Source organism: Heptranchias perlo, chromosome 7, assembly GCF_035084215.1.
Source record: "Heptranchias perlo isolate sHepPer1 chromosome 7, sHepPer1.hap1, whole genome shotgun sequence".
NCBI lineage: Eukaryota > Metazoa > Chordata > Chondrichthyes > Hexanchiformes > Hexanchidae > Heptranchias > Heptranchias perlo.
This window is the reverse complement of record NC_090331.1, coordinates 61,109,387-61,253,565: the sequence shown is the minus strand read 5'-3', so window position 1 is coordinate 61,253,565 and position 144,179 is coordinate 61,109,387. Positions and strand designations below refer to the sequence as shown.

The window sequence follows — 144,179 nt, the reverse complement described above, 5'->3', positions numbered from 1 at the left end:
TGATATTAATATCTGGTTCCTCGTGTCACCTTTCTGTACATATGGGCCTGGTAGACCCCTAGGAAGCACAGTCTAAACAGAGCATAAAAGAACAAACACTTTGTAACATTCTGAATTGAAAAATTATACACAGGTATCACGTCCCTGTGTATAATTTTTCACAGCAACTCAATCGTATACATTACTTCAAACTAAAGCATCACATCAAACTAATAAAACAAATCGATATAATCGAGAATCTCAAACTATTATAGCGCATCAAACTAATAGAGCACGTCAAACTACCACAGCAACTCAAACTAATACAGCACATCAAGCTAAAACAGCACCTCTAGCTAAAACAGCACTTCAAACTAATACAGACCCAAGCTAATACACCATCTCCAAATAATCCAACATCTCATACTAATGCAGTATCTCTAATTAATCCAGCACGTCAAACTAAAACAGCACGTTAAACTAATGCAGCGTCTCAGACTGGTACAGCTCCTCAAACTAATACAGCGCCTCGAAATAATACAGCACAACAAACTAATACAGCACCTCAAACTAACATTGCACCTTAAACTAATACAGCACCTCAAACTAATACAGCACCTCAGACTAATACAGTATCTCAAACTAATGCAGCACATCAAACTGATACAGCACATGAGATTGATGCAGCTCCTCAAACTAATGCAGAACGTCAAAATAATAGTTTCTTAAAGTACTATAAATCCACAAACTCAAACAGCACTTTAGACAACTCATCTAAATAATGCAGAACCTCACACAAATAAAATAAAATGGCACCTCTAACTAAATCACAAGCTAAAGCAGTATACTCAAACGAGAACAGTAAACCAAAGTAATCCAGTACTTGAAACTAATAGAGCACCTCAAACTAATGCAGTGCCTCAAACAAGTACAGCACCTCAAACTAATACAGTCCCTCACATTAATACAGAAGCTCAAATTAATGCATCACCTCAAACTACTTCATCACCTCAAACTAATACACAGCCTCACATTAATACGGAAGCTCAAACTAAGCATCTCCTCAAACTAATACAGCATCTTAAACTAATACAGCATCTTAAACTAATACAGCACATGAATTTATTACAGGAAAAACTTCTTTACGCAGCGAGTGGTTAGGATCTGGAATGCATTGTGGGGGGGGGGGTTGGTGGTGGTGGAGGCAGATTCAATCGTAGCTTTCAAAAGGGAACTGGATAAGTACTTGAAAGGAAAAAAATTGCAGGGCTATAGGGATAGGGCGGGGGAGTGGGACTAGCTGGATTACTCTTGCATAGAGCCGACATGGTCTCGATGGGCCAAATGGCCTCCTTCCATTTTTCTATGTTTCTATGATTGGATGTCCTTGTACACCAGTCACTGAAAGCGAGCATTCAGGTGCAGCAAGCAATTAGGAAGGCGAATGGTATGTTGGCCTTCATTGCAAGAGGATTTGAGTACAGGAGCAGGGATGTCTTACTGCAGTTATACAGGGCCTTGGTGAGACCACATCTGGAGAATTGTGTGCATTTGGTCTCCTTATCTGAGGAAGGATGTCCTTGCCATGGAGGGAGTGCAATGAAAGTTTACCAGACTGATTCCTGGGGTGGCAGGACTGACGTATGAGGAGAGATTGGGTCAACTAGGCCTCTATTCACTAGAGTTTAGAAGAATGAGAGGTGATCTCATCGAAACATATAAAATTCTAACAGGACTAGACAGACTAGATGTTCCCAATGGCTGGGGAGTCCAGAACTAGGGGTCACAGTCTCAGGATATGGGTAATGCCATTTAGAACTGAGATGAGGAGAAATTCCTTCACTCAGAGGATGGTGAACCTGTGGAATTCTCTACCACAGAAGGCAGTGGAAGCCAAGTCATTAGATGTATTCAAGAAGGAGATAGATATATTTCTTAATGCTAAAGGGATCCAGGGATATGGGGGAAAAAGCGGGAACAGGGTACTGAGTTTGACGATCAGCGATGATCATTTTGAATGGCAGAGCAGGCCCAAAAGGCCTAATCTTGGTCCTATTTTCTATGTTTCTATGATTCTATGCTTCTATGTCACATACTACAAAGTGGAAAACACAGTAACTTGCACACTAATTATTATGTAATATAACAATCAGAAAGAAATATGTTCATTAGAAGAGTTTAGCTAATATCCTAAACAGTGACTTATACCTTGTTCTGCCAGTTGAACTATTTTCAGCCTTTGTTTATGGAAACCAACAAGCGTTACCTCTTGCAAATGCCTTTGAGATTAAACTGGTAATTATACAACCTCCACAGCAATTGGACAAATCCACTTATCAGTTCAGAAAACCTTCAAAACTTATTTTGCAAGGGATAATTAATTGATTAATAAAGAGCATTAAGTTATGCTTTTGTGCTCATTGCCATGTTTGACTGCCTCAGATTGCAAGATAAATAACTAGTTCACTTTAATTATGGGAGGTGGATGAAAGTAATTTTGTTTTTGCTCCCTACAGCACAGCTGCGAACTAATCTGTATCCACACGTGTCAACATCTCTCAAGGATAATACAATATTTATATGAAACTTGAATACAATGCGAATACTGAGTGAAGTAAGTACAGAAATAGGACAGCTTTCTTCCATCCTTGTGATTGCAAAGCTAGTCACAGCAGTACACTTCAGAAAATGCTGTTTGTTAGAACAGTCTTTCCCCTGTCTCTCAAGCCATTCAGAACTGTAGTTTCATTTTTCTGCATAATTCATGGTCTTCGCAAAAAGTTATTTTACTATAATTAGCTCCAGAAAGATTTAAGAGCACCTACAACATTGAAAGAGTGTTCCATTTTTTATTTTTGCATTGATTCATTACAGTGTTTGAAATGATCTGAAGGTAGCTGAAATGTTCCTGTCAATTCCTTTGAAGTTAACCATTCCACAACATGTCAAATATTCAATATTTTAGGTGACATTTAAATCCAATTTGTGCTGCAATTCACAGATTCACATTCATCTAACCACAACTAATTACCTTCGATTCCTGGAACTATAATCACAAAGTGAACTTAAATAAAGCCCTTCAGTACATTTGATCTCATCCTTCCAGAATACAAATCTTACTTTGCATTCCCACCATCCAGGGCTCCAAACACCCCTTCCAGGTGAAACAGCGATTTACTTGTATTTCTTCCAACCTATTATACTGTACTCGCTGTTCATGATGCAGTCTCCTCTACAATAGGGAGACCAAATGCAGATTGGGTAATCGCTTTGCTCAACATCTCCATGCAGTCTGCAAGCGTGACCATGAACTTCCAGTCGCTTGCCACTTTAATTCTTCGTCCCACTCCCACTCTGACCTCTCTGTGCTTGGCCTCCTGTACTGTTCCAATGAAGTTCATTGCAAGCTCTTTTGATTAGACACTTTACAACCTTCCGGCTTCAACATTGAGCTCAACAACTTTAAATCATAACCACTGCCCCCATTTTCTATGATGTGGAGATGCCGGTGATGGACTGGGGTTGACAATTGTAAACAATTTTACAACACCAAGTTATAGTCCAACAATTTAATTTGAAAATCACAAGCTTTCGGAGGCTTCCTCCTTTCATTTTCTAGGACAGTAGCTGCTGTTAATGGTTCTGCTGTTGCCATTTACACCTCCTCTGGACCCATCTTTTGTTTCTTTAATTGTCCCATTACCACACCCATTTGCCTTGCATTATCATCCCTTTTTAAATGCAAGTCTTTTTTTTTGTCATTTAATCACTCCTGTCCTCCACCCTATCACAGACCTTCCTCTCCTGTCCCCTTTTCCCTGGCTCTTCCAATTCTGATGAAAGGTCATTGACCTGAAACGTTAACTGAGAGTCTCACCTCAGATGATGCCTGACCAGCTGAGTGTTTCCAGCATTTTCTGTTTTAGAACAAATCTTACTGTTGTGACATTATAGCATTTAATTGTTTCTTAATTTTCCCACCAACCCTTTACAACTCTATCACCCTCTGCACACACCATAGTTTCTGATACAATACCTCTCCTAATTTTGCCCTTCAGAACCCTGAACCTCCATCCTCTTGTATTGCCCCATTGTAACTTGGAAGATACTTTGACTTTCCCCCAAATATCTAGCCTGTTCCAAATGCAGTCTGCATTGCATTCAATTTATTTCTTTATCTTCTCAGTGCACACTGGCATCTCTCTCTCTCTCTCTATTAGGTATAGGTATCAACCCTGGCTGGTTAAAACAATTTGTATTCACCATGACCAAAGTTTTATCCAAGGAAGATAATATTACAATTATCAAATAAACATCTCATTAGAAAATAGGCATTTTCTCAGCAAACCAAAAGTGACAGATAGTAAATAATGTGCCTTATAATTCCTTCCATACCGAGGCACAAAATGTGTTTGAACAAAATTAATACAAATTGTAATACATTTCAGAGAGATAAATTGAGCCCACTGCCTCACTGACAATCACCAAATAAACACTAAATCAAAAGCAAAATACTTCAGATGCTGAAAATCTGAAATAAAAACAGGAAGTGCTGGAAATACTCAGCAAGTCAGGCAGCATCTGTGAAGGAAGAAACAAAGTTAACATTTCAGGTCGATGACCCTTCGTCAGAACTGGAAGAAGTTGAAGGTCAAACAGTTTTTAAGCAAGTACAGAGCCATGGAAAGGGGGAGAGGAAGGAGAATCATAAAAACTTACGGCACAGAAGGAGGCCATTCGGCCCATCGTGTCTGTGCCGATTGAAAAAGAGCTATCCAGCTTAATCCCGCTTTCCAGCACTTAGTCCGCAGCCCTGTAGATTACAGCACTTCAAGTGCACATCCAAGTAGTTTTTAAATGAGTTGAGAGTTTCTGCCTCTACCACCCTTTCAGGCAGTGAGTTCCAGACCCCCACCATCCTCCGGGTGAAAAAACATTCTCCTCAGTTCCCCTCTAATCCTTCTATCAATTACTTTAAATCTATGCCCCCTGGTCACTGACCCCTCTACTAAGGGAAATAGGTCCTCTGTATCCACTCTGTCTAGTCCCGTCATCATTTTATATACTTCAATTAAATCTCCCCTCAGCCTCCTTTGTTTCAAAGAAAACAACCCCAGCCTATCCAATCTTTTCTCATAGCTAAAATTCTCCAGCCCTGGAAATGTCCTCGTAAATCTCTTCTGTGCCCTCTCTAATGCAATCACATCTTTCCTGAATTATAGTGACCAGAACTGAATGCAGTACTCAAGCTGTGGCCTAACCAATGTTTTATACAGTTCTAGCATAACCTCCCTGCTTTTATATTCAATGCCTCGGCTAATAAAGGAAAGTATCCCGTATGCCTTTTTAAACACCTTATCTACCTGTCCTGCTACCTTCAGGGATCTGTGCACATGCACTCCAAGGTCCCTCACTTCCTCTACACGTCTCAGTATCCTCCCATTTATTGTGTACTGCCTTGTCTTGTTTGCCCTCCCCAAATACATTACCTCACACTTCTCTGGATTGAATTCCATTTGCCACTTTTGTGCCCACCTGACCAGTCCATTGATATCTTCCTGCAGTCTACAGTTTTCCTCCTCACTATCAACCACACGGACAATTTTTGTATCATCTGCAAACTTCTTGATCAAGCCCACCCACATTCAAGTCCAAATCATTAATATATATCAAAAAACCAAGGGACCCAGTACTGAGCCTTGCGGAACCCCACTGGAATCAGCCAAAACACCTGCCATTGAGCCAATTTTGGATCCAATTAGCCACTTTCCCTTGGATCTCATGGGCTTTTATTTTTTTGACCAGTCTGCTGTGAGGCACCTTGTCAAAAGCCTTGCTAAAATCCATGTACGCTACATCAAACACGTTACCCTCATCGACCCTTCTTGTTACCACCTCAAAAAATTCAATCAAGTTAGTCAGACACGATCCTCCCTTAACAAATCCATGCTGACTGTCCTTGATTAACCCGTGCCTTTCTAAAAGACAATTTATGCTGTCCCTCAGAATTGATTCCAATAATTTGCCCACCACCAAAGTTCGACTAATTGGCCCAGAATTACTCGGTCTATCTCTTTCTCCCCTTTTAAACAACAGTACAACGTTAGCAATCCTCCAATCCTCCGGCACCACGCCTATAGCCAGGGAGGGTTGGAAAATGATGTTTAGAGCCTCCGCTATTTCCTCCCTTGCTTCTCTTATCAACCTGGGATACATTTCATCCGGGCCTGGCGATTTAACTACTTTCAAACATACTAAATCCTTTAATACTTCCCCTCTAACTATATTTATCCCATCCAGTATGTCACAATCTTTGTGTGAGGGGAGGAAAGAACCAAAGGGAAGGTCTCTTTTAGGTTGGAGGGCATATAAACAGACTCTTCCATTTGGTAAAAGGGTGGATATTTACAGTGAGGACCTAAAACCTAAAACTTAAAAAAAATTAAATTTACTTGCATTTTTCCTTCTTCACCAAATATCTGTGCAATAGTTCATGTTATCAAAGTATTCCTCCTAATTTCCCATTTCTAAATTCAGGACTTTAAAATTGAGATCTCCCCACCTTACTTGAATGATGTTGCAATCCTTCCAGCATTTCCCTGCTTTAAGCCAACTCTTTCTGTAATGTTCTTTTTGTGTTCTCTCGAAGGTACATATAGAGACACAAATAAAATACATTCAACTGCTCCCAAACACTCAAGAATATATTAGAAAATAAACAAGTAATGCAAAATTTCAAATGGAAAGTTTCACTGTGATTTGTTTTTATTCGTTCATGGGATGTGGGCGTCGCTGGCGAGGCCGGCGTTTATTGCCCATCCCTAATTGCCCTTGAGAAGGTGGTGGTGAGCCGCCTTCTTGAAAAGCTGCAGTCCGTGTGGTGACGGTTCTCCCACAGTGTTGTTAGGAAGGGAATTCCAGGATTTTGACCCAGCGACGATGAAGGAACGGCGATATATTTTGAAGGCTGGGACAGTGTGTGACTTGGAGGGGAACGTGCAGGTGGTGTTGTTCCCATGTGCCTGCTGCTCTTGTCCTTCAAGGTGGTAGAGGTTGCGGGTTTGGGAGGTGCTGCCGAAGAAGCCTTGGCGAGTTGCTGCAGTGCATCCTGTGGATGGTACACACTGCAGCCACAGTGCGCCGGTGGTGAAGGGAGTGAATGTTTAGGGTGGTGGATGGGGTGCCAATCAAGCGGGCTGCTTTGTCCTGGATGGTGTTGAGCTTCTTGAGTGTTGTTGGAGCTGCACTCATCCAAGCAAGTGGAGAGTATTCCATCATACTCCTGACTTGTGCCTTGTAGATGGTGGAAAGGCTTTGGGGAGTCAGGAGGTGAGTCACTCGCCACAGAATACCCAGCCTCTGACCTGCTCTTGTAGCCACAGTATTTATATGGCTGGTCCAGTTAAGTTTCTGGTCAATGGTGACCCCCAAGTTGTTGATGGTGGGGGATTCGGTGATGGTAATGCCGTTGAATGTCAAGGGGACGTAGTTAGACACTCTCTTGTTGGAGATGGTTATTGCCTGGCACTTGTCTGGTGCAAATGTTACTTGCCACTTATCTGCCCAAGCCTGGATGTTATCCAGGTCTTGCTGCATGCGGGCTCGGACTGCTTCATTAATTGAGGGGTTGCGAATGGAACTGAACACTGTGCAATCATCAGCGAACATCCCCATTTCTGACCTTATGATGGAGGGAAGGTCATTGATGAAGCAGCTGAAGATGGTTGGGCCTAGGACACTGCCCTGAGGAACTCCTGCAGCAATGCCCTGGGGCTGAGATGATTGGCCTCCAACAACCACTACCACCTTCCTTTGTGCTGGAGACTTTTCCCCCTGATTCCCATTGACTTCAATTTTACTTGGTGCCACACTCGGTCAAATGCTGCCTTGATGTCAAGGGCAGTCACTCTCATCTCACCTCTGGAATTCAGCTCTTTGTCCATGTTTGGACCAAGGCTGTAATGAGGTCTGGAGCCGAGTGGTCCTGGAGGAACCCAAACTGAGCATCAGTGATCAGGTTATTGGTGAGTAAGTGCCGCTTGATAGCACTGTCGACGACAACTTCCATCACTTTGCTGATGATTGAGAGTAGACTGATGGGGTGGTAATTGGCCGGATTGGATTTGTCCTGCTTTTTGTGGACAGGACATACCTGGGCAATTTTCCACATTGTCGGGTAGATGCCAGTGTTGTAGCTGTACTGGAACAGTTTGGCTGGAGGCGCAGCTAATGATAGCTAATTGACAAATATTAATACAATATCACTTAGACTATCATAAATCAGGTATGCTTGTATGGTCACTTTGAGTGTGGCACTGGTAATTTGGGTACACCTTAAGGCAGAATCTTGAAGTGGATCGCAGTGTTGTCAAACCTGGATAAAATAAGAGTAGATTTTTACCATTGAACTGGAGTTTGTGGAAACTATCAAAATTCTTTTCCCCACCATTGTTTTCTGAAATCTTACTGATCTCTCCTGTAACTGTGTTCAGAATTTACAGTAGATCTAAATCTAGGCCAAATGTAAATTGAGGATAGTAGTGTCATCATGTTTTTATTCACAAATCTTTTCTGTCCTCCAATTACCTTCTCATAATTGTTTTGCTTAAGAACTGTTAACCCCTTAGAGTTCATCAAGTCCACAAATAACACAAGACTACAATAATCACTGTTCAGACTGGTCTTTAAATTAAACAGTTTTCCACATTGTATTCATTCTTGGTTAGTATTTTTTTCAATTTAATATTAAATTATGTGGAGCTGGGGTCCACAGCGAATCCTCTCTCTGATGAGGAGGCAAGAATAGAGCAGCCAGTCTCAGAGCTAAGGTCCACAGTGAATCCTGAAGATTTCTCAGAGTGAGGAAGGCTACCCTGTCCAGTTTTGGAATGGCCAGTTCCGGTTTTGAGTGGACCGTCCAGAGGTTTCTAACCGCACATCAAGAGACAAGAATTCTTTTGACTGCCATATGCAGTAACACTGTCAAGATGTTTGGGAAAATTTCCTCTTTTAGTGAAATTGCAAATATGTTCTTTTAGAAACATTGAACAAGTAATCTTCACAAACGCACTTCTTCTACTCAGGCACTTACACTGTGCAGCTTGTGACTTACAAGTCTCTTTCACACTCATGGCAGTGGTGCTCAACTCTGGCTGTGTCATCCTGTATTGACCACGTGTAGCCATTTAGGATGACAGCATCTGGGCTCTTTAGTGTGAGAACAGGCCACTAAGGTGACCCTTTGGAGATGTAGAAAAGGTAAATATGGAACACTATTTCAAGGTGAGGCAGGACATTAGGACAAAGGGGCACAGGGTCAAACTGAACAAAGAAAATGTTGCACTGATATCAGGAGAAATTTCTTCACACAAAAACAAAGGAAACTACGAAGGTATGAGGAGTGAGTTGGCTATGGTAGATTGGGAAGCTTCATTAAAAAGGCATGACGGTGGATAGGCAATGGCTAATGTTTAAGGAACGAATGCATGAATTGCAACAATTATACATTCCTTTCTGGTGCAAAAACACAAAAGGAAAAGCTACCCAACCATGGCTAACAAAAGAAATTAAGGATAGTATTAGATCCAAAGAGGAGTCATATAAAGTTGCCAGAAAAAGTAGCAAGCCTGAGGATTGGGAGCAGTTTAGAATTCAGCAAAAAAGGACCAAGAGATTGATTAAGAGGGGAAAAATAGAGTATGAGAGTAAACGTGCCAAGGAACATAAAAGTGAACTGTAAAAGTTTCTACAAGTATGTAAAAAGAAAAAGATTAATGAAGACAAATATAGGTCCTTTACAGTCAGAAACGGGCGAATTTATAATGGGGAACAAGGAAATGGCAGAGCAATTAAACAAATACTTTGGTTCTGTCTTTACGAAAGAGGACACAAATAACTTCCCAGAAATGCTAGGGAACCAAGGGACTAGTGAGAAGGAGGAATTAAAGGAAATTAATATTAGTAAAAAAATAGTGCTGGAGAAATTAATGGGACTGAAAGCCAATAAATCCCCAGGACCTGATAATCTACATCACAGAGTACTAAAAGAGGTAGCTATGGAAATAGTGGATGCATTAGTTGTCATCTTCCAAAATTCTATAGATTATGGAACAGTTCCTGCAGATTGGAGGGTGGCAAATGTAACCCCACTATTTAAAAAAGGAGGGAGAGAGAAAACTGGGAATTACAGCCCAGTTAGCCTAACATCGGTAGTAGGGAAAATACTCGAGTCTATTTTAAAAGATGTGATAACAGGACACTTAGAAAATATCAGCAGGATTAGACAAAGTCAACATGGATTTATGAAAGGCAAATCATGTTTGACAAACCTAATGGAGTTTTGAGAATGTAACTGGTAGAATAGATAAGGGAGAACCAGTGGATGTGGTTTATTTGGATTTTCAGAAGGCCTTTGATAAAGTCCCACATAAGAGGTTAGTGTGAAAAATTAAAGCACATGGGATTGGTGGTAATATACTGGCATGGACTGAAAAATGGTTAACAGACAGGAAACAGAGTGTGAATAAATGGGTCTTTTTCGGGGTGGCAGGTGGTGACTAGTGGGGTGCTGCAGGGATCAGTGCTTGGGCCCCAGCTATTCACAATATATATCAATGATTTGGATGAGGGAACCAAGTGTAATATTTCCAAGTTTGCTGATGACACAAAACTAGGTGGGATTGTGAGATGTGAGGAGGATGCAAAGAGGCTTCAAGGCGATTTAGACAAGTTGAGTGAGTGGACAAATACATGGCAGATGCAGTATAATGTGGATAAATGTGAAGTTATCCACTTCGGAAGGAAAAGCAGAAAGGCAGAGTATTATTTAAATGGTGATAGATTGAGAAATTTTGATGTACAAAGGGACCTGGGTGTCCTTGTACACCAGTCACTGAAAGCAAACATGCAGGTGCAGCAAGCAGTTAGAAAGGCAAATGGCATGCTGGCCTTCATTGCAAGAGGATTTGAGAACAGGAGCAAGGATGTCTTACTGCAGCTATACAGGGCTTTGGTGAGACCACACCTGGAGTATTGTGTGCAGTTTTGGTCTCCTTACCTAAGAAAGGATATACTTGCCATAGAGGGAGTGCAGCGAAGGTTCACCAGACTGATTCCTAGGATGGCAGGACTGTCGTATGAGGACAGATTGGGTCGACTTGGCCTGTATTCACTGGAGTTTAGAAGAATGAGAGGGGATCTCATTGAAACATATAAAATTATGACAGGACTAGACAGACTGGATGCAAGGAGGATGTTGTCCCTGGCTGGGGGGTCCAGAACGAGGGGTCACATTCTCAGGATACGGGGTAGGACATTTAGGACTGAGATGAGGAGAAATTTCTTCACTCAGAGGGGTGGTGTACCTGTGGAATTCTCTACCACAGAAGGCTGTGGAGGCCAAGTCACTGAATATATTTAAGAAGGAGCTAGATAGATTTCTAGACACAAAAGGCATCAAAGGGTATGGGGAGAGAGAGGGAATATGGTATTGAGATAGAGGATCAGCCATGATCATTTGAATGGTGGAACAGGCTCATCGGGCCGAATGGCCTACTCCTGCTTCTATTTTCTTTGTTTCATTAAATTAATTCTAGAGGGATAGAATTGAAAAGCAGAGAAGTTTTGTTAAATTAGTATAGAATCTTGGTTAGACCACACTTGGGAGTATTGTGCACAGTTCTGGTTTCCATATTATAAAAAGGACACAGAAGCACTGGAGAAGGTGCAGAAAAGATTTACTAGAATGATACCAGAACTGAGAGGTTTTACCTATCAGGAAAGACTGAACAGGCTGGGGCTTTTTTTGCTGGAAAAGAGAAGGTTAAGTGGTGACCTGATAGAGGTCTTTAAGATTATGAAAGGATTTGATAGGGTAGACGTAGAGAAGATTTTTCCACTTGTGGGGAAGACTAGAACTAGGGGCCATCAATATAAGATAGTCACTATTAAATCCAATCAGGAATTCAGGAGCAACCTCTTTACTCAGAGACTGGTTAGAATGTGGAACTTGCTGCGACAAGGTGTAGTTGTGGCGAATAGCATAGATGCATTTAAGGGGAAGTTGGATAAGTACGTGAGGGAGAAAGGAAAAGAAAAATATGCTGGTAGAGTTAGATGAAGTAGGGTGGGAGGAGGCACGTGTGGAGCATAAACGCTGGCATAGACAAGTTGGGCCGAATGGCCTGTTTCTGTGCTGTAAATTCTAATTAATTCCACATAATACTTTTTAAAATTCATTCTTGGAATGTGGATTTTGCTGGCAAGGCTGGCATTTACTACCAATCACTAGTTACCCTGAGAAGGTCGTGGTGGGTCTTCTTCCTGAACTGTTGCAGTCCATGTGGTGAAGGTGCTCTCACAATGCTATTAGGTACGGGGTTCCAGGATTTTGACCCAGTGACAATGAAGGAACAGCGATATATGTCCAAGTCAGGTGGTGTTTGACTTGGAGGGGAACTTGGAGGTGATGGCATTCCCATGCACCTACTGCCTTAGTCCTCCTAGACGGTAGAGGTCACAGGTTTTGAGAGGTGCTGCTGAAGAAGTCTTAATAAGTTGCTGTAGATAGTGCATCCTGCAGCCTTGGTGTGCCGCTAGTGGAGTGGGTGGATGTTTTCTTTGTATTCTGTAGTATTTTAGAATATTAGATTATCTAGATTTAAACATCAAACCCAATTCACAACCCAACATGGCTTACCTTGGCATATTTTTGATTGATATGCCCATGCTTGAATGTTGCCCAATTCAGAGAAGTGCCTTTGGCCCAACTATCTTCAGCTGCTTCATTAATGACCTTCATTCCATCATAAAGTGTGAAATGGGGCTTTTTGCTGATGATTGCACAGTGTTCAGCTCCATTCACAACTCCTCTAAAAATGAAGCAGCCCATGTCAGCCTAAAGCAGGACCAGAATGACATCGAAGCCTGAACTGACAAGAGGCAGGTAACATTCACGCACATAGAACCAGGTAATAATCACCTTGAAGAAGAGAAAGCCCAACCATGTCCCTGATCTTCAACAGTGCCACCAAGTTCCCAGCCATCCATACTTTGGGGGTCATACCTAGATAGGAGCAGCGGCAACAACACTCAAGAAGCTCAACACCATACAGGACAGAGCAGTTCACTTGATTAATACCCTGCCACTGGACTCAACCCACCTTTCCACCACCAGCATCCTATGGCTGCAGTATGTACAATCTACAGGATGCACTGCAGCAACTCACCAAGGTTTAGTATGACAGCACCTCCCAGCACCTCAACCCGTATCACCAAGAAGGACAAGAGCAGCAATGTGAACACCATTGCCTCCTAGTTCCTCTCCAAGTCACACACCATCCTGACTTGGACATATATTGCCTTTCCTTCATTGTCACGGGAATGTTTTACCTAGCACCATTGTGGGAGCATCATCAGCACATCAACGGATCTAGGAGTAGGCCCACCATCACCTCCTGAGTGTGACTCAGAATGGGCAATAAAGGCAGCCTTGCCAGTGTCAGACACATTCCGAGAACAAATTTTCAAAAAAGAACATTTTCATCACGTCTATTAAATAAATTATGCTGCATATATGCAAAGGAACTATAACAGCTCTGCTCATGTGTCATCTTTATACAGACAACCTCATTACTTTCCTATCATCATGACAGAGGACACTAGATTCAGCTGGAGCCAGAGCAACAGAAGCTTTTAAAAAATATATATATTTCATTTTTATTTAATGTTGTAGGCCAATGACAGTGCAATGGTAATTTAATCTAATTGGTTGGTCCCCAGCAATTTAATGTCAGAATATGTATTCATGTTCCCTAGTGATATAGTGAGGAACACATTAATTTCCCACTGTGACGAGCCATAAACCAGCTTTTGAATTCATCATGTGGATTTTTAACTGCTGGTTGGAAAGCCCTGGAGTCCCCGTGGGAGGCTCAGCCAATTTTAATGGCTGGGCCTCATTAAACATCCTGCCAGCCAACTGTCCGCCCGAAATGGATGTAAAGAGGCAGTCAGCCAGCTACCAGCCGGTGAAAATCAGGTGGCCTGACCCACCAGCGCTCAGGCAAGTCATGGGGTGGTGGGGGGGGGGTGGAGGAGGGAGAGGGAGGGGAGTTCAGCAGGGTTCCACCAGCAATCAGGGAGTGGGGTCAAGCCCCATTCTTGCTCCTCCTGCCTACTGGGGCTTTCACTGAGTGTCTGACAGATTTCACTGGTTGGAGCAACTACGGCGGTCACTCTAGCCAGTAGGCCGTTATAGGTGCCTCAGGGTCTCATCAGAACAATAGGACCCTGATTAGCTAGGCAATAAAACTGAAGAGGGAAAACAGGCATTCATTTTTAACTCCCCTTCCTGCCAGTTTCCACCAGACAGAGGGAGTTAAAATCCAATTCATTTTGTGCTCACCAAGGTGAGGTATAATAGTGCCAGAAAATGGAACATGGAACATTTCAGGCACTCCCAGATCATGTATATTCAGATGTAAAGGAAAGCTGTGTCTTTTTTTTAAGCAATGTACCTTAGAGCCAACTTCAGTAAACTATCCCCTACTGCAGCCGGGTGACATTTTCCATTCCCTCATTGGGGATCTCGATGAGATTGTCAGTATAGTGCTGGTTTAAGTATGGTGGTCTCAATATAAACTGTATTAAGACGACCCAAACTCATTTCAGATATATCGATATAGACAACAGAAAAAAGGTTAGTTTTATGTTGGTCACTGTGCTAATCCAGTCTTCTCAGCAAGTATAATTTAAGGACTGGTCATTAAAATAGGCATTGAACCATATGTTATAATTAGATTTTGTGCCTTTTAATCTGAATCCCCACATGCACAGACACAAAAACACAACAGATAGGGTAAATGTTTAAGAAGAAAAGCCACAGTACAGCATTCAGAAAATTGACGTTACGATAGAAACATAACTCTCATGTGCACAGTAATGTTATTTAGATTGGCTATTCAATACTTCCTAGTCTTGATGTTGGAACGATATGGAGAGAAACAGCCAACTGATACAATAGGGATAGATGTCTTCACAGGAAGCTAAACTTTTCGAGCACATTTCCGGAAATAAATGCAGGTGGCTTTGCTCATGGGAACACTCATGATTTGTGTGTCAATTTTCCCACCTGCAAGTATGCATAGTGCTTAGAATTAGCAAAAGTATTTTTGTGTCCAAAAAAAGCAGATGTAATGGAAACTGCTCTTTATTTAGCAGAAGGAAGCAGTGAAAAGTGCCACAGCAATACACGTGCTTGAATAAGTTAAGATTCACACCTGGCAATATATAGTACAACAACAACAGCTACCTCATTTATATAGCACATTTAACATAGAAAAACATAAGGAAAAAATGGACCCTGGACCAAAAAAAGGAAAGATTAGGAAGGGTGACCAAAAGCTTGGTCAACAAATAGAGTTTTAAGGAGGATCTTAAAGAAGGAGAGGGAGGTGATGAAGTGCAGTGGTTTAAATGGACAGATGCATCTGTGACGTGTAGATTGGTGAGGACGAGGTCAAGTATTATTCCCTCATGTTGGTTCCCTCGCCACCTGCCACAAGCCCAGTCTGGCAGCTATGTCCTTCAGGTTTCAGCCAGCTTGGTCAGTGGTGGTACTACCGAGCCACTCTTGATGATGGACGTTGAAGTCCTCCACCCAGAGTATATTCAGTGCCTTTGCCACCCCTAGTGCTTCCTCCAAGCTCTGGGCATCACACTTTAGGAAGGACGCCAAGGCCTTAGAGAGGGTGCAGAAGGGATTTACTGGAATGGTACCAGGGATGAGGGACTTCAGTTATGCAGAGAGATTGGAGAAGGTTGTTCTCCTTAGAACAAGGAATGTTAAGTAAGGGGAGATTTGATAGAGTTATTCAAAATCATGAATGGTTATGATAGAGTATATAAGGAGAAACTGTTTCCAGTGGTAACCAGAGGTCACAGGTTTAAGGTGATCTGCAAAAGAGCCAGAGGCGACATGAGGAAACATTTTTTTACGCAGCGAACATACGAACATACGAATTAAGAGCAGGAGTAAGCCATTCAGCCCCTCGAGCCTGCTCTGCCATTTGATAAAATCATGGCTGATCTGATTGTGACCTCAACCCTACTTTCCTGGCTACCTACTATAACCTTTGACTCCCTTGTTCATCAGGAATCTATCTAACTCAGCCTTAAAAATATTTAATGACCCTGCCTTCACCACTCTCTGGGGAAGGGAATTCCACAGACTCACAACCCTCAGAGAAAAAAATTCTCCTCATCTCCATCTTAATGGGAGACCCCTTATTTTTAAACTGTGGCCCCTAGTTCAAGTCTCTCCACAAGGGGAAACATCCCCTCAGCATCTACCCTTCTAGTCCCCTCAGTATCTTTTATGTTTCAATAAGATCACCTCTCATTCTTCTAAACTCCAGTGAACACAGGCCCAACTTGTGCAACCTTTCCTCATAAGATAACCCCCTCATCCCAGGAATCAGTCCAGTGAACCGTCTCTGAACCACCTCCAAAGCAATTATGTCCTTTCTTAAATAAGGAGACCAAAACTGCACACAGTATTCTAGATGTGGTCTCACCAATGCCCTGTACAACTGTAGCAAAACATCTCTACTTTTATATTCCATTCCCATTGCAATAAATGACAATATTCCATTTGCCTTCCTAAACACTTGCTGTATCTGCATATTAACTTCTTGTGATTCATGTACTAGGACACACAGACCCCTCTGTACCTCAGAGTTCTGCAATCTCTCTCCATTTAAATAATATGCTGCTTTTCTATTCCTCCTGCCAAAGTGGACAAGTTCACTTTTTTTTTAAATTGTTCATGGGATGTGGGAGTCACTGGTAAGGCCAGCATTTATTGCCCATCCCTAATTGCCCTTGAGAAGGTGGTGGTGAGCCGCCTTCTTGAACCGCTGCAGTCCGTGTGGTGACGGGTCTCCCAAATTTTCCCACATTATACTCCATCTGCCAAATTTCTGCCCACTCACTTAACCTATCGATATCCCTTTGCAGACTCCTTATGTCCTCTTCACAATTTACTTTCCTACCTACCTTTGTGTCATCAGCAAATTTAGCAACCATACATTCGGTCCCTTCATCCAAGTCTTTGCTATAGATTGTAAATAGTTGAGGCCCAAGCACTGATACCTGTGGCACTCCACACGTTACATTTTGCCAACCTGAAAATGACCCATTTATGCCTACTCTCTGTTTCCTGTTAGCTAACCAATCCTTTATCTATGCTAATATGTTACCCCCTACACCATGAGCTCTTATTTTGTGTAGAAGCCTTTGATGTGGCACCTTGTCAATAGCCTTCTGGAAATCCAAGTACACCACATCCACAGGATCCCCTTTATCCATGTTGCTTGTTACTTCCTCAAAGAACTCTAATAAATTAGTCAAACACGATTTCCCTTTCACAAAGCCGCATTGACTCTGCCTGATTGCATTGAGATTTTCTAAGTGCCCTGCTATAACCTCCTTAATAATAGATTCTAGCATTTTCCCTATGACAGATGTTAAGCTAACTGGCCTGTAGTTTCCTGCTTTCTGTCTCCCTCCTTTCTTGAATAGAGGAATTACATTTGCTATTTTCCAATCTGATGGGACCCTTCCAGAATCTAGGGAATTTTCGAAAATTAATACCAATGCATCTACTATCTCTACAGCCACTTCTTTTAAGACCCTGGAATGAAGTCTGTCAGGACCTGGGGATTTGTCAGCTTTTAGTTCGAAGATTTTTTTTCAGAACCCTTTCTCTGTTGATTGTAAATGTTTTAAGTTCCTCCCTCCCCTTCACCTCTTGATTCACAATTATTTCTGGCATGTTATTTATATCCTCTACAGTGAAGATGGACACAAGATATCTGTTCAATTCATCCGTCATTTCCTTATTCTCCATTATTAATTAGCGAGTTGTAATGATCTGGAATGCACTGCCTGAAAGGGTGGTGGAAGCAGATTCAATAGTAACTTTCAAAAGGGAATTGGATAAATACTTGAAGGGAAAAAATTTAGAGGGCTATGGGGAAACAGCAGGGCACTGGGGCTAATTTAATAGCTCTTTCAAAGAGCCGGCACAGGCACAATAAGCCAAATGGCCTCCTCCTGTGCTGTACCTACTGTGATAAGTGGTGTTCATCATGGAGGAGTGCTGATTTGTCAGCTGAGGGAGGGCTGTTGGTGGTAATCAGTGGCAGGTTTCCTTGTCCATGTTTGCCTTCATGAAGTCTCATGACTTCAGGTCAATGTATTGTAAATACATTCAGTGGCTTGAATACCACACGTCTATAATGGGAACAAATGGAAAACATATCATAGAGAAAAAATAGAGCCTATCATTGTTATTGGCTGGGAATTTTCCGCTCTCCTGTAAAGTTGCTGGAAACAATTTCTGGCGAAATTAGGGCAGTGAAGCGGGAGCAGCTCTGAGGAAATTGCTGACTATTAATACATTAAGCAAATTGCAATGTGCAGTGATTTTTTTTCTATTTTTGGGTGAAATTAAATTTATGCTTCAAGAAAAGGATGTCACTTCTGGGGAGGAGAATACTTTTTCCACTTTTGTCACTGAGTCCCAGCATCAAACATTCCTAGATCAGGTATACCACAGGCAGCTGCAGAATAAACTTTGCTTTATTCTGTTCCAACAACGTGCCTTAGAACCTGCCTCAAAACACCACCCCTACTGCACCAGTCTGACTTTTTTCTACTTTCTACATTAACTTCCCTGCTCAAGATTATTAATTTTTTGCCAATTAATGCTAAATTATGAAGATTCTAGTTTTTTGTTTATGGGGTCATGTCCAGTTGGAACTAGGTTGAGACTGCCCAAACTAATTTCCCATAGCGTCCTTACTATCAGGGAGAAGAGTTTTGTATCGTCATTCTGGGCTGGATTCAAACTTAGGCCTCATAGGTGAAAAGACAGAGTACCAACCCACTGCATCATCCAATCCCCATAGAATGATACCCGGACTTCAAGGGTTAAGTTACGAGGAGAGATTACACAAATTGGGGTTGTATTCTCTAGAGTTTCGAAGGTTAAGGGGTGATCTGATCGAAGTTTATAAGATATTAAGGGGAACAGATAGGGTGGATAGAGAGAAACTATATCCGCTGGTTGGGAATTTTAGGTGTAGGGGGCACAGTCTAAAAATTAGAGCCACACCTTTCAGGAGCGAGATTAGAAAATATTTCTACACACAAAGGGTTGTAGAAGTTTGGAACTCTCTTCTGCAAACGGCAATTGATACTAACTCAATTGCTAAATTTAAATCTGAGATAGATAGCTTTTTGGCAACCAAAGGTATTAAGGGATATGGGCCAAAGTCAGGTATATGGAGTTAGATCACAGATCAGCCATGAACTTATCAAATGGCGGAGCAGGCACGAGGGGCTGAATGGCCGACTCCTGTTCCTATGTTCCTATAACTATGTTATTAAGGGGAGTCTAATACTGGATGCTGCAACAATGTCAATTCCTTGAATCACAATAGCAAATGAGTTTCTTACCTCTGACATGCCATATTATCCCTAGAAATACAAGACAGAAAGATTTATATAGTTGGGATTTATTTTGGCCATCTCCTTCACAAATCAACATGGCCTGTTGGTGCCTTTCCATTTCACCACAGGTGATCCACTTGGCAAATCCTGAAACATTCTTCCCTGCTGAACCATTCCATATGGCCCCAGGAGCTGACATAAAGCCAACAATAATTATACATCCTGTTGTCGTCTTCTAGATGGGTGGCCAAATGTAGAAAAGTGTGATTGAATATCTGCCTCTGTATTTTAATACCAACCAATATAAAACAGGGTTACAGCCTAGAAATTAGTTTGTGCCCAACACAACGGTGGCCACGAATTGCCACAATGAAACTCAGCGCAAGAATCACACAAAATTGGTCCTCTTGCACCATCAGGACGTAATCGGCGTGCTGGTAACGTCAGTCACGCCCCAAAATGAAGTGTGCTGGTCCTGAAGAGGATGAAAGTCAGCCAACGGGGTGCCAACACTGGGCCCACGTCGAGCCCGGAAAGTTGGTTGGGGGTGGGGGGGTGGGGGGTGGTGGGGGAAGAGATCAGGAGGGAGGTGAGCAGCGGCCTGCAGTTTTAATGTGGAGCCAGGTGAAGCATTCCTGCTCCTCCTGGTTCCACATTCAGGTAAGTAACATTTTGTGCTGCTTTTCACCTAAGAAAACTGACAGCAGCATCGACAGCGCATTCTGCGGTCAGCCAGGAACCAATTTCATAAAGGGTCCTGAAATAGGTATTAGGCCCCCAATTTGCAAACACAATGGCCCTTACATCAGATTCAAATTCAAATTTAGATTCAGGTGGGAGCCCTGAACATGCCGCAACCACAATGGCAGGAATTAGCTTGTGCACGCTACAGGCCATGTTGCGCTATCCGATTTTTAGGCCTACAAGTTTTAACATTTATTCAGTCTGAAATAAATATATTTCTCTAATTCTCTCTTATAATGTTGAATGTTGTTAAAAGGAAAATGAAAATCATTTGCAGATGTTTTGACAGATGTAAAGAACATTCAAAGACTTAAGTTTCACTCGCTCCACTCTGTTTTCCAGCCTTCTTCCTTTCCCAAGAGCTGTTAGACAACATGTAGCATTAATAAATCTCTGCTTTTTATCATCTCTGATCATTATTAAAAGTTGTGGAATGTCTATTACTCCCAATGGCAATTGGACACCCTGATTTGAAAGGTTATACTTCACAGCAAACTGGGTATTTTTAATCTTTATTTAAGTATTTAAATTACAATACTATTATTTCCTGTTTTTTTTAATTTCCTCCTAAATTGTTGTTAAGGCTAATGGAATGCTGGCCTTTATATCTAGAGGACTAGAGTACAAGGGGGCAGAAGTTATCTGCAGCTATACAAAACCCTGGTTAAACCGCACCTGGAGTACTGTGAGCAGTTCTGGGCACCGCACCTTCGGAAGGACATATTGGCCTTGGAGGGAGTGCAGTGTAGGTTTACTAGAATAATACCTGGACTTCAAGGGTTAAGTTATGAGGAGAGATTACACAAATTGGGGTTGTATTCTCTAGAGTTTAGAAGGCTAAGGGGTGATCTGATCAAAGTTTATAAGATATTAAGGGGAACAGATAGGGTGGATAGAGAGAAACTATTTCCGCTGGTTGGGGATTCTAGGAGTAGGGGGCACAGTCTAAAAATTAGAGCCAGACCTTTGAGGAGTGAGATTAGAAAACACTTCTACACATAAAGGGTGGTAGAAGTTTGGAACTCTCTTCCGCAAATGGCAATTGATACTAGCTCAATTGCTAATTTTAAATCTGAGATAGATAGTTTTTTGCCAACCAAAGGTATTAAGGGATATGGGTCAAAGGCAGGTATATGGAGTTAGATCACAGATCAGCCATGATCTTATCAAATGGTGGAGCAGGCACGAGGGGCTGAATGGCCTACTCCTGTTCCTATGTTCCTATGTTAAAAGTTATTTTGTTTTAATATCAAATATCAGCACCTGATCCAAATAAACAAACTCACATTTGTCACATATTAAGTCTTTAACTTTATGTTTTTATTATCAGTGTATTTTGGTCACCCTGGGGGCAAAATTCCTCTTTTAATGAATATGGCATTATTTCAGCCATTATTTCACGTGCTAATTTTGTCTTCTTCCATCTTTTCCTGCTTCAGCCTGTGGGGTAGATTGGCAAAATGGACCTTTGTCCATGGAGTAAAATTAAATTATAAGCAAGAATCAACATGCAGAAGTTAATGTCAAGGGAGCATGTACATTGGCAGATGCCATGCCAACATCTGAGCAATTAGCTACAGGAATGAATATATCCCATTCATCAGCCCTTGCCTAGACCTTGGGAGCCTCAAACAACAGTTGTCCTAATAATGACTGAGAAATTTGACTCAGGTCCACTTTAATAAGATAAATGGAGACCAGAATGACGGGAGAGAAGGCCACTGCAAAGCCATCTCACTCCATGGGGTGACCGCAGAGCCATTATCACTGCTTTCTAAGGTTGCCATGCGGAAGGTGATAGTAGGCCCCAGGAAGTGACCATTGCAAGGGCAAACAATAGGGAATCCATCAGGCGCTTAGACCCTGCTGCTATTTGCATGTGCAGGGAAGGAGAGACCAGCAGCGGTCCCAGCAGGGGATAGGAGAAGGGAAATGCAGGTTGGGCATTTTCCTTCATTCTCCTCCATAATCCTGCCTGATTTCCAGCTTGATCATGATGAAGAATCGTGGGCAAAATTTGCTCTCCAAGACACTTTTGTGTCAATACATGTCTTTAAGCAGGACCTTAACTTTGCATGAGGAAGATGTGAAGTTCCTCTATAATGGCACAATCTCCCTTTGTCTGTTAGTCACTTGATGAATCTATGCAAGGCAAAGTGTAAGCAGCAGCAAATAGATTGTAATGACTCGGAAAAAGCAGAAGAAGGATGATTGTAAATAACTAACATTACTGGAGCCTCAAAGTAGCAAAGTAAGCTGCAAGTCAGGAAATGTAAACATTTGAAATGGGAATAGGGATGTATGTTATAACTTGCAGACATAAACATACTGAGCAGTGTTGAGTGCTTTCAATTACCATTGAAATGGATAGAAATTATACTATTGCCTGCATTACAAAGTTGCGAATTCCAAATCAGTGATTTTCCACCCATTATGGAATGGCTGGGAGTGTGTAATTTTGAGATGTGCACTCAGGTGTTTGTGTTGGAGAGGATGTTCAGAGGTCAGTTTGCAACAGGGGACGCATAGTTCTTTTGTGCCTCCTGACTGAACCATTGCCTCATTAAGAAGATTTGTTCTGATACATCCTTTAAGGAGCAGTGTGATCTGCGGACTCTGGTAGAGGGAATATTTTAGTTGGTCTTGTTCTCCTTTGATAAAGCCTTATCCTCCTTATCTCTATCACTTCCTCCTGCTCCTGTTCTACATCCATTATAAAGGACATATATGGGATTGCCCATGGTAAGGGTTCTATGACATAAGGCTGGAAAGCAAAAGATTTCCCAGCCTGAAACTGCTGAAAGGGAGCTTGCTGAATCCTTTCTTAGCAGCACAGCTGAGAAAAAATGTTTCTAATCGCTCCAGTCAAAGCTGACATTTCACACAAAGTTTGTGGACATTCAAAGCCTGTGCATTCAGCCACTTCCTGATTTCACAAATAGTACAGGTAACCTACTCTTCTTTTCTACATGTTTATGTTAAATCAGGTGCAATGATGGAATTTCTGGGACAACATCGTTTGCCCCATTATCTTGCAATTTGAATACATGCATTACTTTGGAAAGGGAGCATCTTCTGTCAGCAATTAGTTCCACCAGAATTTAGCACGCATTTTAGTGTAACTCTGGCACATCCGCCAAAAACTCTGACCCCCCTTTGCCAGAAAGACTCCATTTTTGCACCCAAAAAACCCCACAAAATTTTGGACCCAATATTTATAACCTAAAAAAATATTAAATGCACAATTCAGAAGAATCACACGAAACATATGCATATTGCATTTCTTTTATTGTAGCAAATTCTGCGGCACACATTATGCCAACAAAATGGCAGGTTCAGCAGGATACAGAACTGTGCATGTCCTTTACTTTGATATCATTTATTCATTTATTTATCATTTATTTATAAAGAATCATTTATTTATAAAGAATCACTGGATTGGGGGTAATATTCTGGCATGGGTGGAGGATTGGTTATCTAACAGGAAGCAGAGAGTTGGGATAAACGGTTCATTCTCGGACTGGCAATCAGTAGCCAGTGGTGTTCCGCAGGGGTCGGTGCTGGGTCCCCAACTCTTTACAATCTATATTAACGATTTGGAGGAGGGGACCAAGTGTAACATATCAAAGTTTGCAGATGATACAAAGATGGGAGGGAAAGTGGAGAGTGAGGAGGACATAAAAAACCTACAAGGGGATATAGACAGGCTGGGTGAGTGGGCGGAGATTTGGCAGATGCAATACAATATTGGAAAATGTGAGGTTATGCACTTTGGCAGGAAAAATCAGAGAGCAAGTTATTATCTTAAAGGCGAGAAACTGGAAAGTACTGCAGTACAAAGGGATATGGGGGTCCTAGTGCAAGAAGATCAAAAAGTTAGTATGCAGGTGCAGCAGGTGATCAAGAAGGCCAACGGAATGTTGGCGTTTATTGCTCGGGGGATAGAATATAAAAACAGGGAGGTATTGCTGCAGTTATATAAGGTATTGGTGAGACTGCACCTGGAATACTGCATACAGTTTTGGTCTCCATACTTAAGAAAAGACATACTTGCTCTCGAGGCAATACAAAGAAGGTTCACTCGGTTAATCCCGGGGATGAGGGGGCGGACATATGAGGAGAGGTTGAGTAGATTGGGACTCTATTCATTGGAGTTCAGAAGAATGAGAGGCGATCTTATTGAAACATATAAGATTGTGAAGGGGCTTGATCGGGTGGATGCGGTAAGGATGTTCCCAAGGATGGGTGAAACTAGAACTGGGGGGCATAATCTTAGAATAAGGGGCTGCTCTTTCAAAACTGAGATGAGGAGAAACTTCTTCACTCAGAGGGCAGTAGGTCTGTGGAATTTGCTGCCCCAGGAAGCTGTGGAAGCTACATCATTAAATAAATTTAAAACGGAAATCGACAGTTTCCTAGAAGTGAAGGGAATTAGGGGTTACGGGGAGCGGGCAGGAAATTGGACATGAATTTAGATTTGAAGTTAGGATCAGATCAGCTATGATCTTATTGAATGGCGGAGCAGGCTCGAGGGGTCGATTGGCCTACTCCTGCTCCTATTTCTTATGTTCTTATGTTCTTATGTTCAGTGCCTCCCCGGTCTCCCCCTCCCCAAAAGAAAAAAATGTGCTCACACTGACACAGATAAAAACATAGCTCCTGCATTCCTTCAGTAGTGTGTTACAAAATGATGGGATTTCTCAGTAACAGTTTCTTTTCAGTTATCAGTAAAATGTCAGTGCTTCAACATTTCCTGTTTTAAAAAAAGCCATAGCTGAAACCATGTGGTAAAACAATAACTTGTCCATGGGTTTGTGCCTTACCCATTTTGTGGGACTGGCAAACATTCGCAAAATGGTCTAAATATAGCTTAGCGCTGATGTTTTGAGTCACATTCAGAATGATCAAACATTCCTTGTATTCAGAGCCCCAGGCAAGTCCCACCCAACTTCCTTGTGTTCCCCAACCTCCCCGGTGCAGCAGGGAAAAAAGAGCAAATAAAACTGTTGCAGAGGAAATCAAGAAGGGGAGAACAAAAAAAGAAAATGAAAAGAAGGTAAATGAAAGGAAGGGAGGAGAAAAAATATGAAAGTGAGGAAGAGAATGAGAAATAGTAGCAGAAGGCAGAGAAAAACATAGATGTGAAGAAGGAGAGGTGGAAATAGAAGAGAGACAGGAACAGAAGTAAAGCAACAGAGAGAGATTTTTTTGCAGACCCACCATTGTTCGAATCCTTAGAGGCGTGTGAGAGCTGAGATTTTTGATGGCATTCAGTCCACTAAAGTTTGGGAACCATTTTGAGTTAGTTAATATTATTCAAATTTAATTTCAAGAATGACAAATGACTTGAACAAGGCCTTAAAATCTATACTAAAATATAAATCTTGCACTAACAAAATGAATGTACAAACCTCGTATGCTCTCTTGTACGAGTTCAAGAAGGAGGCAGGCCATGAGTGTGAGTGAACACCAATGGAGAGCAGCACATATTATTGTTTGATTCTGGTAGATATGATTAGACAGGGCAGTTCTCAATGGCAGATTATTTTTTCAAAGCTGCAAACTCAGGAAAAAAAAAACTGAAAGTTGTCAGGGAGCTAGGCCCAGTGAATATTGTCAACTGTAGCTCAGAGGTATAATTCTTGCCTCTGAGTAACTGGGTTGTGGTTTCAAGCCCAACTCCAGAGACTTGAGCACATAACATAGGCTGACATTTCAGCGCAGTACTGAGGGAGTGCGACACTGTTGTCTTTAGGATGAGATGTTAAACTGAGGCCTTATCTGCCCTTTTCAAGCTGATGTAAAAGATCCCATGGCACTATTTGAAAGAGAGCAGGGGAGTTGTCTTAGCTAATATTTATCCCCTTATAACATCAAAGACAGATTATCTGGTCATTTATCTAATTGCTGTTTGTGGGATCTTGCTGTGTGCAAATTGGCTGCCATATTTGCCTACACTGCAACAGAGACTACACTTCAAAAGTACTTTCATTGGCTGTCAAAGCACTTTGGGATCTCTTGAGAATGTGAAAGGTGCTATATAAATGCAAGTTCTTTATTCTCTTTGGAAGGAGGTGCAGTAAAATGCTTCATTTCTGTTCTTATTCTGGTTTAGTAGTGGTTCCTTTAATTGTTCAATTCAGTCACAATACAAATGAATTTTAAACACTAGCTGCATTCAAAATCATGTCCCCAACTTAACTCAATACTTTAAATGTGTCTAGCTGTTTGAATCTAACGGCTGGAGAGAGGGGCCAAGTCACATTCAAACAAAAACAAACTTGTGTAATTTGCTTAGTTGTGTGTATGGTCATTAATTTTGAATTTAGCTGACAGTTATTCAAATCCATAACTGTTGGGGGAGTATTTATGAGTGTGCAGTGTTCCAATTATTGAGTCTGTTTAAAATTTTCAAAAAGACAGGTCATGTCAGTTAGCTTCCATTGTGAGTAAGGCAGTACAAAGAAAATAAGTGCATATAAAAGTTAACTATAAAACAATAGTTTAGCAAACATTTATTACTTTCCTTTCAAAGAGCTGGTAAAGAATATCTGAAGTAAATATATTACTGCGACTTCTTCACATGTTCATCTATTCAGTAAGTTTGCTTGATTTGTTAAAATTTCTGAAGACATGAGAAAGATCCAGTAGAAGCACAGGATAGATACAGTAGCCAAAGACAATTTTGAATAAAGGCTTTCTGTTCATCACCCTGGGCACATTAGCAAAATTTACCAGGGCCAGTGAAGATAGTCTCGAGGCCATGAGGAGCTGAAAACTCACCTATGAGTGTAATCTAAAATATAGAAGCTGAAGTATCTAGGATAAGAGAAAAAACACAGAAATGTAACCGGTTGTCACTGAATTTTACACTACCAGAATTAGAGTAGGTGCCCAGTGGCACTAATAAGGCTACCCGACTAAAGATAATTGGTTATGCTCCAGGCAGCAAGTGACTGCTCGTAACTTGCTAACAGTTTACTACATCATAGGGAATGAATCAGTTGCATTTCTGTCCCACCTAGGTATGGTTAGAGCTGGTATAAATATTCTTCGGGAGCATGGGTTACTGGTCCAATTGCACCCCAAAAAACCATCAGAAGGAGTTTGTAAACTTGTATTTTAAGAAATTAAAAATTGTTTTAAAAACACATTGGTCCTGAAATTATGCAGTGGGAGGAGCATGTTAGTCAGACATTCCTCCTTCTACTATTTTAAGCAGATGCATTAACCATTTGTTTTAAACCTCACAGGCCATTTTTTGCCAGATTTCCACAGGTACAGCTATTATTCTATTGAAACTAACATTATAGTCATTATAATATTATAATGTGCTGAAAAGGGGTATATGGGCAGAGCATGCAAGTGAGTGGGTCTCTGGTGAATCCATCATAATTTTGTTTGTGGTTGTACCTATTAGAATCACACTGATAGCAATCGTTTGGAACACAAGTTGCACATGGAGAGTCAAGACCAAATGCAGTATTCAGGTCAAACAGAATTAGCGGTTCGGAGGATAACTGGACCCAGACAGGGTGGGGGAATGGGGGGAGGGGAGAGAGGAGGGGAAGGGGGAGTGTGGTGGAGGGGAAGGGGAAGTGTGGTAGAGGGGAGCGGGGAAAAGGGGAGCTGAAAGGACAGAGAGAGAGAGAGGAGGGGAAGAGGGAAAGTGTACAGGGAGAAGGCAATATTGAAGAGGGAGGGTAGAGTGAGGAGAATGAGGAAAGGAGGAAGATGGGGCGAGGAGGAAGATGAAGGAGAATAGGGGAAGGGGACAGAGAGAGAAGGTGGGGAAAAGAAGAGGAGGATGGGGGGGAATCTGAGAGGATGTAGGGGTTGAGGATGATTAAATGATATGGGGAGGGGGAGAACAGTTTCCAGGGGCCCATGCTCTGTGGATGGGGATGAGTGAGCCGGCAACAATTTCCCTGCTCAGTGGTGGGGGAGGGTAAGAGGGGTGGATACGGCAGCCAAAATGCTGCATATAGGGGGAAGGTAGTCACTGGGGGGAAAAGGGCATTGCCAGTGATTTGATGCTGCTTGCTGGGGAATGAAGATTGCAAGAGATGAGGTGCTGCTCAGTGGGGGAGGGTGATTAACAAAATACAAGTGGGAAAGGGATCAAGGGCTGAGTTAATGCTTGGGGGAGGGGGCAACGGCCAAGTTGCTGCTTAATGAGTTAGAATGGGGGAACGGTCGAGAGACTCAAGGGCCAATTTTTTAATGCAACTGCCATCTACAGAAGCTGTGATGCAGGCAGGTAGTCTGGTGAGTGATTGAGCAGACTGTGAAAACAAATGCTTCAGTTGCTGGTGGGTAAAATTAAGGACATGCGGCCTCAGAGTGGCCTGGAGAGGTGCGGGAAATTAACTGGTTGCATTTCTCAGGGTCGGCCGCAAGGAAATATAGTGGGGCTGGGTAATTGGGTCACCACTAGTGAGAGTTTCCATGGGAAAAGGACATCATCGGAGAGTGATGGGAGGAAGTTCAGTAGAGCTGTGAAGGGGCCAATATTTTTACAAAAAATATTAGATTTCCTTATAAACTTATAAACGTACCTCCTATACGTATCTATGTCAACATGGCTGGTCGCTAAAAAAAATAGGCTGCTCCACAGCAACACTCAGTGGCCAGAACCTGCAACTGCATGCAAACTCAACCTGTTTTGGTACTAACTTTCAACATGCTGGGGGTTAAATTGGTTAACTCCCGAAAACGGGCGCTGGGATCGTGGTGCGCGATTACCCTGCGCTCATTGTTTGAGATGCAGGCAGCATGTGAGATTCATCGGCCTGGTGATCTCCATAATTTCTGCATGCAGCCAGCGCTACCTGCGCTGCTCAGAGGCTGCACGCACCAGTAGGGGGCCCGATATGGGGCGTGGATAGCACTACTTAAAGGCAGCCTGCACCTCTTAAAGGGGAGGTGCACTGTGACTGCAGGAAGTGCATTGGCAATTAAATCTGTGCTGGAAGATACGTCGTAATGGCTGGGTGAGAGAACGTGCACCAAGGTTCTCAGACCACGCACTAGAGGCCTTGGTGCATGAGGTGAATGCACAGAGGGCCATCCTGCATCCACGGGGTGGGGGGGGGGGGGTGGGGGCAGGAGGCCCTCCAGGCACATGATGTGGAGGCACTGACGCTGGAAGTAAACGCCAGCAGCATTGCACCACGCATGTGGATGCAGTTCAGGAAGAAGTTCAATGATTTGACACGAGTGGTTAAGGTGAGTGAGTTCAAATGTCAAGTGGCATATCCTACCAATTCCACCACTAGACTCGTCCACTGCTCCACGCACGACACCCACCCACCAACAAACGCTTTCCATCCATACGCAATACTGCACATAGGATGCTGCATCTCACCCTCACATAGTACCACTCTTAAAAGCCACACACCCACAACTCACAGGTCATGCACACTGGCAACTATTCAACCATGACAGCCACATCACGCAAACACCTCTGTCTTTCAGGAGAAGTTGGCGCGTAACAGCCGGCAGCAGGAAAGACCTGGGGGACAACAGGTGCACCTACAAGTCCTCACCCCCATGGAGGAGACAGTGCTGGCGATAATTGGGCGGGCCTGGTGGTATTGATAATGAGGGTCTCTTTTTTTAAAAATTCATTCATGAGATGTGGGCGTCGCTGGCAAGGCCAACATTTATTGCCCATCCCTAATTGCCCTTGAGAGGATGGTGGTGAGCCGCCTTCTTGAATTGCTGCAGTCCGTGTGGTGAAGGTTCTCCCACAGTGCTGTTAGGTAGGGAATTCCAGGATTTTGACCCAGCGACAATGATGGAACGGCGATATATTTCCAAGTCGGGATGGTGTGTGACTTGGAGGGGAACGTGCAGGTGATGTTGTTCCCATGTGCCTGTTGCCCTTGTCCTTCTAGGTGGTAGAGATTGCGGGTTTGGGAGGTGCTGTTGAAGAAGCCTCGGTGAGTTGCTGCAGTGCATCCTGTGGATGGTACACACTGCAGCCACGGTGCGCCGGTGGTAAAGGGAGTGAATGTTTAGGGTGGTGGATGGGGTGCATACTGAATCCTCCTTCTTTTCCCACATCTCCCTCATCCCACAATTTTTTCTGTCTCACGTGCTGCAGATGGTGTCAGCACACACGTCTCATTTTCTCCTCTCCCCACTCCAGAACTCAACCCGTGTCCCTTTGTTATTTCAGATACTCAAGAACTGGAGCCGGAACCGTCCGAGAAGGAGGAGGAAGACAGTAATGATGAAGCCACACCTTCACTTGATCTTACAATCGCAGCCATCAACTCAGATACTGACACTGCATAGTGTGGAGGTTAGGTTAGAGGGGGGATCTGCACTTGGGAAGAAACTGGGCACAAGTGCGCAGGAGCCGGGGCGGGGGGGAACAGATACCACAGGTGCTAGCTCGCTGGAGGGCGAGGTCGTGCACTAGTTCTGCTGCCGAGGAGTCAAATGATGACTTCGATGGGCCAGGCTATAAAAGAAGGCTCAAGGGCGTACACAACCAAATGCTTGGTGCACTGGAAAGCCTGCCAGAAAGCCTGCCAAAAAGCCTGCGTGCAACGTCAAGAAGCATGGAGGAGTCCAGCTCCAACTTGGCACAGAGCTTTGCGCAGAGCTTGGAGCCCATCCTTGCACACATGGAACGGGCGGTCACCTTTATCAACACACCTGTGGAACCCACCATGATGAAGCGTCTGATGACCAATGTCTCAGCTTCCAATGCAGCATAAACATCCTCCCTAGTAGCTTAGACTGCTGGTATTGTGGCTCTGGGTTCCATTGTGATACGGGGTTTCCACAGCATCACAGCACCCCAGGGATCAGATTCCAGCAGATCACCAGGATTGCTGAGGCGTTGTCCCATACGAGCGGCAATGGCGCCATGGTAGACGAAACTGCTCCCACCCTTGCCACTCCGCTAGTGCCCTTGCTGTTGCCTGTCAGCCAGCCAGCCCAGACTGCTGCAGCCCATGCCGAGATGGTGCAGTTTGAAGCCGGGCCCTCCCAGCCTAGAGCTGCTCAAGGTTGTCCTCCACAGCCATCTGCACTCTCCTCAATTGAAGGTCAGCAGCCTTTTACCTCCCATGCTGCAGCCACTGGGGATTCACCTCGTAGGAAAGGAAAAGACGCACGAGCGGCAGGCACTAAGGGAATGCGCAAGGGTGAATAGTGTAATGTTATTTACATCATTTCATGTGTTAGTTTATAAATTTGTATTTGAACTCGCAGTGGTGGTGGTTTTTATTTCTGCAATGAGCTGCGGGAGGAAGCAATGTGTAATCATAAGGAGGACGATTTGATGGTCTTGTGGGAGAGGAAAGATGAGGAGTGTGGGATTGTTGCTGAATGGGGAGGTGTCGTTGAGGTTACTGATATCACTCATTAATAAGGTGAGCATGCAGACCCCTGGCAGACACAGCCTGTACACCTTGTTACCCCCTTGCGTCTTCCTCCACTTCCTCCTCCATCTCCTCCTCCTCCTCTTCCTCTGGCTCAGGGTCTCGCTAGATAGATGGTGGCAAGGGCTGTCCTCTCACAAGGGCGAGGTTGTGCAGCATACCATGTCGAATCTTGACTCCCACTCAGCTGAGTACTGCAGAGCTCCTACAGAATGGTCCAGGCAGCGGAAGCGTTGCTTTAGGAGGCCTACAGTATGCTCAATGATGTTCTGTGTGGCCGCATGGCTCTCGTTGTAGGCCTGCTCTGCTCGTGTGCGTGTGTTCCTCACCAGAGTCATTAGCCACTTCATGAGGGGATAACCCTTGTCACCCAGTAGCCAGCCTTTGACTTGCCGTGCCGGTTGAACGATAGCGGGCACATTGGACTGCCGCATAATGAAGGCATCATGACTGCTGCCAGGGTAGCGGGCTTTGACCTGCAAGATGCGCTGCGTTTGGCCACACACTAGCTGCACATTGAGGGAGTGGAACCCATTTCTGTTAATGAATATGGCCAAGTTGAGATGTGGAGCACGCATGGCAATATGTGTGCAGTCAATGGCACCCTGCACCATGGGGAAGCCTGCAATGTGAGCAAACCCTCATGCTGGCTCATGCTGCATCTCTCCGTCAAGAGAGAATGTGATGAATCTGTTGCACAGCTCGTTACGGTGCCTCAATGACCTCCCTTATGCAGCAGTGCACTGCACACTGTGAGATGTTGCATTTATCGCCAGCAGAAGCCTGAAAGGATCCAGAGCCGTAGAAGTTCAGCACCACGGTGACCTTCACAACCACAGGCAATGCTGTCCTTGTCCTGCTCTGAGGCTGCAGTTGTGGCTGCAGCAGTTGACAAATCTCCAATCACGGCCTCTTTCATGAACCGCAGTCGTTGGATGCACTGATCTTCGCTCAGGTTGAGGTGGAGAATTGGTCCCTGAAGGCCCTCATTGGATATGGCCTCCTGCTCAGTACCCTGCACCTCCTCCTCCTCCTCCTTCTTCTAGCAGCTTGATCTGCTCTGCATGGCCTCTCTGCATGCATCCAGTTGTGTTCAATGCCCATCAGGAGTCCTAGCAGGCCATTCATGGTTGGCAGCAACCTTGTTCAGCACACTGTTTTAAATGTCACCAACAGTAATGCAGGACCTGCCAAACCACTCTCTATGTAATATTGCAACTTTCTCCAAGTGTAGGAAGCTTCAACAAACACATACAATTGTACCAGCAGACAGAATAACTAATCCAACAACACCTGCATGCTCTCTTTAATAGCGCTGATGAGGGAGTGGGGGGGTCCTCCTGTCCGTCTAGGACCTGTTCAGATGTGCAACCTGTGCATTGGTTGGAGCGTTGAGTTCCAAAGTCGCATCTGTCCCTTTAAATCAGCATTGCACACTGATCTACTGCATATTCTCCCTACTTTACATGGTGATGGCATTCGTTAGCTGCGTGTGCGCAAGCGCCTTTAACAAAATGGCGTCCGGCACACGTCACACTAAAAGTGTGCGTGTGCATTCTGGACACTATTTTCAAAGTTTAAGAGGCCATGTGGCACCAACAAAACGGGCGCTGTGTGGCCCAATTTATCCCCCACTATGAAGTAGCTTTATTAGCAGATAACATTACATTAATGTACGGTACGGTAGTGTAATGGGTACGTTACTGGACTAGTAATCCAGAGGCTAGACTAATAATCCAGAGAATGTGAGTTCAAATCCCTCCACAGCAGCTGGGGAATTTAAATTCAGTTAATTAAAAAATAAAAAAAATCTGGAAGACAAAGCTAGTATCAGTAATGATGACCATGAAACTACTGGATTGACATAAAAACCCATCTGGTTCACTAATGTCCTTTAGGGAAGGAAACCTGCTGGTCTGGCCTATATGTGACTCCAGACCCCCAGAAATATGGTTGATTCTGAACAGCCCTCTGAAATGGCCTAGCAAGCCACTCAGTTGTACAATCCCGCTGCAAAAAGAGAGAATAAGAATAAAACTGGATGGACCACTAGGCAACGGACACGACACAGGCAAACCAAGCCCAGTCGACCCTGCAAAGTGTTCCTCACTAATAACTGGGGACTTGTGCCAAAATTGGGAGAGCTGTCCCACAGACTAGTCAAGCAACAGCCTGACATATCCATACTCTCAGAATCATATCTTTCAGCCAATGTCCCAGACTCTTCCATCACCATCCCTGGGTATGTCCTGTCCTACCAGCAGGACAGACCCACCAGAGGTGGCAGTACAGTGATATACAGTCAGGAGGGAGTGGCCCTGGGAGTCCTCAACATTAACTCCGGACCCCATGAAATCTCATGGCATCAGGTCAAACATGGGCAAGGAAACCTCCTGCTGATGTATCCATCCTCCTCCATGTTGAGCACCACTTGGAGGAAGCACTGAGGGTAGCAAGGGCACAGAATTTACTCTGGGTCAGGGACTCCAATGTCCATCACCAAGAGTGGCTCGGTCGCACCACTACTGACCTAGCTGGCCGAGTCCTGAAGGACAAAGCTGCCAGACTGGGCCTGCAGCACGTGGTGAGAGAACCAACACGAGGGAAAAACCTACTTGACTTCGTCCTCCCCAATCTACCTGTCGCAGATGCATCTATCCATGACAGTATTGGTAGGAGTGACCACCACACAGTTCTTGTGGAGACTTCACACTGAGGATATCATCATGCTAAATGGGATAGATTCAGAACAGATCCAGCAGCTCAAAACTGGGCATCCATGAGGCGCTGTGGGCCATCAGCAGCAGCAGAATTGTATTCCACCACAATCTGTAACCTCATGGCCCAGCATATCCCTCACTCCACCATTACCATCAAGCCAGGGGATCAACCCTGGTTCAATGAGGAGTGTAGAACAGCATGCCTGGAGCAGCATTAGGCATGCCTAAAAATGAGGTGCCAACCTGATGAAGCTACAACACAGGACTACATGCATGCTAAACAGCGGAAGCAGCATGCTAGAGACAGAGCTAAGCAACCCCACAACCAATAGATCAAATCAAAGTCCTGCCACATCCAGTCGCGAATGGTGGTGGACAATCAAACAACTAACGGGAGGAGGAGGCTCCGTAAACATCCCCATCCTCAATGATAGCAGAGCCCAGTACGTGAGTGCAAAAGACAAGGCTGAAGCGTTTGCAACCATCTTCAGCCAGAAATGCCGAGTGGATAATCCATCTCGGCCTCCTCCCACAATCTCCACCATTACAGAAGCCAGTCTTCAGTCAATTCGATTCACTCCACGTGATATAAAGAAATGGCTGAGTGCACTGGATGCAGCAAAGGTTATGGACCCCGACAGCATCCCAGCTGTAGTGCTGAAGGCTTGTGCTCCAGAACTAGCTGTGCCTCTAGCCAAGCTGTTCCAGTACAGCTACAACACTGGCATCTACCCAACAAAGGGAAAAATTGCCCAGGTATGGCCTGTCCACAAAAAGCAGGACAAATCCAATCCGACCAATTACCGCCCCATCGGTCTAGTCTCAATCATCAGCAAAGTAATGGAAGGTGTCGTCGACAGTGCTATCAAGCTGCACTTACTCACCAATAACCTGCTCGGCAATGCTCATTTTGGGTTCCACCAGGACCACTCAGCTCCAGAACTCATTACAGCCTTGGTCCAAACATGGACAAAAGAGCTGAATTCCAGAGGTGAGGTGAGAGTGACTGCCCTTGACATCAAGGCAGCATTTGACTGAGTGTGGCATCAAGGAGCCCTAGTAAAATTGAAGTCAATGGGAATCGGGGGAAAACTCTCCAGTGGCTGGAGTCATACCTAGCACAAAGGAAGATGGTAGTGGTTGTTGGAGGCCAATCATCTCAGCCCCAGGACATCGCTGCAGGCGTTCCTCAGGGCAGTGTCCTAGGCCCAACCATCTTTAGCCGCTTCATCAATGACCTTCCCTCGATCATAAGGTCAGAAATGGGGTTGGTCGTTGATGATTGCACAGTGTTCAGTTCCATTCGCAACTCCTCAGAAAATGAGGCAGTCCGAGCCTGCATGCAGCAAGACCTGGACAACATCCAGGCTTGGGCTGATAAGTGGCAAGTACCATTCGCACCACACAAGTGCCAGGCAATGACCATCTCCAACAAGAGAGAGTCTAATCACCTCCCCTTGACATTCAATGGCATTACCATCGCCGAATCCCCCATCATCAACATCCTGGGGGTCACCATTGACCAGAAACTTAACTGGACCAGCCACATAAATATTGTGGCTACAAGAGCAGGTCAGAGGCTGGGTATTCTGCGGTGAGTGACTCACCTCCTGACTCCCCAAATCCTTCCCACCATCTACAAGGCACAAGTTAGGAGTGTGATGGAATACTCTCCACTTGCCTGGATGAGTGCAGCTCTAACAACAATCAAGAAGCTCAACACCATCCAGGACAAAGCAACCCGCTTGATTGACACCCCATCCACCACCCTAAATATTCACCCCCTCCACCACCGGCGCACCATGGCTGCAGTGTGTACCATCCACAGGATGCACTGCAGCAACTCGCCAAGGCTTCTTTGACAGCACTTCCCACATCCGCGAACCCTACCACCTTGAAGGACAACGGCAGCAGGCGCATGGGAACAACACCACCTGCACATTCCCCTCCAAGTCAGACACCATCCTGACTGGGAAATATATCGCCGTTCCTTCATCATCGCTGGGTCAAAATCTTGGAACTCCCTTCCTAACAGCACTGTGGGAGAACCTTCACCACACGGACTGCAGCGATTCAAGAAGACAGCTCACCACCACCTTCAATTTGGGAAAGACAATAAATGCTGGCATTGCCAGAGATGCCCACATCCCATGAATGAATTAAAAAAAATTGAAAACCCTATCACAGCACCTCCTAGAAGCATAACAGGTACTGCAGTTAAATGCTGATGCTTTTATAATGTATTTTGCCATAGATCGGGCCTGATATAAGAGATTTCAATGCATTTTGTGACTGACTCAGCAGTTTTAATACATAATAGATAATATCCCATTGTTGTAAAGTAATGAATACTGAATAATCTGCAGACACACCTTTAAGGAATATTTCAAAATAAGGAGTATGTCAAAGCTTTGCTCCTGATATGAGTAGCTCTGACATTGTGTATCTATCGTAATCATCATGGTTAGCAATAATAATTTACTTTTTCTCTTTTAAATTGACATGGATTGCTGAAAATATATTTTGTAATTAAAACATTACTTGTGCAAGTCCATATTTTTCCCCAAGGGCTATCTGGGCTATATCACATTATGGCTGGAAATTTGCTCGGAGCTACTCCTGCTGCTCTGCCTTAACTCCCTAAAGTGCGGTCTAAGCAAGGTTTCTGCTTCACTTCCGATGAAGTTGCAGCCATGGAGCAATTATAGCTCCGAGGAAATTCCCAGCCTGACTAAGAATTCAACGTACAACATTTTGGAGCTGGCCAAATTCAGACTAATGTAATTTTTATTCATGGGAACAAACACTGGAGAAATGTAAATTCCAGATTGTGTTGTCACACTAAGTGCATATTAATTAATCACAAACATGAACAACGCAGGTGGGTTTGTGTTCATTAATCGATTTCCTGAATTGCTATTTGGTAAGAAATCAGAATCTGAGCACTGTGAAAGTGTACTAATTAAAAAAAACTATGAACAGCGAGGCGAATAAGTATTAATTAATATTGAAGAGCAATTCCTCTGACAATGCCTTTTTTATCACGCAGATACCCATTGCTGAGATGGTAACAATAACGACAACAGCAACAACTTGTATTTGTATAGCGCCTTTAACATAGTAAAACGACCCAAGGCGCTTCACTGGAGCATTATCAAACAAAATTTGATGCCGAGCCACATAAGGAGATATTAAGACAAGTGACCAAATGCTTGGTCAAAGAGGTAGGTTTTAAGGAGCATCTTAAAGTAGGAGAGAGAGGTAGAGAGGCAAAGAGGTTTCGGGAGGGAATTCCAGAGCTTAGAGCCTAGACAACTGATGACACGGCCGCCAATGGTGGAGCGATTAAAATCGGGGATGCACAAAAGGCTAGAATTGGAGGAGTGCAGAGATCTCGGAGGGTTGTAGGGCTGGAGGAGATTACAGAGATAGGGAGGGGTGCAGAGTGAAGGGATTTGAAAACAAGGATGAGAATAGTGCCACAGGACTGGCAAAAAGGGAATAGTACCAGAGCACTGGCGGACAGCTAGTGTTATTCCTATATTTAAAAAGGGAGATAGAGTATGTCTGGAGAACTATAGACCAGTTAGCTTAATGTCAGTGGTCGGAAAGATAATGGAATCTTTACTCAAAGATGTAATAGAAAAACACCTAGAAACTGAAAAGATAATAAAGAATAGTCAGCACAAATTTCAAAACGGAATTCACGCTTGACCAACCTTATTCAATTCTATGAAGAAGTAACAGAAAGAGTAGTCAAGGGTAATGTAGTAGATGTAACATATATTTGGATTTTTAAAAGGCCTTTAATAAGATACCACATAGTAAAAATATAGCTCATTCTGCTACCTGTCCCCTGACTTCATACGCTCTGATTTTGACTAAGATCACAGCATGTGAAGTCAGGGGACAGGTAGCAGAATGAGCTATATTTCTTTCAGCTTTGGCACTGATTCAATAACTTTGGTGGGATCCACCTCATCAGGTTTAGCAGCCAGTGAAAGGACATCAGCGCTAATGTTTGGAAAATAAGAGTGACCAACATAAACCTTCCCTTTGGCTGCCAAACATTACCAGCACAAAACTAACTCAGAATAGTTCAGCCAGGAACCATGGGTATAGTGCAACTCTACCTTACAGATCGTTCCTACGTGCTGAGCATGCATTACCAGAGCAAGGCACTGTTCCTCAGATTTCCCACTGCATCAAGATTTTTCAGCAAGTATGTTTGTGTCTTAAGGCGTTACATGCGAACCCTTAGCTCAATGATTGGCTCATCCAACTGCCTGGAAAAACCTCAAGATGCAGTCTTGAAGACTCTGTATTTATACAGTTGGTGAAATGAAGCTGGAGACATGAGTTGCAGCCTTTTAAGGATATCATAACCATGGCAGGTGATACTGAGCAGAATTTTTCTGCCACAGCAGATTGCTAGATCCAACGATATCTATTCAACAGGCCTTATAATGCCTTGTCAGTGTTCTAGCTAGACTTAAGAAAAGGCCCACAATAAATCCTATGGCATCCATCTTGTTGAACTCTAATGGGACACTGCACTGTGCAGCTGTGGGGATTTACCAATCAAACTTAGAGCTCGTATGAGCCTGTGGATTCAGCAAATAGGTTGGAAAAATAGCTAACGAAATGGATCACATTCGGGGTACTGTGCACAGTTCTGGTTATATTATAAAAATGATATAGAGGCACTGGAGAAGAAGGAGCAAAAAAGATTTTCTAGGATGACACCAGAACTGAGAGGTTATACCTATCAGGAATGACTGAACAGACTGGGGGTCTTTTTCTAGGAAAGAGAAGGCTGAGCGGTGACCTAATATAGGTCTTTAAAATTATGAAAGGGTTTGGTATGTTAGACATAGAGAAGATGTTTCCACTTGTGAGGGAGACCAAAACCAGGGGCCATAAATATAAGTTACTAATAAACCCAATAGGGAATTTAAGAGAAACTTCTTTACCCAGAGAGTGGTTAGAATGTGGAACTCGCTACCATAAGGAGTAGTTGAGGTGACTAGCATAGATGCATTTAAGGGGAAGCTAGATAAACTAGAGGGTGTAAGATTCTCAAAATTCACAGATCCCCCAAAAACTCAGAGAAAAACCCTAAAGAAATTCACCTTTACCCTGAGTATGGGAAAACTTTGGCCATTGACTATAATCCTAAAATGGAAGGATAGTTGAGAGGTCACCAGACGAAATCTACAACCCACACGTGGAAGGTGGGAGAATTACTGCTTCAGACATGTCTCTGTTTTAATGCAAAACGGACAGCAGGGGGTCGATAAGTACTCCCATTGAAAGAGATAACTGTTTCCAGACTGGTGGGGCCATGCTTTTGTTTTAATGCAAAACCTATCAACACCTAGGACGTTGGATACAAAAGGAAGCCTTATGTGACAAGCTCTAAATCAGAATTAAAAACAATGACACATTGGGAGAAGCAATTTGCAATATGATTGGGACCATCAAAAGGCCATCAAAGAACTTTGTAAGAACTGTTTAAACAGACCATTGTAGAAGAGACAGCCACAAGGCGAAAGCGCTTTCTCTCTCTCTCTGGCTTGCTGGCTCTGGTGGGCTGCTTGTGTTGGTTCTGCCTGTGTCTGGAAAGAAGAGCAGTTTCCAGCAGACAACAAGGAAAGCAGTTCGACAGGGAAGGACAGCAGCTCTAGAAGCACGCCGACACACAAGAAGAAACCAGAGCAACAGTCCCAGTGACCGTCAGACACCTCGCGGCAACAAGGGCCTTACGAAACAACCAACCGAATATTACCACCAACCAACCGGGTAATATTGAGCCACCGCGACCAAAGAGAACCAACTCGGGAGAAAACCGAAGACCCGCAAAGTTACTACTCTACAATCTATTTCTGACTTACCTCTGGGTGAATTACTGTCAAGGTTTCGTTTGGTGAGCATTATCCCTGGTCCTTTAGAGTCCAACCTAGCTAGTACAGTGGGATTGAGAGGGGTGAGGTATCTTTCTACTGTAATTTCCCTCGCGTGTACCGAAGTGTTCCCCATTTTATTAGAGTGTTAAGACTGTTGTGTTGTATTTCCTCTCTTGAATAAAGATCAAAGTTTCTTGCACCAAAACCAGTTGTCTGCTGCACTTTGTCACAACCCCCAAATAAGTCCAAGGTCTAGAACCCAGGGAGTGGGAGCGATTCGGACCGCTCAGTAGTCAGAGGTGAAGCTGACACACACCACCACCCCCTACAAGGGTTATGCTATTATGGTGAGATGAAGAGGAGGGAAGAGGCTTGTGTTGAGCATATACACTGGCATGGACCAGTTGGGCCGAATGGCCTGGCTCTGTGCTACATATTCTATGTAGATATTATAGAGTTGTATAATTCAGCAGATGTTGAAGACACTTTTTACGTGTCTTTTTTCAGTGAATGAGATCCCAGGCCTCTGGAAAGACTTTCTTTATAAAGCAGACCTGTTATTAGATTTATTTGGCACCCTGAGGGCCCAGGGTATCAATTTTGAGAAGGAAGAGTACCTTTAGCATTTTAATATGCACAACACCATCATCTCCAGGTTCATCTCCAAGTCATACACCATCCCGACTTAGACATACATCACCATTCCTTCATCATTGCTGGGTCAAAATCCTGGCACTCCTTACCTAACTGCACCGAGGGAGTACCTTCAGCACATGGATTGCAGTGGTTCAAGCAGAAGGCTCACCACCACATTCTCAGGGGCAGTGAGGGATAGGCAATAAATGCTGGGATTGCTAGCAACGCACATATCCCGAGAATTAATTCATAGAACATTCGTTAAGGTAGTTGATGAGAAAAGGGAAGAGCCCATCCAAAGAAAATCGAGTAAAATTACTTTAGCTTAGATTTGCAAACTATTATTTTTTACTATACAAAGCAAAAAAGTGAAAATATAAGTTTCTGGTATTTATTTGCTCATTCATTTACTGTTTAATGAATTTGTTTGGCAGTTAAAACCTGGAATAAAGGATCCTGTGGAGTCACAGGATAAAACATGCAGCTAAAGCAAATTTAAAGAGTTTTCTGTTCGCTATACTGGATGTGCAATCAAACTTTCAGTGAAGGAAAAATTACAAACATGAATAAATAAGCTGGACAATCAATCTATTAACTCAACCCAGAAAGTGGACTTCTAGGTAATAGGTCAATTTAGTCAGACAAGACTCTCAGCACAGAGTGTCGCTACCTCCTGTTGTAGTCCTATTGTCACGGTAATGTTTTTTGTTAGTGAACTTCACACAAGAAGTGGGGTCTCACGTTATTACCCCTTATTTTTCTACTTAACAGTTGTTGGTTTCACTTTCGCAGAGTCATTTGAATCGTATCAAACCATCAGAAAATCCGCTGCACAATACTCACATCTCTAAAATTATGAGGGACCTAGATAGAGTGGATAAGAAGGGCCTATTTCCCTTAGCAGAGAGGTCAATAACCAGGGGGTATAGATTTAAAGTGATTGGTAGAAGGATTAGAGGGGAGTTGAGGAGAAATGTTTTCACCCAGAGGATGGTGGGGGTCTGGAACCCACTGCCTGAAATGATGGTAGAGGCAGAAACCCTCAACTCTTTAAAGGGTACTTGGATGTGCACTTGAGTTGCCGTAACCTACAAGGCTATGGATCAAGAGCTGGAATGTGGGATTAGGCTGGATAGCTCTTTTTCGGCCAGCACAGACACGATGAGCTGAATGGCCTCTGTCTGTGCCATAAATTTCTATGATTCTATGATCTACCTCTCATTATCACTGGTGGGATTTTGTATCTGAAATCTAGAATGGCAGTTTTGGGCTTCCAAAGCTCAAAATAAAAATTCCACTTGTGGTGCTAAAGTAAGCTAGAAAAGCAACTGGCTGTGTCACACAAAAATCCCTTGAATACTGATACTATTGCAATACAACAACACATCAGCAGATTAAATGTAATTTGAGGTACCATAAACCAACTGGCCTGCCATGTAAAAGAGCATAATCAAAATTCCCAGAATTCCCATGTACCATTACAGAACATGATTTGGAGGACCGCGAACACTTTATGTGGTGTATTTTCAAGTGCCAGGGTTCTGGACAAGCTTACTTTAGAGAAGGTAATACATTTATCAACTGGTTAATAATTGTCAGTGGACTAAATCAAAAGCAGTTTACTACTGTTATTGAATGCTAACCTATATCCATAAGAGAAATGCTGTCTCGTGGGAGAAGCACCAATATCAAGACATACAGTGACATTTGAGTTGATCTCCCATATAACTAGTCAATGAACTTGTGTGAAAGGTATGAGGATCAAACGCTACAATAAATACTGGTCCAATTGATCAAAAAAGCTTAAAAGATGGCATGAAGATACATCTTTACGGTCAAAACATTTCTTCATGGAAACCCAATGTCATTTTCATAAAGGGTAACAGTTGTCGACACCACTGCCTGGCCTGAAAATAACAATGAAGCACTTCAGTAGGTTGCTGCAGAGAAAGTAATGAAATGCTGACATCTGAGAGGTAACATCAGAACTTTCACTGGATGTTCTGAGATTGAATTCTTTGGCTTTATATTGGGTACTTGAGAAAAATGACATAAAACAACTCCCACATAAAAGCCACAATAATCACCCTTGTTTGTCTTTTTAAACTATAAATCACAACTGAGAAGACCACCAGTCCAACTGACAGAAAAGAGATGAAGGCTATTCAGATGTCCGAATAAATTGGGTATTGATAGCGCAACCTGGACATTAATATAGTATGGTATCAGTAATGGGCTTGCTAGTTGGAATTGTTGTAAATAAGAAAATATTTTTTAAAGCATTAGTGAATTCCCCTTACTGTTTAATTAGCAAAATCTTAGTTTGTTGGAAGTTTGTACTAGACTTGCTGCTCATTCAGCACTACAATTAACCCATTACTCCAATAGAATCATAGAATCATAGAAGTTACAACATGGAAACAGGCCCTTTGGCCCAACATGTCCATGTCGCCCAGTTTATACCACTAAGCTAGTTCCAATTGCCTGCACTTGGCCCATATCCCTCTATACCCATCTTACCCATGTAACTGTCCAAATGCTTTTTAAAAGACAAAATTGTACCCGCCTCTACTACTGCCTCTGGCAGCTCGTTCCAGACACTCACCACCCTTTGAGTGAAAAAATTGCCCCTCTGGACCCTTTTGTATCTCTCCCCTCTCACCTTAAATCTATGCCCCCTCGTTATCGACTCCCCTACCTTTGGGAAAAGATTTTGACTATCTACCTTATCTATGCCCCTCATTATTTTATAGACTTCTATAAGATCACCCCTTAACCTCCTACTCTCCAGGGAAAAAAGTCCCAGTCTGTCTAACCTCTCCCTATAAGTCAAACCATCAAGTCCCGGTAGCATCCTAGTAAATCTTTTCTGCACTCTTTCTAGTTTAATAATATCCTTTCTATAATAGGGTGACCAGAACTGTACACAGTACTCCAAGTGTGGCCTCACCAATGCCCTGTACAACTTCAACAAGACATCCCAACTCCTGCATTCAATGTTCTGACCAATGAAACCAAGCATGCCGAATGCCTTCTTCACCACCCTATCCACCTGTGACTCCACTTTCAAGGAGCTATGAACCTGTACTCCTAGATCTCTTTGTTCTATAACTCTCCCCAACGCCCTACCATTAACGGAGTAGGTCCTGGCCCGATTCGATCTACCAAAATGCATCACCTCACATTAATCTAAATTAAACTCCATCTGCCATTCATCGGCCCACTGGCCCAATTTATCAAGATCCCGTTGCAATCCTAGATAACCTTCTTCACTGTCCACAATGCCACCAATCTTGATGTCATCTGCAAACTTACTAACCATGCCTCCTAAATTCTCATCCAAATCATTAATATAAATAACAAATAACAGCGGACCCAGCACCGATCCCTGAGGCACACCGCTGGACACAGGCATCCAGTTTGAAAAACAACCCTCTACAACCACCCTCTGTCTTCTGTCGTCAAGCCAATTTTGTATCCAATTGGCTACCTCACCTTGGATCCCATGAGATTTAACCTTATGCAACAACCTACCATGCGGTACCTTGTCAAAGGCTTTGCTGAAGTCCATGTAGACCACGTCCACTGCACAGCCCTCATCTATCTTCTTGGTTACCCCTTCAAAAAACTCAATCAAATTCGTGAGACATGATTTTCCTCTCACAAAACCATGCTGACTGTTCCTAATTAGTCCCTGCCTCTCCAAATGCCTGTAGATCCTGTCCCTCAGAATACCCTCTAACAACTTACCCACTACAGATGTCAGGCTCACCGGTCTGTAGTTCCCAGGCTTTTCCCTGCCGCCCTTCTTAAACAAAGGCACAACATTTGCTACCCTCCAATCTTCAGGCACCTCACCTGTAGCGGTGGATGATTCAAATATCTCTGCTAGAGGACCCGCAATTTCCTCTCTAACCTCCCATAACGTCCTGGGATACATTTCATCAGGTCCCGGAGATTTATCTACCTTGATGCGCGTTAAGACTTCCAGCACCTCCCTCTCTGTAATATGTACACTCCTCAAGACATCACTATTTATTTCCCCAAGTTCCCTAACATCCATGCCTTTCTCAACCGTAAATACCGATGTGAAATATTCATTCAGGATCTCACCCATCTCTTGTGGTTCCGCACATAGATGACCTTGTTGATCCTTAAGAGGCCCTACTCTCTCCCTAGTTACTCTTTTGCCCTTTATGTATTTGTAGAAGCTCTTTGGATTCTCCTTTGCCTTATCTGCCAAAGCAATCTCATATCCCCTTTTTGCCCTCCTGATTTCTCTCTTAACTCTACTCCGGCAATCTCTATACTCTTCAAGGGATCCACTTGATCCCAGCTGCCTATGCATGTCATATGCCTCCTTCTTCTTTTTGACTAGGGCCTCAATCTCCCGAGTCATCCAAGGTTCCCTACTTCTACCAGCCTTGCCCTTCACTTTATAAGGAATGTGCTTACCCTGAACCCTGGTTAACACACTTTTGAAAGCCTCCCACTTACCAGACGTCCCTTTGCCTGCCAACAGACTCTCCCAATCAACTTCTGAAAGTTCCAGTCTAATACCATCAAAATTGGCCTTTCCCCAATTTAGAATTTTAACTTTTGGGCCAGACCTATCCTTCTCCATAGCTATCTTAAAACTAATGGAATTATGATCACTGGTCCCAAAGTGATCCCTCACCAACACTTCTGTCACCTGCCCTTCCTTATTTCCCAAGAGGAGGTCAAGTTTTGCCCCCTCTCTAGTCAGGCCATCCACATACTGAATGAGAAATTCCTCCTGAATACACTCAACAAATTTCTCTCCATCCAAGCCCCTAATGCTATGGCTGTCCCAGTCAATGTTGGGAAAGTTAAAGTCCCCTACTATTACCACCCTATTTTTCTTGCAGCTGTCTGTAATCTCAATATGAAATGCAAATAATATATTATTCAATTAAACCAGCAGAGATTAATTTGCATTTAGTTAACCAAATACTGAGATCCTCGGGGATGAGAATTGATTAGTCTTTTTATAAACATTTGAATTACCAGCAAAATTGTGTGACCAGCCCTTGAAACAATCTTTTCATACTGCTTTACAATAGACAAAAGTCCCATAGTTTTTAAGGGATCATATTTATTTCCTCTTGCTAGCTAATGCAAATTTGTTATTGGGGATTGGAATAATGGCTTTTGCTATGTATCTACAGTACATGCTACTGCCAACTGAAATTTGTACATATATTTCTACTGGATCATTAAGCATTAAGCAAATCCCAACAATATGTTCACATTCCTGCATGTTATCTGTACTTACAGGTAACCAATGCTAACCAGTAACTAGAAAAATACATACAATGTGCATGTAATCTGTACTTCCTGCAAGTTACGGTAATATTGCCCAGAAACTGCTGTCAAAATAACGTGAGGTTAACAGCACTCTCCGTTATTTATGCGCAAATCGCACAGCAACTTCAGGCAAGTGCAGATGCGCAGTTAAACACGAAAATCTGAAAGTTGCTGTCCAAGATGCACTGCTCCAACATTAGCTTCGCGAAAACAGCATCTCACTGTTTGACTCACCATTCAAATGTAGTGAACAGCGTGAAGTTCCTGTACTTGTGCAGTAGATACAAACTAAACTCACCATAGAAAGTATGAGCTTGTCCATTTCAGCCTAAGTTCCCTTTTAACGGCATGTTAAGTGTTAATTACTGCCAGTCAGCCTCTCTGGCACTATTACAAAATGTGGAGTCTCATTCCTTCAGATTTAAAATTATCGTTGGAGATTTGTTTTTAATTTTAAATTTTTTTTTTAAATTATTTTTCTTGGTCGCTTTTTTTCTCTCTCGTAATCCAATCTTTCTTTCCCTCTCTGTGCCTGATTTGACATTGAATTCACCATTGTAACTTACACTTCCTTGTTCAGACCTTGCCCTGTGCATTTAACAATCCTTCAATCTGGTTGGTTAAGGAGGTATGCAGTTGCTTGCCCTGTTCACTCAGGTCCCAGATGTCCATCTCGCACTTCCAGCAACTTGCTGTGCAAAATATCATGGAGATAAAACGGGCAAGGGCAAGTCTAACTAACAGCAGGCACCGATGGTTGACTGGTTTCAGCAAATTCTGGGCTATTATTATAGAATCATAAGAGTAGATGTGATTCTACAGCACAAAAATGCCCCACATTTGACATTTAAAGTGTGTCACTGATCAGACACCCAGAACTGATGAAGAGTGACATTATTCCCTACTGCAGAGTTCACAACTACTACTAACTTTATTCCATCTTTCCCATGGGACTACCCCTGTACTGTCATCACTGAGACACTACCAGAGTGTTTTTTTAAAAAATCAATAGAAAAACTGACAGAGAAAACCATTCAAATAAATATGTGTAGGAGTCAACCTAGTTTGTATTATACAGATTCCTACGTGAGCAATACCAGGAATGATAACCTTGTGAAAAAGAACTGCAAAGCAGTGAATCTGTGACAAGTAATCATGGAAATACCAGCAATTTATTGTGCTAACTACATCAGTATTGTCCAATAGAAATCGCTGACGAGCCACAGGCGTGCCTATGGCAACACCGTTTTAGCCACATGCACTAATTATAGTGCAAAAAGTCATACACCCAATACAGGTAAATACACTTCACATGTATATTTACTTAGCAAATATCTACCACTATTCAGTGCGCAACTTTGCAATCTTTCTCTTTCACCAGAGTTTAGAATTCAGTTGTGAATTTAGCAGACACAGCGCATCTTAGTGCAGCTTCTCATTTTTTGTCCAGCAGTTGCGAGCAGTACTTTTTGACTTCATCAGAGCAATTGCTGAGAATGCTGACTTGCAGGACCAAATGCGCCAGACCCTGCTGTCCGTCCAGAATGCGATTGGATGCTGCTTGCCTTTGCCATGTCATGCCCTGTTGGAGCAGCTCGTTATTGGTTAGGTTTGCTTTCTTCTGCTGACCCGGAGCGATTATTCTGATTTCTCAAGCTGACCACGATGACAGATCCCTTCTCCATACAATGCTGCTGGTGTTTCCGCGGTATTTTCACCAGTGTTATGCACCATTTTAGCAGATAACCAAACAGCAGTAACCAAGGAAGTAAAGCTCTCACAATAATCAAAAACTACTCACACACTCAGCTTTTTGTCTTACCACTTTGCCAACACACAAGGTTAAAGTACACATGCATATGAATTTGAGTATTGACATCATATGGTGATGTTACTCATTTTTTATTTACTGACCAAAAATGCAATTAGCTACACCTGGATTCCCAATTAGTGGTTAATGTATTGGACAAAACTCAACTACATGAAGTTACATTTGTTCAGCAGTACAAAGGGTCAATGGAAATCAAACATGTACTTCGGATTTCTGCTAGAGATGTAAGCAAGGCCGGCATTTATTGCCCATCTTTATAACTGAATGGTTTGCTTGGCCACTTCAGAGGGCAGTTAAGAGTCAACCACATTGGTGTGGAAATTGAGTCACATATGGGCCAACCCAGGTAAGGACAGCAGGTTTCCTTCCCTAAAGGACATTAGTGTACCAGTTGGGTTTTTATAACAATCCAATAGCTTCATGGTCACTTTTACTGATACAGTTTTCATTTCCAGATTTTTTAAAAACTGAATTCAAATCCTCTAACTGCCATGGTGGGTTTTGAATTCACATTCTCTGGATTACTAGTCCAGTAACATAATCACACTACCATACCCTCCATTTGCACCATTTATTTTCTCACATACTCTTCTGGTGCTCTCAAGCGATTTTCCTTGAACTTGGAGCAAGACCAGGAGAGTAAACTGCCATACTAATTCAGTGCAAAGGGAATTAATGCACCATCTAGATATCAGTGCTTATAAACACTGTACTATTTATATGAGACGGTGATCCAGTGTGCCAAAATGCAGACACATCTGTGGCACTAGTTTATATTCCTAGCATCGATGTACATGCCTGCAAGGGTTTAAAGAAGAGGAAGCTGCCATTCGCAATGAGAATGCAGGAGTCTCTGTTCATATGGTGCAATATTACTAGCTATAACTTTTTGGACTTAGGTCAGTGGTGATGTTCTAAAAGAATGTAGCTATATCTTCGATATAAGGGAAGAATCAAACATAAAAAGGTACAATGATAAAATTACTTTCAACAGTAATACACAGTAGTTACTGTGACAGATACTGATGCTAAGCAACAGTTAAATCAGCTTAACTTGCTGAACAGAATCTAGCCTGTGCCGATTGGTCAGCTGTTATGTCTTATAGTTCGTTTGGTCGATTAAATTAAATAAATAGGCCAAATACTGATACTACATGACACCACAACAACAGACTAATAATCTCTTTATTTTGGGGAAAAAAATCAATTGATTGTAGGTATGACTCACGCAGCCTGGATCATATCACTCTCATAGTACTTCTGTACAGTACTGAGGGAGTGCTGCACTGTCTGAGCTGCCATCTTTCGGATGAGATGTTAAACCGAGGCCATGCCTGTCCTCTCAATGAATGTAAAAGTTCCCACGGCAGTATTCAAAGAAGAACAGGGGAGTTCTCCCAGTGTCCTGGCCAACATTTATCCCTCAACCAACACCTAAAACAGATTATCTGGTCATTTATTTAATTGTTGTTTGCGGGAGCTTGCTGTGTGCAAATTGGCTGCCACGATGCCTACATTACAACAGTGACTACACGTCAAAAGTACTTAATTGGCATTATTTCTGTTGCTATATCAGAAACAAAAATATAAAGTTTGCTGGCTCTTTCAAAGTTAGCTCAAGGGCAGACTAACAGAAGAAATATCACTCTCCGGCATATAACGTTCTGTGACAGCCATTTCGCCTAAACTCAATTACCGTATTGTACAGCTTTTATTTAATATCAGCTTTCTCAATCAGGAAGCCAAGGGCAAAATAATGATGCTGCAGAAGGTTACTGCACAGTTGCAAAAACTGTTTGAGAACTTTTTAATCTACAATAACCTGTCATGATTCAATTAAAATTCTAAATGAACCTGAGATATTTTTATTTGTACATTTTTATATAGATTTACACCAGCTTTTTTGTGATGAATTTTAAGGAATAGGATACTCATTTCAATAATTTTTTACTTATGCTTTGATGATTAGTACATCCATATCTAGGCAATTGATTGTAATCAAAAAATTATTGCTTTTGGATTTGGCAGTCATCTCTGCCAAATGACATTTCACATGTTGTTGGAAACACTGCCCTTCAGATGAAACATCAGCCTGAGGTCTTGCCTGTTTATCCAGGGAGATCTCATTGCAATGACTGCAGATAATAAGGGAGTAACCTGGCAAAGAGAAGGGAAGTGCAGTACTTTGCTTCCCAGGCATTCAAAGCAAACAAGATGTGCAATTTCATTGTGAAACCCTTGGCTTCAGACAACAACGCTTCTTGTTGTTAATTTATGTTCTTTGAAGTTCTGATCACCTGTGGAGAACAATCTAAGTAAGCTTCACTCTATTTCATTGATTGTAGAACATTTAATGAGGTATAAAGACTTGGGAAAGAGACATTTGTCTGGGTATACATGGTCTGGTTGAGTGTAGCCTCAGGAATTGATTGTATAATTGTCATCTAGTTTGGGACTGAATTTACATTAAAATGTATGACTTCAAATAAAATGGATAACATACAATCCCTGAATTAGGGGTTATTTTGATATTAGTTATTAACTGTGACCAAAAGACACCTACACAGCTAGTTGATAAAATAATGGATACATGTAAAGGGATCAATTAGATTAGTGAATAAACCTCAGCTGTCAAACAGATGCACTCGGCATTTGAGCACAGCTAGTGATAGTCCTTATAAAGTAGTGTTCCTTCTGTCTCATCAAGCATATCAAATAACAAATATAGGCCTGATATTTCTGGCCCTTGTTCATGCAGTGAGCATTCTTGGGGCACAAGGGCCAGGAAAAAGGGGTAGAAACCTAGCTTGCCAGCTGTTCGTACCTTTAATGCTGTGATGGGATTTCTCGGTCTTTTCTGTGGGGTAGAGCCTGGCTTTCACCTGCAGAAGCCACAGGCCAGACAGTATAATTTAAGTGCAACATTTTTTTAAGCCCCTGCAGTATTCTACAATCTCTCTGCTGTTGTTCTGCTTTAGGTCCCAGGGAAAGAAAAGCAACCCGGTCCCTCATATTTCCAAACTTACAGCAAACCATTGACAACCTGTCAGGCACCTCTACATTGGTATGCACCATCCCAGAGATAAACCCAACAGTTCCAGTTAGGAAGATGCAAAAGGGAGAAACACCTTGCACCAGAAGTACGTAGGAACAAAGGAACATAGGAACAGGAGTAGGCCATTCAGCCCCTCGTGCCTGCTCCGCCATTTGATAAGACCATGGCTGATCTCTGATCTAACTCCATATACCTGCCTTTGGCCCATATCCCTTAATACCTTTGGTTGGCAAAAAGCTATCTATCTCAGATTTAAATTTAGCAATTGAGCTAGTATCAATTGCCATTTGCGGAAGAGAGTTCCAAACTTCTACCACCCTTTGTGTGTAGAAATGTTTTCTAATCTCGCTCCTGAAAGGTCTGGCTCTAATTTTTAGACTGTGCCCCCACTCCTAAAATCCCCAACCAGCGGAAATAGTTTCTCCCTATCCACCCTATCTGTTCCCCTTAATATCTTATAAACTTCGATCAGATCACCCCTTAATCTTCTAAACTCCAGAGAATACAACCCCAATTTGTGTAATCTCTCCTCGTAACTTAACCCTTGAAGTCCGGGTATCATTCTAGTAAACCTACGCTGCACTCCCTCCAAGGCCAATATGTCCTTCCGAAGGTGCGGTGCCCAGAACTGCTCACAGTACTCCAGGTGCTGTCTACCCAGGGTTTTGCATAGCTGCAGCATAATTTCTGCCCCCTTGTACTCCAGTCCTCTAGATATAAAGGCCAGCATTACATTAGCCTTCTTGATTATTTTCTGCACCTGTTCATGACACTTCAATGATCTATGTACCTGAACCCTTAAGTCCCTTTGGACATCCACTGTTTTTAACTTTTTACCATTTAGAAAGTACCCTGTTCTATCCTTTTTTGATCCAAAGTGGATGACCTCACATTTGTCTACGCTGAATTCCATTTGCCACAGTTTTGCCCATTCACCTAATCTATCAATATCGCTTTGTAATTTTATGTTTTCATCTACACTGCTTACAATGCCACCAATCTTTGTGTCATCGGCAAACTTAGATATGAGTCTTTCTATGCCTTCATCTAAGTCGTTAATAAATATTGTGAATAATTGAGGCCCCAAGACAGATCCCTGTGGGTCTCCACTAGTCACATCCTGCCAATGTGAGTACCTACCCATTATCCCTACTCTCTGTCGCCTTTCGCTCAGCCAACTTCCTAACCAAGTTCGTACTTTTCCCTCGATTCCATGGGCTTCTATCTTAGCTAACAGACTCTTTTGTGGGACCTTATCAAATGCCTCCTGGAAGTCCATATAAATAACATCCCCTGTCCACTACTTTAGTCACCTCTTCAAAAAATTCAATCAGGTTTGTAAGGCACGACCTACCTTTCACAAATCCATGCTGGCCCTCTCTGATTAGCTGAAAATTCTCGAGGTGTTCAGTCACCCTATCCTTAATTATAGATTCCAGCATTTTCCCCACAACAGATGTTAGGCTAACTGGTCTATAATTCCTCGGATTCCCTCTCTCTCCTTTCTTAAAAAGTGGAGTGACATGTGCAATTTTCCAATCTAGAGGGACAGTTCCTGAATCTAGAGAACTTTGAAAGATTATAGTTAGGGCATCCGCAATGTGCTCACCTACTTCCTTTAAAACCCTGGGATGGAAAGCATCTGGTCCTGGGGATTTGTCGCTCTTTGGTGCTGTTATTTTCTTCATTACTGTTGCTTTACTTATGTTAATTTTATCGAGTCCCTGTCCCCGATTCAATATTAGTTTTCTTGGGATTTCCGGCATGCTATCCTCTTTTTCTACTGTAAATATTGACGCAAAGTAATTGTTCAACATGTCCACCATTTCCCCATTGTCAATGACAATATCCCCACTTTCAGTTTTTAAGGGGCCAACGCTGCTCCTGACCACCCTCTTTTTCCTAATATAACGATAAAAGTTCTTCGTATTGGTTTTGATATCCCTTGCGAGTTTCTTTTCATACTCTCTTTTTGTAGCTCTTACTATCTGTTTTGTGACCCTTTGTTGATCTTTGTATCTTTCCCATTCGCCGGGATCTGTACCATTTTTTGCCTTTCTGTATGCCCTTTCCTTATGTCTTATACTGTCCCTTACTTCTTTAGTTGTCCATGGCTGTTTTTTTTGGCCAGTAGAGTTCTTGCCCCTCAGGGGTATAAACCGATTCTGTATCACGTTAAATGTTTCTTTAAACATTTCCCACTGATCATCAGTCGTTTTACCCATTAACAGATTTGCCCAGTTTACTGCGGACAGTCTCTGTCTCATCCCATTGAAGTCGGCCTTACCCAAGTCTAGAATCTTAGCAGCTGATTCACTTTTTTCCCTTTCAAACACTACATTGAACTCGATCATGTTATGATCACTATTGGATAGATGTTCACGCACAGTTAAGCCGTTAACTAAATCTGGTTCATTACTCATTACTAAATCTAGTATAGCTTGCCCCCTTGTTGCCTCCAGGACATACTGCTGTAGAAAACTATCCCGGACACACTCAAGAAATTCACTACCTTTCTGACAGTTGCTAGTCTGCGTTTCCCAATCTATGTGAAGGTTAAAGTCTCCCATTAAGACCACTATGCCTTTGCTACATGCTTGTCTAATCTCTGCATTTATACAATCTAGCACTTCAGAGCTGCTGCCAGGGATCCTATATACAACTCCCACTATAGTCTTAGATCCTTTCCTATTTCTCAATTCAACACATAAGGTCTCTGTTGGCTGCTTACCTCTCGTTATATCCTCCTTTATCATTGAAGTGATTTCATCTCTAATCACTAAGGCTACTCCTCCCCCTCTTCCATTTTCCCTATCTCTCCTGTAGACCTTATAACCCGGTATATTTAGTTCCCAATCCTGACCATCCTGCAGCCGTGTCTCCGTAATAGCTATCATGTCATACCCTCCAATTTGAATTTGAGCCTGTAGTTCATTTTAATTTATTCCTTATACTCCGTGCATTTGTATATAGAACTCTTAGTTGGGCCACACACCCTAGCCTGACCTTCAGCTTTGATGCTGGGTTAATCGCCTTACGCCTTCTAGTTTTCACTTTATCTGTAGTGCCTAAAGTACACTTTCTTTCCGCTGCCCTACGCTTTTCCCTTTCACTTGTTCTTGAACAACTGTTTGTACTATTTGTATTGTAAATTTCCCCTGGGTCTTGCCCTCTCTTGCTGCTCTCAACTTTACTCCCTTCTGACTCCCCGCTCAGGTTCCCATCCCCCTGCCATTCTAGTTTAAACCTTCCCCAACAGCACTAGCAAACACCCCCGCGTGGACATTGGTCCCAGTCCTGCTCGGGTGTAACCCGTCCTGCTTGTACAGGTCCCACCTTCCCCAGAACCGGTCCCAATGTCCCAGGAATCTAAATCCCTCCCTCCTACACCATCCCTGCAGCCACGCATTGATCCGGTCTATTCTCCTGTTCCTATACTCACTAGCACATGGCACTGGTTGTAATCCTGAAATCACTACCTTTGAAGTCCTGCTTTTTAATTTATCTCCTAACTCCTTAAATTCACCTTGCAGCTCTGTGGTCAGCATCCCATTTCATTCAGCAACCATCAGGGCAGGTAGAGGAGTCCACTACTGATCTTTGTCATGCAATAAGGCTTCCAATCACTGCAGTCTGCCTTGCAAAGTGCAGCCATCACAAGTAGGGCTATGGAGGTTACCCCATTCAGTGGTTTCATTCAGTGCCAGATGCCAAAGGGCAGGAAGCAAAACCCATTGGTGAAGCTGCTATCCATTTGGATTGCAGGACACCTGAGAGCATCTCCCTGCCTTGCCACAGAGATTGCCACATGAAACAAAGGGACTGCGGGGCCTGCCCACTTAGAGCAGTAGCTTTTGTAGGACCAGCGTTGGGGGAGAGGCAGGCAATGAACAGTCCTGGAGACTCCAGCAGAGCAAGATCAGCCAACCATCCCCCTCAATTCTGATAATAGGAAGGCAACCAGAAGCAGCTCTAAATAGGAATTGCTAATGGAGCATTTAGAAGCACAAGGGATAGAAAGTAATAGGTTTGGAATTGAATTGTTATGGCTCTTTGGGTGTATCAATAAATGTTGAATGAATTTTGGGCATTCAATATGCCTCATTCAGCGGGAATGTTCAACTTTGGGTATGCCAAGGGACCAGTGGGCAGTTAGAAGGGGTCATCTGCTCAGTAATGGGATCATGATTCCTTATTTGAAGGGACTTTAAGAATGTAATGGAATTTATTCAAGGCAATGGTGTTGTTTCACTTAAAATAATCCCTGCTAAAATTACCTCTATGTTTCTCGTAACAGGATAGGGTGGTCATCTCCCTCCTGATTTCCATCTGGGGCAACGTCATCACCTGCCTGAAATCTTTTCTTCTGGTATTTCCTCTGGAGTTTCCTGCATCTCTATCCACTTGCCAAAGTGAGATTGTGCAGCACGCAACAGACCACAATTCTGGAAACCCTGATAGAGGAGTATTGTGATGTACCTCTGGACTGGTCTATAGGCATCAGAAGCATGACTTCAGCATTTCAATGGTGTGTTGATTTATTACTCTTATATGGACATGAGCGTCCTTGTAACTCTCCTCTAAGTTGCCTCTAGGAAACTGTACAGAGGTCATCAGCTTGGCTGGAGAGGTTAACCCTGGTCACCCAGAATCAACATTTGACTGCCTGAGTATGAAAGCATCGTGGGAGTTCTCTGGATAGGTAGAACTGACATGCATTATACAGTACTGATGATCACAGACAAATTGTACATGTAGGAAATGGAATCCCTTTTGATTCCTATAGGATGCTGCATCCAAGAATGGGGTTTTATCTATGGCCCCCTGCACTTTGGAGAAGCCGAAGATCCCAAAGCATCCAACCGCCCTTTCATGCATAAAATGTACAGGCATCTCGATGCAATAGGAGGTCTTAGAAATAATGTACCGGCAACGTCCCTAAATCATCTCTGGGCTACTGAACTGCACACATTGCTAATGATCGCACTGCCAGCCTGAAAGGATCCAGAGGCATAGAAGTTGAGTGATGGTTATAACTCCACTGAGGTGGTTGTCAGATATCTAGAGATAGGTCTTAGTTTCATGTCCTGCATGCTGCAAATGTCCTCCATTGTCATCTTGTATCTCACTAATGCATTACTCTTCAGTAAGGCACTGAAGCTTCTTCTAAGTTGGTACCTCTGGAGTATGGGGTTCAAGCAGGTTCCTTTTGTGGAGTCCAATCCCTATTCTTTTCCTCTGTTGCACCAACTCCTCATCCTCCCTGGCAACTAGGTATGCCAAGGAGGAAAGCCATACCTTAATGGCTGAATGGCACCAAAGTACTCACAGTAACCAAGCAGTTAAAGGCCTCAGTAAACACTCCTGCTAGTCACTGCATCCTGGCAATGGGAGAATATTTGTTTTTATACAGATAAGTCCTGCAATTAGCACCCAAATTGGCAGAGTGAAGAAGTCCCAAGAAACAATGTCATCAGAACCCCACAGCATCACTTCCATCCCTACATCTATGAGTGGATGGGCAGTGTACCAGATACTGGAAATATATAAACATGTACTTGGTGGTAGATCCTTGGTGACCCTGCAATTATTTCTACCCTCTCCTGCCTGACTTCTGCTTCAGCCCCAGTGAACCCAATGCAGAAAGTCTAGGCCAATAAATCCACATTCCTTGCCTAGCTACATTTTCACAGCTCAAAAACAATGAAGGCTGACTACACAGCTAGCATTTGAAGTATTGTTAGTCATCTTGCTGATAAGACTGCTTTTTAGCTCCTGGCAGAAGGCAAGTGGGTGTTTTGTAGATGGTTGTTGTTGATTTCCCTGAAATTCTACAGCTATTTTTCACATTCTGATTAAAAAATTATAAACCTCCATAACTACTCACCCATCTTTCTGAGATTGGTTGTCTGAGCCTTAGAGAGAGAAGAATTGCAAGCTTGGTGGTAGCACTGCTTTTGTATTATTGTGTGGAAATTCCTTTAGCACTGGATTAACTAGTTTTTGCATCATTGCAACAAAGATCATGTCAGGACAACTTTTTACAGCAGTTAATTTGAATATTGGTTGGTAGAGTATAACATGGTGGAGCTACGAGCTGTTGTTCTGTGGACTGAATATGTAATGGCATGTGCCACATTTGTTAATCTTTCTCACTATAAGTAAAGAGTGTTTAAGAGTGATACTAAAAGGCTGCATTTTCTTTAGACAAATTTGAAACTTTCTTAACTGTTGGTCAACTGCTTTAACAGATGTATCTGCTGCATATGAATAACTATTTGAGTACATGGGGCGATTTTCAGTTCCAGCTTTAATCAGGCAGGCAGAAGGCAGGCCCACACTGTGCTCACCCGAAGGAATCAGTGAAGGGCCCATGCCATTTTCATGGTTGGGCCTCATTTGAATTAAATCAGTGAAATGCCAGTGTAATACAGGCTCCCTACAGGCAGTTAGCCAATTGGGAGGGCAAGTAATCCAGTGGTGTGGTCGCTACTTCAAAGGAAGGTGTTCTTTTCAGTGGTGGATAGCAGACTGTGATATTGCGCAGCATCAGGCAGGATGACCAGGATGATACTACGGCCCCTAGATTCTCAGATACAGCAGTGGAGGTGCTTATTAACCAAGTCAGCAGCAGGAAGGACATCCTCTTCTCCTCTGATAAGTGACAGGTGCCTAGACAAAATAGTCACCAGGCATGGAGAGGTGGCAGAGCATATAATTGCCATCAGCATTGTCCCTGGTATAGTGCAGCAAAAATGTAATGATCTGATCAGGACTGCCAAGGTAAGATTCCCCTTCACATCTCTCTTACTCTCTGCACAACCTTGCATGACCCTATTTTAGCCCCAGCACCATCAATCCTTCCCTTCCCCACATTCCATGCCTCCCTTCAAGTCAGCTTGGAATACTTCAGTGCACCTCCTTTCTGCTTGCATTCACACCCTCAGAACCTGCTACTGTCTTCACAAGCACTTCCCCCTCTTGGCTGCACTTGCTGCTTCTGCCTGTCATCAAACACTTTATGTTAAGCTGCCTCATACATCTTCAAAACCCTTAAACATGGCACATCTTAACCCACTTCCACTGTTCTTGCCGGAGAAGCTGGCACACAATATGAGGGGGAGTATGATAATAGGAGGAGGTTCTGTCACTCTACAGATACTGATGCCATGGAAGAGGCCACCATTGGCATTATTGGTAGAGAGAGATGGATCAGAGATGGCCAGGCTGTAGGCAGCATGTTTGAATATTTACCTTTCCTTTTTCTACTTAACTCTGTCACTCACACACTCAGCATGACAACCTGGTGGTGCATTGCACTGTGACTCATATGCTACTGCTTACCCTTGCCACTCCCTGCCAATCCTTGACCCTTTCCTCTTTCGCTAAGTCCATCAGACAACTCGGGCCTTGCACTCACACTGACCGAGGGGAGAACTCTCCAAAAGATGCACCATCACTTGCTCTCTCCCTTCCAAGCACCAGTACAGAAATCAAAACCCTGCATAGTATAAGACAGTAAATTAGAGGGGTCTGCAATGGATGATTCACTGAACAGGAGTGAAGAGAAGTAGGTGCAGACGGAAAGGATGGTGCAGGAAACAACTCAGTTGAGGGCCAGCTCATATGCTAGCTCTGCTGAAGAGGAGAGAGATCTAAACTGTATGTACTGGTAATTGCTGAATGCACTGTGGCACATGGCATTGGCACTGTGCAGTCAACCATAGAGCATGTTGTCATTTCAATGGACGCTCCAGCTGGGCCCTCCTTGCGGGAGTCTTGGCAGTAATAGCATCTCTCAGGGATGCTCATACCAGGATCATGCAGGCTCTGGGCTCAACCATCTCTGCCTTGGACAGACTGGGAGACCGAATGGTTAGAGATGTCAGTCATATCACAAATGTCCGACAGCATGTTCTCCCACAGATCTGGCCACAGCATACAGGAAACCACTATCATATGATACAACCTTGGTGGGTTGTATTTCAGGTGCCACCAGACCTGTCCAGGCATCGGAATCATTGCTTGAGGACTCCAATAGTCGGCTCAATGAGGGATCTAGTTGACTCATGGACCTTATTTTAGCGCAGTTTGGCTGCTGAGCATGGGTTCCTGAGAGAAGTAATGAGCCAAGTGTGGGGGGGGAGGCATAACTCTCATCTCCAAGCAGAAAGCCCCTTGTTTGCTGTGCAGTGGCAAAGAATGAGGAAATGGAAGATTGCTACAATATAAAATAGTCATGATAGCTGACAGGAAAGTGGGCACAGACCTGCATGATGTGCTACAGATCACACGCCAGTTGCATATTAGTGGAGTGGAAGCCCTTCTGATTCATGAAGGCATTGGGGTCATGTGCAGGAGCCCAAAGTAACATGCGTGCAGACAATGATGCCCTGGACTTGGGGGAACTCTGCAATCTATGCAAACCCCACAGCACCATTCTGCTGCTTCCTGTTGTCCATGGGGAAAGTGATGAAAGTGTAGTAAACATGACTTAAGTCACCTGCTTAATGCAAGTATTAACAGCAGACTGACTGATGTGACTGACATCCCCTGTGGCAGTCTGGAAAGAGTGGAGATAAAGACGTTGAGGGTTGCAGTGACCTTGACTGCAAAGGCAATGCTGTGCTAGCTATTGATTGTAGGTCTTGTTTCAGGAGGTGACACAACTCTGTGACAGCCTCCCTAGGGAAGCGCAGCTCCTCAGACAACTGCAGGTGTGTTGTCCTGGGCCTATAAACTCCGTTGGAAGGGTAAAGATTCCTGCGGGCACACCTCCTACTTGCTGTTCCTGCAGCTCCGTTTGCTCCTTACTCCTCGTCTTGCCAGTGGAATTACCAGGACTCCCATGAGAAAAAAGTACATTGCCAGACGTCCCTAAAGAGTTCAGAATGCTCTACAGCAACTGCAGTTTGAAATCACGAAATAGCAAAAGAACAGTGTAATACCAGCAAAATGTCTCCCAAAACTTTGTAAGGTTTTACCTGAGAGGAACTGAGGATCTCTTTAAGTATCACTGGAAATGCCCACCTCCCGAGTTGTACCAACCATGATTTGTAGGCAGGATCAGAAACTGGTAGTAGCCATGTAAGCAGAGACAAAAATGGCATTGACGATCATAACTACGTCATCTAACCTCAATTTGCGTTTATTATGAGGCTCTCTCCTGTTCCAGCAGGAGTTCTGGCTGCCTTGATAAGGTCCGCCCAAAAACTGAAATGGATAGAAACCAAGTGGTAAGTCAGCGCTTCAACTGTACATGCAATTTTGGTCCTGCTACTGTCCCAATTTTAGTTGCAAACGGGGCAGTGGGGGCAGGTATGATCTGGAATGCACTGCCCAGAAGGGCGGTGGAAGCAGGTTCAATAGTAACTTTTAAAGGGAATTGGCTGTTTATATATATTTTTTTCCTTTTCAAATATATATATATATATATATATATACACACACATACATATATTTGAAAAGGAAAAATTTGCAGGGCTATGGGGAAAGAGCAGGGGAGTGGAACTAATTGGATAGCTCTTTCAAAGAGCCAGCATTGGCATGATGGGCCGAATGGCCTCCTTCTGTGCTGTACGATTCTGTGATTCTATGAAAAAACTTGACCCCTTTGTATCCAATGTTTATACGAAATTGCTGTTTCTCGAGTTGAAGGTTTTCAAGGAATGCTGATTTTTTTTCCCTGACCTTTCCCCTTATCCCTCTTTTCCCGAAGACATGGGGGAAAAATTCGATAGGGCCTATTATAGGGCGTAGGGCATAGAACTTCGTCCTGCCTCAGTACTCGCCGTCAATCTGCGTTGAAATCCAGGCCTTGCACATTGATTCAATGCAATTTGCACCTTCCACCAGCAGGGGGAAGCCCCAATCTATTAAAGGGAGGATGGCTCTTAAAATCTCTTAAAGGTAGCCAGTACCTGTTATTTGCTAAAAATAACAGACTGCTGTCTGCACAGAGTTTACACACTGATGAGGTATGTGAAAACATTGAATAAAGGTTGTGCACTGCTAAATCCCACATCCTCCATTCTGCATGCCAGACCTCACCAATCTGCCGATTTGAGTTGGTACCAGGCTTGCGAGAGAGCATGCATGAAGGTTCTCTACTGATGCACTAGAGACCTTGTTGCAAGAGTCGCACAAAAGGAGGGACATCCTATATCCACCGGGGAGGGGGGCACAAGAGGCCCTTCAGACATATGGCCAAAAGGCAGTGTGGGGCAGCGGGGGATGAAGTCAATGCCAGGCACATTGCGCCAAGAACAAGGAAGCAGTGCAGGAAGAAGTTCAATGCTTTGACACGAGTGGTCAAGGTGAGTGAGGTCAGCTATCAAGTGGCATCTCCTACCAACTGCACCACTAGCCGCATCCACTGCTCCACGCACTACACCCCCATCACCCACATAACAACAAACTCTTTCCATCAGTACTCAACTCTTCCAGATGCTTCCTCTCACCCTTACACATTACCACTGTTGCAAGCTGCCCACAACTCACAGGCTACACACACTGGCAGCTATTCAACCATGACAGGCACATCACCCAGACACACGCTTTCTTGCAGAAGAAGGTGGCGCATAATAGGAGGCAGCAAGTGGCAGCGGCATTTAGCCCCTCGAGCCTGTTCCACCATTCAATGAGATCATGCTGGACCTGTGACCTAATTCCATATACCCACCTTAGCCCCATATGCTTTAATACCCTTGGTTCACAGAAATCTATCAATCTCAGATTTAGAATTCACAATTGAGCTAGCATCAACTGCCATTTGTAGAAGAGCATTCCAAACTTCTCCCACCATTTGCGCATAGAAGCTTTTCCTAACTTCACTCCTGCACGTCCTGGCTCTAAATGTTAGGCTATGTTCCCGCGTCCTAGTATTCAAGTGTAGGAGACCTCCAAAAACAAATGTCTCAGCAGCCAGAAGCAATAATCCAGCCACTAACTCGTAAATTCTGCATGGTCCTTTTAAATAGCGCTGGTGGGGGTCTTCTAGGGCACTCTAAAACACGTTCAGATGGTCGTGGTTAAGACTGTTTGTTGAGATGAGCGTTAAGTTCCAAAAATGTGTCTATCACTTTAAATCAGCATTGAACACCGATTGTATCCATTTTCTCCTTACTTTACATGCTTCCAGCATTCGATATTTGTGCATGCACTATCTCCTATACCAAGATAGCGTCCGGAGCACGTCATGCTGGAAACGTGTGCGCGCAGACAAGACGCCATCTTGGATGCTCGAGAGGCCGCCTAGCACCGTAACGGCCCAATTTAGCGCCCCAAGTCACCTGTTGGGCTATGGTTCCAAAGACACTGGCAACCCTCCAATCACTTGCCCAGGTGGCCATTGTTCATGTGTGAATCTAGACCACAAATGTCAGACAATTATGAAGGCATCATAGTCAAACTCCATCCAACCTTATCTGACATCTACACAGCAGGACTCACTGATTGGTGATAAGAAGCAAGACTCCTGGGTGATTTTTTCCCCTCGCTAGATCTGGCAGCAGTAAAGCCAGCTGAAGTTAGCTAAATCAGCACAGACAAAGAAATTAAACTTGGGACCTTTCTGATTTGAGCCACTCAATAGCACACCATACAATGCAGTTACGCACTGGACCTATAGATCAGATTTCTTGAAAATTGGCTCCAACAGGAAATTTCAATTTAAAGAAAAAATTGATCAAAGCTATGCAGAAGTAGGAAGGTTTTTCATTCCATTATTTGCTTCCTTTGTCTACAAATAGCTGAGATTTTAAAAACATATCTGAATAAGCCTCCGCATGGTATAAATATAGACAGCAAGTTATAAGCCAGTTGCTTTTGCCATCTTCTGACAAAACTATTATTGCTTTAACCTAAATCAAGCATGCATGGGCTGCTATAAATAACCTACATTCCAGTAAGATATCAAATACATTTAAAGTAAGTGTTATATACTTCAATGCAAAATGACTGAAAATCCTATAACGATGCATTTGAAAACATAAAAATCAAAAAGCATCCATGTTTAAAGTTGATGTAATTAATGAAAAACAATAGATATGTACCTAAGTACAACCATAAATCAGCCATTAAGTGGCCAATAGCTTGAGAATTGAAATCTCACCATCTATTTTCCATTTGCCTTTCTTTCGTTTCTTAAATTTTCCATTTTAATATAACTCTGATTTGCTGCATATGTATTTCTATATAAAGTAATATCAGCTTCCTTTTTTTCAATTTTTGAACAAGTGCTAGAAATTCAATCAAGGCCATCAGATAAAACAAACAACACATTTTATTTTTGATGAGGCCAAATCACATTCTAACCTATCGTAATTTTATGGATTATCACAAGGCAATTTTTCTGTAAATAATATGCATTGTAATGGGAATTAAATAGTAAGGTAAGATTTATAAATATACAACATCTTACCTACCAATATTGTATTGCACTATTTTCCCTTAATCTCTAAATGTATTAGAAATAAAAATTTCCTGTTTCTATTGCAATTATCAGCTCATAAAATGACATGGAATGTACAGCGCAGAAACAGGCCATTCGGCCCAACTGGTCCATGCCTGGGGTTACGCTCCACACAAGCCTCCTCCCACCCCTCTTCAACTAACCCTATCAACAATACCTTCAATAAGTTAAATCCATGAAACTGAGATATGTAAAAAAAATGGTTATTTCATTTTATCTTCCAGTTCTTGGGAATCTCATCAATATGTACAGTGAATCAATGTGTGGATAGGTAGAAACCGCTGTAACAGTCACATTCATTGTGGTTAATGTTAATGGTCCTAAGACTGAGACAATGTAAATTCTAATAAACTTAGCCTGGTTTCACTTTCTTGATCAGCCTTTTCTTTCCCCTTTTCCGAGGGCCCCACTTGAAACACTAACCTGTCTTTCTCTTTCGGAATTTATATCTGCATAATCTGACACAATTCCTACTAATAAGCTTTCGTGACTGCTATTTACTTTAAACAATAGCACCACCAAGTGGCAGCATTGTACAATTTTTCACCTTAAAAATACACTGTAGAAACAATGGGCCACTGAATTGCCGCGGAACAAAAAAAACTTCTTCAAACTAAATGGATGTGAATTTACTGCAACCAGTAAAATCACACAAAATGGACAGCGCAGAAACAGGCCATTCAGCCCAACTGGTCTATGCTGGTGTTTATGCTCTACACAAGCCTCCTCCCTCCCTACTTCATCTAGCCCTATCAGCATACCCTTCTATTCCTTTCTCCTTCATGTGTTTATCTAGCTTCCCCTTAAATGCATCTATGCTATTCGCCTCAACTACTCCTTGTGGTAGCGAGTTTCACATTCTAACCACTCTCTGGATAAAGAAGTTTCTCCTGAATTCCCTATTGGATTTATTAGTATCTTATATTGGTCTCCCTCACAAGTGGAAACATCGTCTCCATGTCTACCCTATCAAACCCTTTCATAATCTGAAAGACCTCTATCAGGTCATCCCTCAGCCTTCTCTTTTCTAGAGAAAAGAGCCCCAGCCTGTTCAGTCTTTCCTGATAGGTAAAACCTCTCAGTTCTGGTATCATTCAATTGCAAGTTATTTGAAATCATTCAAATCTACTGCTTGAGGAAGTAGAAATAAGCTACTGAACCTTTACAAATCAATATAACCTACCATTCTGATGGATATTGGCAACAAACAAGTGCATAGGCAGACAATGTTTTACTGAGTCTGAATTACATATCCTAATGATGAAAAATTGTACTTGTCATAGCATCAAAAGTTCTTACTGCAGAGGATCATTTGGGCTATTGTAACTTACAAAATTAACAATGTTTTAGCAGGTACAAAAGTACCGTAAAAAGCATAACATTCATGTAAACTGCCCATAACAACAAACAATGAATCATCACTGAAGGAAGCTGATGATGTCTCCCATCCCTGAATTCACCAGCCTTCACCCAGTCACTTCAAGATTAGGTAAGGTGCAAAGTACATAGATACTAACACTTATTTACAAAATCCACAGAAGCAAATTCGTTCTCAAAGGCAATACTTGACTGTGAACCTTGCCACAAAGTTACAACAAAAGCTGCAGAGTAGTTCTACAATGTAAATGGAGGTTTATGGAGATTACAGTTCCTTTCCTAACTTTTGTGAAAATTCAGTCAGAATTAGATTATAATAGGATGATTTGAATAACAAGGGTCCATTGTAACAAGATGTGTGTAGTTGTAATATGTAAATCATTACAAATACATCATAAAGCATTATCTAATATACTTGTGGGGAAAGATATGTTTGTTCAAATTCCAGAAAGTAATTGCTCGATGATAATGAAGCTCAGGGCATTCTTTAACATTTAAAAACAGATGATTCCTCCTCCCCTTTCTTCAAGGCAGATCCATGCTTGAAAATGATCAAAAATGTCACTCAAAGCACTATAATAATGCTTACATTTACATAATGTGGAGATGCCGGTGATGGACTGGGGTTGACAATTGTAAACAATTTTACAACACCAAGTTATAGTCCAGCAATTTTATTTTAAATTCACAAGCTTTCGGAGATTTTCTCCTTCCTCAGGTAAATGTTTCAAGATCTTGAAACATTTACCTGAGGAAGGAGAAAATCTCCGAAAGCTTGTGAATTTAAAATAAAATTGCTGGACTATAACTTGGTGTTGTAAAATTGTTTACATTTACATAATGCAGTGACTGTTTTGTTGGCAAACATAATTGGAATATTTTCTAGTCAAATCCTATAGATGTTTCTATGCTTATTTTGCTGCCATATAATTGTAAAAAAACTGAATTAGTTTAATCTTTAGTTTTTTCCATCTTATTTCATTCTATAATTTGAGTATAATAATCACAAAGAAGTGATATGTAACTCTGAATAAATAGGCACACACACACACACACACACACAACTAAACACAAAATGTATATGCACTTTGCCTTTTATTAAATAAGTGCACAAAAAACACACGAGACTTTGTGTTACTATTACTGCCCCCTGTTGCCCCTTAACACAATGTGGTCATTCAAGCCTGGGGCATCATTTCAGACCTACTGCAGTGCCTCTGTGGTATAATAAAAGCTAAGCAGAAGCTAAAGATAACCCCACAGATCCAAATAGAAAGAAGAATTCTTTCTATCAAACAGCAATGTATAGTAGAGCTCTTTAGACCACAATTTTGGAATATTGGGGGCATGTTTACATGGCACTTCGAACAAGCCAAAAAATGTTTAAAATACACACTGTTCGAACAGCCATTTTTGGTCGACTGTGGGAATGATAGTCAACCAGCAGATAGCACTTCAACATATGCTGTCAACCAATCACTAAGACACACATTAAGCCATCTTTCCCTGTAAAATCATCACCATGCCGCTCACAGAAGAGTGTGGAACAGCAAGCAGCAGAACTGCAGTCAAAATATTCAAATATTATTTCTGACACCATATACTTCGAAAAACAAAGATCAAGAAGATTCAGCACAAACATCCAGTGAAAAATTGTTTATTTCACAGCCATCTACTTCGAACGAAGCTGCTTCAGAGCCAGAGAATAGCTTTCTTATGACAACTGGTACATCTATAGCTGTGATTGTTGAAACTAACAATGTAGATATTGACATATTCTAGTATATTCTGCTAGTGCCAGTTTCCAATACTGATAACCATACATTTTTCTTTGCCTTGGTGCGTACAAAGGAAGAAAAGTTGAAACCATATGCTTGGCAAAAAAAAATGCATGCCGTTATTATATGTATATGTAGGCACCGGCCCCTGGTAAGGGGCAGTATCAATATATGAAGTATGTGTTGTAAAAACTATGAGGTTGGAACAGAGTATTCAAGGAATGGAATTATTTGCATGGCATAATATGGGCTAGGTCTTCTGACCACAGTTGGAAAATATAGCACATGTTGTTGAACTGTTTATATTGAAAATTTGAAAAATGTTGTTGACCTACTAGATTCTGATCCCTATGCTGTAACTTTGATACGAAACACTAACGATGCAGTGAAAAAAAACTATTCAATAATACCCTTAATTATCATATCAAGAAACACAGAAGCAAATTTGTTGATTTGTTTATAATTAGATACACTATCAAAAAGGCTGGCATCACACTCTTTGCCTTAGTTGCGTGGAAGCAAAATTGTCAGGATTGTGAAATCGAGGCAACTTACATTTCAGTGACCAAAACATATAACAGATCATTTTACTATTTTGCCAAATTGAGCCAATTGAAAACAACAATTATTCCATTGTTGGTTAATGGTAGTGTAAATAAACAAATTGCTTGCCACAGCTTGGAAAATTGTATGGAAAATCAGAGGGGGAAAATTCACTCTTTTGTAACCACTTTTCAGTCATGAAACCGTATTTTTTTTATTCGTTCACGGGATGTGGGCGTCGCTGGTGAGGCCAGCATTTATTGCCCATCCCTAATTGCCCTCGAGAAGGTGGTGGTGAGCCGCCTTCTTGAACCGCTGCAGTCCGTGTGGTATTGTCATATGTCAATAATTCCCCATCAGAAAGGTTGCATCTGGATCAAGTACAAATTCTTTAAGAAACTATTGAATTTACTGAGAGTTCACAAATTTCATGAATGTTTAAAAAAGCCTTGCTAACAAATTTTCTCTTCAGAAAATGCAACAATATGTAGATAAATGTGCTGAGCAGTAGCCTGTAATTGAAATTTTCCCTGACATTCCCAAAGATTCTGATTATTGAGCTAGGCTTTCACTGCCTTTCTGGAAACTTTTGTACGTCTGTAATGGATTGCTATTGAAGCTAGCAACAGCTATCATTGTTGGTTGTACACAGCATGCTTCCAGAACATCAGTGTTTCTACCCAACAGTTCAGAAGGGGCTAGGACCAATGCAAGGCTCATTATTTCAAATCAACTGAACTGCCATGTATAAATTTGACTAATGGTAGCCATTGCATGATTTTTGTAGACAAAAGAAACACATTACAGGGAGCCAAAATAACATATTAAATGTGATTTTATTATAAAATTCTTGTTGTATATGGAACAGTTTTGCCAACTTTACTTTTTATTTGCAAATTGAAATGTATTTTATGAAACTATGAATGACTAATTCATGAAATGATAAATTGTTAAATGAGCCTTTACAACCAAAAATAGTTTAGCTTCCAAATCCCTTTAACCTAAGATGCCTTCTTCGAGTATATACATTTCTTTTAGAAAGCTCAGATGCAGTTCCAAATATTAACCTGACTACCTTGGAAAGTGTGCTCTGCAGTAATTAAACCAGGCCGCAACACTTATTATTCTGGCAGAAATATAGGCAGGTGATGCAGTCACACAGAACTACATCGTTGAAAAACTGCATGTACTTGTGCCTGGAAAATCAAGATATTGACTATGGGCGAACAGCAGATGTGAATGTTAAACCTTCTTAAAAAAAATTAAAAGATTTTCCATGTTCAGTGAAATTAAGAGAAAATCCCCCAAAACTACGTGCAATATTCCAAAGAACCTACAAACCAGCCCCTGGTCAACAAACCACACGGTTAGTTGTTGTTGGAGTGTTTGGTGCATCTTTAGATATAAATAGATGGACATCGGGCACCCTAGTCTCAGAGGCACTACCGGGGTTTATTGTTGCTCCCACCGATACCAACCGAACCCCTCTGTCGTTAAAAGCGCACTAAATGTTGTTGTAAGTTGCATTTGTCAAAGTTGGCCTGAGCCAGCGACATATTTTTGTCTTCACACAGGCAGAGTCCTCTTGTTGCTGCCGCTAAAGGCAAAGCTTGATCTGCAAACTGCTGCGGGCGGGGCGCACCGGACGGGGAGCTCCGGTGCCGCCCGTTGGAGCCAACCGGGGTCACGGGGCAACAAACCAGGCCGCCGTTCACCAAAGGCGCGGTGCGCGGTTTCGTTTGAAGCCAGAGGCCTGCACGGAGCCGCACGACGTGCGCCAGAACCCCCCCCCCATCCCAAGTCTTTCTGAATGAATCCGGAACTCCCCGGTTTAAATATATCGAACTGCAACAAACAGGCAGCCTCACTTCTCTCGGCCGATCTAATGGACGGCGCCGCTCGGACCCGGGCCCGGGCCTCGTCACCTTTAACCCGGCACCGCACTGGCCGATGGGACAGCCCGCTCGGCGCCCCGTCTCCATGGTAACGCGGCGCCGCCGGCTGAGGCTCCCGGCGATCGAGTCCGTGTTTTATCATTAAATAACCGCCCGCCCAGCCCCGCCACATCTGCTTTTTATATCAGAAGCTTCTCCCGCCGGTAGGTGAGGTTTTTTTTGCCGACTGACCCATCTCATGGTGGGGGGAGTGAAGACCAAGGCACGGAAAGGGGAGGGAGGCCGAGGGGATAGGAGAGGGAGAGGGAGAGAGAGAGAGGACGGGGGAAGGTCGATATCCAATTATGATGTGGAGATGCCGGTGATGGACTGGGGTTGACAATTGTAAACAATTTTACAACACCAAGTTATAGTCCAACAATTTTTATTTGAAATCTACAAGCTTTCGGAGGCTTCCTCCTTCGTCAGGTAAACGTTTACCTGACGAAGGAGGAAGCCTCCGAAAGCTTGTAGATTTCAAATAAAATTGCTGGACTATAACTTGGTGTTGTAAAATTGTTTACAGATATCCAATTAGTTCATGATGAAGTGTAGTCACTGTTGTACAGAAATGTGGTAGCCAATTTGCACACAGCAAGGTCCCGCAAACAGCAATGAAATAATTGACCAGATAATCTGTGTTGGTGGCATTGGTTGGGGGTGGTGGTAAATATTGGCCAGGATACCGGGCTCTGCTCCCTGCTCTCCTTTGAATTGTACCACAGGATCTTTTACATCCACCTGAGAGGTCGAGTTCTTTGTCTATTATTTGGCTTTTTCTTCTACATTTCTCCATCTCCCTTTTTGTATCATCCTACGTTGTTGAAATGCTTTTTCCCCTTTCCTCAGAATTAATATTTAAATCCTGTCATTGTGGCTTGCAGTTAGAAGCCTTTTAAATTTGGCTTTTTCAATGAAATTATATTTTATCTGCCTTGGTTTAATATCTCACCTCTAACAGTGGAGCACTCAGTACTGTGCTCAAGTCTCTGGAGTGGGGCTTGTACCCATGACCATCTGACTCAGGTGAAAGTGCTACCACTGAATCAAAACTAACACAAGGGTTTTAGCTATAGGACCCCCTTGTGATCTTGACTGGATATAGTATCTTTCACATGTGCATTCTTCCAATCTTTTAGAAGCTAGACTGAGAAACTATTCCTAAAATGAGGCCAGATACGAATCATTAAATTGGTGTGCTTGCAGATGGCAAGTGAACGTACAAAGTACTGGTCAAAGCAAATTCCATTTACATAGTTCAATCTTCCTTCTCTTCTTGAAAACATGGGGTAAATAATGTTTTTGGCATTACCATACTTTCAGACTACATGTCAGGGGTAATCTAGGGCTTGCTAGCACAGATCTAGATTCGCTGTTCAATAGAGGTGGAAGGCGATTGTGAATTGGGCATCAATACTGCAGGGCCTCATTTTCTGCTTAGTCAGGAAGGGGGTTGTTGGGCTTTATTGCTATCTGGTTGGATTGCTTCTTGCGGAGGGGGTTTGCTATCTGGCTTCATTTTTCTGTTCAGTGGGGAGGGGGTGATGATTGTCAAAGGGTAGACTTGGGGGGAGGAGGAGGAGTTACTGGTTTAGGTATTCAGGTACTCTTATCATTAAAAATTACATGTTGCGAGCATTGTGGGATTCATATGTAGCTGTCAAAACTAGAGGTTTTGGCTGAGATCTCCATTTAATAGTAAACAATTTTACAACACCAAGTTATAGTCCAGCAATTTTATTTTAAATTCACAAGCTTTCGGAGGCTTCCGAAGGGGGAAGCCTCCGAAAGCTTGTGAATTTAAAATAAAATTGCTGGACTATAACTTGGTGTTGTAAAATTGTTTACAATTGTCAACCCCAGTCCATCACCGGCATCTCCACATCATGACTTCCATTTAATAGGAGTGCATAATAGAATGGCAGGTAAATACCTCATCTGAGGGAGAGCTTCCACTAGGACAACAGGAAAGGCGGTTTGCACGGTTATTCATTGCTGCATGTACTGGGGTTAGTCTGCACTGCAAGACTTTTGCAACGGAAAGTTTTTAGTGGCCGCTTCATGCAGGTAGCATAAAGAGTTTGGGAATCCACATTGATTGTTTCCAACTGCGTGCAATTTTTCCCTGAGGTCAATGTGCAATAAGAGTACACAATTAGGGAACAGGGTTATACTGACAGGACACATGTTGCTACAGCAACGCCCAGTGGTCAGGGCGTGTAAGACCAAATTATTTTAAATAGGCTGGATATATAAAGATTGTGTTTTAGCTCGTAGTGTTACACATTTATCATTGCAATTACCTGAACACAGATTACACCACCCACAGGTGTAAATAGTATCGCATAGAATGTTGTTACCCATCTACCATTTTTTAGTATATAATGGACGCCATTGCTTTCCTGATTTCTGCTGTATATCTCACTAAGCCATCTATCATACAATATATCTATATGTCTCTATATGTGTGTGTATATAATATATATTAAAGTCTTACACCTGTATGCACTTCCTGTCAAGTTTCTCATTATAAATTCCTATGTCCATGTTTATAATGGAAACTGTCTGTGTAAGCTTACCATGCTGTAATTACACCCTCCCTCTGTGGGGGATGCTGCAGTGCCACCACTGGCAGGAGGGTATAATTACAATGGTAAGTTTACATATACAGTTTCCATTATAACTGTGGACATGGGAACATAATGGAAATATAAAAATAAGGATAGAATGTATGGCTCTAATATTGGGACTGAATTACGTCTGTGTACCTTGGTCCAATTATCCTTAGCTCTCTAACCCCACTTCACCTGATGACCACACTTAATCCAGAGTCCCCAAGAGACAAGAGATCACTACAAGAGATCAACTAGCATATATATCTGATCTGAACTTGGGTGTAGGGGTGCAATATCAAAATTTGCAGTCAACATAAAAATAAGGAACATGGTTAACTGTAAAGAGGACTATAAGCGACAGGTTAGGAGATTGGCCAGATAGATGTCAGGCAAAATGTAATATAGAGAAATGTTAGTTAGTAACATTTTGGGAGGAACAAGGAGAGGAAATAAATACTACATGGTAAAATTTTAAAAGGAGTAGAGCAGCAGAGAGACTTAGGAATGCAGATACACAAATCTTTAAAGTGGGAGAACAATTCATAAAGTTGTTATAAAATCTAGGACCCTATTTTTTTTTAAAGTGGGGGCCAGAATCCTATATCAGAGGTAAACATATACAAATCATTGGTTATGCTGCAGTTAGAATATTGTGTCCAATTTTGAGTGCCCTACTTTAGGAAACATGTCAAAGCAATGGATCAGTCCTGCTTTTAAAGAGAAAGCTGTGAGGGCTTTCGTAGAGTGAGAGGGTAGACGTGCTGGAGGACAGTTAGAAGTCATCTTGTTTAAGTCACTGATTTGAGAAGTGTGTATTTTTTATTTTGTATTATTACTCAAAAATGATTTGAACTAACTAAATTAAGTGAGTCTGATCATAACTGCTATTCTGTATGTTCACCTTATTGCGAAATAAGGCAGCTTATCGATTCATATCAGGCCTTGTCTTTCCCAATGTTTTCTCCGTCCACTTTTGGAAAGATTGCAGAGGCAATGGGAACATATGCGAAAGACACAAGGTTCAGGTCACAAGAGGGTACTACTGTTACACCCCAAGGTTACGCTATTGTGCAAGTAGATAAAGGACAGTGTGAATCAGCTCCCATCAAAGTAAGAATCTAATAGGGAATTCAGGAGAAACTCCTTTACCCAAAGAGTGGTAAGAATGTGGAACCCGTTACCACAAGGATTAGTCGAGGCAAATAGCATAGATACATTTAAGCGGAAGCTGGATAAGCACATGAGTGAGAAAGAAATAGAAGGGTACGCTGATAGGGCTAGATGAAGTAGAGAGGAAGGAGGCTCATGAGGAGCATAAACCCAGCATAGACCAGTTGGGCTGAATGGCCTTTTTCTGTGCTGCAGTTTCGATGTAACTCGATGTAACACGCAGGTCACTTATGGGAGTGACTGATGCCACTGAACTCCAGAAGGTATCTGTAGTTATCTTAAACTTGTAACACCACTCAAGGTTAAAATACTACAACTTGATTAATAATGTTTAAGTAAACCACTCTGATGGACCCTTGCTGTAAGTTAAGGAAAAAACATTGACAGACACGTAGGAATGAATTGTATAATTTCACTGCACATTGTTTAATTTTCTTCAGGTACTTAAGGTTACCTCAGCCTTTCTCGACATGTCGCGAGCAGCTCCGTTGAGAAGAACTGTAACTGATTTAGTTAACTGGCATCAAGATCAAGCACTCAGTACAACTATATATATTTTGAGGGAATTAGGTCCAGTTGGATTTCTTCTTAAAGAAGAGGGTATAGCTAAGCATTTTAAAGTAAGTATACAAAAATTGACAAGAGTTCTCCTGTTTTTATTTGGAAATGGTTCCATCATTTAATTTTTACTGATGAAAGTTCTTAACATTCCTCAGCTTTGACATTTAGAGTGTCATTTGGTGTTTTCATAATTTATAGTGAAAAGTACAAAACTCAAGCAAAAATTTTCACTGCCCATATTTACCACAGCTAATCACAGAAAAATCTTTATCAGAGTTGCAGTATTATTCCTTGCCTTTGGCAAGAGCATTTGAGATGTAAAGGTACTGGGACAATAGTTCAACTGGCTACTTCGTTCCATTTCCATTCTCCAAACTGTTGTTCATCCTGTTCACAGAGATGAGATGGCCAGAGCATGGAATAAATTCAGGGTGGTTTTGTATTTACTGTTCACTTGGTGAGGACCTCAGGAATATAACTTACTTTTGTCTACTGATAGCAGTTGATAAGAGGATAGATTTTACATACACATACAGCAAAAAATAGATATACAATTATTGCATGCCCAGTAGTAAAGCAGTCTGATGTTTAATTATAGGTTTGAATTCTTGTAGTTCTATTGCTACCTGCAGCATAGTGTATGGAGCCAATTTTTCCCCTCATTCTTTTGACAGAAACAGGGCAGTGGTTGGCTAAAAATCCCAGCCCAAGGCTAACTGCCCTGTTCCCGCTGATGTCTGTCCTGCCGCATATTTGGAGCGGGCCAAACCAGCGATCATTAATGGGATTGCTGTAGGCTGCTCCGAAAATGTGGCGAAAACCGCTGTGGCAATGATTTTTGTCCTGTTCCTGGCCCCACAAAAATTTTCCTATCCTCCGTTGGTCCCTCCAATTTCCGGCTCAGCTCAGCTGCCGCATTTGCCATCCCTCCTGCCATCAGCGAGCTGTCTGTCAGTGCTCGTTCAGCGCTGGCAACTGGCTGAAATTATTCAGATGAGGACCAACCAATCAAATTAAATTAATGGAATGAAAATTGGGCAGGTTTTACAAATTGCCGGTGAACCACTCCACCAGATCACTGCCCAGGTGGTGAAGAAGAAAGTCTTATTGTGATATGTCTACCAGGTGAATATTACTCTTCTTGGTGACTGAACCCACATGAACAATATTTTATATTGGTTTGAAGCACTTTGGCATATTTGTCCTTCAGTTTTGATAAATAAGAATGAAGTATTTAAAAAGTCCTTTCAATCTCAATAGAATAAGATCTTTCACTAATATTGAAATCTTTCTCCTGGACCTCTTGGATTGGCACAGGAATGGCTGTAAAAAGATAAATTGCATAGAATTACATATAAGTTTACAGCACAGAAACAAGCCATTTGGCCCAACATATCTATGCCGGTGTTTATGCTCCACATGAGCCCCCTCCCACCTCACTTCATCTCACCCCATCAACATATCCTTCTATTCCTTTCTCCCTCGTGTACTTATCTAGCTTCCCCTTACATGCATCTGTGCTATTCACCTCAACCACTCCATGTGATAACAAATTCTAATTTCTCACCACTCTTCATTAAATCAAATAAAATGTCTTCAAAGTCTAAAATCTATAAAAAGACCATACCATATAGCGAATTATTTTTCTGTTTAGCAGGAATACCTGCAACAAACAAATGTTTTCCAACCTTCTGTCAAATGTGGGAAACCTGGACTATATGAAAAAATGGTAACAGGCAATTGAAAAAAAAAGGAGAGTAAATAACACGTGTTTAATTAGAGAATCCAATTTTTAGAGAATCCAATTTTATTTTTTTAGTTCAAAAGAACTAGTAGACATTTTTATTTGAACTTCAATGTCATGAGCTAACAAATCAGGATTCAGTAACAATGACATTTCCACATGTAGAAATAAAGAGAAAGAAATCTGTATTGGCTAGACTGTATGTGAACAGGCATAATGCTGTGTAGATGTAGAAATAAGGAGTTACATTAATTTCAATCATTTCTGTTTCCTGGAAGGTAAATGTGGGAAATCCTCACAACTGCAGCTGTTCCACGTTCCTCAAAGAAAAGGACTTGTGCAAACACATCTGCTGGTGAATTCATTTTCTCACGCAGTCTTCGATTCATGGGACACTTTTCTGAATTTAAAGTCTTGAATAACCAATGAGTATTCATCTTTTTAAAAAAAAACATACATTTTATATGTAATGTATGAGAACTGTACTACTGTCAAATAAAAAGCTGTATTGTTACACAGGAAACATCTAAGCTGGACACCTCACTATCAGTCTGGAGTCTTCTGTAGGTGGTGCTTTAAGCTGCTGGCTGTAATTTGGATAAGTTCTCAGTTTACTGTTAGCGGCATTGCTCTTAATTGTCTTCAGAACAATGGGAGATTGATTTGCCCATGTGTATCCTTAGAAGAACGCAGCTCTTACTGACTGGTCCATTGTAAACAATTTTACAACACCAAGTTATAGTCCAACAATTTTATTTGAAAATCACAACCTTTCGGAGGCTTCCTCCTTCCTCAGGTGAATGTGGAGTCCACATTCACCTGAGGAAGGAGGAAGCCTCCGAAAGGTTGTGATTTTCAAATAAAATTGTTGGACTATAACTTGGTGTTGTAAAATTGTTTACAATTGTCAACCCCAGTCCATCACCGGCATCTCCACATCATGACTGGTCCATTGGCACTGGTGCTTTGAGAAAAATCACATTTACATTTAACCACTGAAAGGTGAAGAAAGGACTTGGAACAAGTAAATGGTCAAGCAAATGTGCATAAAAAGCAGAAATTAATTAAAATCCAAGTAATTTGGCACAAAACAATCCCCAACCCCAACGATTTTAGTCATGTCAGCTGAAAGTTGAAAGTGAAAAGTTCTATCATCTTCTTACATTGAATATGAAAAAGAAATGTTTCTGTAGATAATGTTTGCTTTTGTGTAGTCTTAACTGGTTATGAATTGGCTAAGATTTTGGCATTGCTATGTAGGTTTTTTTGCTGAATTTAAAGTATTTCTGCTTTTAATTCTTTCTTCTAATGATTCTATGTTTCATTTTTGAAGTGGTTAGTGCCACTGAACTGTGTGCATATTCTAGTAGGATTTAGAGTGACTGAGCACAATCAGGTTCTTACTGTAGCTGCAGAAAAATATTGATATAATTCAAAATTATTTCAATAAAGAATTGCATCAATTCCACACATTTGCACTATAATTAAAGGCAAAGGGAAGTGTGTGGAAGAGGGAAGTGCCTTCAGTAGAAATTATTTTGCTTGCTTTTCCCACCCTATAGAGATCTGCTGTTTTGCCTCATCAGGGAGCTGCTCAACTGATATCATCTGTACGACTGTCAGTGAGTGGCTGATCAGCATCTTTTCCCCTTCCTGGATGTTAATTGGAAGGTGCCTGAGCTAGGAAAATTCATCACTAATTGAGCACTGATGTGTATTTGGCCAGTACTGATTTTCCCAGCATAGGCACCTCCCAATCTGCATTCAGGAAAGGAAAGGATATCAATCAGTGTTCTTTCCAAAGGAGCCACTGATAATCATACAGTTGATGTTATCTGAGCCGCTGCTTAATGAGAGGGTAAACTTGAAATGGGTCTCCATAGAACAAGAAAGTAACATATCGTCCTAACTAATTAGATCATAAGAACAGTTAGATGGAGGGGAAGTATTTATATTCTAAGCACTCCCATTACACTTTTTTCATAAACTTAAGCTCTCAAAATATACTTCGTTGTTTAATGAAAACATCATTAAGTGTGTGAAAACACTGCTTATGTGCTGCAAGTTTATCCAATGAATAGTTGAGCTGTACACACTAGCCAGCAATGTCCAGCTTCAGTCTCCACTTTGTGCTGAGTTAGCTGATCTCAGCTGGGATGGCAGTAGGGTGCTATGGTTGGCCTCAGTACCCTGGGTTAAAGAAAGGTAAATTGGCCACGGTTTCTCCTTCTTACTGCTAATCATAGATCACTGCTGGTAGTGCACACGCATGGATATCAAGTTATGTCCACTGGCACCAAATACCCTGCCAACACTCGCTATTAAGGCTCACACATGAATAGTGGCCAGGTGAACAATGTACTGGAGTGCCAAAAGCACTTGGAATCATTCCCCAGCAAGGAACTAACCCCTTTAAAACAGGAGAAGACAGGAGAAAACTGAACATTAAAATCCAAAAAAATACTGCCGATGGCTGCTTTAAAATTGACACAATGGTATTTTCAAATATATTTTAACTTGTTCTTTGTTAAACAGGGTTTTGTTAAAGAAGTTCAGACTACCACGTGGTCATGAATGTAAGTTTTGTAATTCAGTTCTTTACTTATAGAATTGAAGATTTTAGTACATTGGGTTTAAGGTTAGACTTGATTAATGGAATGTTACAAGCTGAAATAAATAAAGCTCACCAGGATTGTAAAAGAATCCAATATGTTTCATTTTAATTACAGTATGTAAGGTAAACCATTCATAGATTTCATCTACAATAGTTGCTAGTAGTGAAGCTGCCTCATCCAAATATTTTCCATTCATTGATAGTCTAGCACCTTGTAATCACTTTCCTTGCTATTTAGTTATGGGTAAATTATTGCAACTTGCTGGTGCTTCATCTGATGGCCACTTTGAAGGAGATAATTCAGGTAAGGTGAGCCTACTGTAGACACAATGGGCATGATTTTGTGTGGGGAACCTGGAAGTAAAGTGAGTGCGTCGTATTCTGCGATCACAACTCAATTGAAGGTAAGTAGTTGTGCTTCGGGGTTTCCCATGTGCCATCTGGCTGCCTGTTGGGAGGGAAAGAAGCCGCAAATCAGAGAGGAGGGAGAGAGACATTGTGGGCCATGGAAAAAATCGGGGGGGGGCAAGGTGGGGGGACGTGGACGACATCGGGTGGGCCTTGGAAAAGATGGGGGTGGTTGGCTGATCGTGGGGGTCCTGTCACGTCAGGTGAGCTTGTTGGGCCTGGATGAAGCACTCCTGCTCATCCTGGCCCACAAGCAGTTCAATAAAGGCACTCACCTCATGGATCCGGCCCTTCTCGCCTGCTTTCACCTAGTGTGAATCAGAAGCGATGGGAAACCCGAACAGGTACGGTTAAATTCATTTTACATTTCTAATACACAAAAAATTAAGTGTCTCAAATATTGCAATGAGGTACATTGCCCCTTTAAGTATCGGCCCGCCGGCTTTAAGTGGAGACGGGACTTCCGGGTTTCAGTTGCGTGCGCACATCCTAACGCGCCTGGGTTAAACCCGAAAGTGAGCGCGTTGGAGCCGGGATCCGGTCCTGCTGAAGAAGTCAACATTTTTTACTACCATCTGAACCCAGTCCACCCGTTCTTGGGGGTTAAAATTACCCCCAATGTACTTGTGATCTACCGTGGAAATTAACTTTTACCAGCAAAAGAAATTGTTAAACATACAAGGGAGTTGGAAGATTCTCTTGCATTACTGATAGGTCCCACTTGTTTAAACTTAAATGGCAGCTTGAGTTATTAAACAGTTTTTCCTTTTGTATTATCAAAAATTATTTTAAGGGTTTTGGAGCCCTGCACTATAATTTTATCTGCAGAGCTTTCATTGTAATCAAATGATGGGAAATACTAACTCATGGCTAACACTGAGACACTGCTTTTGTATTACAGCTTGTATTATCCAATGTCATGTGCAGTGCATTATGGCCTCCTAATATAAATCTGGCTGATGAATGACAATTAAAAAAGTGTTTCTGGAGTAAAACCGTTCATGTATCACTTATATATTTGTGCATTTGATTGAATATTGGAAGGTCCCTACCCCAGGCTATAAAAAGTTAAGTATAATCAGCTTATGTATGTGCATCTCAGAACAGGGCCTGTTAAGAGTCTTCCAACTAGACTCACTGTGTATCTGCAACTAATAGCTATACAACAAAATTACTACTTTAATTCTACAGTGGTTCTTTTATGATCTTCTGAATTGAGCCCCACAATATTACAATTTGCTTTGCTTTGTTTTAATTTGAAAATACTAGTTACTTATTGGAGTTCCCTTTAGTGTAATTCAAAAACTAATAGAAATGAAAATGAGTCTTAAATATGCTTGCACAGCTCCCTTGATGGTTCATTTGTTAAAAGCAATATGCTGCTGAGATAAACAGATGTTAAGGTCCTGGATTCGACTCCCAAGTTGTGCTGAGACTGCTGATCTAAACTGGGGAAGCTATATTGTGCTACAGTTGAGTTCAGTGATTGTGAGCTAGGAAGGGGAAAATCAGCTATGGGTTCCTGTTGCTAATCACTATCAAGTGGCTCCTGCTAGAAAGTGTGCTTGAATGGTTATTGGGCATGGACACATCAGGTTCTGTCATGATGCATCTTGTCATCGAATAGCTTGCTAAGCCTCACACATGAAGAATTGTCATTTGAGTGAGATATAAGGAACCAGCCAGTGCCTGTAGAACAGTACCTCAGCAGAAGTCAGTAGGGGAGATAAATTGAAAGGAGAATAAACTGACTTCACATTTAATTCTATTTATAATTTAACTGTGCGGAACTATTCATTGTTCTAAACATAAAACGGTGATCAGACGATGTCAAAATCTTGTACTAATGGTATAATTGCATGGAACATATTATAGGAAAATAGTGCTGCATTAAGTATAATTGTAGATTTAAGATTGTTCCATAAGTATTGGAATGAACATGTAATTTCTAGGGCTCTACTCCTTTCAGATTCCTTCCAACTTGGCCTTGTGGACCGAGAAATTGATATGTTGCTGGACAGTCTTCATACAGAGCAAACACTACAGCCACCTGGCAGCAAATCTAAGATAAAGCAGAGTGTTGAAGAAATGGTCGGAGTTGTATGCCAGAAGGAAATTGATCCAGATGATGTCTGTCCTATTTGTCAGGAAGAGCTATTGAAAAAGAAACAACCTGTCACATATTGCAGGTCAGACTTATGTTTGTTGTAATATTAGATTATGTTTTTGAACAGAGATGCTGGATGAAAAAGAAAATAAGCTGTTGTAAAATAGCTCATGAAATATTGTTTGATTGTCATGGGGAAAATTCACTATTTTGGCAGCATATAGTAACAGCTTCTTAAACTCAGACGTTAGAGATTACTGGTGTGATTACCCAGAGGACAAATATGTTAATGTGCTCCATACTTATACATCATGTACAGAACTGTCAACATGGGGAAAGTGTTAAGAATGTTATTTATGATCAATGAAAGTTAAAGTACTGCTACTATACTTACCCCCTCCCTTAAAGTGGCTAGTCATGGCAGAGCAGAGTTTAAAATAAGCATAACTAATAATAGTAAGTTGTATATTTATTCAACATGACTTTATAAATTCTCAATTTCATTTAATGAAAAACTGATATTTAATAATTTATAATATGTTTATAAATCCTTTTGCTCCTGCACATTCCAATGGTGGCCCTTGTAGTTATGTTAGACGAGTGGAACTACAATTTATCATTTTGTGATACTGCTCCACAACCTCACTTCATGGGCCTCTAAAATAAATAAGAGACATAGCAATATAGGAACAGGAGTAGGCCATTCAGCCCCTCGAGCCCGCTCCGCCATTTGATAAGATCATGGCTGATCTGTGATCTAACTCCATATACCTGCCTATGGCCCATATCCCTTAATACCTTTGGTTGGCAAAAAGCTATCTATCTCAGATTAAAATTAGCAATTGAGCTAGCATCAATTGCCGTTTGCGGAAGAGAGTTCCAAACTTCTACCACCCTTTGTGTGTAGAAGTGTTTTCTAATCTCACTCCTGAAAGATCTGGCTCTAATTTTTAGACTGTGCCCCCTAGTCCTAGAATCCCCAACCAGCGGAAATAGTTTCTCTCTATCCACCCCATCTGTTCCCCTTAATATCTTCTAAACTTCGATCAGATCACCCCTTAACCTTCTAAACTCTAGAGAACACAACCCCAATTTGTGTAATCTCTCTTCGTCACTTAACCCTTGAAGTCCGGGTATCATTCCAGTAAACCTACGCTGCACTCCCTCCAAGGCCAATATGTCCTTCTGAAGGTGCGGTGCCCAGACCTCTAAGAAATGGATTTACAGATGGCCCCTGGTAAAACAATTAATTTATACAGAATGAAGAAAATCCCAGGTTTGATCCTTGGTCTGTGGTGAGTTGGCTGTTCTCTTCTGGGGTGGCAGTAGAGGCACTGCAGGTAGGTCAACATAATTTGCCTCTTGGCTAAGGAAAAAGAATTAAAAAAACAGGATTCCCACTCTTGATCATTGTCCAGTTTACCCCTGCTGGAAAGTGCATGCATCGACATTGGGTGAGGATGGGATTGGGTTCTGCTGTGACGCATCCCACAATCAAGTAGCCCGCCCAATGCTCACTATATGGGCTAATACATGACGAAAGACCATTTGGCTGAGATACTAGAAGTAATGTTTACATAACTATTTTGCTATTATAACCATGAATACTTACACCAGACTTTGATTTCGATATACAGTTTTAATTTCTAAATCATTGGCTAATGACAATAGTCCCTATTGGTTGGGATTGGCTTTGATAATAATTATCTGCACCTTGGTTAAATGGCTCAACGAGCAGTCTGCTGCATACTTAATTAACACAGGAGGTATAGATAGGAGCTTCGTCCACTGCAACTAAACAGAGGTTCATTTTATTTATTCTATTAGTGAAATATTAGATGGTAATTGATATGTAATATTAGCTTCTATGAAAAATGAAATTAGTTGAAACTGGGGTCCATGAGGGCATTGAAATATAATGCTTTCAATGCATCAATAAATAGAAAAGGTTAGTATTTGATTGCTTTATGACTGGAGGATAAGTTTCAGGGATAAATATTTCAAATTCACAGGACTGACTAATGTCAATCATCCTGAGTATGTGTAACATGATAGATGTGCATACTAACTAATAGTCATCATGAGACTCTGACTATGCATGGAAAAAAAATAATTAATTTTGTGCAACTTATGTACAAGATGCATCTTTAAGTGCTTGTTTAAAAGCAAGTGAGTAGCGATGCAAATCCCTGCTTCCTCTACCATTTGCAGAGATCTGCAAATGCACAGTGGGCTTCCAACTCTTGGCAAAATTTTAATAGTAGTAAGGAGCCGACAGAAATGTCAGCTGTTTGCTACCCGTGGACATTTAAAGGCTGAATGCAGCCAGAAGAGCTCTTTAAAAAGACTTTCAATTCAAAGTTTAAAAAGTTGGTTGCCCACAAAATGCAACGTGGAGCACTAGTAGTAGATGATCATCTCTTTCAGGTGGTCTCATTCCTCATGCCATATGTGATGCAGCCGAAACCAAAAAGTTGTTCTGCATGTTTAATATCAATGCACTGTAAAAGATCGTGTTGCACTGGTACCAGAGTAAGTGGGTATTAGTATCCTTTTTAACATAACGTTACCATTTTTATTTTGCAGTATTGGAAATTCTCAATAACATTTTGTTGGTTTCAAATCCTTTTAAATTGGGACAATTTTGTATCTTTTTGACTGGACTGAACTGACCCACCAGCTTCCTGCTCCTTTTTGGACCTGGAGAATTGCTGAAACTAAATAATAGCATTGTCTATACACAGTTTTTAATTGTAGATAATTTAAAGCATTAAGTTAAAAATGAAGACATTTGTCCTCACCCCAGCAGTACCTGTGAGAACAGTCACATGCCTCCAAGGATAGTGGTTCCTTTTTTATGACTACTTGGTAATTTTGTACTCATCAAGGTGAGGAATATTATTGCTAAACATTTGAACACTTTCCATTTTGCGCACCCAATGTCAGTATCGACAAAAAAGTTAGATGCAGATAAAATCCCCTCCACTTTGCCTCAACCAACCTCTTCTGCACTGGCATGACATTTTTCCATTTTCTACACCAGGTTCTGTGAGACTGCCATTTAATGCTGAACCAAGGACAGTATTGTATATACCCACTACCCAAAGCTATTTCATGTAGGATCCTTAGCGTGATGAAACAGAGAAGACCGTCAGTCTGGGTTGGATTCAAACCCAGGTCTGAGTCACAAGGCCAGTGCTTAAACCACTGTATCACACAGTCCAAAATATCGCCTATTCTGCAGTGAGAGCCCTGGAATCTGAACTTGGTTCATATCCACCTCTGATTTTTAGAGGACATTTACATCCTTCCCATTCCAAATTTTCTTATAGAGCTGTATACTGCCTTCTCTCGATCTGTGATTTTGACAAACCTGTCACATGAATAAGGATCAAACTATATATATATATATATATATATATATGTGTGTATATAAAGTATAATTTTGCTATCCTCTTACTGAAGGTGACTGACTGAAGTCATAGTGATCTTGCCATCCATGGTAATATTTCCTCCTGCTACTGACTCAGGAATAAGCTTCAAAAAATGTATCTCTCTTCTGAGCAAACAGAGCCTAACATGAAAGACCACTGCTTTGAATTCACCTTTCTCGACCTTTGGTGTGATAGACAACACAAGAGAGGCATGATAACTTCTTCATTATATGACTTTGAGTGATTGTTTGTCCTCAAACAAAACCTTCAAATGAGATGTTAGACTAAGTTCCTGTTTCAGTGATTCAAATGGACATTAAAAACCCACTACTATTTGAAGAAGAGGAGGGTGCTTTTCCAGTGTCTTGGCCAACAACTCCCTTAAATCTCACTGATCATTCATCTCATGCTGTTTGTGTGAAGTTGCTTGTGCAGAATGCCACCTCCACTATACAACGCATGTGGATCAATGCTGTAAGAAGTTCAATAACTTTACCAGGTCAGCCAAGATAGGAGAATCCACATTGCTAAGTGCATTAAGCGTGTGTGCCACTTAGTTACCTCCCCCTCACTGACTTAAATTACTTTTGGTGCTTACCATGACTATTATGAGCAGGGTGACACTTGTGTAGCACTTTATTTCATCATAACAATTGGAACTTCTCACTTATTCTACTCTGGTTGCAGGAGAAGTCAGCCCATAAAAGAAAGAACATGAACAAAAGGAAGACCCCTAACATCTGCTCTTTAACCCATATAAGGAGCAAATGCTTGCAGCCTTGGGTAGAAAGGCCACCTCATTTCTAATATTTTAAATAAATTCTCAGGCACAAGAACTCATATTCCAGCATGGTAAATAATAAAGAACAGAATACTTTAGCAGTAATCAATTACATTCGCAAGATGACATTATATTTACAAAGCTGGTTGGTGCACTCTAGTGGCAGTAACTGAGTACAACAAAACATAAAGTTAGCTTTTAGAATATCATGCCACTTTCAAATTGCAAGCATACCTTCTATCTTAATGTTTGCTAAGTTTTATGATTATTTTAACGTGGAATGTTATAAAGATGAATAAGAAAAATATGTGCAATTCTTGAGTTTGCTTTTTGTAATTTCCAATTTTGGTTTCCTTATATTTTTGTTACAAAATGTCTTCTAGTGGTGCCTGTTGAATTTGTTTACTGCATGTTTTTCATGGAATAATACAAATTTCTTCTGCTTTCTAATTTTTTTGTAGAATGGAGCGATGTTACATCATTAGCCAGTAGCCGTTTGTTGGTGATGATTAAACTACTGTGTTCATCTTTTCACATTAATGTACCATATTGCAAGTTTTGTTTAGCACATGCAACGCCATGGGCATTAAAATCCCAACATTTTAATTGCTGGGAGCAGTGGCTCTAGAAATAGTAAGGATGGAGATGATATCAACTAAATCAAAAATCTAAACAAAAAAGCCCAAATGTTTGTATTCAAGTGGTAATATTTAACCCTAATGTAGGCATTTTATCTTTGTGGACACCCATGTTCTTATTCATCATCATAGTGCTTAATTTTAACTTTGTTATGCATGCACTTATCCTTGGTGACAAATTGCTTTTTTAATACAGATATAGCTGTGGTAACAGTGTCCATATCAGATGCATGAAGATTTGGGTGGAACATCAGACAAAGATTGAGAATGAAACCACCATCAAGTGTCCTCTCTGCAGGGAGGAGTTTGCACCACTGAGTCTCCTGCAAGAAGAATTTAGAAACTCCACCAGTCTTATCATGGCAGCAGAAAGAGAGAGACTTGACAGACACCTCGGAATTCCATGCAATAACTGCCAGGTTTGTCCAATTCAGGGCAAATGCTACAGGTAAACAGATTGAGGTTTTGCAGTAACAAATATCAAATACAAGATGTAGTGCTTTGCTTTTTGTTTAGTGTCTTACACCACCTGTTGCCTTTTTTATAACAGATTTTATAACATTTACAGCACAGATTCACTAGGATGTTGCTTGGTATGAGGAAATACAAATACCAAGAAAGTTTTTGATAGGGCTCTGACAAAGTAATTAGAAACAGACTGTTTCCAGTGATTGAGGGGCCTCGAATGTGGGGACAGATATTAAGATCAAATGTAGTAGATTTAAGACAGAGAGCAGGAGAAGCTTTTTATACAGAGGCTTGTGTGGCTGTGGAATGCACTACCAGAGTTATTGATTGAAGCAGAGACGCTATCAGCATTTAAGAATAGGTTAGATAGGTAGTTAAAGGAAAGGGGAATAAAAGGATATGAGAAGAGAGTGGGCACATGCGATTAGGACCACTGCTCATGTCGAGGATAAACACTAGCATGGAATGGTTGGGTGGAACGGCGTGTCTCCATGTTGTACTTCTTTTTGAATTTCTACAGTATTCATATGCAGGATTCCACTCTCCGACATCCAAACGCTGGTGAAAATTTTAACCTTGATAAAAAACTGACACGACAGTAAACTCTTTCCCAATTCAAAACTTTAAGATGGCCCAGTGAATTGTTTGGACACTATTTATACTTTAAAGGGCCAACTTTAACCCTACACGCCCAGCGGAAACCAGGCAGGCAATTCAAATTGCATGCAAGACTTACTGCCAAAGTCCCCTCCATTTCCACTGTCTTCTATTTTAAAGTACTCTTCTGAGCAGGCGACAAGGATGCCCGCATGAAGCTGACGGGCTTTTTCTTTAAATATGCAAATCATGGTCCGATAATGTCATCGGATCCAACTGCTATTTTAACTGATGCTGTTGTGGCTTTCCTGCCACATGAACACAGCAGGAAGAGGATCCGGGGCCAGAGAGGCCCAAACAGGTAAGGTTTTTTCACTTTCCCTGTGGAGCCCAGACAAGCAGGAGTGCTCCTCTGGGTCCCACAAGGAACGTTTAGGCATCCTTTGCCCCAGGACTCCTCCCTCTTCCTGAATGCGAGACCATTCCAAAATCCCCTCCCTGTGACTTACCTGAGTGATGACGACCATTTCTTCAGTGCCACACGCCGGCCAGCTGCTGCTTCCTGCCTCTCTTAGGTAGGCAACTGATCTGGGGCATGCAGAAGAGGCCCAGGAGTTAAAATACCCTGGGCCTCATAGGGGTTCCAACCCTCCCAGATTGCCTGGGAGTCTCCCGGAATGGGGCATGGATCTCCTGTGTGTTGCTGCTCACAGCCTGGGAGGTCCTCACAATTTAAAATCCCCGCGCAGCAGCAGCCCCACCCCCCACTCTGTGAAATCACCGACTACTGCTCAGAGGAGGCCCCCTGCCGCTGCAGAGAGCCGGGACCGGCTGATGTGCTGGGAACAGTTGGGAGTGGATAGGAAAGGCTCTGGAATCGAGATGGGGGGGGGGATCAGGAATTGATGGGGCATTGGGGCTAGAGGGGGGAAGAGAGGGAGACTGGGGAATGGGGTCAGGGAGAAAGGAAGACTCTGGAATGGGGTTTGGAGAGAGAGAGAGGGAGACTGGAGAATGGGGATCGGGGAAAGAGGAAGACTGGGGTTCGGAGGAATTGGGGCTCGAGCAAGAGTGAGAGAGAAAGGGGGACTGGGGATGGGGTGTGGCATGGGGACCAGCATTTTCTGCAGAGCTAGGAGTAGCAGCAGCAGCAACATGGTGAGTGGAAGCGGCACTGTGAGAGGAGCAGCCAGTAAAGGGGTGAGTGAAACCTGGGGACTTTAGTGTGGGTTAACAATGAAAGATTGTTTCCACTGGAGAGCAAACGGGGAACAAGAGGATGGAGACTGAGGATCCTTACTGGGAGAACCAAGGGAGAAGGAAGGTTCTTGAACTGATGGCCATTAGACTATGGGATGCTTCACCACAAGTGGTTACTGAGGCAGAGACTAGAATATCATTTAAAAGAGAATGGGATAAATATTTAAAAAGGAGGAATATAAAAGGATCTGGGGGTAATGGGGTTACAGGAGAGAGTGCAGCACCGGCACAGGCACTGGGGCCAATTGGCCTCCTCCTGTGCAAGAATTTCTATTAAAACTCTCCTTTATTAAGTCCGAGCCCAGGGAATGGTTTAGAAATGTTGGTGCTGAGCTCAGTTTGGGACAATGTGCCCTATGAGACGTGCCCCAAACACTGAGCCCACTGGTGTTGGCAGATAAGAACAATCATTGAGCGTTTTAGTGTTTACTTTTGATAGGCTTCTGAACATGGAGCTTACAGCCCCATTATACTTCATTTTTCAGATATTGTGTTGTGGTGTAAATGATTTCTAGATTTTTTTCATTTAATGCTGTCCTATGTGCAATTATAAAATAAAATAATCACATGAATAGAGATTGAGCTTCATCAGGACCTCCATCTTGGAGCCATGCCCATTTGGGGAGCTGCAGCAGCACATTCCCTTGCTCTCTGCCAGCACATTCCAGGGACAGGTGAGATAAGCTGTCTATCACATCTGTCACTGTACCAGACTGATGAAGTAAAGCGAGCTGTTGGGACTTCATTTGAGGATGAGCTAACCTAAAATGTGTTGCTTTTATTTAGATTTTAAAAGAACAAATTAATTTTAACTGCTAGAGAAACAAAAGTAAATATTTTTTTCAAATATTTAAAAGGCAATAACATCATTAAGTAGTTTTTTTAAAAAGCTTTTGAAAATATTTTACTCACCAAACAGTGCACATGGGGATTACTTGGGGCCAAGGCCAAGATTGTGGTCTTGATCCCTGAAGAAAAGGTTTGTTAATCTTTTAAAAATATTTTTCAATGCTGCCTCCTCACAGAAGGGGGCACTGGAGGCACCATAAAGTTGTTTCTAGAAGACCTGGCATTCCCCCAAAATGGGCACTCTTTGGCTGGACTTTCCAGCCTATTCAGAACAGGGTACTTTCTAAATGGTAAAAAGTTAAAAACAGTGGATGTCCAAAGGGACTTAGAGGTTCAGGTACATAGATCATTGAAGTGTCATGAACAGGTGCAGAAAATAATCAATAAGGCTAATGGAATGCTGGCCTTTATATCCAGAGGACTAGAGTACAAGGGGGCAGAAGTTATCTGCAGCTATACAAAACCCTGGTTAGACCGCACCTGGAGTACTGTGAGCAGTTCTGGGCACTACACCTTCGGAAGGACATATTGGCCTTGGAGGGAGTGCAGTGTAGGTTTACTAGAATGATACCCGGACTTCAAGGGTTAAGTTACAAGGAGAGATTACACAAATTGGGGTTGTATTCTCTCGAGTTTCGAAGGTTAAGGGGTGATCTGATCGAAGTTTATAAGATATTAAGGGGAACGGATAGGGTGGATAGAGAGAAACTATTTCCGTTGGTTGGGGATTCTAGGAGTAGGGGGCACAGTCTAAAAATTAGAGCCAGACCTTTCAGGAGTGAGATTAGAAAACATTTCTACACACAAAGGGTGGTAGAAGTTTGGAACTCTCTTCCGCAAACGGCAATTGATGCTAGCTCAATTGCTAAATTTAAATCTGAGATAAATAGCTTTTTGGCAACCAAAGGTATTAAGGGATATGGGCCAAAGGCAGGTATATGGAGTTAGATCACAGATCAGCCATGATCTTATCAAATGGCAGAGCAAGCTCGAGGGGCTGAATGGCCTACTCCTGTTCCTATATTCCTATGTTCCTATGTTCAGCAGGCAGGGGTTGTAGATGCACGCAATGGCACGGGCAACCAACATTGCTAGGATAAAGAAGGAACCTCCCCTAAACATAGAAAGTGCAGTGGTGTCAGTGGCGGAGGTTCCCGGCAGGCGCACCTTGGCACTTAAGCCAGGTTGTGCCCCCAAACAGATTTTACCGGCCGTCTTGAGTTACCGTATCATTGTGACGATGTTGCAAGCAAAGTTGAGGTGCTTGTCACATTGACGAGAGAAAATTGGAAGGTATGTCGTTATTACACAATTCCTAGAGGCTGACTGCAGGATGGCATTAACAGGGAGCTGGAGCAAGATCTCCTGCCTGTCCTCTCGTTCACATGAGGCGTTGGGAGACTTAAGGATTGAAAGAGCAGAGGAAAATAATAAGTGTAGGAAACTCATTTTATATTTATTACACTTGTACAAAGGGAGTATTTCAAATTTGGGAAACAGTATTGGGAACACATTGTTCCGTTCTGGTGGTTAAATGGGTAAATGTACAGTGTTGTTTAGTACTGGGTCATACAGACTGGGAGTGTCCGAGATTCAGTTCCAGGCCTGAGTGAACTGAACTCAGCTGGCTGGTGGTGGGGTACTAAAGTTAACCTCAGGATCAATTCTAAGGTGGAAAATATTACCCAGGATTCCTCTTCGCTGTATCCTGCTGGATAGTGTACATGTGAATGTTGAGTGTGGACAGGATCAGGGTTTCCATAGTCAAATATCCTGCCGACACTCACTGTGTGAGATCACATGTGAAGAATAGCCAACTGGGTGAGGTAAGGAGGGGTGCTAGTGGCCATGGAACTGTACCCCAACAAGAGCTACCACCTTAAGGAAAGCAGTGGTGAAAAGAGGGGTGGGGAACAACTATGAAGTTTTTTTTATGGAAAAAAAGACTAGTCAGTTGGAGTCCATTTTTAAAATACAAATACAAGGTCTCCTAACATCCATTGAACTGAACTACAAATGCATACTTGGTGTTGGTTTTGTGTGTTGCAAGGTTAATAATATTTAATAATTTGATGCAAGCATTGTTTCTGTTTTCCCTCCATATTGTTCTACAGATGTTTGAGCTGTCCTGATTTTCACCTTTGTCAGGAGTGCTTTCCGTGCCAGAGTCATCTTCAGCATGAGTTCACTTTTCGAGAGGTAATTGTAGTTGCTTCTATTACAATATTTTAAAAGCTGCACACATTTGTAGAGCAAAGATAAAGTAATTGTGGAAAGCAGTACTAACTAATACTTCACCAGTAATAATCACTAAGTGTTATGTGAGGAAAACACTTGAGTAACCCAAATAGGCAATAAATCTTAAAGCAACAAAGAGAAACTAGTCTGTCACCTCGTTTTCTGAGATTGCAATTTAACTGTCAAAATGATACAGTAATAATATTGGGAAATCGCTGAAGTTTCCTAGTTAGGATGCTGCTCAATCGTATCTTGGCCTGGAAAGGATGACATTCCACTTTGTTGTCCAGGGAATCACTCAAAGAAAAACAAGATTATGGATCAGGTGACCTGGAAGTGAAACTTAAAATACTTCCTTAGAGTCTAGTTATTTTTAGAGTGTTGAGATCATTCTCAATGAATAGTTTGTAAAAAGTTCATTGTTGAATTAGTAAATACTAAATATACTGGATTTCATGTCCTCAATCAAAATATCCATTCATATTTTTCTAAATGCCAGAAATGGGTGAATTGTTTTTATTTTAGAAGAGAAATCAGCCTTGGAAACCACTACAACAAGTTTCCAACCTGCCTTTACCACTAGCAGTTATCAAGGATCTAATGAATAGAGAGATAGTCTCCAATGACTATGATCTACTTCTGCAACTAGACAGGTAAGTGTTTTTCAGGCTGTCATGACGTTGTAAGTTTTATCCACTAGAGGTAAAATAAGTTGATGTACTGTACATTTACTTCATGGACCAGTACACAATCAGCAGAAACTTTCACCGTTTTTTAAACTGAATGCCCAGGTGAAGGGCAAAGGCCCTTTTGTGCAAAACACCACCAAGGCTGAAAAGGGGAGAGATAACAAGATAAACCAAGCAGTAGTGTTAGGTGATCCAAAGCTTGGCTCTAATAGTATTGAATAGAAAGTGATTCAGGACAATGGTGGACTAGCTCCCCCGAAAAGGCACGGGATTTTTATGGAAAAAGAGCGACGTTGATAATACACCGCTATAGAACCATTGACTGGAGCATTCGGGAAATCTCCCAATTTCCCATATGGCCAGTCAGGAGGAAAATGATTGGGGCTGAAAACTGCAGCCTTCTTTAGAATTTGGAATGTTTATTTCATGATAGCAAGTCCATTACTGTATTACATAATATTTTAGTGGATGTTAACATGGCTTCTTAAAATGTAGAGTCCAGTTTTGTATATTTGTTGAGTAATTTCACATCATTTATTTATCTGTTAATATGTTACCCATCTATTCCAAGAAATAGATCCTGCACTGTGCCAGGACACATAGTGCTGACTTTACCCTTGATAATGGTGAAAGAGGGAAGCAAACTGCTTGTGCCCGGTCAGCAGTGCAGAGTTTGTCTAAAAGCATTCACATTAAAACAGCAAGTTCGATGGCTGCCTTGTCATCACAAGGTAAGAGCATTTTCTCCTTTTACTAGAAGTAAATTATATCTTTATGCTTCAATTACAAAGCACATTTGGCATTGGTGTGTTGCATTCTTTTGCCTGCATCCAGACCAGACTTCAGTATAAGGCTGCCAATGTTGCAGAAATCAGGGGACCAAACGTCTTTAGCCCTACTCTGCCAGCGTAGATGAGGCAGAGCAGACACCGGTTACCTCTGTTCCTGACCCTGCCAGAGAATCTGAAGTCAGTTTGTTTACTTGTCTTTGGCATGTGCCCACACCAGTATGGGCACATCTTGGGCATGCACTACAGCGGAGGGGTGGATGCAGCACAGATGGCTTTACGTCCCCCAAAAATGCAGGTTCCTCTGATATTCAGCCTCTTTTGAAGGAGGACTAAACAAAACTTTTAACTGCTGCATTTCCAGGGCCTTCCAGCCCATGATCCCAGCCTGGAGATTCCAGTGGGCCTGACCTCTGCCCCTTAACGGATCTGTATTTTAGGTTCATAGTCCATATTTGACACAGGCGGAGTATGTGACCACCCAAGGCCCCGTCTAAAATTGGCTGCCTGGGCTGGAACTGCCATATATGGATCCTGCCCTATTTTCCTCCAATACCACTGCACTGCCAGCCAACTTAAATCAGAAGTGCACCTCTGGCTTCAAGGAAATTCAGGTCCTAGAGGTTTAGCATCAGTAGTGAGACACCACTTGAAAAGGTAACCTCGTACTGCTTGTGCTATCTATTGGCTGCAGTCAGCCAGTGCACAGTCAACTTTTTAAACTTTAATTCAAAAAACACTACATCAGCCTGTTGTAGTGCCCTTAAATTTCTGGCAATAGAAAAAAACTGGCCATCCAATCAGCCCGACCTACCATTAGAATATTCACCAGCAGTTGGACACTTCTGATCTGAGCTTTGTGCATGTGTTGGGAGTATAAATGCTGATTTTTGCTTTCTTCCACTTAATAGCAGCATAACTGCAACTGCCCACTTGTACTGCAGTTTCAATGCACTCAACACTAAAAACACCTGGTGCATTATCACTAAGGCATTAGTTACCTGTGAGATTTAGTAAAAATCTTGACTGAATTTAACAACAGCTAATAACTTTTTTCAGGTAAGTTTAAAGATGCAGGGGCTGAAATTTCTAGAGCCAGAGAGGGTGGAGAGCAAGTGCCTTGCTCGGTGGGAATTTGGGGTGGAAATCCGTTCTATTGGGTTTCCTCCCTGTTTAACTTCTGACTAAATTCCAGCTTGAGGGAAGCCAACAGGTTTTCCACTCACCCACCCCCAGTGTCAAGAAGTGCATGTCTGGGGGAGGAGTTCCAGGGTTACCCAGGGAATTCTTCCATTTATGCCCCTCTCATTCGCTAAGAACGGGTGAGAGTTCCATTCAGAGCTGAGTGAAGCTCCAGTATTGTACTAGGGAGAGGTAATTAATCTCAGAGTGGGTCGATTACTGCTACAAAAATAACAGTAAACTCCCTTAGGGAGCATTCTTAAAATTTAATAGTTCTTCTTTGGCTCTTCTGAGCCTTTTGTGCCTCAGAGAGGCATCATGTTGCATCAATTTTCCTAGCCACTGTCTGATGCACCCTTATAGACGCAGACCGCCCACTTGAGCCTTTAAATGACCCCATCCCTGCGATTTGGGATGGGGTCTTCACTGGGATCTAGAGCAGATGGGAGTACCACTCCACGGGCAGAGTGAGACCACCAGAATTTCAACTCCGCACTGTTTAGCAAATGATTGCAGGACCTTGCATCCATGTACAACGTAGCAGTTTTCTGTTAGCATTAGAACATTATTAAATTACAGCTAGTCCAGATGAAAATTAATTTGGGTCATAAACCTTATGGAATAATTCTCAATGACTGTATTACTACAGTGTGTGCATGAGTCTTGGATGAATGCAAAACAATGCAAAATCAGTCATTGGGTATATTTTCCCCAATTCACAAACATTGGTAAGAAAGTCACTGCGAGTATAATGCAAAGAATTCTTTTACACTCTACCCTAGTGAATGAAACCTACTAGGCTGGATTTTCTTCCTTGTGCTACCTGATTTTCAGATCCTCACCCATTTTTGTGTCCACCCAATTTTCCAACATCACTTCCACTGGATGCTGGAAGCACCTACCCTGGGCAGAAATCACATGGTGATGTTATACACCATTATCGCCTCATTTACACTGGACATTAATCACTTCCCTGTGAAGTAGGTGTCCACCATTCCTCGGCAATAAGTAAAAAGTGGAAGTAAATATAAGGAAAAAAGCAAGTACTGTTAAAAGATTGTGATTTCTGAATCATTCTTCTCGATTCTATTTTATGTGTTTTCTGAGATGGACATACTGCTGCAAGGGATGCCTCCTTCTTTCTGTGCAGGCATTTGAGGGGTTAGTGGAAGGGTGCATGTGCATTGCTATCTGAGAGACAGCAGCATCATGTAATTGCATTCCTGACAGGCCACTAGTACTGAGTATTGACTCTGCATAGGTACTGATTAGTAGGAAAGCAGACATCAGTACCAATCAGGTTAATGAAGTGCTGAAACATGGTTGTCTCTAACTTGTTGAAGCTGGAACAGACAGCCCCATCCATTCTTGTAAGCAAGTCTCTATGACAACAATCTGAGAATCCATGGAATCCTTAGAGATTCTATTGTGGGGATATCCACTGCAGATCAGACTGCAGAAGCCACAGACTCCAGGATAAACAGCAATGCTGCAAGCCCATCATCATCCCACCACACGTGCGGGTGATGGACTCCTCCAAATGGCCCACCATCTGTCGTTGTACATTCCTGGAGATCATTCCCAGTGCCTGCACATGCGATTAATGCTCTGCAAGCATCCATCTTTTAAAAGCAGGACCCATGAGATTTGAGTCCGGAGTCTCTTCAGCGGAGGGCTAACATCACCTGATCGACTGGTCATCAATGTCTGCCTCCTCATTTCCCCCCTAGTTCCTGCCCGCTTGTGTTCTGTGCATCACCTGTGAACTCTTGTTTCGTTCATTCTCTAATGTCTCTTGGTTGATACTCACCAGAGAGTGTGAGTGATGGTACTTGGGATGTAGTGCTGGTAGGGCCAGAAGCAGAAGATCCTGGTTCATTTGCTTCCACCTTGACTTTTTGATACTGTGTCACATCAATAAATTTTAGTTAGGATACAGAGAAAAGGAGTGTAAATGGAGTTCTAATACAGTATTGCCCAATAGAAATTGCTGACTAACCACAGGCATGGCTACAGCGACAGTGTTTTAGTCACATGCACTAATTTTAACAGAAAACCCCTAACACACAATACTGATAAATGTACTTCACGTATATATTTACTTAACAAATATCTATCACATTCATGCAAAACTTGTCAGTCTTTTTCTTTCATCAAAGTTTGGAATTCTTGCATAAATCTATCAGACACAACACATCTTAGTGCAGCTCTAAGTCTTTGTCCAGAAGTTGTTCGAGTGATTGCTGAGAATGTTGACTCGCATAACGAGATGCACCAGACCTGCCCTCGCTCTCCATCCACAGTGTGGTTAGATACTGCTTGCCCTTTGCAATGTTGTGCTCTCTTGGAGCTGCTCATTATTGGTTGGGTTTGCTTTCTACTGCTGGCCTGGAGCTGGTCGAGCTGACCGTGATGACAGCTCCTTTTACCATACAATGTTTCTGGTGTTTCCATGGAGCTGAAGTCCGCCATTTTTACCTGTGTTACACACTATTTTGGCAGATAACCAACAAGCAGTAACCAAGGAAGTAAATCACACACATCAATAACCACTGGCACACTTGTTTTACTATTTTACCAACAAACGCACAAAAGAGTTAAAGTACACATGCATACACTGTATTGAGATCGCATGCCCAACGACAGTGTCTATCATTCATTTTTTATTTGCTAATCAAAAATGCAATTAACTAGCAACGTGCCCTGCAGAAGAGCTTTGAAATGTTGCACAACATTTGAAATTCTCCTTTTTTAAAAAAAAACGTCTTATAATGATGCCTGGCCCTTTAAACTACAGATGTTTAAACCCTGCAGCATCATACCATTTCACACCACCTCCCAAGGGGAGGTGGGATTGCTGCCGCGAGCCAATCTAGATATTTAAATAAGGCTGACCCCGGAAAATTTGCTGGTGTCATTGCCAGTGCAGTCAGACAGGCCGAGTCATAAAAAAACAAGGACATCTTTTGCAACAATTATACTCATGCTGACTTTTTGGCTATTATTAGCAGCTGGAGTAAAATATCCACCTAAGACTGATGAACTAGATTCTTTCCCTCAGTCTGGTTCAGCAAAAACTGAGTCGAATACACCTTTAGCATTCAACACAACTTTAATAGCAGGGTTCTTAGTCTGCAGCATTGATTTGGAATCCTGTTAGAGTCCCACCTATGCTGGCAAAGCAAGACAAAGAACATACAGAAAATACACACGTTTATACAGATCAATAGGGGTTGGAACATTGCTAACATGAGGTTCAACACCAATCATAAGCCGGGCATAGGTTGGCCATGAGGGGTTACCTAACTGCAGGCCAATCATGGACAATACAGTTAGCTGATCACGCCGCAGTGACAGACATAGATGGATGTCCCCTCATCTTCCAGCTTGGAATGTTTCCCCTAATCATCCCCATCCTTATCTGCTAACCTGGAATGTCTCTGGCCTCACTCAGCTCATTATTTTCTATTGATCAACCAGCTGTGCCGAAACACCCACACCAAACTCCCTACTCCCTAATGTTGCCATGCCAATGATGAGCATAAGCAGACCCCAACATCTAACGAGTTACTCACACCACTATTAGCCTTGAAGGAGCCCATTGTCCTAACCTAAGCAGCTTCTAATTAACCCTTGCTTGTTATTCTTACTACTTTTCTACTTTGCCACTTAGGCATTTGTACTTTACTTACTTTACTGGACACTGACCACATATGGGGACACTGACCATGTAGGGATTCTCAAGACAACAGAAGTGTGATGCAGCAATGTTTTCTTGCCAAAGCTCCTTATTACCGTACATATTTGGTGTAGGTAGAAATAATACACCAATCCTGGACTGTCTTTAAAGTAATCAGCCATGTTTTCAAAGTGCTGGTATTTTTTTGGTAGTGTTGTAGTTGTAGTAGTGCATTGTCTCATTAATAATAGTAAATATGAACTTTAACTATTGATTAGATTGCCTTGTTTTAACTAGTTTCACAAAGAATGCATTGACCATTGGCTATTGCATGAGTGCAACTCTTGTCCAATTGACGGGCAAGCAGTCTATAACCCATTAACCTGGAATGAGGGACCAAGCAAAGGCAAAAAGAAAGAGACAACCACCAATTTTGAACATTCCAGGCCTAATGTCCAACTGGATCAACCTCAATTACTTATTCCAGGGATTGGTTACCATTCATCACCGAGAAAAACAAGTAGCAACCAAGCCTTTGGCCAGCAAAAGCAAGGCCAGTATCAAAGAGGACATGGAGATAAGTATCCAGTAAGCGACCTAGGCGATTTTACTGTAAATGGATTAAGCTACCTTCGTTTGAACGATGTAAAAAATGAAACATGTGTAAACCAAAGTCATGGTGCTGGACGTTCAACACCTGTAAGGATGCTTCAGGAACATTATTTCCCAAGTCTTTTACCGGATATACCTGATACAAGAAATAAAAATCATTCTGCTGGACCTGTTCAAGTTGACGTGAAGTCAAAAAACTCTAACGGTAGTCAAATAAAGAAGAGAGAGATTGGCATTAGCAGGTCTGGTTCAAGCAGTGGCCCCATATCACACCCAATTAACAATGGCAAGTCAAACTCAACAGAATTATCATCACCTCAACAGATTTCACACCTGGAAATTTGTTCACATGACAACAGCTCCACGCAGAGAATCCAAAGCAGTAGGTTTAAAGGTGAGATCAGAAAACAAGTTAGACTTCTTTCAAGGAGAGCCAAGTGTGCTCCTGTGAGATCAGCCGCTGAGAATGTGACTCTTGCTATGGAAGGAATCTCAGTGAACACCAGACTATAAATCCATTCATTCATTAAAAGTCAGGTTGTTTATCAATACTTTTAAAATTATTAGGAAAACATATTTCACACTAATAAATTACCAGTAACACCGTAACATAAAATTGAGAACAAATTACACACATATAAGGAGTAATTTTACAAATCCACATTTCTTGCAGGAGTTTCTAAGGAAACACACACTCATAATATTATCTCAATAGAATTTTCAAAAGTAAGAGCATTTACTTCTATTTATAAAGTCTGATTGACCAAGGATAATAGTCAACAATACAGCAATGTCAAATATAGCAGAAAATCAGTTGATTTAAGAGTGTTTCAATAAATGAGTCACCCTCTCCAATGTATTTACAGTGTATCCTTTAATTTTTTCTTTAGGAATACTTTTCCTTATTAGGTGTGGAAATATCTCACTTTATTGGGCTTTCTTGATCACTCACTTCTTTTTGAATCAGGTAAAGGTAGGTAGCTCATTGTGGGATTTCTCATGAGCAGTGTATTTTTCCAAGAAATAAGAATATAATTGGTGTAATAGAAATTGAGATTTGAAAGAAGAAATTCTAAAGTCAACTGTTACATGTTCTTCAGATACATCAGCCTGATCTGAAATAATTAATGTATCATATTTGTTGGTTAGTTAATGACAAACAAGTGAAATTATATGAAATAATACATTTGATATGAAATAATACGTAAGGTATATCTAGGTGTATAAAATAGTTTTTACTGAGCCATCTTCATGAATGTACAGCAGTTTTATAAAATTGTTGGTTCTCATCTTGGTTCCAAAGTATAGTAATATATGTTACAAATCAGCAGGTACAGTACATTACTGTAAAATTATTATTAAACTAGCCATTGTTAGAAAAAGAGTGGTTCAATGCAGGGACATCCTCATTTGAGTTGTGCTATCATAGGAACACACTGACATACACTTACTTGTAAGAAGAAACAGAAAATCCACCTCACACTCTCATTTCCTAGCAACTTGATCAAGACTGATATTGGTAAAAGCCTGGGAGTAGCTAATCTGCCTGCTTCTCCAGCCTGGGAATATATTGTGTTCAGGTAAAAGTATGACAAAAAGGCCTTTTCAATTAGATACTATTATCCTTTGTCTTTATTTTTAATTTCAAACAGTTCCTTATGGTTTTTTATTAGTAATATATCATAAATCCATGAATGTTATAAAACAGTAGACATTTGGTTGTTCCATTCGCCACAATACTTCTGCAAATGTCAATCTGTCTAACCATTCTCTCTCCTCCACCTTTGTGCCTTTGTCCCCAGTAAACCTTTACTCTGTCCCATCCTGGTTGTTCCCCCTGGTATGGCCCCCATCTTCGCTCCCTCGAATCCAAGGGTCATAGACTTAAGCGGATCTGCACAACTGGTTTAGCCAAGCACCACTAGATCAGGCTGGACCACATTAAGTGCTCTCGGGCTTCACTTTCCTCTGCCAAAAAAACTCACTGCTCTAGGATCATCCTGGAGAACAAGGATAACCCCAACCTTTTGTTTTCCTCCACCAACCATCTTGTTAAACCCCTCTCCACTGCCCTCTCAACCTTCACCTCCAACAACAAATGTGATGCGCTCATGGACTTCTTTATTACTAAGATTGACACCATCCGTTCAGCTGCCTCTGCTGCATCCCCCCTTCACCTTGCCTACAAAGCCAAATCTCTCTCTCGGTTCCCCGCTACCGTAGCCCTCAATATGTGTCTTTCTCTTTCTCACCTATCTCCTCTCATGCTCTCTCCAAGCTCATCTTCTCCATGAGACAGACGTCCTGCTTTTTGGTCCCATTCCCACTAAACTGCTATCCATCCAACTTTCCATCTTGGCCCTCGTGCTAGCTGACATTGTAAATGAGGTTCTCTCGCCTCAGGTATTGTACCCCTCCCCTTCAAAACTGCCATCATCATCCTCTCCTCAAAAAACCCACCCTCAACCCCTCTATCCTTGCAAACTACCACCATATCTCCTACCTCCGTTTCCTATCCAAAGTCCTTAAATGTGTTGTCGCCTCCCAAATTCATGCCCATGTTCTCCACGAGTCCATGTTTGAATCTCTCCAAACAGGTTTCCAGCCCTGCCACTGCACTGAAACAGCCCTAATGACCATAAAGGCCATCCTCTGTGACTATGGTGCACTATCTCTCTTTGTCCTCCTTGACCCCTCAGCAGTCTTTGATATGGTTGATCACACCATCCTCCTCCAATGCCTCTCCTCCATTGTCCAACTCTGGGACAGCTCTTCCACTCTTACATATTCAATTGTAGTGAGATCATCTCCAGCAATAGTTTCTCTTATTGCCCCCACACCAGTACCTCAAGAGTCCCCCAAGGATCTATGCTTGGCCCCCTCCTCTCCCCTTATCTACATGCTGCCCCTGGGTGACATCATCCAAAGACACCGCTCAGCTTCCACATGTACACTGACTACACTGATAAGTAAATAATGACACTTAAGATAGATAAATCTCCAAGACCTGATGGTTTCCAACCCAGGGTATTAAAAGAAGTAGGTAAGAAATTGCAGATGCATTAGTCATAATCTTCCAAAGCTCTCTTGATTCGGTAATTGTGCCGTTGGATTGTAAAATTGCAAATGTCACTCCATTATTTAAGAAGAGTGGGATAGAGAAACCAGGTAACCACAGACCTGTCAGTCTAACTTCAGTTATGGAGAAGTTACTAGAATCTGGTATTAGGGACAGAGTGACTGAGCACATGGACAAAATTGAGCATGGTGGATAAGGGAGTGCCTATGGACGTTATATAGATTTCCAGAAGGCACTTGATAAGGTTCCGCACAAGAGATTATTAGCAGTCTTGTGACATGGGTTGGAAATTGGTTAGGAGATAGGTGACAGAGTAGGGATAAATATATGTACTCCAATTGGCGGGATGTGACAAGTGGTGTTCGCTAGGATCTGTACTGGGGCCTTAACTTTTCACCATATTTATCAATGACCTGGATGAAAGACTAGAGAGCTGTATATCCAAGTTGCAGGTGACACTAAGTTGGGAGGCACAGTAAGTAATGCAGATGAGAGCAGGGAGTTACAAAGGGACATTGATAGATCAAGTGAGTGGGCAAAAATGTGGCAAATAGAGTTCATTGTGGGGCAATGTGACATCTCCACTTTGGATCCAAGACAAATCAGAGTATTTTTTCAATGGTGAGAAACTAGGAACTGTGGAGGATGTACTCAAATTATTAAAAGCTCATGGACAGGTATAAAACGGCTAATGGAACGTTGGCCTTTATCTCAAGGGGGTTGGAATACAAAGGGGAGGAAGTTAAGCTTCACTTGTATACAGCCTTGCGCACATCCCGTCTGGAGTACTGCGTTCAGTTCTGGGCACCACCCCTCTGTGTTGTCAGACATCTTGTCCAACATCCAGTCTTGGATGAGACGCAATTTGCTCCAGTTAAACACTGGGACGACCAAAGCAATCGTCTTCGGCTCCCGCCACAAATTCCATACCCTTGCCACCGATTCCATCTCCCTCCACTGGCACTGTTTCAGTTGAACCAGACTGTTCACAATCTTGGCATCCTATTCAGCCCCAAGCTGAGCTTCCTACCCCATATCCTCTCCATTTCAAAGGCGCCTGTGCCCACCTCCTTAATACATTCATTCATTATCCTCATGGGACCAGAGGGGTTAGAGGTGAAAGTGGTATCTGCACAAAGCATGGTAAACCAGGTTGGTGAGCTGCAGGCCCAAATAATCACATGGAAATACAATGTTGTGGCGATAACGGAGACCTGGCTCAATAAAGGACAGGATTGGGTACTAAATATTCCTGAATACAAGGTGTTCAGGAAAGATAGGGAAGGAAAGAAAGGAGATGGGGTGGCAGTATTGATTAAGGAGAATATTGCAGCACTGGAGAGAGAGGATGTCCTGGAGGGGTCAAGGACAGAATCTATTTTGTTAGAGTTAAGAAATAAAACAGGTGCCATTACACTACTGGGTGTATTCTATACCAACTAGTGGGAAGGATATAGAGGAGCAAATTTGCAGGGAAATTACAGAGAGGTGCAAAAGCCATAGAGTAGTGATAACTTGGGACTTCAACTATCCTAATATAGACTGGGATAACAATAAGAATAAAAGGGGCAAAGAGGGGGAGGAATTTTTGAAATGTATTCACAATAACTTTCCTAACCAGTATGTTTCCGGCCCAACGAGGAAGGAGGCATTGCTGGACTTGGTTCTAGGGAATGAGGCAGGCCAAGTGGAGCAAGTGTCAGCAGGGGAGCATTTAGGGAGCAGCGATCATAGTATCATGAGGTTTAGAATAGCTATGGAAAAGGACATGGACCACTCTAAAGTAAAAATACTCAATTGGAGGAGGGTCAATTTCATTGGAATGAGAACAGATCTGACCCAGGTATATTGGAATCAAAGATTGGCAGGCAAAACTGTAATTGAACAGTGGGCGGCCTTTAAGGAGGAGATGGTTCGGGCACAGTCTCGGCACATTCCCACGAGGCAGAAAGGTAGGGCAACTAAAGCCAGAGCTCTCTGGATGACAAAAGAAATAGTGAGTAAGATGAAAAGGATAAAAGGGGCATATGACAGATGTCAGATTGATAACACAAGTGAAAACCAAGCAGAATATAGAAAGTTCAGAGGGGAAGTGAAAAAGGAATTATGAGGGGCAAAGAGAGAGTATGAGAATAGACTGGCAGCAAACATAAAAGGGAATCCAAAAGTCTTCACAGGCATGTAAACAGTAAATGGGTAGTAAGAGGAGGGGTGGGGCCTATTAGGGACCATAAAGGAGATCTACTCATGGAGGCAGAGGGGATGGCCGAGGTACTAAATGAGTACTTTGCATCTGTCTTTACCAAGGAAGAAGATGCTGCCAGAGTCTCAGTAAAGGAAGATATAGTTGAGATACTGGATGGACTAATAATTGATAAAGAAGAGGTACTTGAAAGGTTAGCTGTACTTAAAGTAGATAAGTCACCCGGTCCGGATGGGATGCATCCTAGGTTGCTGAGGGAAGTAAGGGTGGAAATTGCGGAGGTACTGGCCATAATCTTCCAAACATCCGTAGATACGGGGGTGGTGCCAGAGGACTGGAGAATTGCAAACGTTACATCCTTGTTCAAAAAAGGGTGTAAGGATAAACCCAGCAACTATAGGCCCGTCAGTTTAACCTCAGTGGTGGGGAAACTTTTAGAAATGATAATCCGGGGCAGAATTAACAGTCATTTGGACGAGTGTGGATTGATTAAGGAAAGCCAGCACGGATTTGTTAAAGGCAAATCATGTTTAACTAATCTGATAGGGTTTTTTGATGAGGTAACAGAGAAGGTAGATGAGGGCAATGCAGTGTATATGGACTTTCAAAAGGCTTTTGATAAAGTGCCACATGGTAGGCTTATCATCAAGATTGCGGCCCATGGAATAAAGGGGGCAGTAGCAACGTGGATACAGAATTGGCTAAGTGACAGGAAACAGAGAGTAGTGGTGAACGGTTGTTTATTGGATTGGAGGGAGGTGTACAGTGGTGTTCCCCAGGGGTCGGTGCTGGGACCACTGCTTTTCTTGATATATATTAATGACTTGGACTTCGGTGTACAGGGCACAATTCCAAATTTGCAGATGACACAAAACTTGGAAGGGTGGTAAACAGTAAGAAGGATGGTGATAGACTTCAAGAGGATATAGACAGGCTCGTGGTATGGGTGGACACGTGGCAGATAAAATTTAACGCAGACAAATGCGAAGTGATACATTTCAGTAGGATAAACGAGGAGAGGCAATATAAACTAGAGGGCACAATTCTAAAAGGGGTACAGAAGCAGAGAGATCTGGGGGTATATGTGCACAAATCACTGAAGGCGGCAGGGCAGGTTGAGAAAGCGGTTAAAATAGCATACGGGATCCTGGGCTTTATAAATAGAGGCATAGAGTACAAAAGTATGGAAGTCATGATGAACCGTTATAAAACACTGGTTTGGCCACAACTGGAGTATTGTGTCCAGTTCTGGGCACCGCACTTTAGGAAAGATGTGAAGGCCTAGAGAGGGTGCAGAAGAGATTTACTAGAATGTTTCCAGGGATGAGGGACTTTAGATACGTGGATAGACTCGAGAAGATGGGGTTGTTCTTGGAACAGAGATGGCTGTGAGGAGATTTGATAGAGGTATTCAAAATCACGAGGGGTCTAGACAGAGTAGGTAAAAAGAAACTGTTCCCATTGGCGGAAAGGTCAAGAACCAGAGGACATAGATTTAAGGTGATTGGCAAAAGAACCAAAGGTGACATGAGGAAAAACCTTTTTACACAGCGAGTGGTTAGGATCTGGAATACACTGCCCGAGGGGGTGGTGGAGGCAGATTCAATCATGGCCTTCAAAAGGGAACTGGAAAAGTACTTGAAAGGAGAAAATTTGCAGGGCTACGGGGATAAGGCAGGGTGGGACTAGCTGGATTGCTCTTGCATAGAGCCGGCGCGGACTAATGGGCCGAATGGCCTCCTTCCGTGCTGTAACCTTTCTATGGTTCTATGACAGTGGGAAATGGAGACTCTTAAGAGGTGAGCTCCTGAACCTGTGGGCTCAGATCTCTGGGGTCCTACTCTTAAAAAGAAGGATGCTGGGTGACCATCAAACTCACATTAAACTAAGGAACATCTTGGGGCCCGTTGTCTCAGGTCCTCTAAGAGGATAATGAATGAAGGAGTGTCACGTATATAAAAGAGACTGCAAGGAAGGATCTCGGGGAGTAATAACTTACCTTGGCTACTCTGGCAAGATTGTTAAACTTCTTTCTGCACTGCAAAGAAGTCCTGGGGTTCAAGAAGGTGGCATTCCTTGTCACAGCCTCCTCTCTCCAGATCATGACAGATCTCTGGTCCCAAACAGGCTGACCCTCCTGCTCCATATTTCCATTAGGAGAACATGCAGGTCCTGCTTTGTGAAGTTTGCAATTTTATATCCTACTGCTGCACCAGGCTTTTGTCTCTCCTCCAGATATTCCTGTCCTGTACTCACCAGTCAGTCAGTGCCAATTTGGGGCCTGTCTCAGGCCATTTCACTATTTTCTCCCACCAGCCTATCTGAATTGTTGCAGGCTGTATTTACACAGCTTCCATGCCTCTCAGTATTTAAATTAGCTGACCCCAATAGCAGCGAAAGAATTTCAGGGCTGGTGTTTATAGCAAACTTGTAGGAATAAATAATCGGATTAAGAGTATAAAAAAATGAGTATGAATTTCACTGCAATCATTTTTTTAAACAATATTATGTGCCCCCCCACCCTACTTTGTAAAACATCAGTGCAACAGGTAATCAGCAGAACTTCTGGATGACCTTTGGTTGCACCCTGATTGGTCCTAAATTTCAGGGTCAGTGTATTTGCATATCATTGGCTTCTGGCCATATCATTGCCGGCACTACTGGCTCATCTAGCTCTGCTGGGGGGGGATGCAGGGAGGGACAGAAAAGGATTTTGCTCCAGTACCTGGCCAGATAAAGCAGCAGAAAAAGGCTAGAAAGCTGTCGTTTCAAATTTGCCATCTTCCCAAAGGCAATCAATCATTCTGTCATGAATTGCTGTAGGGAAAACAGTCTTTTAAATAATGATGGGCCTCACTTCTGCCAGGATCAAGTCTTGGAATGCTAATGTGTTAGCGGTCGCTCAGTGGTAGTACTCTCACCTCTGAGTCAGAAAGTTGTGGGTTCAAGTCTCACTCCAGAGGCTTGAGCATAAAACCTAGGCTGACACTCCAGTGCAGTACTGACAGAGTGATGCACTGTCAGAGATGCTGTCTTTTAAATGACACGATAAACCAAGGCCCCGTCAGCCCTTAGAGGTGGACATAAAAGATCCCGTGGCACTATTTCAAAGACAAGCAGGAGAGTTATCCCCTGTGTCCTGGGCAATATTTGTCTCTAACCCAACATCACTAGAACAGTTATTAGGTCATTATCACATTGCTGTGATATTGCTGTTTACGTGTTTACGGTTCTTTGCTCCACTCAATTTGGCTGCCGCATTTCCTACATTACAACAGTGACTACACTTCAGAAGTACTTAATTGGCGGTAAAGCGCTTTGGAACGTTCTGAGGTTGTGAAAGGCGCAAGTCTTTATTTTTCTTTCTTAAATAGAGCAGAATGACCTGAGACAAACAGCAGTTTTTGGTGGGGAGGTGTTGCCTTTATTGAATGAGCTCTTCCATGACACAGTTCTGCAGCTCGCACAATTTTGTAAAGAGATGACGACAACTGATTTCGGTCACCGTCATGTATTGTAGAAGTTTTCTCATCTTCTCTTCAGATGTTTTGCAGGTCATGATTTCCGAATACATTTCATTAGTAAGGCCGTATCCCATCATTTGATCTGCAAGTTCATCAACGTTTTTTACTTTCTGTACCAGATTTGCCCAGTTTTGTTGCACAAAAGATTTCTTGTCTGTTATTACAGAAATTGGAGACAAAAGAAAGTAGAAATTAATGTAATGCCTAAGTGCAAGACTTTCGGAGACAATTTTAAAAAAAATTCAGCTTAAAATTTGATTTGAAAAAATGTGATTCTGTTGTCAAGAAGTTGGAAAATAATGAAAGCTCTTTTTCTGTGATTAGAAAAGCTGGTGTAATCTTATCTCGTCAGTGAATCGAAAGAAAATCCTTCAGGTGTTATTTTGAAACACATTGGGAAAGACGCATATTGCATTCCAGCTGAAATGCCTTTAATTTTGGCCTAATAACTCCACTCTGTGAGAACCAAGGGCCAAACCAATGGATTTTTAAAAGCAGGAAGCTCTGTGTCAGTCAGAGAACTCAAATTAGCTGAAGTTTAGAACACTATTAGGACATCTTGATTTTCGTTACCTAATTCTTTCTTGAACCCAACCATACAGGTTCAGATCAAGTCATTTTTAACCACAATAGAAGATTGTTTTTGCACTCATTCATCTCAGATGTGCTATAATGCCATTTTCTGCACAATCAAAAATACAGCAGCTGTTTTGTATCCTGTGCCTATGCTACTGCTGTTTGCACTAGTCCTGTAGTTATATTGTACAGTGATTATGACAACTCTAGGAGGCCTATCTTGTGAGGGAAGTGAGCCCACCATTAGTGTGCAAGTGCCTGCTTAAGGATTAAAAAGGCTAGGGGTAAAATTTCCATAGCGGTTCTCCTGATCCTCTCTGCCAAAATAATTGAATTGACAAACTTTCCTGCTCTCCAAGACTTCTGCAACCGACTAGCACCAAATTATTGGGATTGCTCAGCTGGACAGGTGGGAGCATTTCCCCTTTAGCTCCTTACATGCAGTTGCTCCTCTGCTGTAAACAAAATGTTACATGCGTGCTCATGAAGGTTTTCAAGAAGGGAGCGAGGGATGCTCTGACTCTCAAGATATATACACATTAGAAAGTTTTCAGGCTGTCAAGAAAGGGCACTCCATTATTGGCTACATGGCAAGGAGAGGGCCTTTTGGAGTTTACCCTCTGGTGCAGGATAGAGCTCAGCATCATGTCACAGCTTGGTATCAATCATGAAATGAATGACTGAGCATAAAACTTTCATCATGGTATAGTTATAGCTGGTGAAATATTTTTTATTTACCTCCCAGCCCCATTCTCCACGAGTCATGAATATCTTGGAGATGACCTGCTCCCAAATCTCTGCAAATGCCACTCTGAACAAGTCACTCAGAAGTAGGCAGCAGTGGCTCAGGGATTCCAATCTGCCCTCTGCTCTGTGGAGAGGTGCCCAGTCCTGCAGCATGGCTTAGATCAGGAACTCAACAGTATGGAGGATTGAACTTGTGTTCTCTAATGCCATGGCACCATGCGTCACTAATCCAATATGCCTCTGCACTGTGGCACCCATGCTACTATAAGCTTCAAGATATACGTTGCATTCTATCAACACACTAACTTCCTTCATTCATTTATTCATTCAAGTTTGTTAGTAACTAGGAGGAAGTGGAGCTTCCACAGTAGTTTAGCAATTTTACATGTGGATGAAGAGAGTAGGATTTGGATGGATATACCTATTCTATGCACTACATATGACAAAATGACAAAGGAAATAAATGAACAGATTGCAAAGCATCAGCCAATCCACGTAAAATAATGGAATTGATTATCAGGAGTAAACTTGAAGGTTATCTGTACAGTAATAACCTTAAATAGAAACAGCAGTCAACATGAATTCAGGAGGGGAAGATCCTGTCTGATCAATCGCCTCGACCACATTGAGGAAGTGCCAACCCAAGTGGACAGTGGAAAGCCCCATGACATGATGTACCTAGACTTCCAAAAGGTATGTGACTAAGTTCTACAGAAACTATTAGTTGAACTCAAAGCTGTGGCAGTTTAGGGTAAACTTTGGGAGTGGATAAGAAACTGGCTGTAGAGTAGAAAAAAATGAGTACTTATTATGGGAGAGGGGTGGGAGTATTCAGTGAGGTCCCCCAGGTGTTGGTGTTACTGTTGTTTCTATTTTATATAAATGACCTAGATTCAGAAACTCAATGCAAAGCAACCAAAATTGTCGATACCAACCCAGGAGGAGCAATGGAATCAGAGGAAGCAGTTTGGGAATTACACAATAAGCTGGACAAAATGCATAAATAGGGAGAATAGCAAATAAAATTTAATGCAGGCAAGTACTGTAACATTTTGAAGGAAAAATGGGTGTCACACATATTCCATGAATGATGTTGAAATTGCAAAGGATGAAGCTGAAGGAGACCTCGGAGTCTTAGTAGACTCGACACTAAACATGTCCAACCAAAGCAGAGCAGGAACTACATAGCCTAAACTGTAGAATATGAGTTAGAGGAAGTTGTGATCAATCCGTACAGTATTCCGATCAGACCACACCTTGAATACTGTGCTCAATTAAAGTCGTTAAGACTAAGGGAGACACTCAAGCACTGGAGGCAGCACAGAGCAGAGTCATGAGGCTGATTCCTACTGTCAAAGGTCTGAGTCATGAGGAAAGAAATTTGAGCTTTTAAATCTGTAAAGAGGCATCCTTTATCTTATCTGATAGATAAAGATATAAGATAAAGGAATGGAAAAGGTAAATCGAGAATATAACTAAATTAAATTGGAAGTGTAGAACAAGGGGATGCAAGTTCAAACTAGTAAAAGGTAAATTTAGGACTGGTATTCACATAGAATGATCAATGTCTGGAATAGACTTCCAGATAGAGTAGTAGAGACAAAAAACCAGGAAGCATTTAAGAAACAACAGGAAGCTGCAATGGGAGCCTTTAGGATCTTATCTGAATGAATGAATTTAGAATGGCCAAATGGCCTTTCTCGTCTGTAATCATCTTGTGATTGGAAAAATACATTAGGAAAATTAAATACCTGAAACTTTGTCCTCTAGCTCTTTAACAGTTACTTTCCTCATTGGAGCTGCAAACAAAATATAATGAAAAATATTGTTATTCCTCAGTGATCTTAAAACATACTAAATATTTCATATTTTCAACATTCAGTTTATACAATGTATTTAGACAGTGGACATCTTCTTTACATTTCAGGCCTGCATTCATCTGTTATTTTATAATGGGTAACTTTAATCCTAAATCTATTTTAGATCATAGATGTCATGCACAGGACAAGTTTGAGAGAAGCAGATATGTCAATTCATCAGCAGCACTACTGGGATGCCTGCCCCATGGAACCAGCAGAATTCCAAAGCAACACTTTGCTGCTTCACTGGGGCAGGTGCAGGCCTGTATGGCCTAAGGCAGCAAAGAAAATAGTGTTCAGTCCTTTCTGGTCTGCCATTGTGCAAACAGCAATCAACCTCTCTTACATCAATTGTCATTTGAATACAGTATTGTCAGATTATACGCTGGTCGTAAGCTGAGCAGAGCAGGTGGGAACTCCATGGGAACCCAGGATTGCAACATCCCTACCCCAGAAAATTCCATCATGACAAGGAGGGGGCAAATGAATCCTCCACTCCACCCCTTCCTTTAGAATTTGTGAATGAGGTCAGAAAGGAGCGGAAACGGGTTCTGCCCAAAATTCCTGCCCCTCTTCTCCCACTGTTTATGAATAACACCCCAAAAATCATAGAATGTCAATGCTATGATTTAAAAGGGAGGATTTTGGATTTGCTAGGACATTGTGGCAAGTTCTGGGACGGGGGAAACTCTACAAGATGGGATGGGCTTCACGTAAATTGGATTGGTACCAATGTCTTGTAGAGAAGTTAAGTAAGCCAATGGGAGAGGATTTCAACTAATAGATTTCAAATAATAATAACTCCTTAGAGTTATAAAAAGGCAAACTGAGAGGAGGTGTAGCGTCTTAGGTAAAAAATAACTTGCTTACAATGGACCTGGACCTATCTGGTCCAGGTGTGGGTAAAGTGGAAACTCCTTGGATTGGGATGAGAAACAAGAGGAGGGAGGAGATTAAATATGAGCATCTCAGGGAGAGGGATTGGACCAAGAACATTGTCATCAAATAAGGGAATTGTATACAGGAACAGATGCAGTTGTTAAAGGTGATGTCAGTTTAGCAGGGATAGGTTGAAAAATCTATAAAGGGTGAATCAGGAGTGAAAATATAATCCTGCACACAATCCTGGAATGTTACATGAAACAACTGGTCATGAATCCATGCAAGCAGGGGCATTATTGGGTTTGATATTAAGTAACAACCAGGAGATGGTAGAGCAGTCAAACAACACTTTGGCATCAGTAAACACAGTATGATTGGTTTTTAAGCTTAAGTTTGTGATGGAAAAGAAGATAAAAGATAAGTGTGATAAAGACATTAAATTTCAGAATGGTAGATTCAGAGGGGATGTAGGAAGAGCTAAGGACACTGGACTGGACAGCACTGTTAGACAGGAAAAACATGGAAGAAAAGTGGATCATGTTTAAAAATACTATACACATACAGATCAGATACATGTCACTATCAAAGAAAGGTTAACACAGGACAAGAGTGATGTGGACAACAACCAAATTAATGCGGGGGATAAGAGCAAAAAAGAGATTGGTGGTGATTTTCCATAGGGGGTTCTCCCGATTATCCACCGTAACTTTAGCGTAAGAGCTGCGTAAAAATGGCAGAAACGCCATTTATGCTGTTTTTCCAGGGTTTCAACAGCTCATCCAATGAAGTTACGGCAGATAATCAGGAGAACCCCATGGAAAATCACCCTAATTGTTCATAAAGTATGAAGCCACAGTTAGCATGCTGGACTGAGAGAAATATAAAAACGAGGCAAAGGAGCTTAAGAAACTGGGCAGGAGAGTTAAAGTAGAAAATGAAGTTAGGATGGCAGGGATTTTTAGAAGAAATGTCCAGCATTTCTATAAGTATATTCAAAAGCAACCAGGTGCAAAAGGAAACAATGGGCCCATTAAAAGATACTAAAGGTAGCATGATCTGAAGTGACCAAGGATGCAGATCTACCAGATAAATTCTGCTTTTCTGTGTTCATGGCGGAGACCTCTTAATGAATGTTGAAATCCCAGGAGGACAAAGGATGTAGTGAAAGAAATAGAAATTTTAGATAAGGTGGTCACTGATAGACCGATGAAGTTAAAGGAAGCCAAAGGCACCAGGCCCAGTGAAGAGGGAAATCATTCAAAATGGGAGTAGTGCCCAAGGATTGGAACATACCTAACATAACACCAATCTTTAAAAAGAGACAAGGGATGACCTAGGAAACTACAGGGCAGTGAGCTCTACATATGTTGTGGGTAAAGTTTTAGAGGGCGTCCCGAAAGAGGGAATAATGAAACACCTAGATACGTATGGTGTGGAAAAAGGAAGTCAGCATTGATTATGGGAACATAGGATAAGGAGTAAGCCATTTAGCCCCTCAAGCCTGTTCCGCCATTCAGTGAGTTCATGGCTGATCTGTGACCTAACTCCATATACCCGCCTTAGCCCCATATCCCTTAATACTTTTGGTTAACAAAAATCTATCAATCTCAGATTTAAATTAACAATTGAGCTAGCATCAACTGCTGTTTGCTGACAAGAGTTCCAAACTTCTACCACCCTGGTAGAGAGAGGTCTTTCCTAACAGATTTAATGAAATTCTTCAAGGAACTGATGGACCTTATTCAGATTTCAGCAAGGTTTTTGATACCATGCTATACAAGTGATCAGTCCACAAAGTAGAAATTCCTGGAAGAGGAAACATGTTTCTCAGGTGGATTGAACATTGGTTCAACCAGAGAAAGCAAATGGTGGTTGCAAATAGAGCTGCATCATCATGACAAGGGATCACTACTGGGGTATCAAGGATTCAGTGCATTGAAGATTCTTATGAGTATGATAAATTGAACCCCGATAATATGTTTGATATTGCCACAAACTCTAGAACCAGAAACATAGGCTGAAGCTTTGATGAGGGAAGGTGCAGGGAGAGTTTAGATTTAATTACTTTAAAGTGATGAATGTTGGCAAAAGAACATCCATAGAGACAGAAAGTGTGGAGAAATTAAAGGTTAGATATTTGAGGTGGCAGGCGATTGAATGGTATTAGTTTCTGGACCAGACAGATGGACTGCAGTCTTTTCCAGTTCTGTACCCATCTTAAATGCTTGATCTAATCATCTACAAAAGCTGACTAATTTATTGCAGTGCATATTTTGTTACATTTGAATTTCAAAATATTAAATAGTTACCCAAAGACACATTAGCTCTGGCTGTGGAGCCACTAGGTGCTGAGTTGGTATTCCTAGGCATGCTGATGATAGCAGTGTTGCACCCTTGGATGTTAGGACTAAAAACAGTAGATCCTCCATCAACCGTGACAGTAGATACTATACTATGTCCTTTGGCACCTGAATAAGCAGTTGACAGAAGATAAATTAAAGAATTAGCCAACATCATGCACAAATAGATTTTGATCGAATTTGTTAACATTCATAAATATCAGTTATATAAAATATTTTTAGCATCCAAAGTATTACTTAAATATTTATTGCTATTATTCATTTCAAGTACCAGCACTAAAACACAGATTCTGAGTTAAGCAAAATGACACCACATTGAGATATGGAATGTGAACTATTGTTTCTCACTGGTGATGCTATTTGGTGGCTCTAAAAGCTGCCAATCAATGAGCAAAATATCCTGTACAATCTGTCTGCACTGGATTGTGTTATGAGTAATTGCTTGTACTTTGTGAAACTGTGTTGCTAAGTTGAGCAGGAATGATCCAGTGAAACTGATCAAAACAAAAGAGAAGCCAGCTGCCCTGGTTTGTAGGATATATTGTGTGCCGTTTTGGTCTATTGTGCGCAGTTTTGGTCTCCTTATCTGAGGAAGGATGTCCTTGCCATGGAGGGAGTGCAACGAAGGTTTACCAAACTGATTCCTGGGATGGCAGGACTGACGTATGAGGAGAGATTGGGTCAACTAGGCCTATATTCACTAGAGTTTAGAAGAATGAGAGATGATCTCATCGAAACATATAAATTTCTAACAGGACTGGACAGACTAGATGCAGGGAGGATGTTCCCGATGGCTGGGGAGTCCAGAACCAGGGGTCACAGTCTTAGGATACGGGGTATGCCATTTAGAACTGAGATGAGGAGAAATTTCTTCACTCAGAGGGTGGTGAACCTGTGGAATTCTCTACCACAGAAGGCAGTGGAGGCCAAGTCATTAGATGTATTCAAGAAGCAGATAGATATGTTTCTTAATGCTAAAGGGATCAAGGGATATGGGGAAAAAGCGGGAACAGGGTACTGAGTTAGATGATCAGCCATGATCATTTTGAATGGCCCGAAGGGCCGAACGGCCTACTTTTGCTCCTATTTTCTATGTTTCTTTGTTTCTATAACTGAATCAAGCAGAAACTTTATGTTAAAATAATAGCTCTGAGAGATGAGATTTTATCAGCAATGATTTTAAATGAGTCTCAAAAAATGCATTCTCATAGTTTAGGTGGCAAGAGATCAGAGTCCCAATCAGGTGTTTGGTCCCAGGTCAGTCATTCAATCCAGCTCACTATGTGAACAATATTGGGTGAGGTTAAAAAGTTCTTGGCCAGACGACTGAATGAAGGCAGGGCAGAGGTATGTCTTCTCGTAAGAAAGGGGAAACTGGTCAGTCCCAGCATGGCTCACACCCCAGCCAACCACAAACGAGACATCGACCCTGAAGAATTCTGTGGTCAACCACCCTGGGCAAGGAAGATGTCTGGTTCTGAGTGACATCACCAGCAAGTGAAACTGAACAACCGTATAAATCAAAGCCAAATTTAATTCATGGTAATACGTTGAAACACTACCTCTACCAATGCTGCATCTACTTAAACCCATACTGTATAACAATGCATACAAGCCTACATTTGAACATTAGATTCAGACTAATATTGCCCATGGATCTCACATCTTAAGAATAGTAATTGGATCCACCTCTGGCAAAATATGAAATAATGGAACTTTCAAATATAAGGCTGTAAACAACATGACAGAGATCAATTCTCTAAACTGAACTGAACAGACCATATTTAATGTAGCTTTTGTTTTAATAAAGTTACAAAGAAAAAAAAAGATACCTTGATCCATCTTTGGTATTTGAAGTCTCTCAGCACTGAGGGATTAGCTGCAGCTTTAATTAAAAAGATCAGTTATTTTAATTCAATTCTTTTTTTAACTGAAGTAGCAAAGTTCTGTATACACAGTCCAGATGATTTAATCTTTACTGTGCCATAAACCTTTGAACAGACTGCGACTACCTTTATTGCTAAACCATAAAATGTTTAGGGCTCTATTCAAAGCTCAGTTGGTGAATTGCACTGTTTGGTGTTGCTGAACAGGAACATGTCCTGGGTTAGATCCTTGGCCCATTCAAATGTAGTAGGTGATTGGTCCATTCAAATGTACAGTTAGCTGACCTTAGCCAGTGTAACAGAACGGGCACTACAGTTGCCCTTTGGGCCCCCAGGGAGGGGAAATATAAGCAAAAGTTACTGTTTCTGATACTTATACAATTACTCCTGCTGGAAAGTACAAATGTGGATATCAGGTGAGGATATGATTTTCTCAGCTTTAATTATCCCCCCAACATAACTAGCCAATATTCCCTGTCTGGGTTCACACACAACATGAGTCACTGCCTTCAGCAGAAAAGGGAAGAAAACAACTGGATGGAGTGGGGGGATATTATGGCCCAGAAATTCTGCTCTTTAAAGGAAAAATATAATTTAGCACCTTTGTTTCTGAAACATACACAGTACCCCAGCTGAAAAGGGCTGATATCGGGTCGGGCTAGGATTGGCTCAGCTATGAGGTCCTCTATCTCCCCATAGTTGAAAAGCCTGCCAACATTCACTTGCTGGATACATACATGAGTCACTGCTTTCAGCAGAATAGGGAGGATTAAAATGGAGAGGGGAACTATATATCACCGCCACACCACATTATGTGGATTTCCCAGAGCTGACGGCGGCAGAGCATCGCGGGAGAGGCTAAACAAACGGAGGGGAAAATTTGAAAGAGCAACGTCATAATCAACACAGAGTGAGAAGCGGCGGAGCTCAAGAACTTAAGCTGAGTGTTTAATTTATTATCCACATTCCAATTTTAACTATATAGTTGGATATAGTTGATTAAGGGACTAATTAACTTTAAAATAATACACAAGAGCCAAGAGTAAAAACCAAACCAGTTCTGATGAAAGGTCTTCAACCTGAAACATTAACTCTGTTTCTTTCTCCACAAATGCTGCCTCACTTGCTGAGCTTTTCCAGCATTTTCTGTTTTTAGTTCAGATTTCCAGCATCCTCAGCATTTTGTTTTCGGGAAAAAACAAACCATCAACTTTAAATAACTAAGTAAATAAACCTAATGAGATAAATTCACAAAACTGCACAGGAGAAGAAACAAATTTAACATTAACATTAAGGAAAGATTCCAGGTTGGTGGGAAAACTTGTAAAGCCAGTTTTCTCTGCTTTTTAGGTCACAGGTAACTCACCTCTAGTGAAACGATAAGTAGAACTTTCAAACACTGATCTTAACACCCTGCATAGGCGCTGGATCCACTGATAAAAACTTTTACTACACGTCCCCAAACGCAAGCAAAGAGGGTCAACAACAACAGTACAATGAGTTAATGGTGGAATCATGTGGACAGGCTCCACTGCGAACACAAGAGGAGGAGAATCCAGCCTAATGTCTTTTATCTGTTTTTCGATCCTTCATGCACTCACAGATTTTCTATTTTCATACAGCTCTTACCTTGAATTATATTTTTTAATTTTTTCACTTTCCCTTTCTTTGAAATGTGTCGTCCCACTTTCACTTGCCTCTACCTGAAACATATAATGATGCTTTGAATTCAACACTTTCTGTTTCTTCCTAATCATTATGATATTCCAAGGAAGGGGTGTGTCTTACGAGATTAGTTTACCAGTCACAGAACTTTATACTACTGAATTTTCTGCTACATGGACTGTAATGTACAAGTGCCACAGAACTATAAAGAAGTGAAATAAAAAGCAAAAAACTACAAATGCTAAAAATCTGAACCAATTTTTTTTAAATTGGAAATATGTAGCAGGTCAGTTAGTATTTGTAGAGGGAAAAAAGCATGTACCTGACTTGAATCTAATTCACCCTCCTTCTCCATCGTTCCTCTGTTTTTTTTCTCAATCCTTAAATTTCATTAGTTAAGGAGATAGACTGTTGGTCACGCTGTTCACTAAGGTCCCAGATGCCCCGTTGCTCATTATCGCACTTCCAACAAGTTACAAAACTTTTTTGAGCTGAAGGTACAGAAAAAAAGTCTATCTGACGGGGCCCTGCTCCAGCAAGATCTGGCCCATTAACATAAGGGGAGAATGTGTTTATGGGCAACGTTGTGTGCTCTAGTGTACAGGTATAGATACCGTAGGAAAGTGGGAAGTGCAAATGAATACCAGTCACCAAGCATTCTGCCTGGAATGTGCAATTTGATCCAGCCTGTGGCAGTCAGGCTGCTGCATAGTGCTGCTAATCACTCCAGGGAAAAAAAACAGGAAAGCAGGGACACAGTGAAATTGTGTCATCAGTTTCTTGGGGCAAGGATTCAAAAATGGGCTGTAACCCAGAAGAAAATCCAGGGCATTAACTTCCTGCACCCTTTGTTTTCTTCTCCCCTCCCCTTTTTTCGAATTCTATTAATATGCTAGTTTATCTTCCAGTTTTCAGTTCTGGAAATAGAGAGGGAGAGGGAGGGAGGGAGGGAGAGCATAGTCCACCATACTAGTCATCAAACTTTGCAGGGTTCTGTGTACACTCTCAAAGGTCTCAATGAATTGTTGGTGCTCAGAAAATAGCCTATTTTTATAGGCAGTGCTTGGATATTACTAGTCCAGAAATTGGCCTGGAATTGTTGCCCTGGCCAACTTCTTCCTGCCCGTCTAATGCCATCTGCAGTAGTTCTTCCTCACTCATGGTGCGTGTGTTCATTTATTGCTCCCTCGTCTAACTTTAATCTTTCTTGGAGTGGATATTTCTGGGTTGCTGCTTGCTGCAGGAACGGCGATTGACGCTCTGTCATGTGATGTGGAAGGGCACGCAGCCTCGGGTGCTGCAAGATGCTACTCGTCAGCCGTCCCTATGGAAACACAATGGGACTGATTCTGTAGGCAGGCACTCCCAGTGCAGAACAATATTCATTAAAAGCACTGCACCACTAAACTATTTGCAGAAACGTGAAAGATTTTCACAACTGTAATGCACCATGGTAACTTCAAGAACATCCGCAGGGCAGAGCCCAAGAACAGAGGGAGAAAGCACAGGCACTGTTTTCTTATCACACTGTGACTGTTGATCCTTGTGCTCCAGCTTGCAGGAATCTGTTGCTGCTGGAGCGACAGGGTGGGGGATCAGCTGGAGACAGCCATGATGGTGATCTGCACACTCCTCACTAGTACCCAACTGTCAATCTGCGTGAGCGCTGAGCACCTAGAGCATAGCAGGACAAGGGGCAGATGAGGCATCTTCCTCTCAGGATGACTGCACATCTGTCCAACCCAACCCACCCCTCAAAGGATTCAGCAGTGCCAGTTAGCAAGCAAGTGTTGGAAACCCCAGCCATAGCAGGGCCATCTCATGACACTGCAACCAGGAGTACAAGGCCAGCTCCAACATTGGACACTCACACTGAACAGCAACAGCCACCATCATACCTCCCACTCAGGCAGCACTTAGATACAGCAATGGGTTAGGAAGTAGAAGAGTATCAACTTGGCTCATTCCGGGTTTAAGTCCCACCCCAGAACTTGAATATGTAATCTAGGTCGACACTTCAATGTTGTCCTGAGGGAGTGTTGCATTGTCAGAAGTGCCGACTTTCAGATGAAATGTTAAACTGAGGCCTCATTAGCCTGTCTAGCAGACATAAAAGGTCCCGTGGCACTATTCAGTGAAAAGCAGGAGAGTTCCACTGGTGTCTTGGGCAACATTCTTCCTCAACCAACATCACCAAAACAGATTAGCTCATCATTATCTTATTGTTTTGTGTGGGACCTTGCTGTGCACAAATTGGCTCTGCATTTGCCTATGTAACTGTGGCTACACTTCATAAGTAGTCCAGTAAAAGATGCTATATCATAGTATCATAGTAGGTACAGCACAGAGGAAGCCATTTGGCCCATCGTGCTTGTGCCGGCTCTTTGAAAGAGCTATCCAATTAGTCCCATTCCTCTGCTCTTTCCCCATAGCCCTGTAAATTTTTTCCCTTCTAGTATTTATCCAATCTTTTGAAAGTTACTATTGAATCTGCTTCCACCACCCTTTCAGGCAGTGCATTCCAGATCATTACAACTCGCTGCGTAAAAAAATGTTTTGTCATGTCACCTCTGGTTCTTTTGCCGATCACCTTAATTCTGTGCCCTCTCGTTACCGACCCTTCTGCCACTGGAAACAGTTTTTCCTTATTTACTTTATCAAAACTATTCATGATTTTGAACACCTCTATCAAATCTCCTTTTAACCTTCTCTGTTCCAAGAGGAACAACCCCAGCTTCTCCAATCTCTCCACATAACTGAAGTCCCTCATCCCTGGTACCTTTCTTGTAAATCTCTTCTGCACCGTCCCTAAGGCCTTGACATCCTTCCTAATGTGAGGTGCCCAGAATTGAACACAATACTCCAGCTGAGGCCTAACCAGTGTCTTATAAAGGTTTAGCATAACTTCCTTGCTTTTGTACCCTATGCCTCTATTAATAAAGTTTAGGCTCCCATATGCTTTTTTAACAGCCTTCTCAACTTTTCCTGTCGCCGTCAAAGATTTGTGTACATATACCCCCAGGTCTCTCTGTTCCTGCAGTTCCTTTAGAATAGTACCATTGAGTTTGTGTTGCCTCTCCTCATTCTTCCTACCAAAATGCATCACTTCACACTTCTCTGCGTTACATTTCATCTGCCAGGTGTCTGCCTATTTCACCAGTCTGTCTATGTCCTTCTGAAGTCTGTTACTATCCTCCACATTATTTACTACATTTCCGTTTTTCGTGTCACCTGCAAATTTTGAAATTGTACCCTTTATACCCAAGTCCAGGTCATTGATATATATCAAAAAGACTAGTGTGCTAATACTGACCCCAGGGGAACACTACTGTATACTTCCCTCCTGTCTGAAAACCAACCGTTCACAACTACTCTCTGCTTTCTGACCCTTAGCCAATTATGTATCCACACTGTCACTGTCCCTTTAATCCCAGGGGCTTTAATTTTGCTAACAATTTTATTATGTGGTATTTTATCAAATGCCAGTTGAAAGTCCATATACACATATGTACTTACGCGCTACCCTCATCAACCCTCTCCATTACTTCATAAAAGAACTTAATCAAGTTAGTCAAACACTATTTTCCTTTAACAAATCCGTGCTGACTTTCATTTATTAGCCCTAACTTTTCCAAGAGCCAATTAATTTTGTCCCGGATTATTGTCTCTAAAAGTTTCCCCAACACCAACATGAGGCTGACTGGCTTGTAATTGCCGGGTTTTTGCAAGCTCTTTGTTTCTTACTTTTTTTTACCTTTTCACTCTCTTTCCCTGTATTCCTAATGCGCTCTTAATTTTACTTCCCTCTTTTTTTTATAAAAGGGGAAATGTGTTGTAATGAATTGTCAGGTAAGTAGTAAAAAATGAAGTCGTCTGTACACTTATTAACATCTCTCAGTCATTCCTTGTTACTTTATTTTATGTTTTAAAGTTGTTGGACTGAGGGAGCAGACATTTTGGGCCAAAAAATCCACAGTCAATCTTGGCCTGAGTGCTGGGATCCGCCCACTAAGAGCTTCCACCGCTGACTCTGAGAGTCTGCAGGAACAGGAGGTTCCCTATTTTAAATATTCCCAGTAGGAATCCACATCACTATGGGGGCATCTCAGGTGCTCACCATTGCAGGGGGAGTGGGTATTATGGTGGAGACCCTAGCTGGAATAGGCCCGAGTCACCCCAACCATTTTCGCTAGAGTCTTGCAAAGGGGTTCGATTCTCCAGAGTTGCCAGTCTTTGTCTTCAGGGGTCCAGGGGGCCAGTATTCCTCATTTATCCCAGTGTACTAGCCACCCGCTAGATCCCAGGCATGAGCCAAGGAAACTCCGAGCTTGTGAGTTCCCTCTTACCGCCACAACCCAACTGACGTAGGGGACCAGATTTGGGGCGGGCAGACGGCCCAGAGGAAATTAGCAGCAGAGGCTGGGACCCGACGTATCTAGGTCCTAGCCTGATTCATGGGCTTTCCAATCTTGCTCTACTTACAGCAGGAGTATGTCAGAAGGCCTGCAGATTTTCAGGTTTTTTGTGTACAACCTTCGTGGATGAGATATCCTGAAGTTCTGCACCAGTAACACAATGAATGGAAATGTCAGTCATATCTAAATTTTGTGGAGTGATTGCAGGTATCTGACCAAACTGATTATCCTTTCAGCTATGGGTCAGGATTATGCACTTTATGGCCGTGGGGTGGGACTTCCGCCCAACCCTTTGAATCTGTCCCAACCCCAGGCCATTTCCCAGGGTTGGGCTCATTTCCAATGCTCAGCTGGACTCCTGCTGTCAAGAGTCAGCCTACCAGTGCGAAGAGGAGAATATCGACAGTGCTGCAGTGGGGACGGATAGTGTTACAGCACCAGAAAAGTCAACAAAGGACCATAAAGGAGCAAAACATCCTGAAGGTCGCCTTCTGGGACCTACTGCCGTCTTCCTCATCGCAGCCCTGCAAAGCGGTAGTGGGACAGACGCGAGTAATATCGTCTGGAGAATTGGGCTCCACCACCATTTGCATGTGGCAGGTGGGGAAGAAGCAGCCAGCAGCTGTTCCAGCAGGGGCAGGCGGGCAGGACAATCCTGGTCAAGGCAGTGAGGTAGCGGGAGACACCTTGCCGCCCAAATTTGACCTAATTCTCTAACACGATCTCCCTCAATTTTAGACAGTCCTGGCCGTGGTATTCAGGAAATGGGCTGCTACAAAAACTATGCAAAGATAGGGTTGGGGTTCCGACACACTCTAATCACATCATGGAAGGAGAATTTCTCTAGTGTGGGCCACCTTCATTATCATGGACCTTGGGGATTGGTTGGCACAATGCGTTAAAACACTGAAAACACTGCCTGAAATTATTTTGACTCCTTTAAAAGCACGACACAGCAAAGTGTTGCCAAGGACACACATTCAACTAAAAAAACTGAGTATGTCTCACATTAGTTTGCTCATCGTGTCAATTAATCGTTCAGAAGTGACTTATTGTAAAATTTTTATTTGTTCATTAATGTTTACAAATTTATACAAAATTAGCTATCTAGTAATAACATTGCTAACTGCAGTCTCAGTCTAAAAGCTGATAAAACATCTATTAAAAACCCAGTGGGCCCAGCACATACCAAAGCAACAGCAGGGCTACACACTTTTCCTGAAACATGACGGTCGGTTTTCCTTTGCAGCCCGCACAGCAAACAGGGCGCAATGGAAGTGTTCTCCCCCACTCCACTACTGCATTCGTATTTCCACCATTTGCGTGGAATGGGCATGTCCTGGCTCATATGGTATCCTGCCATCAGGCACAGGAGAGAAGAGCAGTACTGTTTCCCCTCTCATGGCCTTAAACTGCCCAAGGTTGTTTGTAAGAGGATGACAGGAGGTGTCAGACACAATTAATGTCATCAGCCCCACATTGAAGACATGTCTGGAGTACCAAAAAAAATTCAATGACCTCATCAGAGGCCGTAAGATCGGCAGCTTCAAAGGCACCTCTTTATTTTGTGTACCAAGTAACAGTGGCTCCCTTCCATGCATTCCTTCACATTCTTTTCTCCTTCCCATGGTCGCCCCTAATGCACCACTGTGCACTTTCCACCAAGTCTCTTGTTTAACAGCCCCTCCTTCACCATAGGCATGGCCAGAAATAGCCACTGACATGCCTTTCCTGACCACCACCTGCAGACTGCATGTCAATCTTCACAGTCCTTCCTGAATCCATCACCTCACATGGGGCTAGCCAAAGGAAACCTGGTAACAGGTCACAATGTTATCACTTGACCCCCTGACAGGCATGGAGATGCCACTTGGAGGTACAAGGAAGCGAGCCCCTAGCACTGCACGAGCGGAAGTCGAGGTGGGGTGCAATACAGGTGGAGACCTGGCATAATGGTCTCCGCCCATTCTACTTCTGTACTGTGCCCAAAAAATATAGGTGTCCTTGGGGCATCCGGGGCGGGAAAATTGAATTTTAGCAATGCATTGTTTGTAATTTAAGATTCAAACATGGTTAAAAACAAGACACAACATTCAGCTACATAAAGAATGAATAGCTTCAGATAAGAGATGTTGGCCTTATTGAATGAGCTCTTGCATGACATGATAATGCAAGGTGCACAGTGCTGTAAACAGATGACTTGAAGCCGTATCAGTTGTAGTCGTGTATTGTAGAAGTTTTCTCATCTTCCGTTCAGATGTTTCGCAGGTCATGATTTCTGAATACATTTCATTAGTGAGGCCGTGTCCCATCATTCGATCTGCAAGTTCATCAACGTTTTTTACTTTCTGTACCAGATTTGCCCAGTTCTGTTTCAGAAAGGATTTCTTGTCTGTTGATGTAGAAAATGGAGACAAACAAAAGAATGTAGAAATTAATGTCATACCTAAATGCAAGACTTTCAGAGGCAGTGTAAAAAAAATTCTCAAGTTTAAAATTTGATTTGAAAAAGTGCGATTCTATTGTCAAGAAAATAACAAAACCTATTTTTCTGTGACTAGAAAGCTGGTGTTTTCTTATCTCATCAGTGAATAGAAAAAAAATCCTTCAGCTGTTATTTTGAAACACACTGGGAAAGATGCATATTGCATTCCAGCCCAAATGCTTTTTAATTTGGTCTAATAACACCACTCTGTGAGAACCAAGGGCCAAATCAATGGATTTTTATAAGCAGGAAGTTGGCGTCAGCCTGAGGACTCAAATTAACTGAACTTTATGACTGGCCAGTGCACTACTCTGACATCTTTATTTCAATTACCTAATTCTTTCACAAACCCAACCAATATAGGATTTGAACAAGTCGGGTGCTAAGTTGGGCCGAGTAGCGCCCGTTGTTTCGGTGCTACACGGCCTCTCCGACATCCAAGATGGTGACTTGGATGCGCACGCACGTTTCCAGCGTGACGTGCGCCGGATGCCATCTTGGTATAGGAGTTAGCGCAGGCGCAGATAACGAACGCTGGAATCATGTAAAGTAAGGAGAAAATGGCTTCAATAAAGTGATAGACACCATTTTAGGGCTTAACGCTCAACTCAATGCACAGTCTTAACCCTGACCATCTGAACGTGTCTTAGAGTGCCTGGAGAACCCCCCACCAGTGCTATTTAAAGGGACCATGCAAGATTTACAGGTTAGTGGCTGGATTATTGCTTCTGGTGTCGAGACATTTGTACCTGTTTTTGGAGGTCTCCTAGACTTCAATACTAGGACGTGGGGACATAGCCTAACATTTAGAGCCAGGACGTGCAGAAGTGAAGTTAGGAAATACTTCTACACGCAAAGAGTGGGAGACGTTTGGAATGCTCTTCTGTAGATGGCAGTTGATGCGAGCTCACTTGTGAATGTTAAATCTGAGATTGATAGATTTCTGTGAACCAAGGGTATATGGAGTTAGGTCACAGGTCCACCATGATCTCACTGAATGGTGGAACAGGCTCGAGGGGCTAAATGCCACGGCCACTTGCTGCCTCCTGATATGCGCCACCTTCTCCTGCAAAAAGTGTGTCTGGGTGATGTGCCTGTCAAGGTTGAATAGCTGCCAGTGTGTGTGGCCTGTGAGTTGTAGGTGGGTGGCTTGAAACAGTGGTAATGTGTAAGGGTCAGGGGAAGCATCTGGTTGGAAGAGTTGAGTACTGATGGAAAGAGTTTGTTGGTATGTGGGTGATGGGGGGGTGTAGTGCGTGGTGCAGTTGGTAGGAGAAGCCACTCGATAGTTGACCTCACTCACCTTGACGGCTCGTGTCAAAGCATTGAACTTTTTCCTGCACTGCATCCATGTTCATGATGCTAAGTGCCTGACATTGAATTCGTCCCCCGCTGCCTCCCACTGCCTTTTGAGTATATGTCTGGAGGGCCTCTTGTTCCCCCCCCCCTCCCCCGTGGATATAGGATGTCCCTCCTTCTGTCCACCTCTTACACCAAGGTCTCTAGTGCATCAGCAGAGAACCTTGGTACACGCACTCTTGCAGGCCTGGTACAAACTCAGATCGGCAGATTGGTAAGGTCTGGCGTGCAGATTGGAGGATGTGAGATTTAGTAGTGTGCAACCTTTAGTCGATGTTTTAACATAACTGATCAGTGTGTAAACATAGGGATGGGACCTGCATCTGTGTTTTACGTGTGCGATGTCTGATCTCCGTTCAGACTCCGTGCAGACAGTAGACTGTTATTTTCAAATAACAGGTACCAGCTACCTTTAAGAGATTTCTAAGAAACATCCTCCCTTTAAGAGATTGCGCTCCCCCTGGTGGTGGAAAGGGCAAATTGCATTGATTCCACGTGCATGGCCTGGAATGGGGAACGCTGATTGCAAGTAAGTCCTCAGTGGGCCGAAACTTGCGTCCTGCCTGCGCAAGGGTCATTGGGCACGAGGTAATAGTATATCACGCTACCTACGCCCAAAAACGGCCCCTATCCAAATTTTTTCCCCCATCATTTTTAACCACAACAGAAGATTTTATTGGCAACATCTGAGTTGCAGAAGTTCTATGCTGTTTCCTGGACTGTCAATAATACAGCAGCAGTTTTGTGCTCTATGCCTATGACACTGCTGCCTGCACTAGACCTGTATGGTGAACGGGACAACTCCAGGAGGACTATGTGCGTGTGGGCAGTGAATGTTGCACCATATTAGAGTAATGAGTGCACCATCCCATTAGAGACCTCCATCAGCATGCAGGTGCCTGCTCAGGGTTAAAAAGACTAGATATGCTATGTAATTTGGCAGTGGATCAATGGTAATCACAGCCCACTCCTAGTTTCCTGCAGCTAGTTCTGAGCAGTTTCGACAACTTGAAGCAGCCCATAATATTGATTTCATCACTTATTTTTTGTTTAATTCCTACAGCGCCTCGTTCTCAGACTCCAATTGTAAGTTCTGCAGGTAGTTTAGGACAATATGTAAAAAATCATCACTGACTTATTTAGGTTGATTGTCATGTCGCATCTTCATTCCCAGCCGGACTATAGTTTTAAGCGCTATCTGCAGTTAATTTCCGTGTCTAAATGAATACCTTTTACTGCCCAGCAGGAAGCCTTGACCATTTTCTACTGGAGATAAAAGTTGGGATCCTCCTTCATGATCATCCAGTGAGACTTACTCTCACCTCACCAGCCTGACCTGGACTTACCTCCCCCAACTTGTTATTGTGCTATGTGGCAAGAATGAAGAAGTAAGACAACCAACAGTTTCAAAACTTCTACACAGTTTAAATAACTGTTAGCTAACATGGCAGGACAGCTGGGGCCTGTCACATGCACATTCTGTGCCATGTGGCAACTCCAGAGCACTTTGTGCGTCCTGGAAAACCACATGCGCAGGAAGAGCTGCCAATTGCTCGAGCTCGAGCTCAGAGTTTCTGAGCTTGAGTGGCAGGTGGAATCACTACAATGCATTTCGGGGATAGCACGTTTCAGGAGCAGCTACAGAGAGTTCAGGCAAAGAGGGAGTGGGTGACCACCAGGCTAGGAGGAACAGGCAGGCAGAGTAGGAGTCCCTTGGGATTGTGGAACTCACAAACCGGTATTCAGTGTTGAATACCAGTGAGGGTATTGACACCTCGGGGGAGTGCAGTCAAGAGCATGTGCGTAAATGCACGTAGTTTGGTAAGTAAGGTTGGTGAGCTGCAGGCTTAAGTCGCCAAATGGGACTATCATATCGTGGCAATAACAGAGACCTGGCTCAAAGAAGGGGAGGATTGGGTACTTAATATTCCTGGCTACAAGGTATTCAGAAAGATAGGGAAGGAACAAAAGGAGGGGGAGGGGGTTGTGGCAGTATTGATCAAAGAAACTATTATAGCACTGGGAAGAGATGATGTAGGTGAGAGGTCAAAGACAGAATCTATTTGGTTAGAATTAAGAAACAATGCAGGAGCTATTACTCTACTGGATGTATACTGTAGGCCACCAAATAGTGGGAAGGAGATAGAGGAGCAAATTTGCACGCTAATTACAGAAAGATGCAAGAACTATAGAGCAGTGATAATGGGGGACTTCAATTATCCCAAATAGACTGGGACAGTAACAGTGTAAAGGGCAAAGAGGGGGAGGAATTCCTGAAATGTGTACCAGAAAAATTTCTGGAACAGAATGTTTCCAGCACAACAAAGTAGGAAACAATCTTGGATCTAGTTCTGGGGAATGTTTCAGTGAGGGCGCATTTGGGGAACAGTGATCATAGTATCATTAGGTTTAGAATAATTATGGAAAAGGACAAGGAACAATCAAATGTGAAAATGCTTAACTGGAGGAGGACTAATTTCAGTGAGTTAAAAAGGGATCTTGCCCAGGTGGATTAGAATCAAAAATTGGCAGGCAAAACAGTATTTGGACAATGGGAGGTCTTCAAGGAGGAGTTGGTTCAGGTACAGAGTAGACACATTCCTACGAAGGGGAAAGGAAGGGCATCCAAAGCTAGAGCTCCCTGGATGACTAAAGATATAGAGATTAAAATGGAAACAGAAAAAGGAGGCTTATGGCGAATGTAAGGTTCATAATACGGTAGAGAACCAGGCTGAATACAGAAAGTGCAGAGGAAACCAGAAAAAGGGAGTAAATGGGGCAAAGAGAGAGTATGAGAATAGATTACCGGCTAACATAAAAGAGAACCCAAAAGTCTTTTATAAACATATAAATAGTAAAAGGGTAGTCAAAGGAAGGGTGGGACCGATTCGTGCCAAAAAAGGGGATCTTCTTGTGGAGCAGAGGGTATGACTGAGGTACTAAATGAATACTTTGCATCCATCTTCACTAGAGAAGAAGATGCTGCTGTGGTAGCAGTAAAGAAGGAAGTGGTAACGATATTGGAGAGGATAAAATCAGATAAAGAGGAGGTACTTAAAAGATTGGCAGTACTCCAAGTTGGAAAGTCACCTGGTCCAGATGGGATACATTCTAGGTTACTGAAAGAAGTAAGGGTGAAAATTGCGGAGGCTCTGGCCACAATCTACCAATCCTCCTTAGATATGGGAACGATTCTGGAGGACTGGATCATTGCAAATGTAACACCCCTGTTCAAAAAAGGGGAGGGGGATAAACCCGGCAATTACAGGCCTGTCTGCCTAACGTCGGTGGTGGGGAAACTTTTAGAGACAGTAATCCAGGACAAAGTGAATTGGCACTTGAAAAAGCATGGGCTAATAAATGAAAGTCAGCACTGATTTGTTAAAGGAAAATCATGTTTGACTAACTTGATTGAGTTCTTAGATGAAGTAACAGAGAGGGTTGATGAGGGTAGTGCGGTTGACGTTTTTGTATATGGACTTTCAAAAGGCATTTGATAAAGTACCACATAATAGACTTGTTAGCAAAATTAAAGCCCGTGGGATTAAAGGAGCAGTGGCAGCATGGATACAAAATTGGCTAATGTACAGAACGCAGAGAGTAGTGATGAACGGTTGTTTTTCAGACTGGAGGGAAGTATACAGTGGTGTTCCCCAGGGGTCAGTATTAGGACCACTGCTCTTTTTAATATATATTAATAACCCGGACTTGGGTGTACAGGGTATAATTTCAAAATTTGCAGATGACACGAAACTCGGAAATGTAGTAAACAATATGAAGGATAGTAACAGACTGCAGGAGCACATAGACAGACTGGTGAAATGGGCAGACACATGGCAGATGAAATTTAATGCAGAGAAGTGTTAAGTGATACATTTTGGTAGGAAGAATGAGGAGAGGCAATATAAACTAAATGGTACAATTTTAAAGGGGGTGCAGGAACAGAGAAACCCGGGGGTGCACATACACAAATCGTTGAAGGTGGCAGGACAAGTTGAGAAAAGCATATGGGATCCTGGGCTTTATTAATAGAGGCATAGAGTACAAAAGCAAGGAAGTTATGCTAAACCTTTATAAAACACTGGTTAGGCCTCAGCTGGAGTATTGTGTTCAATTCTGGGCATTACACTTTTGGAAGGATGTCAAGGCCTTAGAGAGGGTGCAGAAGAGATTTACTAGAAAGATACCAGAGATGAGGAATTTCAGTTATGTGGAGAGACTGGAGAACCTGGGGTTGTTCTCCTTAGAGCAGAAAAGGCTAAGGGGAGATTTGATAGAGGTGTTCAAAATCATGAATGGTTTTGACTGAGTAAATAAGGAGAAACTGTTTCCAGTGGCAGAAGGGTCAGTAATCAGAGGTCACAGATTTAAAGTGATCGGCAAAAGAGCCAGAGGCGACAGGAGGAAATATTTTTTTTACACAGCAAGTTGTAATGATCTGGAATGCACTGCCTGAAAGGGTGGTGGAAGCAGATTCAAAACTAACTTTCAATAGGGAATTGGATAAATACTTGAAGGGAAAAAATTCACAGGGCTATGAGAAAAGAACAGAGGAATGGGACTAATTGGATAGCTCGTTCAAAGTGCCGGCACAGGCATGATGGGCCGAATGACCTCCTCCTGTGCTGTGCCTAATATGATACCCACACCAATTCTATTAGGTTAGTCCACTATCTTAGCTAAAAGCTTACAGGATGCTTTGATAGTGGTTAGAATATACATCACATGAGATGGGAAAATACTGTCAACCTTAAAAGATGTGATACGGGTCTTCTGGAACACTACCCGAGATAGGGTTTGAAGTTAGTATCTATGCACAGAATAGAGTGCTTTAATATCTGTTATTCTTTCACTTAAACCTACTATACTGAGTATTACGTTATACAGAATACGGACATACACCCATTATGTAGGGTTTCCAACTCTGGTTGGACGTATTCCTGGAGGTTTGATTACATGACTTCCCGCCTGCAACCGCCCCGTCCAGTCAAACAGCCTCTTTTCCCATTGCCAGTATTTGTATAACTAGTAAACAAAAGTGTTCAAAGGAAATGAGAACAACACCCCTATGATTTTTCTCCTAGGTTGCTCACAGCAGTGTCCATGAGATTAATCTTTAATTCCTGGAGACTGCAGGACAATCCTGGAGGGTTGGCAACCCTACCGTTATGTTCTTCTGTATCTATCATATATAATGACAGCTTTTAATTAACAGTAAAATTAATTACCTGTCACTTTGTCCTCTAGCTCTTTTACACTTATTTCCTTTGTGGAACCTGCAAACAAAATATCATTTGAAACATTTTTATCCCCTCAGTAATCTTACTTAGTTTCATACACTAAATATTCCATACTATCAGCATTCAATTTATACAATTTATTTAGACAGTGAACAGCTTCTTTACATTTCAGGCCTGTATTCACCTATTATTTCATACTGGGTAATTTTAATCTTAAATCTATTTTAAATTATAGCTGTCTCCATTTACTTATTAATGCATTAAGGGAATAGAATTTGCATTGTAAAAATTTAAACACTATTCTGGATATGTTTTTCCAGGGCTAAATTTGTCCTTATTTATAAAACAAAAGATTTGAAATACTATATAGATATTACACTATATTTCTGTTGCAGTAACTTCCAACAAAATCATCAATAGGGACTGGATTTTGTTCTCTACGTTCAATTTTTCACCCATTTAAGCCTGTTAACCATGGAATACTTCTGCCTGACTCTCCTTTTCCACTCACAATATTATACAACCATAAGCCAGTGGTTGAAGACCTTAGATTACACAGTTATTTTGATCAGATTATTTTAGGGTCAACTCAGACCCATTTAAGATGTCATAAATATCAACGATGATAGCTAGTGTTGCTGTGGAGAAATCTGGCTGATTGCATTTTCACATTGCATAGATGGTGATCATTTATTTTAGTTCTGCCTGAATCTTAGCTGTGCTGTGGCCAGGTTTACTTGTGAAGAATTTCCTGGTGATGCACATTACTTTCACCACGATGGAACCCAATACTCCAAACAATTGATTCAATCATTTTGACAGGGAAACCCAGTCACAAGTAACCAGATAAGCATCAAAAAAGATAAATCTTGCAATCCATGTGATAAAAAAAAATGCAATGTTACAATCAAGAGGTCTCCAAAGTACTGCCACAAACAATGCAGGACATGGGGTGAAAGTAAATAATTAGCAGATATTCATTTATAAGACAGGATATGGCTCCTCTTTAATTATTTACCTAAAGGCAGATTCTTTGCTGCACTGCTGTTATCCCTGGATGAGTTGACATTTACAGGTATGCTGATGCTTGACCTTTGATCAGTTTGGATCATGGGACACACCACAAAGGAACCTCCAGCAACATGAACATCAGCGGTAATAACCTGCCGTCCACCGAGATTCGGACCTGAAGGAGCTTTGATGAAAGATTGGGAAAATTGTAATTAGAATTTCTTATTAGTTGTTCTGCTTATTTTGGAAATCTAATGAAAGTGCAAATATTTTAACTAGAAATACAATGGTCAAACTACAAATATATTTAAGTATATATATCTGTTTTTACCTGGTCCGTGCAACAGGATTATAATCTATTTAAATATTACTTACTAATTGTAAAGATCTATTAATGTATTCTTTTTATTTTGTTACTGCACTAGTCTGCAAGATAAAATGATGGCAATAACATTAAAGTGCTCACATTCTTTTAAAATTAATTTTAGAATGTGCTGTGACATATTTCATTAAAGGGATCTCTCGTCTTTTTGTGTGTACATGACTTTAACAGGTGAGTTTAAAGGAGACTGGCTTGAAGTTAGAATTTTGGAAAATTTAAGTACTAATAGTTTTTTTTTTAACACTCTAAAGCTCTGCGTGCATGCGCTTGAGTAAGTTTGTTTCAACTGCTATGTCCTGAATACTGAGATAATGGTTTGAATAAAACTATTAGAGTTACTGTAGTAGGAATTCACGCAGCAACTCAGCACGATCACCCTTTGTGCTATCACAAGACCTATGTGGGAATCACCTTGTGCAGGAGGAAATCATCAAACGCAGATCATGGAAGACCAGCGCGTGTGATCAATGCAATGAAAGTGCACAAGGCTTCAGTTTTACTGTATGCACTTTAAGACCAGAATGCAAGGTGTTCAGATTGATGCAAATTGTCTACCTTGCACTCTGACAACTTTCAGTCCATAGTGGAACTGCTCAAATAAATTAATACTAGAATTAAGGTCTGGATTTCATATTAAAACGTTTAATATAAAAGCATGGGGGAGATGTCAGTCAGTGAGTAGGAGGTGGAAAATGGTATCCAAAATCTGATTTCATATTATCACAGTAGGTACAGCACAGGAGGAGGCAATTCAGCACATCATGCCTATGCCAGCTTTTTGAAAGAGCTCTCCGATTAGACCCATTCCCCTGCTCTTTCCCATAGCCCAGTAATATTTTTATCTTCAAGTATTTATCCAATTCCCTTTTGAAAGTTACTATTGAATCTACTTCCACCACCCTTTCAGGCAATGCATTCCAGATCATTACAATTTGCTGTGTAAAAAAATGTTTTCTCATGTCACTTCTGGCTCTTTTGCCGATCACCTTAAATCAGTATCCTCTGGTTACCAACCCTTCCGCCACTGGAAACAATTTCTCCTTATTCAAAGCGGTTCCTGATTTTGAACACCTCTATCAAATCTCCCCTTAACCTTCTCTGTTTCAAGGAGAACAACTCCAGCTTCTCCAATCTCTCCACATAACTGAAGTCCCTCATCCTGGTACCATTCTAGTAAATCTCTCTGCATTCTCTCCAAGGCCATGACATCCTACCTAAAGTGCGGTGCCCAGAATTGAACATAAAACTCCAGCTGAGGCCTAACCAGTGTTTTATAAAGGTTTAGCATAACTTCCTTACTTTTGTACTCTATGCCTCTATTAATAAAGCCCAGGATCCCATATGCTTTTTTAACAGCCTTCTCAACTTGTCCTGCCACCTTGAAAGATTTGTATACGTACACCCCTAGGTCTCTGTTCCTGTACCCCCTTTAAAATCATAACATTTCGTTTATATTGCCTCTCCTCATTCTTTCTACCAAAATGCATCACTTCACACTTCTCTGCATTAAAATTCATCTTCCATGTATTTGTTTATCTCACCAGTCTGTCTATGTGCTCCTGAAGCCTGTTATTATCCTCCACATTGTTTACTACATTTCCAACTTTCGTGTCATCTGCAAATTTTGAAATTATACCCTCTATACCCAAGTCCAGGTCATTAATATATATCAAAAAGAGCAGTGGTCCTAATATTGACCCCTGGGGAACACCACTGTATACTTCCCTCCAGTCTGAAAAACAACTGTTCACCACTACTCTCTGTGTTCTGTACATTAGCCAATTTTGTATCCACGCTGCCACTTTCCCTTTAATCCCATGGGCTTTAATTTTGCTAACAATTTTATTATGTGGTACTTTAACAAATGCCATTTGAAAGTCCATATAAACAACATCAACCGCACCACCCTCATCAACCCTGTCCGTTATTTCATCTAAGAACCCAATCAAGTTCGTCAAATGTGATTTTCCTTTAACAAATCCATGCTGACTTTCATTTATTAGCCCATACTTTTTCAAGTGCCAATTAATTTTGTCCTTGATTATTGTCTCTAAAAGTTTTCCCACCACTAAAATTAGGCTGACTGGCCTGTAATTGCCGGGTGTATCGCTGTCCTCTTTTTTGAACAGGGATGTGACGTTTGCAATCCTCCAGTCCACAGGCACCATCCTCATATCGAAGGAGGCTTGGAAGATTGTGGCCAGAGCCTCCGCAAATTCCACCCTTACTTCCCTCAATAAATTAGGATGCAACCCGTCCGGACCGGGTGACTTTTCTACTTTGAGTACTGCCAATTTTTTAAGTACCTCCTCTTTATCTGTTTTTATCCTATCCAATATCGCTACTTCCTCCTTCTTTACTGCTACATTGGCAGCATCCTCTTCTCTAGTGAGGATGGATGCGAAGTATTAATTTAGTGCCTCAGTCATGCCCTCTGCCTCCACAAGAAGATCTTTTTTGTCCCCAATTGGTCCCACCCTTCCTTTGCGTACCTTTTTACTATTTATATGTTTATAAAAGACTTTTGGGTACCCTTTTATGTTAGCTGCTAATCTATTCTCATACTCTCTCTGTGACTCTCATTCACTTTTGTAGATCTCCTCTGAACTTTCTGTATTCAGCCTGGTTCTCTACTGTTTTATGAACCTTACATTCCTTTTAAGCCTCCTTTTTCTGTTTAATTTAAACTCTATATCTTCGGTCATCCAGGGAGCTCTAGCTTTGGATGCCCTTCCTTTCCCCCTTGTAGGGAGGTGTCTACTCTGCACCCAAACCAACTCCTCCTTGAAGGCCCCCCATTATTCAATTACTGTTTTGCCTACCAATTGTTGATTCCAATCCACCTGGGCAAGATCCCTTTTAAACTCGCTGAAATTAGCCCTCCTCCAGAAATTTGTCCACTTTTGCATTTGATTGTTCCTTGCCCTTTTCCATAACTATTCTAAACCTAATGATATTATGATCACTGTTCCCCAAATGTTCCCCCACTGAAACATGCTCCACTTTATTCCCCAGAACTAGATCCAGCACTGTTTCCTTCCTGGTTGGGCTGGAAACACACTGTTCCAGAAAGTTCTCTTGAACACATTTGAGGAATTCCTCCCTCTCTTTGCCCTTTACACTGTTACTGACCCAGTCTATATTGGGATAATTGAAGTCCTCCATTATCACTACTCGATAGTTCTTGCATCTGTCTAATTTGCCTGCAAATTTTCTCCTCTATTTTCTTCCTACTATTTGGTGGCATATTTATACACCCACTGGCGTAATATCTCCTCTATTGTTCCTCAATTCTAACCAAATAGATTCTGTCTTTGACCCCTCAACGACATCATTTCTTTCCAGTGCTACAATTTCTTTGATCATTACTGCCATCACCCACCCATCCCCCCCCCCAACCCCAACTCCTTGCTTTCCTTCCTAAATCACTTGTAGCCAGGAATGTTAAGCACCTAATCCTCCCCTTCTTTGAGCCAGGTCTCTGTTATTGCCACTATATCATAATCCCACATGGCGACTTGAGCCTGCAGCTCACCAACCTTATTTACCACGCTACGTGCATTTACACACAAACACTCTAAACCTATCTTAGTTTCATCCAAATTATTTTTGGAGGGGTGAAATTGACTGCACTGAGACAAATACAAATCTTTTCTAACTTACTTATGATTTGGCTCTTTTTTTAAAATGAGCAGCTCCACATTTTTGCCATCTTAGAATCTATTTTAAGCTTCTTAGGATACATGTGGGGATCCTCACATTTACAATTTCTTCTTTAACGTCAAGAGCCTTATCGTACACAAGGTAACATGATTTTCATTACATTTTGTGCAGCTGCTGGGTTCACAATGGAGGTACATTCAACCAGCATGAGTTGGAACACTGTGAAGCAAATCTTCACCGAGTTAATGCACCACCAGTGGGTAGTTACAGTTAATCACAGCAGAGAACAAAAGATAACCTTTGGAAGATAACAGGAAATATCATGGGTTTCATCAGCAGGAAAGGAACCCTAAAATGGGACTGTATTGATCTTAATCCATCAGGAGGCAGCCACATGGGCAGAGAATATTTACCAAGTCCCACTAATTAACATAAGAAATACATTTTCTGTTCCAATAAGCAGACTATATTCAGCTAATTGGGAGGAATACTCTGCTAGGTCCAGACCCTCACAGTAGTACAGTGGCTATGCTACTTAAATAATCAACCTGTTTCATAATTTATTAAGTCTCCAAGATAGACAGGCTGTCTAAATGTTAGCACAACAAAATCAAATGAACAGCTGGGATAATAAAGAATTGCAGGAATATTTACATAATGATAACTGTACTCACATTGGTTTTAAATGAAAGCACATTACAGTAAAAATCTAACATGGAAAATTTTAGCCAATATTGGAAAATAGATGGAAGGATTTACCTTGCTGTCTACTTGAAAGCCATTTTATCAGTTTTGGATAGGTCTCTTTAACTTCTTCTTTCTGCAGAACATGGGTGAATTGCTCACAGGAAGAATGGCCTTTCCCCATTATAGTATCAAGAAGGTTTATGATTTTTTTCTCAGGATCATTCTCTGCCTTCAGTTTTATATATTCTCGCTGAGTAATGAGAACTGCTTCTTGTACCACTTGCAGGATAAAATCAGGATCATTGGTTAAACAGTCAACAAGACTGAGTTTTGATCGTCGAATATCCTCCATGTTGGATGCCTACAGCTGGAAGAAAAAGCCGTAGTTATAGAGTATGAGATGTTCGTGACGTTTTAGTAATGCTTTACAGTGAGATATACATTGGTAGATTCAGAGAAACCTAGAAGTTAGAGCAATGACACACACTTCAGCTTCCATAGGGAAGTAGGTATGTGGAACAGACTCCCACCAAAAGCAGTGAATGCATTTATTAAATACTTTTTTAAAAACAGCTGAATAAAACACTGACTTCAGAATAGGGTTGAAAACTATAAAGAAAAGGACAAAGATGATCAAATATTCTATGGAATACAACGGTTCCTGTGCTGTGGTTTAGTGAGTTGGATGGAGTCCTGGGTAAGAAGTTGTATGCATCATGTGTGAAGGGAATAAGCTTAATGGGCTGAATGGCCACCGCTCCCATTTTCTCTCAGACAGCAGGTGCTGGTAATCGAGGAAGGCTGCACCAGATCCGTTGGGAGTGGAGGAAGTGTGGGCTAGTGCTTGGGGTGGGGATCCCCCATCGGTACACAGCCAGTGGGGTGGTCTGCACCCCTGGAGTCTACCTGCCTTTCTTCACTCACATTCCCGGGCCAGAAGAGCCTTCTCTTTGTCAGATTTCCCATGCTTACCCATCATTTAATCACTTCTGCCCTCCACCCTATCACAAACTGTTCCCTTTTATTCTTTTTCTGACCCTTTTTCCCCTGCCTCTGCATTTGCTTAAAAGCTGTTCATCTCTAACATCTTCCTGTTCTGATGAAAGGTCATTGAGCTGAAACGTTAACTCTGTTTCTATCTCCACAGATGCTGCCTGACCTGCTCAGTGTTTCCAACATTTTTATGTGTGAACTTTATCTCGTTTCTGCACATGCGCAAACGTCCTGTTCTGTACATGTGCGTTATGTCCTTCTGTGCATTTGCATCGTTGCCAGGGTGACAGTATTTTCTCACTGCAGCAGTGTCTGTCAGTGGTGTTCGTCACAGAGCCTGAGGCCAGCTGAAGGCCGTCTCCCCATCAGCCATGGGCCCCAGCAGGTCTGCTGCTCCATGAATCTTCACTCATGACCTGCAGGCTAGAGTGTGGTCGTGCTTAAAACCAAGATTAGCTGAGGGTAACATTTTTTTAATCGGGAGATTAATCATGATTAATTCTTTTAAATTGCTTGACAGCCCTAGAATAATCAATCATATATGGACTTTGAAAGCAGCAGATTTGATCGGCCTTTTCCCACTCTGGATTTCTTACTTTCTTACACAAGAAACAGCTTCTTCCAGATTGCACAGGACAAGGATTTCCCTTTTCTGGTACGATTCAGAAAATAGGCTCCAACAGGAAGAAGTTTTGTAACTCAACATGCAAGTTTCTTCAGACTGCGAAGGGAAGTAAACCTCCTCATGGAATAAAATGAATTATGGCCATAGATCTAAATATCAATATTTCTGTGGCTAGATGACATCTTGTTTGCAAAAACATCAACAGTACCTTTAACAGATGCCAGACTCCATCTTATCCAGTTAAGATGTGATTGTGTACATAATATTTCATTCCAATTAAGCTACTTAGAGAGACAGTGAAGGAACCAGGCCTTTGCTGGGATGTGATGAACAGAATGGTACATTCATGCATTTTACTAAGATAGTTTAAAGTTATTTGAAAAGAAAATATTTGAGTTGAAGATTCCTGTCTGGCCCTGCAGCCATTTTGAGGGTACTGCCCCAGCCCCCAATATGAGATGCACTGAAAAATATACACCAATTACCCTATTAAAGTAGTGCATATATTGGCCCTTGAACTGATAGCTGCAAATCCAGGGGTGGGTGAACATACACAGAAGTACAGACCCCTAATTCAAAATAAGTATGGCAAAAGTGCACTGATTCCCTCTTCCTTTCATTTTTAATTTTGTTATTATTATTTGTTCTGAGGAGGTGAGAGACACTGGTAAAACTGCATTTACTACCCACCCCTAGATTTTCTGAGGAGGCGATTGTGGGCCTTCTCTTTTAACTGTTGCAGTCCTTGTGTTCATAGTGTTCATAGGTAGGAAATTCAAGGATGTTAACCGAGAGATAGCGATTTGGTTGAATTATATTAATGTGTCCTCTCTTAGGTCACATTTTGAAATTTTACATAAGAACATAGGAAATAGGAGCAGAAGTAGGCCATATGGCCCCTTGAGCCTGCTCCGCCATTCAATAAGATCATGGCTGATCTTCTACCTCAACTCCACTTTCCCGCGTAGCCCCATATCCCTTGATCCCTTAGTGTCCAAAAATCTATCGCTCTTAGTCTGGAATATACTCAATAACTGAGCAACCACAGCCCTCTAGGGTAGAGAATTCCAAAGATTCCCAATCCTTTAAGTGAAGAAATTTTTCCTCATCTCAGTCCTAAATGGCCGACCCCTTATTTTGAGACTATGACCCCAGTTCTAGACTCTCCATCCAAGGGAAACAGCATCTCAGCATCTATGCTGCCAAGCCCTCTAAGAATTTTATACGTTTCAATGAGATCATCCTTCATTCTTCTAAACTCCAGATATTATAGGCCCATTCTACTCAATCTCTCCTCATAGGACAACCCTCTCACTCCAGGAATCAATCTAGTGAACCTTTGTTGCACCCCCTCTAAGGCAAGTATATCCTTCCTTACATAAGGAGACCAAAACTGTACGCAGTACTCCACGTGTGGTCTCAGCAGCCCTATATAATTTCAGCAAGACCACCTTACTTTTATACTCCAAACCCCTTGCAATAAAGGCTAACATACCATTTGCCTTCCTAATCGATTGCTGTACCTGCATGCTAACATTTTGTGATTCATATACAAGGACACCCAAATCCCTCTGAAGACCAACATTTCTTAGTCCCTCACCTTTTAAAAAATATTCTGCTTTTCTATTGTTCTTACCTAAGTGGATAATTTCACATTTCCCCACATTATACTCCACCTGCCATCTTCTCGCACACTCACTTAACCTGTCTATATCCCTTCGCAGACTCTTTGCGTCCTCCTCACAGCTTACTTTCCCACCTAGTTTTGTATTGTCAGCAAACTTGGATACATTACACTTGGATACATTACACCTAGCACAAAGGGAGATGGTAGTGGTTGTTGGAGGCCAATCATCTCAGCCCCAGGGCATTGCTGCAGGAGTTCCTCAGGGCAGTGTCCTAGGCCCAACCATCTTCAGCTGCTTCATCAATGACCTTCCCTCCATCATAAGGTCAGAAATGGGGATGTTCGCTGATGACTGCACAGTGTTCAGTTCCATTCGCAACCCCTCAGATAATGAAGCAGTCCGAGCCCGCATGCAGCAAGACCTGGACAACATCCAGGCTTGGGCTCATAAGTGGCAAGTAACATTCGCGCCAGATAAGTGCCAGGCAATGACCATCTCCAACAAGAGAGAGTCTAACCACCTCCCCTTGACATTCAACGGCATTACCATCGCCGAATCCCCCACCATCAACATCCTGGGGGTCACCATTGACCAGAAACTTAACTGGACCAGCCATATAAATACTGTGGCTACGAGAGCAGGTCAGAGGCTGGGTATTCTGCGGCGAGTGACTCACCTCCTGACTCCCCAAAGCCTTTCCACCATCTACAAGGCACAAGTCAGGAGTGTGATGGAATACTCTCCACTTGCCTGGATGAGTGCAGCTCCAACAACACTCAAGAAGCTCAACACCATCCAAGATAAAGCAGCCCGCTTGATTGGCACCCCATCCACCACCCTAAACATTCACTCCCTTCACCACCGGCGCACTGTGGCTGCAGTGTGTACCATCCACAGGATGCACTGCAGCAACTCGCCAAGGCTTCTTCGACAGCACCTCCCAAGCGACCTCTACCACCTAGAAGGACAAGAGCAGCAGGCGCATGGGAACAACACCACCTGCACATTCCCCTCCAAGTCACACACCATCCCGACTTGGAAATATATCGCCGTTCCTTCATTGTTGCTGGGTCAAAATCCTGGAACTCCCTTCCTAACAGCACTGTGGGAGAACCGTCACCACACGGACTGCAGCGGTTCAAGAAGGCGGCTCACCACCACCTTCTCGAGGGCAATTAGGGATGGGCAATAAATGCCGGCCTTGCCAGCAACGCCCACATCCCGTGAATGAATTAAAAAAAAGTCCCCTCATCTAAGTCATTGATATATATTGTAAAAAGCTGAGGCCCAAGCACTGGTGGCACCCCACAAGTTACAGTCTGTGAACCCGAAAATAACCCGTTTATTTCTACTCTCTATTTTCTGTCCATTAACAAATCCTCAATCCCATGAGCCCTAATCATGTGTAACAACCTCTTGAGTGACACCTTATCAAATGCCTTTTGAAAATCCAAATATATTACATCCACTGGTTCCCTCTTATCTAGCCTGCGAGTTAAACCCTCAAAAAACTCTAATGGATTTGTCAAACACGATTTCCCGTTCACAAAACTTTGTTGACTCTGCCTAATATATTATGATTTTCTAAGTGTCCAGTTATTCTAAGATTATGCCCCCTAGTTTTAGTTTCACCCATCCTTGGGAACATCCTTACTACATCCACCCCATCAAGCCCCATCACAATCTTATATGTTTCAATAAGAACGCCTCTCATTCTTCTGAACTCCAATGAGTAGAGTCCCAATCTACTCAACCTCTCCTCATATGTCCACCCCCTCATCCCCAGGATTAGCCGAGTGAACCTTCTTTGTACTGCCTCGAGAGCAAGTATGTCTTTTCTTAAGTAATGAAATAGAAGCTTGCCAGCTTTTTGTCTCTGAAGAGATTTATACAATTCAAATACAAAATAAAGATAAATGAAGAACTTCAAGTGAAAAAGTTTACTACACGAGGGATAATAAAAAAATGTCTCATTCACTACAGAAAGAAATTAACTTCCTATAAGACTTTTTTTTTTGGGTGGGTTCCAAATAAATAGATATTTTTAATTTCCCCATCACATTCAATCAAATTAAACACACTGAACCATACACTGTGAGGGTTAGTAAATTTGCCTTGACTGATAGTAGGATGTGTCTTGACTGTTTTTTTGGCATAAGGCAAATGGAGATTGTTGGGGAGATAGACAGTAGCATTCATGGGCATTCATTCAGCTCAGTGCAATGGAAATAGGTACATGTAGAGAATACTGTAGTGCACTTAATGAATGGCTTGGATAATTATACCTCACTTGATGAATGCAGCAGATTGAACAGCTCGTTATCCATCTCTTGGTCAGCCTCATCTGCTTTCCTTTCTTGTCCTGTTCTAAGTTAGGCCCCTTTACAGGGCAAAGTTGTCCAGGACACAGCAGGCAACATTAATCTTGAAGGCTTTAACTGCACTATAGTGTAGCATTCCCCTGATCTGAAACAGCAATTTTCTGTTTGAGGACGCCGGATGTGTTTCACTATGATCTTGGTGGAAGCATGGGCTGCAATGTATCTCTCCTCTTGTCCTTGGATAACAGACTAATGTCGTGAACCACATCTGTACGGCATATAATTAGTTCCCTCCAATACCAGCCCAGGAGTCTTTTTGGCCCTTCAAATAATGTTGGCAATATTGACTGCCACAGATGAAGAAATTATGGGAGCTGCTAGGATAACAAGCATTGACATGTATGATTCTGTCCTTATGGTTGCAGACCACCTCCACATTCAAAATCAGTGGTTCTGACAAACAATGCATCAGTAACCTGCTGATACAATTATGCAGCTAAGGTTGGAAAATGTGACAGAAATATCTTGCAATAAAAGTTCCTGACTGTTGTAGCCTTGATAGCCTCTGACAGTCATCCCCGCCTTAGAAATGGCTTTCCAAGTTTGGCTGCAAGAGTGTGCATAACTCAGTGTGGACTCCTTTGGAAATCTTAGTTTGCACAGATAGGCATGTCCTGGCAGGTCCCGATATGAGAGGCAGGGCTGGACACACAAGTGGAGGCATAAGGATGTGTTCAAATGGAGCCTCTAAGGTACAACCCTACCTATCTTCTTATGATCCTTCCCCTGCTTCTCCAGAATCTCCAAGTAGAGAGCTATGCATGAAATACCCACAGCTGTACAGTCACAAGATAAAGGATGCAATACATCTTTAAGCAGCTGTAAAGAAGGCATTAAGATATTGCCCTAGCTTCTTTTATCCAACAAGACCAACATAGGATGTAATTGCACTAGAGAGGATACAATGGAGATTTACAAGGATGTTGCCAGTACTGGAGAATTTTAGCTATGAGGAAAGATTGGATAGGCTGGGGTTGTTTTATTTTGAACAGAGGATGTTGAGGGGTGATTTAATTGAGATGTACAAAATTATGAGGGGCCTAGATAGAGTGGATAGGAAGGACCTATTTCCCTTAGCAAAGAGGTCAATAACCAGGAAGCATAGATTTAAAGTGATTGGTAGAAGGATTAGAGGGGAGCTGAGGAAAAAAAAATTCACCCAGAGGGTGGTGTGGGTCTGGAACTCACTGCCTGAAAGGGTGGTAGAGGCAGAAACCCTCAACTCATTTAAAAAGTACCTGGATGTGCACCTGAAGTGCCGTGACCTACAAGGCTACAGACCAAGTGCTGGAAAGTGGGATTAGGGTGGGTGGCTCATTTTCAGACGGCGCGGCCAATGGTGAGCCAAACGGCCTCCTTCTGTACCGTAAATTTTCTATGATTCTTCTTTAGCACAGTGAATTGCTAAGAAATACAGCAATAGCAATGCCTGACATAAATCAACCTTCACATTCCGGGGCAGTCTTAAGCGAATGTATAAGTGGAGTTCTTAGGATCAGGTCTTCCAGGAGCCCATTGCTGAAGGTAATAATTCACAGACCCACTTGTTGATGGCGTGGAGCCTGATTGCTCATGCACAAGTCAGCCCCTACATTACTGAGGCAGGTGCATTGATCTCTGCCGCACCTTGAGCAGAGCTGATCTTAGTTGCTTCTGCTGCACTTTGAGCTGAGTTGTTTCTGCAGCAGGCGGGTTGGGCAGCAATGTGTGCGCAGAATCCGTGCACATGCAAATTCACCTGGAGGACCGGACATGCGCAAACCCACGGTTGTTGTAGCGCCGCTTTCACAGATGGGCCAACTTTGTGCAGGTACCGAAAGCGCATTGCTGCTCTGTAGAGGCGGCCAGTTTAGCCCGTTCCCGGTTAGAGCCGCTCTACATGTCGCTGCTGTGTATCATTGATGTGCTGAAGTTATAAATTATGCACAGTGTTTCCCGCCCGACCCAGAGGCTGAATTCTCGTATTTCAAAAATCGCGCCGAGTTCTGACCATCTCCTGCAATGGCGCAAGTTTCCGACTCCTCTTGCTGTCTCCACAGGTTCTCACTGCCCTGCCCTGCATTTTCTGTCTCTGCCTCATCCTCTAGTCCATACCGTTCACCTGACGAAGGAGGAAGCCTCCGAAAGCTTGTGGAATTTGAAATAAATTCATCCTCTAGTGTTAGGAGACGGGAGAGGCAAAACACCAACCATCACCCCCACCTGGATTGGAACAAACCCTGCAATACTGAGGGTGCCACACATTTCCTGTTACCCCAGGGCCGATATTTCTGCTCCCAAATCTGGCATTTTTGAAATGAGATGAAAATGCGAGCAGCTGATGTGTAATAAAAACAGAAAATACTGGAAACACTAAGAAGCAGCGTTTATGGAGAGAGAAACAGAGTTAACTTTTCAGAGTTAACAGCTGGTGTGTTAGTTCATCTTACCTTTCACGCAAAGAATCACCACAACAATAAATCAACTATTGTATTGATAAGGAACGAAATTAAAAAAAATATAGCGCCTTAAAGTAGCTTTCTGCTGATGTAGTTTGTTTTAAGTTTCACTTTTACTCTATTTCCTGTGTTGTGAGGAGGGACAGTCCTAAACGTTTGGGGAAGGAAGTGACAGGTTTATAAACGTACGTAGCCGCCTTCACAACTTTTTAATAAGCCTTCTCCTTGTCATGCTTCCACCCCCTCTGCTATTCTGCTGTAACCATTTACACCTTCTTTGGACCCTGTTTCTTTACTTGTCCCATTACCACCCCCATTGACTTGCACCATCATCTCTTTTGTCATTTAATTACTCCTGCCTTCCACCCTATCAGAGGCCTTCCCTTTTGTTCTTTTCCTGCCCCTTTTTCCCTGGCTCTGTACTTGCTTAAAAGCTGTTC

At 42.2% G+C, this 144,179-nt stretch overlaps 3 protein-coding genes across 3 annotated transcripts; 1 reads left to right on the top strand and 2 right to left on the bottom strand.

Moving 5' to 3' along the window:
• The first annotated feature begins 68,922 nt into the window (after positions 1–68,922).
• On the top strand, positions 68,923–98,510 carry zswim2 (zinc finger, SWIM-type containing 2). The gene is made up of 10 exons (XM_067987697.1): positions 68,923–69,381; positions 73,443–73,622; positions 75,586–75,662; positions 77,843–77,883; positions 80,299–80,518; positions 85,486–85,737; positions 90,578–90,662; positions 91,227–91,354; positions 91,962–92,121; positions 97,337–98,510. Exons 2-10 carry the CDS (start codon positions 73,473–73,475, stop codon positions 98,162–98,164), a joined length of 1,941 nt encoding a protein of 646 aa, XP_067843798.1. The 5' UTR covers positions 68,923–69,381; positions 73,443–73,472; the 3' UTR covers positions 98,165–98,510.
• A 7,837-nt stretch (positions 98,511–106,347) lies between these two features.
• Positions 106,348–116,465, bottom strand: LOC137323330 (apoptosis-associated speck-like protein containing a CARD). Its single transcript, XM_067986816.1, has 5 exons — positions 116,397–116,465; positions 114,714–114,766; positions 112,831–112,989; positions 109,532–109,579; positions 106,348–106,611 (listed from the first exon to the last, which is right to left on the bottom strand). Exons 2-5 carry the CDS (start codon positions 114,721–114,723, stop codon positions 106,358–106,360), a joined length of 471 nt encoding a protein of 156 aa, XP_067842917.1. The 5' UTR covers positions 114,724–114,766; positions 116,397–116,465; the 3' UTR covers positions 106,348–106,357.
• Positions 116,466–121,896: 5,431 nt separating this feature from the next.
• On the bottom strand, positions 121,897–143,838 carry LOC137323329 (uncharacterized). The gene is made up of 5 exons (XM_067986815.1): positions 143,731–143,838; positions 135,747–136,041; positions 130,950–131,126; positions 129,920–129,967; positions 121,897–123,239 (listed from the first exon to the last, which is right to left on the bottom strand). The coding sequence occupies exons 2-5, from the start codon at positions 136,024–136,026 to the stop codon at positions 122,986–122,988; spliced, it is 759 nt and encodes a 252-aa protein (XP_067842916.1). The 5' UTR covers positions 136,027–136,041; positions 143,731–143,838; the 3' UTR covers positions 121,897–122,985.
• Positions 143,839–144,179: the final 341 nt, after the last annotated feature.

Coding starts and splice junctions, on each gene's coding strand:
- zswim2 (XM_067987697.1), top strand. CDS start 73,473: ATGTCGCGAGCAGCTCCGTTGAGAAGAACTGTAACTGATTTAGTTAAC. Junction 75,663..77,842: donor TTGTGCAAACACATCTGCTG/GTGAATTCATTT, acceptor TTTGTTAAACAG/GGTTTTGTTAAAGAAGTTCA. Junction 90,663..91,226: donor ATGAGTTCACTTTTCGAGAG/GTAATTGTAGTT, acceptor TTTTTATTTTAG/AAGAGAAATCAGCCTTGGAA.
- LOC137323330 (XM_067986816.1), bottom strand. Junction 109,580..112,830: donor CAGAGCTAATGTGTCTTTGG/GTAACTATTTAA, acceptor TTTTGTTTGCAG/CTCCAATGAGGAAAGTAACT. Junction 106,612..109,531: donor GCTAGAGGACAAAGTTTCAG/GTATTTAATTTT, acceptor CTGTAATAACAG/ACAAGAAATCTTTTGTGCAA.
- LOC137323329 (XM_067986815.1), bottom strand. CDS start 136,026: ATGGAGGATATTCGACGATCAAAACTCAGTCTTGTTGACTGTTTAACC. Junction 131,127..135,746: donor GCTTTCAAGTAGACAGCAAG/GTAAATCCTTCC, acceptor CTTTCATCAAAG/CTCCTTCAGGTCCGAATCTC. Junction 129,968..130,949: donor AGCAAAGAATCTGCCTTTAG/GTAAATAATTAA, acceptor TTTTGTTTGCAG/GTTCCACAAAGGAAATAAGT.